This window comes from Oryx dammah, unplaced genomic scaffold (genome assembly GCF_014754425.2).
Source record: "Oryx dammah isolate SB20612 unplaced genomic scaffold, SCBI_Odam_1.1 HiC_scaffold_28, whole genome shotgun sequence".
In the NCBI taxonomy this organism is placed as follows: domain Eukaryota; kingdom Metazoa; phylum Chordata; class Mammalia; order Artiodactyla; family Bovidae; genus Oryx; species Oryx dammah.
In genome coordinates this window covers 114599262-114741843 of record NW_024070212.1, presented here as the reverse complement: position 1 = coordinate 114741843, position 142582 = coordinate 114599262, and the positions used below count along the sequence as shown (strand labels likewise).

General features: G+C 48.1%; 1 protein-coding gene across 10 annotated transcripts; it reads left to right on the top strand.

Moving 5' to 3' along the window:
- The first annotated feature begins 45419 nt into the window (after positions 1-45419).
- Positions 45420-136455, top strand: COL6A3 (collagen type VI alpha 3 chain). Of its 10 annotated transcripts, none has more exons than XM_040231837.1 (46): positions 45420-45703; positions 62842-62959; positions 64477-65094; positions 70030-70632; positions 74596-75180; positions 77279-77878; positions 79189-79761; positions 81840-82448; positions 84962-85567; positions 87549-88163; positions 90571-91170; positions 91809-92146; positions 93185-93263; positions 94913-95058; positions 96372-96464; positions 96970-97023; positions 98008-98079; positions 98845-98871; positions 98962-99006; positions 99127-99180; positions 99629-99691; positions 100326-100391; positions 100822-100875; positions 103170-103205; positions 103802-103864; positions 104576-104638; positions 105914-105976; positions 106888-106950; positions 108854-108904; positions 109100-109135; positions 109730-109792; positions 110813-110875; positions 112100-112132; positions 112216-112252; positions 112349-112360; positions 112464-112957; positions 114751-114847; positions 115604-116302; positions 117517-117619; positions 120644-120822; positions 120898-120926; positions 121047-121248; positions 122958-123221; positions 124278-124376; positions 133911-134075; positions 135646-136455. In XM_040231837.1, exons 2-46 carry the CDS (start codon positions 62872-62874, stop codon positions 135687-135689), a joined length of 9546 nt encoding a protein of 3181 aa, XP_040087771.1. In that variant the 5' UTR covers positions 45420-45703; positions 62842-62871; the 3' UTR covers positions 135690-136455. The 10 variants fall into 10 exon arrangements, with proteins under 10 accessions (XP_040087771.1, XP_040087770.1, XP_040087772.1 ...); XM_040231836.1 differs by having other exon boundaries at positions 45421-45703; positions 120898-120941; positions 120972-121248; XM_040231838.1 differs by lacking the exon at positions 120898-120926 and having other exon boundaries at positions 45421-45703; positions 120644-120820; positions 121031-121248.
- Positions 136456-142582: the final 6127 nt, after the last annotated feature.

Genomic DNA, 142582 nt, shown 5'->3' with positions numbered 1-142582 from the left:
AGATGGCAGGAGGGAAGAAATGAACACATGCCCTGCCTGAGGCTAGCCATTCTAAGAAATGTTTACAAGAGTCCTAGCCTTTTTACTTTGCTTCCTCACCTCACCCCGTCTCTGATCTATAAAAGAACCTGGCATCCAGAGCCCCAAAGATGGTTACTTTGAGGGGCTAGCCTGCCATCTTCTTGGTCAGCTGGCTTTCTGAAAAAAATCTCTTCCTTGCCTCACCACCTCATCTCTTGGATTCATTGGCCTATTGTGCGGTGAGCAGAGTGAGCTTGGACTCGGTAACAGTTCTTGACAAAAGTGTCAGAGCAGTCTAGCAGAGTACAGACTCTCCAGGTGGCCGTGGCGCAGCTGGATGTCGTGGACAGAGACCTAAGTGGACACGTCCTCAGACCTCATACAAGATTCAGCTCAAAATAGGCTGTGATCACACTTCCCTGGTGGCTTAGTGGAGGCCTGATCAGAACCTGCAGGGCGGGCTTCCAGGTGGCGCTACTGGCAAAGAACTCGCCTGCCCATGCAGAAGACTTAAGAGATGCAGGTTCACTCCCTGGGTTGTGAAGCTCCCCTGGAGGAGGGCATGACAACCCCCTCCAGTATCCTTGCCTGGAAGATCCCATGGACTGAGGAGCCTAGCGGGCTATGGCCCATAGGGTTACAAAGAGTCAGACATGACTGAGCGACTTAGCACGCATGTCTGTGTAGGGGACAAAAGTTCAATCCTCGGTCCAGGAATGTTCCACAAGCTGTGGAGCGGCTAAGCCTGTGAACCACAGCTACTGGACCTGTGCTTGACAGCGTGGGAGCCGCGACTGCTGAAACCCGAGTGCCCCAGAGCTCACGCTCAGCACCGAGAGTGCCTGCACACCACAGCTAGGGAGTGGCCCCTGCTCGCCACAACTAGAGAGAAGACTGCCGCAACAGAGCCTCAGCACAGCCGAGAATAAGGAACTCAGAATTAAAAGAGCAGGCTGCGATCTTCCAGGTAAAAACACAGACCCACAACGCTGTTAGAAAGCCCAGGGGAGGAGCTCTTTGGGACTCCTCAGACTCGGTGGCAAGTTATTAGACTTGGCATCAGAAAGTATGATCCAGAAAAAAAAAAAATGATAACTTGGACCTCATCAGAATTACAACCTTCAGCTCTGTGCAAGACCCTGCTAAGGTGAAAAGACCAACTACGGAGAGGGAGAAAGCGTCTGCAGAGGTCAGACCTGACACAGGACTAGCGGCAGGACTGGGGAAGAACTCTGCCTGACGGTCAGCAGAGGGAAAGCCCCAGAGACGGGTCTGTGGGTCCTGCTCTGTCCATAGAACAGTCTTCTGTCCCGCCCGGGAGCCACAGTCACAGGGACCTCCCTGCCCATAGGTCTGAGGGTGGAGTCCTAGCCCGGGGTCTTGACCTGAGATGGGAACCCGCAGGCCCAGGGGCCTTCGGACAGGAGCTGAGCAAGGTGCCCTGTGATAGAAGGACTGTGCGAGCTGGAAGCCGGGGGACCCTGACTTTACAGTGGGTGGGGTTGGGGGCAGCCTCGAGGAGAGGTGGGGGCTCAGCCTCGGCCCAGCAGGGCAGCCGCATGAGCCTGTTGGAGCAGAGGCGAGCTGGCGGGTGGCCTGCTCTGTCCCGCTGGTCCTGCTGCTACCATCTCTGTGCAGTCGAAGTGGACGGAGGTCTGGCTTAGGAAGGGGAGGGGTCTGATGGCTGCTGGCGAGACTTAGTCCTGCTTTGCCACAGCTCACCAGTCTCTGATGTCAGTCTCATCACCCTCGCTCAGAGATGGGGAACAGGGCTCCCCAGCTGGTCAGCCCTTGGCCATTCTGAAGCACCTCCTTGCACCTGTTTGGTGGTCAACCTTATGCTTTCCCCAAGGCTGTGATGCCAGCTTCAAGGAACATTTTTAGGAGGAAAGTATCAACTATTCACGTGGTATGAGAATGGCCTGAGTTTCTCTCACTCTGGGATTTAAAAGGTTACAACTTGATGGTGCCCTGGAGCCCAGGGCTCAGAGGATGACCGTCCCTCCTCGTGCGCCTGGTCCAAGAAGGTCCTGCTCCCCGACTCTGGCCTGGTCCTGGCCATTTCCCTTCCCGGCAGCCAGTGTGATCCCCCAGGGCGGAGCTGGACCCCGTGCTTTCTCTGTCATGAGTCTCGAGGCTTCTCCCCTCACTGAGTCACAGCTGGGCCTCCAAGGGCCTCAGGGCTGTGCTCCTTCCTGCGCCCCCTTCTGGAACTTTCCACGTCATTAATTCAGCCAGTCCCCGGACCCTCACAGTCCTCACGCCCGGCTCCTCCTGGATGGAACCTCCTCGAGGGCGGGGGTCCCAGGCTGGCCTCGTCGTCGTCCGGGGGGCGGGGTGGGGTTACAGAGCAGCGCCTGATGCCGGGGAGGGCCTGGGCTCAGGGAACACGTGGGTGAGGGCCTGGTGAGCAGACCCGGGGCCAAGCTTGGGACATGACACGCCATTTCTGTCACAAGGGGAGCCCACCCGGTGGCCTCGGACGGAGGCAGGCGGCCTGGGCCCCTGGCAGGAGCTCAGGGAACCATCTGGGGTCATAACCTGTGATCTTTCAGGCCAGCCGGGGCCGGGGTCGCTTCTGGAGAAAGCAGCCGCGGTCAAAGAACAGAGGGGATCGCGGCCATGCCGACTGACTCGAGCCTCCCCAGGGCTGCGCCTCCTCCCAAGGCGACTTCCAGGAACGCGAGCCTCCGTCCCGCCGGGCTCCTCTCCCAGGGGACGTTTCAGCACAGCCCGCGCCAAACAGGAAACCCTCGGGTTTCCTGAGAAAGTTTCTTAGTCTTTGGCCAAAGCGCTAAACTGGAGGATCTTGACGTGGGTGTTGGAAAACGGGGGTGAGAAGTCCCCGGGGACTCCCCGGGGGCGGGGGGGGGGGCTGCAGGCACACACGGTGTTTCTCCAGGATCACGTGTGTCACGTATGACACGTTCCTTAGCTGAGATCTGGGCTGCGGGATGCAACCAGCGTGCAAGGGCTCTCCAGGAGGCAGAGACAGACAGACAGAGACAGAGAGACAGAGGAGGCGAGGGAGGGGCACGGGGAGGGGAGAAGAGACGGAGGCCGGCCAGGGCCAAGACCCCACCCTTCTCTCCAGCCCAGAAGCCCGCGATTCTGAGGGTCCCAAGATCAGACTGGCCCCCACCCCGCCAGGACAGGAAGACAACAAGCATCAGTGGAAGAAATACAGCTTCCCACTTGAAAATGGGCCTCAGACATTTGTTATTCCAGTTTTTTTAAGTACAAAGATAATTCTCCCCATCTTGGCATTCTGAAGGGGACTTTTGTTTTCCCTCTCTTCTGAGTGTTCTTTTCCAAGCCTGGTAAATGTCTGCTCAGATGACGGATAAGAAGGACCACGTGACTGAGGAAACTTCCCGACTCGGGGGTGGGGCCTGGCGGCCTCTTCCTCCTCCCACCGCAACTGGGCCAGGCCTGGCCCAGCCTCCCTGCCTCGGTTCCACCCTCCCTGCCTTCCGCCCAGGCAGGGTCTGGGGGTGGGGTGGGGGCCCAGGGATGCTCCCGCAGCCCCGTCAATCCGAGCCTCTCTGCTGTGCCTGCCCTCTGGCTTACGATGGGGCGTGATCATCACAGCCCTGTGTCTGGGTCTCCACTGTGACTCTAATGTCCTGGGAAACTGGGGGTCGCAGGTCATCTGTGCCCTGAGCATGCTGCACCCTCCTCAAGTTCCTCAAGCAGCCCCTCCCGATTCAGTCGAGTCCGACTCGACTGCAGCCCACCAGGCTCCTCTATCCATGGGATTTTCCAGGCAAGAATACTGGCATGGGTTGCCATTTCCTCCTCCAGGGGATCTTCTCGGCTTAGGGATTGAACCTGCATCTCCTGTGCCTCTTGTGTTGGTAGGCGGGTTCTTTACTGCTGAGCCACCTGGGAAGCCCAGACCCTCCCAAGGGCAGGCCTAAAATAAAACACTGTACTGAGATGATGCTCGCCAGCCCAGAGAAGCCCCTGCCCACATCCAGGCTTGGGAGGGTGATGGGAGGGCCACGAGGGTCCGAGTCCCATGTTCTGCCCCTCCCTGAGGGCTGGACACTCTGAAGGTCACAGTCACGTGGTCCCTATCCCCCTGAAGTACTGGGACGAGTGTGGCCAGGAGCAGCTGGGGACCGCCCTCCTGAGAGCAGCCTGCCTGCTCACCCCGAGGGACCTGCCCCATCCAGCGGCAGGAGTCGCCCCACTCAGCTTTGTCACCGGCTCAGGCAGATGGCCGCAGGACGGGGCGGCTCAGTCATGCAGGCAAAACCAGACAACCGGTGACTGCGAGCTAGGGGAGAATCACCTCTTGAGAAGCCAGGGTGCAGGGGAGGGCCCCTGCCTGGCTCCCCGCTGGGATGCTGTCTGCTGGTGGGGGTGGGGCAGGGAACTTAACCGCATTTTGTTCTCCTCTGCGTCCTCAGGGCCGAGAGCAGTTCAAGACTCATGGGCTGGACACGTGAGCAGTGTCCCAGCACCTCCCCTTCGAAGCTAGTCTAGACTAACAGCAAGGTGCGGGTTAAAAGGTGGATTGAAGGAAAACCCCTTGGAGCCTCCAGGCCCGGGCTGGAGTCTGGCACTGCCTCCCACCGGTCACTGGTCTCAGGCCTCCTGCTTGACCATTTTGGGCCTCAGTTTCCCTGTTGGGAGACGTAGGAGCAACAGCCGGTGGTGCTAACTTTGTTGGAAGGCGTGGGTGCAGGGGCCGTGGGGAAGCAGCCACTGGGCCTGATTATCATGGTGATTTGTTGTTCACCAGGGAAGTGGTGACTCAGACGGTAAAGGATCGGCCTGCAATGTGGGAGACGTGCGTTCGATCCCTGGGTCGGGAAGAGGATCCCCTGGAGGAGGGCATGGCCACCCGCTCCAGTACACTTGCCTGAAGAATCCCCATGGACGGGAGAGGCTGGCGGGCTACAGTCCACGGGGTCGCAGAGAGTCGGATGTGCTGAGCGACTGAGCATAGGGAAGCGGGAGCTGGGCTGGGTCTCGTCACATCTCTTTGTCCAGTCAGTCACCCAGGGCTGCCAGCGGTTCGCCAGGCTGCAGGCAGAGCCCACCGGAAGCCAGAGAAAGGAGCGGAGGTGCAGGGCTGCCGGGAGGAGGCGGTTGTCAGGGGAACCAGGCGGCTCTGCCAGGGGTCCCGTTTTCAAATTACCAGCCACATCAGCGTCATCGGGAAGAACAAGTCTGACTCCACATTGGATTCGTCCTTTTACTTACCTTTCTATTCTGCTGCTTTGGCTTGAGTTAAGAATGTTGCCTAGAGCCCGTTCTGATGGCTAAATCAAAGGTGAATGTCACATTGCCCTTGAAAATATGTGGGTTATTTTCGAGTATGTTTTGATATTTAATTCTAACATAATTCCACAGTGATCAGAGAACAGACCCTGAAAATTTGCACCTTGTTTTATGTCTCCGGATACGTTCCACTGGCTCCTGGTTTATAGTCTGTGGGAACTTGAATTTGTACCCTGCTGTTGTGTGAAAATTATATTAATCTTAATTATGTTGAATTGGTTCACAGTGCTTTTTAGATCTACTGAATCCTTCTATTCTTCTGTCTACACATTCTATTAATTTTTGAGAGTTTGAAACTCTAACTAAAAATCTTAATTTATCTGCTTAAAAAATAGTTGTAATATATAGTAGAACCGTATGTAACTTTGTTCTGTATTTTCCAAGTCTCCTGCAAATGTGTTATCATACTTTCATAATTTAGAAATTAAAAATTAAAAGTTTAATTTTTGGAAACAAAAAATTTTAAGTTATGAGGAGTTCTGATTCTTTGAGTGCCAGCTGCCTGTTTTCATTGTTTTGTAACTGCAATAAACGCTGTATCTTCCTTTACCACACAGACAGACACAGACACAGACACACACACACACACACACACACGAGGATGTTGCCTATAGCCTGAAATATACAGGAGACCCCAATCTCAAGGCTCTGACCTTTAAGAGTATAACACTCTTCCATTTGCATAAAAATAATAAAAAGTTGTGGGACAGAGAATAACAGTGGTCCTGTTATAGGTTTACAGGAACACTGTGATCTGATCTACCATGGCCCTCCCTCACCTGGCCTTTAAAAATGCTCTGCTGAAACCTTTGGGGAGTTTAGGGTTTGGGGCATGAGCCACCATTCTCTTGCCTGGCCATACACTAAACCTTTTTCTGCTCCAAACTTCAACATTCCGGTATTGTTTAGACTCTCCGTGCATCAGGTACACAAACTTGCGTTTGGTAACACAGATAATCAAAGTCATTTACTTCCAAGCATAATCACTGTCTGCTCAGTAATATGGATTTTTCCCAGGTTGTTTGCATTTCCAGAACTCTATGTCCCTTTTGGAATAATTAATATAATGAGATGTCATGAAAACATCTCTGAACTTTGATAGAATGAGTAACACACATATTTGGATTTTTTTTTCTTAGTTGATAAAATAAAACTTATTGGCAAAATCCATAATGTAACACTGTCAGAAAATTAAGCACTTCCAGGGGCTGTTTCTGATTGTAATGATTTCAGGTTTTCCTAATTATTCTGCCCCAAACGTTCATCTTTGTCTTTTGCTCTGGTGTGAAGATGCTCTGTTTATAAAACATCATGAGGCAAAATGGCTTTATGTGTAGCTTCATCACTCCTTGGTAACTGAGGCAATTAACACACACTGATATTAAAGTTTTATGTGTATGAATTCTATATCATTAGCGAAACATTAGCCCGCTTGGCTTGACATAAAATCTCTTTTTCCTCCTCCCTGATGAAGGAATTTTTTATTTGGAAAGCCTAACAGAGGCATGAAAACAAAACCACATGCAGTTTTGTGTATCACAAACTCTCTGCTGAAAGCAACAAAGTTGAGAACATCCCTGGTGCTAGGGGTTATGAAGGCTGCACGCATCACGAGTGCAGAGGGGCATTTATTTTTTGAACAAACAAATGACTTTTTGTACTCTCAATCAAGAAAAAAATTTGAATATTTACTTACGCTAATCTGGTGAGTTAATCCTCCACAGCTTCAAAATCCCCATTTGAATACAATAATTTGTCAAGCCCAGAGCTCCCTCCACACACTCTTTTGTTCCACAAATACTTGAATACCTACTAAGTGTGGGTGTTGGAGTTTCCCTGGTGGCTCAGAAGTGAAGAATTTGCTTGCTGACACAGGTTGGATCCCTGGGTTAGGAAGATCCCCTGGAGGAGGAAATGCCAACCCACTCCAGTATTCTTGCCTGGAGAATCCTGTGGACAGAGGAGCCTGGCAGGCTACCGTCTAAGGGGTAGCAAAGAGCCGGACAAAACTTAGCAGCTAAACAACAGCCACAGTGTGTGTGTCTGGAGGTATACACAACAGAGGAAGTCCCTCCAGTGGGCGGGAGAGCTGATATTCTGGTGGAGGAGAAAGAAGAACAGAGAAGCTAATTGCACTGTTACTGAATCCAGACAACAGGCTAATAAATTGGGGAATGAGTTGGGCAAGGAATAATGACTTTATTAGGAAAGCCAGGAGACCGAGAAGATGGCAGTCTAGTGTCTCAAAGAACCATCTTACCACAGTCAGAACTCAGGCTTCCTTTATACTAAAAAGAGAAGGTGGTGTGTGTGTGTGTGTGTGTGTGTGTCGGGGGGCGGGGGGTGGGGGGTTGTGGTGGTGGTGGTAATTGGTTTTTGGAGCAGAAATCCTTCCTTTTGCAGCTGCCCACAGAGGTCAGCTTGCAGATGCTCCTGTAAACCTCCAAGAAGACAGATGTTCTGTATTCTGCAACTTTCTATCTCCATATGAATGGAAGAGCCCTACACTCTTAAAGGCCAGAGCCTTGAGAATAGGCTGTCCTGTGTAATTCAGGCTGTAGCAACATTCTTCTTCAAAAGAGCCAGCCTGACTACCTACCGGCAACAGAGCTCAGGGTTAAAGTAAAAAGAACAGATGTAACAGAGTCAGGTTGGTTCTTCCTTATCACAGCATCAGGAAGACACTTTCTGATAGTGGGAGCTCCTCCAAGGTTAACATGTTGGCAGTTGGGAGGGGGGCTCCCTCCTACGGGGCGGGGGGGGGGCGGTGATCTCACTCACTAAGGTCATGCCGTGGGCTACTCCCAGGCAGCGGCCGAGCGTGGGGAGTCCTGACCCAGGCCCCTTCCAGGAGTGGAGGGGCGCTCTTCAGTGGAGACTTTGCCTCTCGGATGTCTCGATGGCCTGGGTGAAACTTTCCTGAAGCTGCGGTGGACTTGGAGACTCTTGCATCCTCTTCTTTCGCAGGTGTCAGACCAGCATCCCGCCTGCAGACGGGCCCCACCCCTCCTGCACAGGGTCCCCCCACCACGCCGTGACTCCTGCGCGTACAACCTCTTCTTGGCCCCAACTTCTTAATAGGACTGAACCCATGGAGCATATTGGAATAAAATGTGAGTATTGAAAACGTGTGTTGTGGCAGGAACGTAAGGACGACCCTTGGCTGGAAACATCTGACCCCATCCATGTCCAAAGTTGCTTAAGGACGCTTGTGTGTTGCATCTTATTACCAAGGTGCCGCCGTGACAGCATTTCTTTCCCTCCTTCGCTCCGTCCTTCCTTTCTCCCTCCCTCTCTCTTCCCGCAGAGAACAGGGTCCTGGCCACGCTTGCCTCTCTGTGATTCGTATTGCGCTTTCTCAGAGGGTCCCCAGGCTCTGCCAACCCCTGAATAGCTTCATACCATTTCAGTGGCCTCTGCAACATTGTAACAACCCAGCCTGAAGGAACATGTGTGGAAATCTTAGCTGGAGAATCAGAACTGGGTGTTGCTCAGGATGTGGAAAAAATGCAGGGTGTTTCCTCTGCTAGGCACTTGATCCACACGGCAGTCTGTCCCGCAGCAGCGCTGAGGCCCTGGCCAGGGAAGGTGCTGGAAGACCCACCCGGGATCTGCCCACCCTGCCCCCTGACCTCAGTTGTGGGTCACCCCACTCTTCCCTGGGGATGACACCAATGCCCCAAACCAGAGCACCCCCTCCTGTGTCCAATGCCAGGTAATGGAGCCAAGAAGTCCTCCCCTCCTCGGGGTCCACAGCTTCTCCCACCAACAGCACAGACTTTTCTCGGAGAAGGAAGGGAAGCCCTGGCAGCCGGTGCTGTGTGTGATGCGCTGGGTCTGTGGGAGGGTGAACGTGATGGGCCACGGCCGAGCCGCCAGTGGTGCTGGGAAACACTTCCCTCCTGAATGCGCTCATTATGGATCTGGTGGTGCTCCCCAAATGGTAGCTGAAGTCTCACTTCCTGTGATGGAATGAATTCTATGCTGTATAACTGTGCGTATAATTTAATGCAAATTTCAGAATTTAGAAAAGTGTCAGGGTGAAACCCTTTCAAGCCTGGCATAAAAAGTCTGATGGGTTGAACTTTTAATGTGTGTGTATCTTACCTCTGCCCAGACTGACCGTGGGCCCTGTTGGGGCGGATGTCATGTGGGATGGAAGATGGTGCCAAGGGTGGGTGTCTCTGACCCCTTTGGTCTGTTCTCCCAGGCTCTGCGTCCAAGTGGGTTTTGAGGCATCTCCTGGACACTGTTCCCTCCTCCAGTGGCACAGTCCTCTCTTCTGGACGCTGGACACTTGTCTTTACTGCATGCCTCTGGCTAGAGACCTGTAGGAGTCAGAACAGTTCCACTGTGTCTGGTGTCCTCGAGGTGCCCTACCCAAGGGGCGCCTTCCGGGGACAAGTGCAATCGTGCTGGCTTTGTGTCTACACGTGGTCAGTGGGTGACCAGCTGCTGAGCCACGGGGTGTGGTGACCTGGCTAGAGGCAAGCCCTGAGGTGGGGGTGGTCTAGAGAGAACCTGCAAGGACAGGGTGTCCAGGAGACCCCAGGATGGCCCTGCAGAGGGGTCAGGCTGAGCCACTGCCGCAGGGAGCTTCGTGGAGATGTGACTTCTTCGCTGAGGAGTTCGGAGAGACATGGAGGCGACTGTCGCTGCTGAAGAGTCTCTTTGGATGGGACTGTGTGTGGAATGGGATGCATGGCCTCCCTCCCCACCAGTGTCTGCAGCTGACCTTTCCACTCCCTAAATGAGCTCACGTCCTCACTGGGCAAGGGGGCCAGAGAGACCCCTCCCAAGGGCAGCTCCCTTTATTGATTTCCTGTGGCTGCTGCGACAAGTCATCACAAACTTGGTGGCTTCAAACAATAGAAACTGATTTCCTTGCAGTTCTAGAGGCCAGAATCCACCTGCAATGCAGGAGACCTGGGATCGATCCCTTGGTTGGGAAGACCCCCTGGAGAAGGGAATGGCAATCCATTCCAGTATTTTGGCCTGGAGAATTCCATGGACAGAGGAGCCTGGCGGGCTACAGTCTATGGGGTCTCAAAGAGTTGGGCATGACTGAGCGACTTCCGCTTTCACTTTCCATTTTCTAGAGGCCAGAAGACCGAAATCCAGGGGTTGGCAGGGCTGCGCTTCATCCAGAGGGTCTAGGCGGGAGATGTCCTCATTTCTTAGAGCTTCTGGGGATCCCAGGTAATGCTTTGTTTGTGGTCACGTCACCTGTCCTCTGCACCATTCTCTCCTCTCCTCTCTCTCTCTAGTCTCTTATAAGGACACTACTCATGGCATTTAGGGCCCATGCAGGAAATCCAGGATGTTATCATTTTGAAACCCTTAATTACATCTGCAAAGACCTTTTCCCGAATAAGGTCAAATTCTGAGGTCCACGGGGGTTAGGACAGCTCTTCTCGGGGAGCTGTCAGTCAGTCTGGGTTTCTTGGGTGGCTCAGTGGTAAACAATCCTCCTGCCAATCAGGAGACATAGGAGAATGTGGGTTTGCTCCCTGAGTCAGGGAGATCCCCTGAAGGAGGAAATGGCAACCCACTCCAGTATTCTCTCCTGGAGAATCCCGTGGACAGAAGAGCCTGGTGGGCTACAATCCATGGGGTTACAAAGAGTTGGACATGACTGAGTAACTGAACACGCACACACACACGCTGTTCAAAGCACAGTAACTATCATCCAACACATCCCCCTTTCCAGGCTTAATCCCTGTAAGACTCTGCAGAGGTTTACAGAGGAAGACAAGGGACACAGCTATGTGTTGATCTTCGGGGTCTCTCTGCTATGTGATAGTAAACGGTGTGAAGGAGAGATGTCTTTTAATTTCTATTTGTTTAGTGCATGTTTGCATTCTGTGGGCGCAGAGCAGGTAGAGGGGCAGACCAGCTTCTCCTGGATATACAGCTACCGCTCCCTTTGTGTCATGGTGGTGCCTGACTCCTTCTCCAAGCTCGCAGACCCTGTCAACCTTACACCTTAACATTGGCCTTGCTCCTTCCTGGGCTGGCCTTCCTCTGGGGTTGACCAGTTGTTTGGCCACCAACCAATGCCTTGATATCCCCATGGGTCACTCCTCCAACACCCAGACCCCAGTGAGGGAGCATGGGTTCACTGCGGCTTCAAGGGAGCATTTCAAGAGCAGAGCCTTCCTCCAGAGAAGGGGCTCCATTCATTCCAGCTCAGTTCAGTCACTCAGTCGTGTCTGACTCTTTGTGACCCCATGGACTGCAGCACGCCAGGCTTCTCTGTCCATTACCAACTCCTGGAGTTTACTCAAACTCATGTCCATTGAGTCAGTGATGCCATCCAACCATCTCATCCTCTGAGAGGGGGTTAGCATGATAATTTTAGGCTGGGTAGTATGTCAGAAAGAGTCCTTTTAAGGAGGTAGTGAAGTCACTCAGTCGTGTCTGACTCTTTGCGACCCCATGGACACCAGGCTCCTCCGTCCATGGGATTTTCTAGGCAAGAGTACTGGAGTGGCTTGCCATTTCCTTCTCCATTTAAGGAGGTAAGTACTCCTCAAATTATAGTAATAAAAACATACATGAACATTTAAAAGCAATGGTGGAAATAAAAGAGCAGAAACAGGATAAAGAGAAGCAGTGGGTGAGAGTGGGCCAGGAAGACTGCATGACTCCTCAGAAGTGCTGACACTTTCTGTTTGGGGCCTGTTGCTTAGTGAAATTCCACAACTGAGGCGTCATTCCTACTGGGTTCAGGCTTGTTCAGAAACCTCATGAGACCAACGGCTTCTACTATTTTAATATATGGGTCAGTGGAAAACGGTTGGAAATCTGGTAGCTGGTTAAAATTTCACAGGCCAGGCCCTGTTTGAATAGACGCATTTATACTTGAGTGGGTGCTCACATAAATCACACTGAGAAGTGGTAGAAAGCTTGTCAGAAAAAAGTTTTGGAGGGTGGGAGGGGTGGAAGTCTCAGAGACAGGTTGCTGGGTGGGCGGGCCACTGGAAGACCACCGCCCCGCGCTCCTTCCCCCGCCAGACGCAGCCTCAGGTCTCAGGACCCCAGCTGTCTCCCTGCTGTGACAGAGATCACGACCCTGCAGCGTGTGCTTTGTTTCCAAGAAAACTTGCCCCAAGCTTGAAAACTCCAGATGGACACAGGGTGAGATCCCCAGCTTGTCCTGCAGGGCCAGGAGTCCTGGCCACTGGGGGCTGGCATGCCTACAGGGCAGAGGCCCCTTTGGCCCCCAGGTCCCACCTCGCCTAAACCACACGGGACTGTAGAAATGGGTGTGAGAGAGCATTTTGGAGGGCAGTGCCAGAAGGGAGGCAGCATCTAGGAACCCCAGACTGGTCTCTGGGAGGTTTGTGCATGGAGGTGGACGTTCATATGGACACACAAGCATATGCGCACACACACACGTATGTGTGTTCATGTTTACGTGTGTGTGTGTGTGATTCTATCACTGGTCTATCTATCTGTCCATCTATCCCACAGGTATAACTGATAAACCTGGAGCCAGCCTGGGAGCCTGGGCTCTGGTGTGTGGCCCCCTTGGGGGGAGCAGAACAGAGACTGATATCCTTAACCTGCTGGTGGGCCAGGTGGAACCTCTGGGGAAGGGAGGACAGGGCCAGTCCCCAGTAGCTGGGCCTTGGCCCGAAATCCTTCAGGGCTCCAGAGAGCCATGGATTCCTTCATCAGCACCTCCAGAGGGGAAACAGCCCAGTAAAGATTCTATAGAACTGGCTTCTGAGAACTATGCACTATGTTTAATTAAACAGTAAGTTGATTAATGTAATATATAATATATTTAAATATATTCAGCTGTATAGTATAATTAGGTTATATGTATTCTATTGTGTGTTAATGTGTATCATACATAGTATAATATAATCATCAATCACTTATATTCTGATTTTAACCAAAAGATATTGAAAGGGTATTCCTTACTATGCACACACATACCCTTTTATAGAAAGTATATAAAATAAGAGAAAAGGCCAAATCAGCTAGAAAAAAGGGTTATAAGATAAAGATTGGGAGAGGTAAATTTCTTTTCAAAATTAGTTATAGAAGGAAGTGACCGCATAGCTTCTGAGACAAAATTCTCGAAATGTGAGTCTTTAGCAAAGGATCTCCGGAGAAGGCAATGGCACCCCCCTCCAGCACTCTTGCCTGGAAAATCCCATGGACCGAGGAGCCTGGTGGGCTGCAGTCCATGGGGTCGCTAAGAGTCGGACACGACTGAGCGACTTCACTTTCCACTTTCATGCATTGGAGAAGGAAATGGCAACCCACTCCAGTGTTCTTGCCTGGAGAATCCCAGGGACGGGGGAGCCTGGTGGGCTGCCGTCTATGGGGTCGCACAGAGTCGGACACGACTGAAGCCACTTAGCAGCAGCAGCAGCAACAAAGGCTCTCAGTGATGCCTGTCGGTAGCTGGGCTCTGAAGGTGCTGAGAACATGGTAAAGAAGGCTTTCGGTGGGGTCAGGCTGATGGAGTCCAGGAAGGTGGCTTCTGCCCCTTGGATCTGAGATGATGGTGGGCTTCAGACTGGAGAGGGAACCACATTTCTGTCATCCCACAGAGAAAGTGAAACCGAAAGTGTTAGTTGTTCAGTCCTGTCTGACTCTTTGCGACCCCGTGGACTGTAGCCCACTAGGCTCCTCTGTCTGTGGGATTCTCCAGGCAAGAATACTGGAGTGGGTAGCCACGCCCTTCTCCAGGGGTTGAACATGAGTCTTCTGCACTGCAGGCGGATTCTTTATTGTCTGAGTCGCCAAGGAAGCCCACCCCTCAGAGGGGACCTCTGAAATCACCTAATCTCAGGTAGCTTGCAAAATCAGAGAGGAAATCGCTTATTACAAGGCTGTAAATCCCTTTTATCAGTTGGATACTGAAAGTGAGTTTTAAAGACTTGTATACATTTCATTGCATTTTGCCGTAACTCGTAGCAGAATTAATGGAATAACATAGGTTAAGGTTTCACCGTTGACCTTGCTCAGTTGGGATCCAATAATTCTTCGCCTCAATGGACATGAGTTTGAACACACTCTGGGAATAGTGAAGGACAGGGAAGACTGGTGTGCTGCAGTCCCTGGGGTCGCAGAGAGTCAGACACGACTTAGCAGCTGACCAACAACAGTGTACCTCTTTCTGATGCATTTTGGCAAAACAACTTATAGAAAAAAAATTTCTCTTCCTAGTAGAACTGACAGGAAGATGGATCATTTCATAAAGGAAGAGCTGTGAGCTTTTGAGGAGGTGAGCTTTCTGTACCACGGGGACTGTAATGAAGAGGAGGTCCTCACTCAGCAGAATAGCTGACGCTGAAAGTGATTCTTGAAGTTTCAAAGTTCTTTCTTCTGCTGGACTTCCGGCTCCTCTCTGACCAAGGGCAAGGGCACCCCCAGGCAGGGTCGCAGAAGGGCTCTGCCTGGATGAGGGCTTCCCACCTTCTCTCTTCTTTCCTCTTTTCTTCCCTCCCTTTTCTAAGGCTGCTGTGGTATTTTCATTTAAATATCACCATTACAGGCCCAAAGCGTTTCGTCATGCAGATCAATTCTGATCACTTTAGACATCTCTAACCTAAAGCAGAAATGTGTGACAGAAATAACCCAACTCATAGATTCATTTTGGGGGTCTTTTCCTGTGTTTTACTGTATATTAAGTTCTGCCAGGGCTGGAGCCGTCATCAGCTGCTAGCATCTGCTGTCAGATAGGAAATGCTTGGCAAATCCTTAAGGATTAACAATACAGCATTCAGATGCACTCGCCTGAAATTCCTGCTTTCTGGGATTCCTTCTGTGGATGATCTCAGTGGCTCTGGTGTCTGGAGGAGGTTCCAGCTCTCCTCACTCCTTCTGAGGGTCTGGGGAGGGCAGGACACACCCACCTTGGGATGCGAATCCAGCCTTCTTGGGAGGGAAGCAGCACCCACCTTGGTCCAGCAGATATCAGGGTCCTAACAGGATGAGGGAGGGTGGTGAGGGAGGCTTCTAGAAGACACTCTGAGGTCATTGGAAAAGACCCTGATGCTGGGAAAGCCTGACAGGAGGGGAAGAGGGCAGCAGAGGATGAGAGGGTAGGATGGCATCACTGACATAATGGACATGAGTTTGAGCAAACTCCAGGAGACAGTGAAGGACAGGGTGGCCTGGCGTGCTGCAGTCCACGGGGTCATAGGGAGTCAGACTGAACCCCAACAAGCACCGAGGTCTTTGGAGTCACTGTTAGGCTCTAGTGGCCTGATGGAGATGACTGTTCAAGCTTGGTCCCCCTACAGGGCTTCATTCATTACTTCCTGGGTGATGTGGGGACAGAATGCGTGAGGACAGACAGACAGACAGGGGGCTGGGAACATCCACAGGGCCCATGAGAGTCTTCAAGTGCAGCTGTTGCGGAGACCAGTACTCGAGAATGCAAGCACCACACTCGGAGAGCTGGAGAACTCAGGTTTATGACGCCGGTAGGCCCAGAGGAGTTACCACTCCAAGCTCTGAGCCCCGAACAAAGGGGCTACAGAGCTGCTATACACGGACAGGCATGATTAAGCAGGTTTGCGGGTTTGCAGAGGCTGGGCGATTGCAAAGAGCAGGACAAGGGTAACTGGATAAGCTCCAGTTCGTAGTATTGTGAGTCCCCGCTTTCTGAGACTGATGTGATCCAGACTTTGCAAGGAGCAAGCAGAGTTACAGAGGAAGAAGGAGCAGGAGGTTATGTAAAATTTTAACTTCTCCTCTTCACAGCCAGGACAGCAGCACGGCTCTCCTGGGCGCCATGAGTCACTCACCCCAGGTCCAGCTCATCCCAAGACCTGCCCCTCCCTCACGTTCCTGCCTCGAGTTCTGGGCACCCGCCACGCAGCTCCGGGGTTCCCCTCTGCTGCCACTGTCCCTTTTCCCTGGGATGGCTTCTCCCTGCTGCCTCCACACTCAGAAAACTCCTATACATCCTTCCAGACGAGGTTGGGGCATCCTCTCCAGGAAAGCTTTCCTGACCCTGCCACCTGGGGTGCTCAAGGATGCAGGTCCCAGAAATGACTGAAGTAGGGGTGGCGAGGGGCATTAGTGGGGAGCTAGGCTTTGTAAATAAGTTCCAGATGATTCTGAGAGGCAGCCCGGCTTATAATCACTGCTTTGCTCCAAGTGTTGAAGGTGAAACTCTCTCTGTTGTATCCAACTCTTCGCGACCCCATGGACTACAACCCACCAGGTTCCTCTGTCTACGGAATTTTCCAGGCAAGAATACTGGAGTGGGTTGCCATGCCCTTCTCCAGGGGACCTTCCAGACTCAGGGTTTGAACCTGGATCTTGTTCTTTACCGTCTGAGCCACCTGGGAAGCTCAGTTGCTTGCAAAGGCCATGTTATTTATATGCTTATTTTTGGGGTAAGCTTCATCAGTTCTTCAAACTTTCTTCCTGGAAATGAACTTTCAACCTCAGATGCTGGATAAGACACCGCCAAATGAAAATGCCAGGCGTGAAAAATCGGTGCCTGGCTGGTTTGACTATGATGTTTTCGGGGAGGTGAACGGATGGGTGTCAGGCGCCTGCCTCGTGGCTCAGAGCAGCTGCTGCCTGATGCAGAGTGAGCAATGGACACCACAAGGGTTTTCTACAGGCAGGGAGTGTCCCACCCTTGGGCATGTTAATGTACACACACAGTCTGCATGACACCCTTGTGGGCAAGTATTCCCCACCCCTACCTTACAGAGGAGGACCTGAGACTTGAGAAGAGCAGGGCCTGGCTCTAGGTGACTTGGTCCAGCTGGGATTTGGTGCCGACATTCTGGAACACAGCTGGCTCAGGCCTGACTTCCGGAAGCAGAGGCTGAGATGGATTCTCCCCCGAGGGACTGACCGAGGGGTGCCCCCGGGGACACAGGCAGGCCTGGGGGATGGGGGCAGGGGATGGGGAGAAAGGGAAGCCGTGTGCAACCATGTGGGCTCTCACCACGGCTCTGGGGCACAGGTGGAGTCTGTCCCGCACCATTTGCACCCCCGCCTAGGCCAGTCTTGTGCTTTAGGCCTCGCTCAGGAGCGGGGACGGTGGGGGCACAACTTCCTGGCACTTCTGGAGAGGTGACTGCCATTAATCAAGGACAATCCTGCAGAGAAGGCTGCAGGGGAACGAGAGCCTTTCTCAGCCACACCTGCAGCTGTTTGGGGCTGGGCTCCCCGGACCTGACAAGAGGCCCCGGGGCTGGACAGGGAGCCCCAGGTGCGGCAGTAAGGGCCCCACCCCTAAGCAGGGTGCAGAAGTGTCATCCGCCCCACCAGGCCCAAGCCTGGTCAGTGCAGTTCTCGCGAGTGGCGTGTTTCTGGGGTCTTCCCTGGGCTCACGCATCGTGAGCGTGGCAGCCATCAGTAGATCTGATCCCCGGGCATCTCTTTACTGCTGCCGGGGGCATCCATCCCTGGAGGGAATACGGAGGTGACAAAGGGATGTCCTGAGGTTGTTCAAGCCCTTCCTCTGTGCTGAGGCCCACTTGGCCTGTGTTTTGTGTCTGTAGCCCTTGGCAGGTCCTGGCATGAGCAAGCCCTTGGGAACAGCTTGCTTGTATGAGTGAATGAATGAATGACTAGATGAGTGAGAGAATGAATGAGTGAGTGGGCGAATAAGTCGGTAGTGAGTGAGTGAATGAATGAATGAGTGAGTGAGAGAGTGGGTGAATGAATGAGTGAGTGAATGAATGAATGAGTGAATGAATGAGTGAGTGGGTGAATAAGTCGGTAGTGAGTGAGTGAATGAATGAATGAGTGAGTGAGAGAGTGAGTGAATGAATGAGTGAGTGAGTGAATGAGTGAGTGAATGAATGAGTGATGAATGAGTGAGTGGGTGAATAAGTCAGTAGTGAGTGAGTGAATGAATGAATGAGTGGGTGCGTGAATGAATGAGTGAGTGAATGAGTGAGTGAATGAATGAGTGAGTGAATGAATGAGTGAGTGAATGAATGAGTGAGTGAGTGAGTGAGTGAATGAATGAGTGAGTGAATGAATGAGTGAGTGAATGAATGAGTGAGTGAGTGAGTGAATGAGTGAGTGAATGAATGAGTGAATGAATGAATGAGTGAGTGAGCGAATGGATGAGCGAATGAATGACTAGAGCAAATGATAAGTGAATGAGTGAGTGAATGGATGAGTGAATGAATGAATGAGTGAATGAATGAATGAATGAATGAATGAGTGAGTGAGTGAATGGATGACTAGAGTGAATGAATGAATGATAGTGAATGAGTGAGTGAATGATAAGTGAATGAATGAGTGAGTGAGTGAGTAAATGAAGCAATGAGCCTCCAGCCTCATTGCTATCAAGTTCCAGCCAGGAGGCCACGAGGGAGACCAGGTCTTGCTTTCCGCCCCTTCTCAGTCTCTGGGCAGGACTGCAGCCGGCTCCCCACCCCGCTGCCCGGCCCCCGCCACTCTCAGAACTTGGCTGGCAGAGTTCACGTGTGTCTGTGTCTTTTCAAGTGTTCTCTGTGCTCCCTCAGGGTGCTCGGCTGCTGGGGGTGAGGAGTGATGGGGAGCTTTGGCATGCCCGGCGCTCAGGGCTGGAGGGATGAGGCGAGGAGAGGCGAGGGCTGGGTGGAGACCTGCGGGCACGGCCATGGTTACGGTTTACAGCGGCCGGGCTGCAGCAGCCAGTGGAAAAAGGACTTCACCGGTGCCTGTAAACCGTGAATCAGGGGCCGCCCTTGCTCGCGGCTTCCTCGGTGAGTGTCCCATTCATTCTGCCTCTGCAGGGAGGGCTGAGGGGCACCGAGAAGGGTGTGCTCCTGCCACCCTTCCTACGACCGGCTGCCGGGCAGTCTGTCTGCTCCGCCCGAGATGCCTCATCGAGCCTAGCCCGCCGGTCCCTCCCGGTCCGTGGCTGCGGCGGGCGGGCCGGAGGGGAGCTGGCCCTCCTTTGCCGGCCTCCACCCATACTCACTGCCAGGTCAACTTCCGCTGTCTGCACCCACCTGCCGATCGCCTCCCGGTCCTGGGAGTGGGCAGGGAGCCCACCCTCCTCCCTGCGGTCCTCCCATCTCCACCCACCCTCCTCTCAAAGGGTGCCTGGCTTTCCCCTCTCTCAGCCCTGGCAGCAAGGTGCTGGGTGTGGAGGGTGGACCGCCTGGGTCCAGGGCACAGAAGTGACCCCCTGCAGCCCCGGGTCTGAAACGGCAAAGCTTCTTACTTGTTAGATGTAAGAAGCTACTTGTTAGATTCTAGAACATCCTGCCACCTTTGAAACGCTTTCACTTAACTCCTCTCAACCACGCTCCACTACAACCCTGTTGGACCAGAAAGATGGGAGAATCCTTCTCATTTTACCAGAGAGAAAACTGGAGCTCAGCTGGAGTAACTGGTTCAAGGTCCCACAGCCAGTCGGTGCAGAGCTGTGTCCGCACTGCAAGCCCCTGGGCAAGCCAGACGGGCCCTACCCTGCGCTCTGCCCCTGCTTGTCCGTGCGCAGGATGTGTTAGTCTGTTCTGTTCTATTCTCCCCCGCCTCCCTGCAGCCTCCAGCTCTAAGCAACCACTAATATTCTTGTTTCTGTTGATTCTCCTATTTGGACAACACGTATAAATGGAATTATGCAGTGTGTGGCCTTGTGTGACTGGCTTCTTTCCCTTAGTGTAATAGTTTCAGGGTTAATACAGACAGTAGCATTTCTCAGGACTCCCTGTTTTTTAATGCTGAATAATACTTCAGTGTATCAGTATGGCACATTTTATCCATCCACTCACCCGCAGGTGGACAGTTGCGTTCTTTCCACTCTTGGATATTCTGAATAATGCTGCCTGTAACATTCTGTGCACGTTGTGGGTGTGGGTATGCATGTTTTTCCTTCTCTGGTATATACTTAGGAGTGGAATTGCTGCCTTCTATGGTAACTCTATGTTTATCCTTTTGAGGAACTGCCAGGCTGTTTGTCCAAGTGTTCACCAAACTGGTGGACTTTCACACCCCCACCAGTAGTGTGTGAGGATTCCACCTTCCTCATATTCTCACCAGTACTTATCGTCTACGCTGCCCCGGCAGATGTGAAGTGGTATCTGGTTGTGGTTTTGATTTGCATTTCCCTGAAGGCTATGATGCTGGGTGTCTTTTTATATACTTATCGGCCCTTTGTATATCTTCTTTGGAGAAATGCCTGTGAAGATAGTTTACCCATTTGAAAATACTGGATTGTCTTTTTATTAACGAATTGTAAGAGCTCATTATACATTCTAGGTACAAATTCCTTACCAGATAAATGACTTGCAAATATTTTCTCCCATTTTGTCTTTTGACTTTCTTGAAGATAGCTTTTGAAGCACAATAATTTAAAAATTTGATGACTTCAGCTTATCTATATTTTTCCTTTGAATCCTTGTTCTTTCGGTTATATCTAAGGAACAACTGCCTAATCAAAGTCATGAAGATTTAGCCCTAGTTTGTTTTTTTTTTAATCGTTATAGCTTTTAGATTCATTTTGAGTTAATTTTTATATATGATGTATATGATGTAAGATAGGGATCAAATTTAATTCTTTTGAATTAAATATTCAGTTGTCCTAATGCCAATGATTGAAAAGACTATTCTTTCTCTTTGGAGTTATTTTGGCGCCTTTGTTGAAAATCAATTGAACACGAATGTAAAGGTTGATTTTGGACCCCATTCTATTCTATTTATCTTTATGTCTATCCTTATGCAAGGCTCATGCCATCTTGATTACTGTTGCTTTGTATCAATAATAAGCTTTAAAATCAGAAAGAGCGAATCCTCCAGCTTTATCCTCCCTTGTCAAGCTGGTTTTGGCTACTCTGGGTCCCTTGAAAATTTATATGAATTTTAGAAGCAGCTTGTCAATTTCTACAAAGAATTCAGCTGGAATTCTGATAAGAATTGCACTAGATTGGTTTGGAGAGCAGTACCACCTCAGTATATCAACTCTTCGAATCCACGAATGCAACATGTCTTTCCGTTTATTTAATTTTCCTTAATTTCTCTCAATAATGCATTGAAGTTTCTAGAGTGTAACTTCTGCACTCCTCTTGTTCATTTTTTTCTAGGTAATTTATTCTTTCTGATGTTGCTGCTAGGTTGTTTGTATTTTCTACTTAGATGATCATGTCATCTGTGAACCATGACAGTTTTGTTTCTTCCATCTCAATCTGTGCATTTATTTCCTTTTCTTGTCTTATTAGACTAACTATGACTTCCAGTGTGATGTTATTAGGAATGGTGAGAGAAGACATCTTGATTTTAGGGGCAAATTGTCCAGTTTTTCATCACTAATTATGACAGCAATAAACTTTCTGTAGCTTCCTTCTATTTCAGATTCGCCAAGAGCTTTTTCCTTCATGAATGGGTGCTGGATTTTACTGAATACTTTTTCTGCATCAGTTGATATGATCATATGATTTTTCTTCTTTAGCCTATGGATTTTCAAATGTTGAACAGACTTGCATTCCTAAACTAAATCTCACTTGGTTATAGTGTATAATTCTTTCTATAAATTGTTAGATTCAATTTGCTAATATTTTATTGGTGACTTTTGCATGTATAGTCATGAGAGATATTGGTCTCCAGTTTCCCTTTCTTGTAATGTCTTTATCTAGTTTTGATAATAGGGTCAAGCTGGCCTAATGGAATTAGTTCTGAAGTGTTTTCTCTGCCTCTATTTTCTGGAAGAGACTGTGGAGAATTGGTATCATTTCTCCTTAAATATTTGGTAGAATTGATCAGTAAAGCCATCTGGAATTATTGTTTTCCTTTCTTTTTTTGTGAAGTTGTCAGCTATTGATTCTATTTCCTTATTAGATATTTGGATGATATCTTATTCAGATGATCTGTTTCTCCTTGTGTAAACTTTTGTTCTTTGTTTTTCAAGGTTGGTGCATTTCATCTAAGTTATCAAATTCGTGGGTAGTGGGAAAGAAGTTGTTCAAAGTATTCTTTCATTACTCTTTTAATGTTAATGGGATCAGTACTGATGACATCTCTTTCACTTCTGAGAGTGGCAATTTGTGTATTCTCCCCTTTTTCCCGATTTCCAGCTTCTAACTGGCTAGAAGTTTATTAATTGAATTTATCCTTTTAAAGAAACAAGTTTTTGTTTTGACTTACTCTATTACTTTCCTATTTTCAATTTCTTCAAATTCTGCTAATTTTTATTCTTTATTTTCAACTAAACAAGAAAATTAAATTGCTTTTCTTTCTGCAGTTTTTCAAGGTGGTAATTTAGATTACTGATTTTAGATCTTTTTTCTTTTCTAATATATGCATTTAATGATACAGATCTTCCTCTGAGCATTGCTTTTCACTGCATTGCACAACTTTTTAAGAATTATACTTGAATTTTCATTTAGTTTAAATTGTTTTTAATTTCCTTTGATACTTCTTTGACCCACCTGTTATTTACAACAGAAATGTGTGCTATCTCTAAATATTTGGAGGTTTTCCAGCTATTTTTCTGTTACTTTAACTTCTGTTAAAGTTTAGTTGTATACTTTACTTGATATGATTTCTATTCTTTTAAATTTGCTAGGGTATGCTTTAAGGCCCAAAGTGTGGTCTATCTTTGTGAATATTCCAGGTGAATACAGACATTGAGAAAAATGTCCCTTCTGTTGTTTTTTGATAGTTCAGTTCAGTTCAGTTCAGCTGCTCAGTCATGTCCGAGTCTTTGCAACCCCATGAATCGCAGCACACAGGCCTCCCTGTCCATCACCAACTCCCGGAGTTCACTCAGACTCATGTCCATCGAGTCGGTGATGCCATCCAGCCATCTCACCCTCTGTCGTCCCCTTCTCCTCCTGCCCCCAATCCCTCCCAGCATCACAGTCTTTTCCAATGAGTCAACACTTCGCATGAGGTGGCCAAAGTACTGGAGTTTCAGCTTTAGCATCATTCCTTCCAAAGAAATCCCAGGGCTGATCTCCTTCAGAATGGACTGGTTGGATCTCCTTGCAGTCCAAGGGACTCTCAAGAGTCTCCTCCAACACCACAGTTCAAAAGCATCAATTCTTTGTTACTCAGCCTTCTTCACAGTCCAACTCTCACATCCATACATGACCACAGGAGAAACCATAGCCTTGACTACTACTACTACTACTACTAAGTGGCTTCAGTCGTGTCCGACTCTGTGCGACCCCATAGACGGCAGCCCACCAGGCTCCCCCGTCCCTGGGATTCTCCAGGCAAGAACACTGGAGTAGGTTGCCATTTCCTTTTCCAATGCATGAAAGTGAAAGTGAAGTCGCTTAGTCGTGTTCGACTCTTAGCGACCCCATGGACTGCAGCCCACCAGGCTCCTCCACCCATGGGATTTTCCAGGCAGGAGTACTGGAGTGGGGTGCCATTGCCTTCTCCATAGCCTTGACTACACGGACCTTAGTCGGCAAAGTAATGTCTCTGCTTTTGAATATGCTGTCTAGGTTGGTCATAACTTTTGTTCCAAGGAGTAAGCATCTTTTAATTTCATGGCTGCAGTCACCATCTGCAGTGATTTTGGAGCCCCCCAAAATAAAGTCTGACACTGTTTCCACTGTTTCCCCATCTATTTGCCAGGAAGTGATGGGACCAGATGCCATGATCTTCGTTTTCTGAATGTTGAGCTTTAAGCCAACTGTTTCACTCTCCTCTTTTATTTTCATCAAGAGGCTTTTTAGTTCCTCTTCACTTTCTGCCATAAGGGTGGTGTCATCTGCATATCTGAGGTTATTGATATCTCTCCCGGCAATCTTGATTCCAGCTTGTGCTTCTTCCAGTCCAGTGTTTCTCATGATGTACTCTGCATATAAGTTAAATAAGCAGGGTGACAATATACAGCCTTGATGTACTCCTTTTCCTATTTGGAACCAGTCTGTTGTTCCATGTCCATATTGTAAATGTTAATTAGATCACAGTTATTGATAGTGACATTCAGGTTCCCTATATCTTTATCTCTTTGACTGATGTAATAATCCCTGAGAGAGGGCAATTGAAGCCTCAGAGTAGACTTGTTCGCCCCTCCCTGCAGTTCCGTCAGGTTTTGCATAGCGTGTTTTGATGCTCTGTTGTCAGTGTGTACATGTTAAGGACTGTTAACTCTTCCTGGAGAAATGACTCTTTATCATTATGTAGGAGACAGGGATCAAGACCATCCCCATGGAAAAGAAATGCAAAAAAGCAAAATGGCTGTCTGGGGAGGCCTTACAAATAGCTGTGAAAAGAAGAGAGGCGAAAAGCAAAGGAGAAAAGGAAAGATATAAGCGTCTGAATGCAGAGTTCCAAAGAATAGCAAGAAGAGATAAGAAAGCCTTCTTCAGCGATCAATGCAAAGAAACAGAGGAAAACAACAGAATGGGAAAGACTAGAGATCTCTTCAAGAAAATTAGAGATACCAAGGGAACATTTCATGCAAAGATGGGCTCGATAAAGGACACAAATGGTATGGACCTAACAGAAGCAGAAGATATTAAGAAGAGGTGGCAAGAATACATGGAAGAACTGTACAAAAAAGATCTTCACGACCCAGATAATCATGATGATGTGATCACTAATCTAGAGCCAGACATCTTGGAAAATGAGGTCAAGTGGGCCTTAGAAAGCATGACTACGAACAAAGCTAGTGAAGGTGATGGAATTCCAGTGGAGCTATTTCAAATCCTGAAAGATGATGCTGTGAAAGTGCTGCACTCAATATGCCAGCAAATTTGGAAAACTCAGCAGTGGCCACAGGACTGGAAAAGGTCAGTTTTCATTCCAATTCCAAAGAAAGGAAATGCAAAAGAATGCTCAAACTACCACACAATTGCACTCATCTCACATGCTAGTAATGTTCAAAATTTTCCAAGCCAGGCTTCAGCAATACGTGAACCGTGAACTCCCTGATGTTCAAGCTAGTTTTAGAAAGGGCAGAGGAACCAGAGATCAAATTGCCAACATCCGCTGGATCATGGAAAAAGCAAGAGAGTTCCAGAAAAACATATTTCTGCTTTATTGACTATGCCAAAGCCTTTGACTGTGTGGATCACAATAAACTATGGAAAATTCTTCGAGAGATGGGAATACCAGACCACCTGACCTGCCTGTTGAGAAATCTGTATGCAGGTCAGGAAGCAACAGTTAGAACTGGACATGGAACAACAGACTGGTTCCAAATAGGAAAAGGAGTACGTCAAGGCTGTATATTGTCACCCTGCTTATTTAACTTCTATACAGAGTACATCATGAGAAACGCTGGACTGGAGGAAACACAAGCTGGAATCAAGATTGCTGGGAGAAATATCAATAACCTCAGATATGCAGATATGCAGATGACACCACCCTTATGGCAGAAAGTGAAGAGGAGCTAAAAAGCCTCTTGACTGATGAAAGTGAAAGAGGAGAGTGAAAAAGTTGGCTTAAAGCTCAACATTCAGAAAACGAAGATCATGGCATCTGGTCCCATCACTTCATGGGAAATAGATGGGGAAACAGTGGAAACAGTGTCAGCCTTTATTTTTTTGGGCTCCAAAATCACTGCAGATGGTGACTGCAGCCATGAAATTAAAAGATGCTTACTTCTTGGAAGGAAAGTTATGACCAACCTAGATAGCATATTGAAAAGCAGAGACATTACTTTGCCGACTAAGGTCTGTCTAGTCAAGGCTATGGTTTTTCCTGTGGTTATGTATGGATGTGAGAGTTGGACTGTGAAGAAAGCTGAGCAACAAAGAATTGATGCTTTTGCACTGTGGTGTTGGAGTAGACTCTTGAGAGTCCCTTGGACTGCAAGGAGACCCAACCAGTCCATTCTGAAGGAGATCAGCCCTGGGATTTCTTTGGAAGGAATGATGCTAAGCTGAAACTCCAGTACTTTGGCCACCTCATGCGAAGAGTTGACTCATTGGAAAAGACTCTGATGCTGGGAGGGATTGGGGGCAGGAGGAGAAGGGGACGACAGAGGGTGAGATGGCTGGATGGCATCACGGACTCGATGGACGTGAGTCTGAGTGAACTCCAGGAGATGGTAATGGACAGGGAGGCCTGGCATGCTGTGATTCATGGGGTCGCAAAGAGTTGGACATGACTGAGTGACTGAACTGAACTGAATGCTCCCTCTTTATTTCTGATAATTTTACTTACTCTAAAGTCTGCTTTGCCTGAAATTAATATAGCTACTCCAACTTTCTCTTGATAAATGTTAGCATGGTGTGTCTTTCTCCTATTACAGTCTATTTATCTCAGTCTTTAAATGTAAACTGAGGTTCTTATAGAAAATATGCAGTTGGGTCTTTTTAAACGATGCTCTCTGACAATCTCCGTCTTTACTTGGCACATTAAGACTATCACCATCTTAAGTGACCACTAACGTAGCTGGATTAGCATCTCCCATGTTAGTAACTGCTTCCTACTTACTGCACTTGGTCTTTATTTCTCTTCTCCCTCTGCCCCACCCTTTTTATGCATTCTCTGGTTTTCATTGAGAATTTTATATGATTGAATTTACTTTCCTCCCTTGAAGTGAAGTTGCTCAGTCGTGTCCGACTCTTTGTGACCCCATGGACTGTAGCCTACCAGGCTCCTCGGTCCACAGGATTTTCCAGGCAAGGGTACTGGAGTGGGGCGCCATTCCCTTCTCCAGGGGATCTTCCCGACCCAGGGATTGAACCCAGGTCTCCCACACTGCAGGCAGAGGCTTTACTGTCTGAGCCACCAGGGAAGTCATACATTTTAAAAGTACTTACTGGCTTTTCTAGAGCTCACTATACACATTTACAAATAATCGGAGTCCACTTTCAAGCAGCACTCTATCGTTTCACAGACAGTGAAGATATCTTACAACAGAGTATTCCCAATTTCTCTCCTCCATCCCTTATAATGTTGCTGTTATTTAATTTATATCCATAAGCTATAATCACCTCATGTGTTGCTTTTATTATTACTTTGAGCAGTTAACTATTATATAAATTAAGAGTGAGAAAAATTGTTTTGTTTTGCTTGTACATTTATTGTTTCTCTGATGATCTGCCTTTCTTTATGAATATATATGTGTTTGATATCCCTGCCTTCTTAAACCCAAGGGATAACCACTGGCTGGTACTGGAAGAGTGCTTAAGAGAGTCAAGGTACATTACCATATGTAAAACAGACAGTCAATGGAAGTTGCTGTGTAACACAGGGAGCTCAACCTGGTGCCCTGTGATGACTTGGAGGGGCAGGGTGAGGTGGGGGTGGGAGGGCGGTTCAGAAGGGAGGGGACACACGTCTGCTTATGGCTGGTTCATGATGTTGCACAGCAGAAGCTAATACAACACTGTAAACAATTATCCTTCAATTAAAAAAAAAAAAAAGCCAGGTACCATGGAGACAGGAATGGGGAGAGCAGCCAGAGCTGACGCAGCAGAGCTTATGAGCTTCAGTGGGGCCGTGGGGCCAAGCTTGCCTTGTTGGGTGTTTCTGTCCTGGGACACGGGTGAATTAAGGGTACTGACAACCCCCAGAGTCCGATGGATCTATTCAGCAGTTTATGCTGAAAGTTCTTGCCAAGTTTGGGACAAACTCACAGTTATTTTGGGCTAATGGAAGAAGAGAATTTTGCCCCTATCCCTGTACTTATTCCACTTTTAATTTGTGTACATTAAACTTGGGCTACCTACATGCTCATTATCTTGAATAATTGTGACCCCGAGTAATTTTTCTTAAAAGCTGTATCAAAACTTCAAATGCCTTAATTTTGGGTAGGAACGCAGGGCTAGAAAGCTAGGAAGGAAGGCAGAGGAAATTCTTCTTTCCCTCTGAGGGTTGTGACTCAGAGTCACTGAGGTGTTTGGATGACTCAGCACCTAAGTTGGGAAAAACCAGGGCTGAGTTTCGTGAAAGAAAAATCTCATCACAGTGTATCTTCTGACAAAGATTTAAACAGGGAAGGGCTGTCTCCATTTGGAGGCTAAAGATAGGCAGAATAGAGAAAAAACTCAGTGTTCTTTGCAGGAAGCTCATGGTGAAGGGTGAGAGAGCGTAGCAGCCCACAGGGAGGCCTGCAGGAAACCGAGAAGGCCATCAAGACGGACCTGTCACTTGCAGGGCTGGGGAACCGGGACGCCGAGTCTCCGCTCGAGCTCTGCGGCCGGGTCTTTCCATGGCCTGACAAGGCTTTTCCTGGCTCAGTTTCCTCATCAGTAAAATGATTTGTATTAGATGCTCTTTCAGGAGATCTTCCATTCTCAGCTCCCCTCGTTCTAGGGACTGACGCATTTTACAAAAGAGTGTATTTCTTTAGGTTTGGCTGTGCTGCGGGGCTTTCCTCTAGCTGCGGTAAGGGGGGGCTCCTCTTGGTCGCGCTGCTCAGGCCGCTCACTGCGGTGGCCCCTCTTTTGCAGAGCACGGGCTCCAGGGCTCAGTAGTTGCGGTGCCCCGGCTCTAGTTGTCCGTAGCTTGTGGGGCCTTCCCAGGCCAGGGATCCAACCTGTGTCTCCTGCATTGGCAGGCAGATTCTTTGCCGCTGAGCCACCAGGGAAGCCTTTGGACTGACCCATTTTGACATGAGGTGAGGTTTTTTCCTTTTTCTGTTGAACAGACTCTTGGGATTAGACTGAAGAGCGAGTTGAGAGCAAGGATTTGTCTCCTTTGCTGACCGACAACATTCAATTAAATTGTGAGAAGTGGTTTCGCTTGGCAGTGCATTTGTTTGCATGCTAGGAATTGAGGAAGCTTGATTTTCTGCCAGCTCCATTGCAGAACTAATCTCAGCAGACATCAAGATGTTTTAAGAGGACGGAGAAGTAAGAAGTTTTGAGAAAAAGCTATGAACGGAGGAAGAAGCAAAATGAGGGGCTGGGGTTGTGGGACTCTGTCTGAGCCTGTCTGACCCCCATGCGTCTTTAGAACTAAACTCTGAGTCCAGGTGATGTCCTTCTTCATCTCCCTCCTTGGAAGAATGTGCAGGGACCAACTGCTTGGGTTCAAATTTCTGCCCTGCTATTGATTAAGAAGGGTGAACTTGGGCAAATGTCTTAATGGTTCCACGCTTCAGTTTTCTCATCTGTAGATGACAATTATGACAGTAACATCTTATGGGGTCTTGGTGAGGTTAGGGTGGCCAGAGCATGTGATGCCCTTGGCATTGGATCTGCTTGATGCTGGCCATTATCACCCGAGGATGCTGACCTCCCTGCAAGTCACTCAGACCCTACGGCAGATGAGGTTTCCTGACCTTGGGCTCCACTATTCAGAGCCTGGGCCTCCCAACAGAAACCCAAGAGCTAAGCATATGGTGATGAACCAGGCCAAGGACATAAAACTGGACATATTTAAGGCAAAGAGAAGGCACAGACTGTCTTCCACCATCGTTGCAGTACCTAGTGGTTGCAATCAGGCTTCTATGCTGGTGTATTAGTCAGCTCTGCTGTGATAACAAACAGTCCCTAAATCTCACAGCTTCTAACGCTGAATGCTTATCTTTTCATCGTGTTGCACAAAGTGGCTATGGGTTGGCTCTAAAAGTTCTAGTCCCTGCGTCCTCTAGCTTGGAGAAGCAGCTCCCGTTTTGGACACGCTGGTTTTGTAGCAGATGGAGACAGAGTCACAGGACTGTAGAAATTGGGAGGCATGTCTTCCATATCGTGTTCTCACACACTCCACTGCCCTGAGCAAGTCACTCGGTCTAGCTTGACAGTGGGATGAGAATTAGAATCTGCACAGCCTTTTGCTTCTCCAGGGGATCATCCCAACCCAGGGATCGAACCCAGGTCTCCCGTGCTGCAGGCGGATTCTTTACCAGCTGAGCCACAGGGAAGCCCGTGCACAAAGTTGGGTGCTGTAAATCAATAGCCATTGGCGGGAATGCATAATCTTCTGGGGGAAGAGGATGGATATCGGGGAACAATAATATACTCCACCACACCCAGCACTTTCCTCTTTTTCTTATAAACAAGGGAAAAGCAGAGAGTACTGGGAAGTTCAGATAGACTTTGCATGGTGGAGCGGGTTATTCATTAGATAGAATGCTTACATCAATGCAGTGCCTACTGCTTGCTAAGTGCTTGCTGAATTAAAGAATGACACTCTACAGACATAGCTGGGAGGATCACGGCGTGTCCTTTAACAGCCGTTTTACGTGTGCTGTTTCAAATATTACAGTGACCAAACAAGGTACATTTGGGGAACATCTTTAAAAATTATCTTTTGACCTTCTTTTCTAAGCAGGAAAAATTCCTTGGAACACAGAAATGGCAGTTCATTTAGAATTAATGGAAACCAGATATTTATAGCAATGTTTAGAAGGATTCGGAACCCTTCCCTAAATAAGCCTTTTGTCTTAGAAGAAAGATTAAAAGCACTTTTTGAAGGCAAAATGGTATGGCACAGCTAAAACGTCTCAGTCCATGTAAATCTCAGACACGACTTGTAAACAGCACTGTTCTTTTTGGCGTGCAACCATGCTCCATACGGAGTGTTCCATGCCACGCCATAAACCTCCCCTTCGGATCACCAAGGAGGAGGTTTGCTGCTGGTTTGTGGAGATTGGACTCTGCTTGACAAAACAGAATCTGTTTTAATCATGACAGAGACTCAGTTATAGAGAAATAGATGAGAGAAAGCTTTAGATGAACGTTCCCCTTGCTCCTCCCTCCTATAGTGCAAATCCTTAATGCTGAGACATCAAGACTCAGTGAAATGTCCTTTGGTTAAGTTCCGGTTAATACAATAACCTGCTGAGGCTGTGTTGAAGGGTGCTGAGATTTGGATTTTAAGAAAACATGTCAACACTTCTTTTCTTCAGTGATGCAAGTGTGTGTATACATTTATGCCTCAAAGTTTTAAACTTTGAGCCAAAAAATCCACTTCTTCAAATCAAAAAGTAGCACCTGGGGACACAGAAACTTGATGCTGTTGGGAACCCCTCTCAGAGTTTTCTGTCCTTTAATCATCTTCAGAAACTTTGGAAACCAAGTATTAAGCCCACAGCTAAGTTATTTGATTTTCTTCCTGATTTTCTTTTTCTTTATTTTTTAAAAAGGGACCATTAAAAAAATACACTAAACCCAGAAACTCTCTGTCCTACCCTTTTTGAAATCATCTGAACTCTCTTCCTTTTTTTGGATATTTGTCTCCGTCTACGTGAAATACTTACACTGCTATTCTCAGCTTTTTCAGCCACAAAGATCTTCTGACTTCCTTCTATGAGAATGAGTACTCTGCTTTCTTGTATCCACCATTTCCCTCTTCCTATTGATGACTTTATTATGTGTTTTGCTTAAACAGTTCTTCCGTGTTTACATTTTTAGCAGAACTGCTAATGACCTCTTCTCTGCTGTGCTAGTCTCTGTACCTATGCCTATTTCTTCCCCAAGCCTCTTTCGATAGTCATCAAGCACAACATGAATCTTTTATCAGTTTCCTAAGTTCCTGAGAACCCCCTTTTGGACTCCTACCCCTCTGGTTCTGGTCCTGGCTCGCTGATTGCCAGGCTGGCTGCACAGGTGGTTGTTGCATACCTTCCAAGTGGCACTAGTGGTGAAGAACCTGCCTGCAAAGCAGGAGACTAAGAGACACGGGATCGATCCCTGGGTCAGGAAGACCCCCTGGAGGAAGGCATGGCAACCCACTCCAGTACTCTTGCCCGGGGAATCCCATGCCCAGAGGAGCCTGGCGGGCTATGGTCCATGGGGTCACAAAGAGTCGGAGACGAAATGCCCTTTTCCTGCGTCTTCTGTTAGAGTCCTGTCTCTCAGAGCCCTTGTTTTCCGCTTTCTGGTTTTCCTTGTCATTTTGGTGGAGCACATTCTTTAGTAGTCTCCTGAGAAAAGGTACTGGAAAATAATTTTCTGAAATCTCGCCTAGTGGTGTCCTTACTCTGCCCTTTGTTATCGTTCAGCCTCTCAGTCTGACTGTGACCTCATGGACTGCAGCACGCCAGGCTTCCCTGTCCTTCACTGTCTCCTGGAGTTTGTTCAGACTCTTGTCCATTGAATTGATGATGCCATCCAACCACCTCATCCTCTGTGGCGCCTTTGATTAACAGGTGGTTGGATGGCGTTTTAGGATGGAAATGTCTATTTTTAACAGACTTTTGAGGGCATGGCTGCATGGTCTCCTTGTTTCCAGTACTACTTCTGAGAATGTCTAATAGTTCTTCCGCTTCCTAATTCTTTGTTTAAACCTTCAATCCCCTTTTTCCCTTTTTGATTTTTTGTGAGCTTTTAGACTCTTCTTTTTGTTTGCAGTGCTTTGTGAAATGTGGCAGAGATGTGCCTTGGCAGAGATCCCTCTTCATTCTTTGTTTCATTTATTGTCCAGAAACTCAGACCCTCCAATTCTGGGATGTATTTATTTTTGTATTATTTGGTAGTTTCATCCCTATTGTTTTCTGTTCCTTCATTCTGTACTTCTCTTTCTCAGACTTTGGACCTCTTGGGTGAGCCTGTAATTTTCTTGTCTTTCCTGTTTTATTTTTTTCTGTCTTTTTGATTTTTGTCATACTGGCTGAGGGATTTCCTCTAGTTAATTGTCCAAAAATTTCTATCGAATTTTTTAGTTTTCCTGAAGTATTTTCTTTTTTGCATATTACCACGATCAAGCTAATTAACACATCCATGACCTCACACAGTTCCTGTGTGTGTGTGTGTGTGTGTGTGTGTGTGTGTGTGTGTGTGGTGAGGACACTTAAGATCTGTTCTCTTAGCAACTTTCAAGTGTCCAAAACAGGTTTATTAACTATTATTACCAGATTGTGCATTAGAGCCCCCAGAACACATTTCTCTTATAACTGAATTCATGCCAACATCTCCCCATCTCTCCCAACACTCACTCTCTGGGCTTCCTTAGAATCCACATATGAGTTGCATTTGCTATCTTATTTTTACCTACTACTGATAAATGCTTTCTTATCCACTAAATATTCTCATTTCAGAAGCAGCATCCTTTTCTTGTTCCTTGGTTTCTCTCTCCGTGAACTGCTATGAATATCCATCCTTACTCTGCAGAAGTTTTCTCTCCTTCCTACAGTGTCTCTCTCACCTGTAAGTTGAATTTAGTTCATCTGTGTTCAGGATGGGGCTCGCTGAATGATGGTTTCCACAGTGGGGTGAAGATCTGTCTATTTTTCTGCAGGACGTCCTATGTATCAGCATCTTCTCAGCTTTTTCTCTTTGTCCAGTGAGTTTTTCTTTGTGGAGGAAATTTCTGGTTTTCTGTGGGGAGAGTGTAATGGGTTGAACTGTCTTTCCCAAAAATGGTTCGTCCAAGTCCTAACCCCCTGGGCTTCAGAGGTGACCTTATTAGGAAACAGGGCTCAGTTCACTTCAGTTGCTCAGTCCTGTCCGACTCTTTGTGACCCCACGGACTGCAGCACGCCAGGCCTCCCTGTCCATCACCAACTCCTGGAGTTTGCTCAAACTCATGTCCATCGAGTCAGAGATGCCATCCAACCATCTCATCCTCTGTCGTCCCCTTCTCCTTCTGCCTTCAATCTTCCCCAGCAGCAGGGTCTTTTCTAATGAGTCAGCTCTTCCCATCAGATGGCCAAAGTGTTAGAGTTTCAGCTTCAGCATCAGTCCTTCTAAAGAATATTCAGGACTGATCACCTTTAGGATGGCCTGATTGGATCCCCTTGCAGTCCAAGGGACTCTCAAGAGTCTTCTCCAACACCACAGCCCAAAAGCATCAATTCTTCGGTGCTCAGCTTTGACCTCATTAGGCAACAGGCCTGTTGCAGATGTAATTGGTGAAGATGAGGTCACAGAAGAGTAGGGGGACGCTGTTCTGGTCTGCCGAGTGTCCTTGTAAGAAGACAGAGGCACGCGGGGAGAAGCCCTGTGACGCAGAGGCAGAGGTTGGGTGAGGAGTGCCGGGGGCACCATCAGCTGAAGGAAGAACGGGGGTCCCTCTCCCAGGGGTTTCAGAGGGTGCACGGCCTTGCTGACACCTCGATTTTGCACTTTCAGCCTCTAGAACTGAGACACGAGACATCGCTGTTGTTTAAGCCTCCTGTTTGTGGCACTCTGTCACAGCAGTTCTAGGAAAGTATTCCAGAGGGCATGTGCCAGCTGCTGCTTGCTGTGGGGGCCGAGGGGGCAGGAGAGGGACAGGATGGGACGTGAGCTGGGGAGGGGGGAGGGGGGCTGGAGGGGGCAGGGAACTGGGAGAGGGGAGGAGGTGGGAGGGGGCAGGGGTCCAGGAGAGGGCCCACCCTCTACACAGTGGGTTCAGGAGGCAGGCTTTATTTAGCCCCACATCCTTTCAGGCTAGTTGAGGGTCTCAGGCGTGCGTTGCGTGCCCAGTTGCTCAGTCTTGCCTGATCTTCGAGGCCCCGTGGACTGTAGCCTGCCAGGCTCCTCTGTCCATGGAATTCTCCAGACAAGAATACTGGAGTGGGGTAGCCATTCCCTTCTCCGGGGGATCTTCCCGCACCTGGGGAACGAACCTGGATCTGCACTGATAGGTGGATTCTTTACTACTGTACCACCTGGGAAGCCCAGCTGAGGGTCTGGCCCTGGCCCTGTGCTGTGTCCGCGGGTCCCTGGGCCTGGAGTTCATCGCTCTGCGAGTGAACCTCCGGGTTCCTCTGGGGGTGAGAAAGGTGTGGCCCTCATGGGGCAGGGCTGTGGAGCCTGTGTCCTCGTCACTCGGGCTCCCAACGAATCCTCGTGCTTTCAGCCTCAGCTCCCTCTTGAAAAGCGACTGGAATCTCCCAGTCCTGAAAGACCTGCCTCTGCACACCGGTGTCCAGTTCTCAAGGCCCGCAGCCAGAGGTCATGGCTTCCAGCAATCCCTGAGCCCTCGCGGAAGGAGGCGAGGGCGCCCTCTCCTGGCCTCCCCAAGAATTTGCGCCAGGCTCCCTGTAGGTCCCGCCTGGCCTGGAAGGGCGCCTTTCTATCTGATGCATCCTCCCCGCACAGTACTTTCCCCCACAATAGTCCTCAGTGCGGGTTTGCTGGATAAATGAAGGGATCGAGAGGACATTGAAGCTAAAACGAGAAGACATTTCACTTTATGCCTAAGGCTAAGATTGTTAAAAAAAAAAAAAAAACAACCCACCCATTCTTTACGGATGGAAATTTATATCTCAAAGCTAAAGAAAAAAAAGAGTCAAAATTGGGACTCTGGGAGTCTGATAATTATAAAACCAAACATCCATCTCCTTGCTGGAATTTTTGAATCCCAATCAACTGCGAAAAGTTTCTTGGCCACTCTCACAGTTGGGTTTGCCATCCTTAAAATGAATCGGCAGAGCATGGTTTATAGCTCACAAAATTCTAGGAAGAATGTTATAATTTTGACTGGGCTATTTACACAGATTTTCCTAGAGCCAGCTCAGTGCTGGCAGGCTACCTCTGCTCCATGCATCTTCTCATTCCCCCAAACGAAAGGGGCTCACATGTTCCCCCAAAGTTATTTAAGCAAGATAAATAGGAAATTCCTCTCGTTAGGCAATTCTTTGCAAGAGCGTGTATTGTCACGAGGTGTTTTCTGAACCCTTACAGTTGAAGACTCGCCTTAGGAAGCAGAGCCCTCCCCATGCCTCGCTGGGTGGACGCTTTGGAGAGATCACTGGATGTCTAATTTCCATGGCAGGCGTTTGAGTCCATGTGACACCCTGTGACAATGTCTTCCTGTCTGATTAGAAAAAGTGGCTCTAAGAAAAGTCAAAGAATTAATGGAAAAGGATCTGAAAAAATATATATAAATTTACTCAGTATGTATCTGAACTGCTTTGCAGTAAACCCAAAACTCACAGAACATTTAAATCAACGATAATTTAAAAGAGAAATCAAGGAAAATCAAGACAGGGTTCATCTGTACTACAGCAGAAGTGATCATGGAATTGCCGTGGTTATTATTGTGATGCCTGACTGATCTGCTACCCTTGGACTTAAACTAGCAGGTTGCTATGTGAAGAGTTTTTATTAATGGATCAGGCAAGACTACTTTGATCACTTATCTTGAGATCCTAATGAGTAAGTTTCGGCTCACAAGATCAAAGGGAGACTGCCGGTAGGTAGGATGAGACCAGCCCCAGGACAGGCTCGGGGTCTGCACGTCGGGAACCAGGAAGCTGACGGTATGCTTTCTTCTCCTCTCCTAGCGGCTTCCTTCTCTCTCGCAGCCTTCCTCCACATGGAGGCAAACATGGCCGCTCCTGGGGTCCGGAGACGGATCCAGGCCCGACCTGGAAACCCGGGCCCGGCAGTGCGGACCCCTGTGTCCCGCACCATCCCTGGATCGACCAGCGGAGGCGGGCCGGACGGTTCTGAGGGGAGATGGCGGCCCCTTTGAAGCACATGGTGAGTAGGAAGGGCCTTTCCCAGGAGGCCAGTACCCCATCTAGACGAATGGCAAAGCAGATGTCTGTCCACTCTCTGTGTATGTTTTCCTTCATAGCTTGCTGTGCTTAATTTTTCTGATTTTATTTTTGTATGATTCTTATGAGAGTATAGTTGATTTACATTACTGTGTTAGTTTCAGGTGTACGGTGAAGTGAGTCAGTTATGCATATATATACACTCTTCCTCAGATTCTTTTCCCATAGAGGTCATTAGAGAGTAATGAGTAGAGTTCCCTGTGCTAACAGTAGGTCCTTATTAGTTCTCTATTTTATGTGGGCGCATGTGTGGGAGTGCTAAGTTGCTTCAGTCCTGCCTGACTCTTTGTGACCCCATGGACTGTGGCCCTCCAGGCTCCTCTGCCCATGGGATTCTCCAGGCAAGAATACTGGAGTGGGTTGCCATGCCCTTCTCCAGGGGATCTTCCAGACCCAGGGATTTGAACCTGGGTCTCCTGCTTTGCAGGCAGATCCTTTACCACTAAGCCACCAGGGTATCAGTCAGTTCAGTTCAGTCGCTCAGTCGTGTCCGACTCTTTGCAACCCCGTGAATCGCAGCACGCCAGGCCTCCTTGTCCATCACCAACTCCCAGAGTTCACTCAGACTCACATCCATCGAGTCCGTGATGCCATCCAGCCATCTCATCCTCTGTTGTCCCCTCCTCCTCCTGCCCCCAATCCCTCCCAGCATCAGAGTCTTTTCCAATGAGTCAACTCTTCACATGAGGTGCCCAAAGTACTGGAGTTTCAGCTTCAGCATCAGTCCCTCCAAAGAAATCCGAGGGCTGATCTCCTTTAGAATGGACTGGTTGGATCGCCTTGCAGTCCAAGCGACTCTTCTCCAACACCACAGTTCAAAAGCATCAATTCTTTAGCACTCAGCTTTCTTTACAGTCCAACTCTCACATCTATACCTGACCACAGGAAAAACAATAGCCTTGACTAAATGGACCTTTGTTGGCAAACTAATGTCTCTGCTTTTCAATATGCTATCTAGGTTGGTCATAACTTTTCTTCCAAGAAGTAAGTGTCTTTTAATTTCATGGCTGCAGTCACCATCTGCAGTGATTTTGGAGCCCAAAAAAATAAAGTCTGATACTGTTTCCGCTCTTTCCCCATCTATTTCCCATGAAGTGATGGGACCGGATGCCATGATCTTCGTTTTCTGAATGTTGAGCTTTAAGCCAACTTTTTCACTCTCCTCTTTCACTTTCATCAAGAGGCCTTTTAGTTCCTCTTCACTTTCTGCCATAAGGGTGGTGTCATCTGCATATCTGAGGTTATTGATATTTCTCCCGGCAATCATGACTCCAGCTTGTGCTTCATCCAGCCCAGCGTTTCTCATGATGTACTCTGCATAGAAGTTAAATAAGCAGGGTGACAATATACAGCCTTGACGTACTCCTTTTCCTATTGGGAACCAGTCTGTTGTTCCATGTCCAGTTTTAACTGTTGCTTCCTGACCTGCATACAGATTTCTTAAGAGGCAGGTCAGGTGGTCTGGTATTCCCATCTCTTTCAGAATTTTCCACAGTTTATTGTGATCCAGACAGTCAAAGGCTTTGGCATAGTCAATAAAGCCACCAGGGTATAGCTGTGTGTATATCTCAGTCCCAGTCTTCCAGTTTATCCATCCCCGTATCCCCTGGTAACCTTAAGTTTGGTTTTCACATCTGTGACTCTACTGTTTTATAAATAAGTTCATTTTTTTTAAGATTCCACATATAAGCGATATCCTGTGATAGTTGTCTTTCTGTGTCTGACTCACTTGACTCAGTGTGACTATCCCTGGGTCCATCCGTGCTGCTGCGATGGCGTTGTTTTGTTTTTTTAATAGATGAATAATATTCTATTGTAGATATACCCCACATCTTCTTTAGGTAGCTTGCTGTGCTTTAGTAACTGAAGGTGAGACGTCATTTAGCTTTAGACCCCAAAATTGCTACAACTGCGTTCTTTGAACAGCAGACTGAGTTGGCATGAGGATTGTGCCAATATGCGCACGCCAAGTGCACGCACGAGGAGCTGGGTGAAGGGGCAGGGAGCCCACTGGGTGTTTCTAACCTTGCTCCAGAGCCTGGGATTGGGTAGGGCTGACTCGGGGTGGAGAGCCTGCGTTTGCAGCCTGGGGCAAGGGAGGAGGAAGTAAAGGCTGGAAACCAGACTGAAGCAAGTGTGGTTGCTCCATCCCCAAGTGCCCAGCATTGATGCTGGGCCGTGCTGGACACCCCAGGCATGGCTGCACTTGGTCCGCAGAGGAGAAAGTGGAGCCTTACCGCCCCAGACCTGCGGCCCTAGGGAAGGACTAGGGCCTCGTTCCTAGCCGGGCAGCTCACTTTCCACTAGGCTGGTCACGGAGGCCGAAAACATGCACAGGGATGGAACGAGGACTCCCATGCACCCTCCAGCCGCTGGGTCAGAGGAAACCTCAAGTCCTCCCCCTTGGTTGGACTCACAATCCTTCTTCTCTTGAAATAGTTGCGTTACCTCCTGGGTTCTTTGTTTAAGCGGACTTTGGACTCTCGCATCTCCCCTGGGATGAAACTCTAACCTCACAACAAGCAAATCTATGAAGACAATCGCACAGGCAGATGGTTGCTGTGGGCTCTGAATGCGGGAACGCTGAGCAGAGAGCCCTCCAGAGTCTCTCCTCCCCTCCCTACCCCGGACTCTGGCTTTTCTAGGAATTTGATTTTTATCTTAAAGGCAGAAATGCCGGGTAACTTTTCTTCCCTGCTCAGTGCTTCCTGCGCATCAGCAAGCGCAGGATTTAATGCCCAGGTTTGTCTGCACACATCCAGACAAACGAAGGGCCCCTCTAGGCTGCTGTGATGGGACAGCCTCCCTGACTGTGTGCCCTGATCTGAGACCCTACCCCTCCCCACTCTCACCCAAGGAAGAGGGGACTATTTGTCTCTTTGCTAAGAATGCCCCAACTGGTGACAATGTGCTTTTCCTTCTATTTTAGGATTATTACACTCTTTTAAGGTCAGGACGGAACTATGCAGAATTGAGATTCTTCCTTTCCCACAGTGCTGTCTTCTCCATGTCTGCCGGTCATTTCCCAAGTCTATGGATTCCTGTTGAGACGAGGTCTTCGGTCTTGAGCAGTGTCCTGGGGCTGGAGTGTCGGGGTGCTGGCTCCAGTGTGGAGGCCAGTGAGGTGCCCCTTGACTTGTCAGGAGGCCCTGAGCTCAGAGGGTGAAGCCCTGGAGCACACAGCTCTGAACTGGAGGCTCTGGTCACTGTGGCAGGGGCTTCTGGCTCCCTTATACTCTGTTAGTGCTATCAGTGCCTGTTATGGGATGCTGGTTGCTATGGCAACCAACGGGTGATGGGCGTGGTAGTAGAGAACTGATCCAAGGGGATTACTGAGGACACCAAATGGAAAAGGGCTTAACTCACATGCACTTACAGAAGCTCATTCCTGTGAGCTGGTTGTGAATCATTCGACCCCTTGCTCCCAAGGCGTCTGTCAGGGTTATTTCTTAAGATTCTCATGAGCTCCCTGGGGCTCCATGTCAACTGTGATGCCAGTTACAATTTCAGGGTCACGCGAGTGGTGTTATGTACATTCTCCCCACCTCAGCATGGACTTAAACGAAAAGGAAGAGACGGCATTGGAGGAGAACACATTTCACATTTCTTCTAAAAATGAAATTGAAGTCCATTTAAGTGTAGACTTCCACATGTATGGCTGAGACAGAGCAATTCATTGGAAGAGCCTGTGTCCCTGTGGGCCGACTCTGTGTGTTCGCTAGTGCAATGAAGTCTGCAAAGGGCAGAGAGACTTTATCAGAAAGAAGCGCCAAGAGAGAAGTGCAAGACAAACAACAGAGCCCGCATTCAAGGGAAGAGACTCACAGGCTGAGAGGCCACTAGATACAGGAAACCCTGTGCGTCACTGAGCCAGAGGCTGATGGTACACGTATTACATCTACAGTCCCATTTGGGCACAGCGCTATTCCCTTTTTGTTCAGTCATATAAAATACATAAGCACAGGCTGCTGGAACTGCAGGAAGCTTCAGAGCTGATGTAATCATCTATACCAGTCAGGGTTTCAGGCAGGAAACAGAAACCGCTCTCCTTACTGTGAGCAGAAAGGAATCCATCATGGGGAATGATCAGGAGGGGTCAGCGGCATGAGCCGGGGCGGGGCCTCTGGGAGTAATTCCCAGGGCCGCCCAGCATCGCCTTCTGTTCCATTCTGGGAGGTGGGGAAGTAGGGTGCTGCACTGCGGAGCCCGAGTTTAGGGTCACGGCTTCAATACAGGGTTAAGGGAAGGAAGACAGGGCAGGGCAGTCCGCAGCCTACTCCATGCCATGCTGGACTTTGGGGTCTGGCTGTCGCTACTGCTTCACAGTATGGGGGCCTGTGTCCCTCAGTTGTGTCTGACTCTGTAACCACAGGGACTAAATACAGCCCTCCAGGCCCCTCTGTCCATAGGATTTTCCTGGCAAGAATACTGGAGTGGGTTGCCATCCCCTTCTCCAGGGGATCGTTCTGACCCAGGGATTGAACCTGGGTCTCCTGCACTGCAGGCAGAGTCTTTACCACTGAGCCATCAGGGAGCCTATTGCCTTCACTACCTCCCTGTAACTCCCCCTCGGCACCCAGGAAGCTGGGGTCTCCCTTAGACCCACCACACCCATCCCAACACCTCCTGAAGAGATCGCTTCCAGCAGCTGGGGATAATCCTCCAAGCAGGGAGCTGTGGCTAGGGCAGCTGTCCTGGCCTGGGAAGAGGTCTGGGAGGGGCTAGAGCCCCATTCTGTACTGGCCGCCAGGGAAAAGACCAGCCTAAGTAGCAGAGAAATCACCACCACCTCCCAACCCACCCCCACACCCCTGTCCCCAGTATCACTCCAGTGCATCCTCGGAGCCTGGGAAACAGGGGTTGCAAGTTTCTAACTTGTGCAGAAGGAGAAGGGAGGAGGTACCAGTGTTGGTTCAACACAGCAGTTACGGGGAAACCAGACTGTGAGATTCAGTGACTTCTGAGTTCCCTTGGGGGGCTGCCAGGCCCAGACCCGTCGATGTTGCGGTCAGTGCTGACTTCTGGGATGGTTTTGTCTTGGAACCAGGTGGCAGGAGGAACTGGTCATTTTACTGAGAACCCCAGATCCCTGTGATTCAGTGAGAAAATTTAGGAGACACAGCGCTCTCTCTGGCGAGTGCCTGGGAGGATGTGGGAGGTTTTCCACCAAAGGCTGCCAGCTTCCAGAAGTTTCTGTGGCCACGGGCTCTGTTGGCGAGAGTCTAGATTGTCAGTGATCAGTTACAGTTAAATATTACGGAGACCTGGTTCTGATTAAGCAGGGGTTTTAGTTTCTTTACCCTGGAGAAGGAAATGGCAACCTACTCCAGTACTCTTGCCTTGACAATCCCATGGACGGAGGAGCTTGGTGCAGGCTACTATCCATGGGGTCTCAGAGTCGGGCACGACTGAGCGACTTCACTTCACTTCAGTTTCCTTAGTGCTTGTTCTAAGTGATGCATTGCCATTGCTGTTTAAATAATGTTGATAGTCATTCTTAATACCAAGGAATGTATATTCTCTGTGATTTTGAAAAGAAATAGCTGTATTGGTATTTGAAAAGAGGAACCACTGAATAGAGATACAGAGGCCACACTTGTTCTGTAAACCTCTCTGAGGGGCGCTGCTTGGGACAGAAAGTTGTGAGCGAATGTTCCCTTATCTGCAGCCTGTGATGTGCCTTGCAGAGGCGGCCCCTGCAGACCCAGCCAGTGAAGAGGCAGCACGTGTCCTGGCCCATGGGTCCGAGTCCATGCCAGCCCCTCGGAGTGGGGACGCTGGTGCGACATGTGCTTTCCTGTGTGGGAACCCTGACTGCCCACATGTGACGTGGGCCATGCTGTTCCTGCTCAGAGCCCCCGTTCATTTCTTCTTCCCCTGCAGGAGATGGGCTGGGAGGCACCTCAGTCCAGCTCTTCGTCCTCATCCTGACATTCTTCCAGCCGAGCCCCCGGCGTGTAGAGAAGGGGTGAGCCTTCCGGTGGGTGAGTAAGGGGGCCCCTGAGCTGCAGGAGGGCAGTGGGCACCGTCTCTCCTCTACCATCTTCCCTTCCTCCCTAAATGCAGGAAATCATCTGGAAAGGAGTTAATGATACCTTGACTCCCCAAACTTGCTCTGGAAGGATCTCCAAGTGCAAAGTATCCTTCAGATGTCTGGCTTTCTTTTTTTAAAAGATTTTTTATTGAGGTATGATTTAAAAAGCTGTATTAGTTTCAAGTGTAGAGCAAAGTGGATCTGATATATATACATATACATATAGCCACTCCTCTTTTTATTTTTTAAGGAAAAAAGTTCTTTAAAATTTTTTTAAATTTTATTTTTAATTGGAGGATAATTGCTTTACAATATTGTGTTGGTTTCTGCCATGCATCAACATGAATCAGCCTTAGGTATACATATGTCCCTTGAAGCTGCCTCCCCATCCCTCCCCTCTAGGTTTGAGCTCCACAAGTCAGACAGCGAATTCCCTTTGGCTATCTATTTTACATATGGTAATATGTCTGTTTCCAAGCTACTTTCTCAAATATCCCACCCTCTCCCTCCCCTACAGGGTCCAAAAGTCTGTTCTTCATGTCTGCGTCTCCTTTGCTGCCCTGCGAGTACCATCCTTCAGTTCAGTTCAGTTCAGTTCAGTCGTTCAGTCGTGTCCGACTCTTTGCGACCCCATGAATCGTGGCACGCCAGGCCTCCCTGTCCATCACCATCTCCCGGAGTTCACCCAGACTCACGTCCATCGAGTCCGTGATGCCATCCAGCCATCTCATCCTCGGTCGTCCTCTTCTCCTCCTGCCCCCAATCTCTCCCAGCATCAGAGTCTTTTCCAATGAGTCAACTCTTCCCATGAGGTGTCCAAAGTACTGGAGCTTCAGCTTTAGCATCATTCCTTCCAAAGAAATCCCAGGGTTGATCTCCTTCAGAATGGACTGGTTGGATCTCCTTGCAGTCCAAGGGACTCTCAAGAGTCTTCTCCAACACCACAGTTCAGACGCATCAATTCTTCGGTGCTCAGCCTTCTTCACAGTCCAACTCTCACATCCATACATGACCACAGGAAAAACCATAGCTTTGACTAGGCGGACCTTAGTCGGCAAAGTAATGTCTCTGCTTTTGAATATACTATCTGGGTTGGTCATAACTTTCCTTCCAAGGAGGAAGCGTCTTTTAATTTCATGGTTGCAGTCAACATCTGCAGTGACTTTGGAGCCCCCCCAAAATAAAGTCTGACACTGTTTCTACTGTTTCCCCATCTATTTCCCATGAAGTGATGGGACCAGATGCCATGATCTTCGTTTTCTGAATGTTGAGCTTTAAGCCAACTTTTTCACTCTCTTCTTTGCCGTCTTTCTAGATTCCACACATATGAATTAATATACATCATTTGCTTTTCTCTTCCTGATTTACTTCACGGTGTGTAAAAGGCTGTAGGTTCATCCATCTCATCAGAACTGACTCAAATGCACTCCTTTCTATAGTCAAGTAATACTCCATTGTGTATCTGGACCACATCTTTACCCACTCCTCTGTTGATGGGCGTCTAGGTTGCTTCCATGTTCTAGCTATAAATAGCGCTGCGACGAACACTGGGGTAGAGGTGTCCTTTTCAGTTATGCTTTTCTCAAGCGTTATGCCCGGTAGTGGGACTGCCGGGTCGCATGGTAGTTTTATTGTTAGTTTTTTAAAGGAATCTCCATACTGTTCTCCAGAGTCGCTGTATCAAATTTGCATTCCCACCAACTGTGCAAGAGGGCTCCCTTCACTCTTTTTTTTAGATTCTTTTCCCATATAGATTATTACAGAGTATTGGGAAGAGTTCCCTCTGCTATACAGCAGGTCCTTATTCTCTGTTTTGTATATAATCATGTGTGTATATCAGTCCCAGTCTCCCAACTTATGGCCTCCACCTCCACTCCCTGGTAACAGTAAGTTGTTTCTGCAGATGTCTCTTGATATTTCACATGACTTTTCAGCAGGGTCACGTGATGGGTGGGCAGTGAGAAGTTTAAGGCGTCCACGGCCAGAATTCTGATCTGAGCTCTGCTACAAAGCCAGGTTCTTCTCATCTGTCAAATGGGACCATAATCTCACTTAAGAAAACATGACCTGTATCTATTTCAAAGGTGGGGATGGTCTTGATGCGAGAGATAACGCATATCACAGCACTGTGAACTGTACCCGCTTTGCAGAAACACAAGTTCTTTCTCAAGGGTCTTCCTGTAAATCTGAGCATGATAACCCTTCTTGTTGCCCTTGTGTGTGTCCTGGAGTTGGGACCTTTCGCTTCACAATCGGAATCATTATATACAGAATGACCAAAGGAAAAAAAAAAAAGGATGTAGCCTTTTTTTCTTGCCTTTTCACTGGCAAACAGAGCTTTGGTTAGCCGAACGCCAAGGCGATTTTAATGGCTGGTTTTTTAATATCTGAAAGGGGAGGTTATTAGGAGAAGTCTCAATTCAGAAACTTCAAGAAGTGGGAGGGTGTGGTAAGGGTGGACGGGGGAGACTGCATTTCCTGTTTTCCTTTCAGATGGTGTTGGGAAACACTGCTGGAAAACCATGGAGACCCACGAAAAAAATTCCAGAATTCATTCTCCTTGTGGCCGCCGGGGGCCCAGCCCCAAAGGTGATGAGTAGAAGGGGTGGATTTTTTTTTTCAAGAGTTGGGGTTTGCAGGCGTCCAGCTCTGGGCTCGTGGGGTGAAGACAGCCTTCCGAGGTGACATCAGCTCGTGGTCCAGGCCAGAAGCGACAGAGCAGGAGTCTGGTTTTCATTTACAGTGTTGGGGCAGGCCCGCTGGGGAGGGGGAGTGGAGGGGGCGGAGTAGGGAGGAGGAGGAGCTGGAGGGAGCCTTGACAGTATCCCTGGACCCCGTCCAGTTTGCAGCTCAGTCCTCCACCAAAGGCCGCTCAGTTCTCCCGCGCGCCAGCCTCCTGCGAAGACCACGAGAGCAGCTTTCCGCCCGCCCAGGGTCCCCTCTCCCTGCCCGGGGTCCCCCCTCTCCTGCAGAAGGGAAAGGAGACGCAGCCCGTGGGGGAAGACCATGCGTCAGAATCGCACATAATTGAATATCGAAGCCCAGGGACGCAGGCTTCTCCAGGTTTGCTCAGGGTAAGTGCCCCTTTGCCCCTGTTCCCCCGGTTTCGGGTTTGTGGCCAGAGGGAAAGGCTTCAAACCCCGCTGACCGCGTCTCGATGGCTCTCAGGTTTGTGCCCTGAGAGTCCCTTTTTAGTAGGAGCTGTGGTCTCTGGAAGCTCCGCCTGATTTTTTCTTTCTCCGTGTGTGCCACCTGGGTCTCCCCTGGCGGGGCTGAGGGCTGGAGCTCCCGAGTCCTGCAGTGCGGTCTGTCCTGTCCATCCTTCTCTGCTTTTTGGGCTCACGGTTTATTTTATTTGACATTGCCTCCTCCTTCGAAAGCTCAGCTGGAATCTGAGAATCGGCTTTGTTTGCAGAAGTGCCTGTGCAGGGATCCCAGAGCCACTTTGGGGAGACTCTCTCCGAGGTGGCCGGTGGGGGTGGCTGGTTGAGCGCCTTTGTCGCCCACCGGGAGACGGGGGTGACTTGCTGTCCAGGCAAGGGGCAGGTGGAGGCTCCTCAGCTCTCACCATCAGGGCTCCATCTTTTCAGGAATCTGAAGTCACTGCTGGTGCCTTGGTCCCCTCTGGGGTTGCCTAAAGGAGCTGCCAGGGTCAGAGGAGGAGAAGGAATTTGGTGTTTGGGCAGCAGGCCCGGTGGATAAGGCAGGGCCCTTGGGGCCACGAGCCGGCCTGCATTGCCCAGATGTGCGGCGCGTGCCAAGCCCGGAGGCCCTGGGGCTTGTTCCCCGGCTGGGAGGGTGGGGCCCGGTCCTTTCGCCCAGGATGGAAAGTGTTCCCTGATAGTCACGAGTCTGCTCTGGGGACCTGTGTCAGGGGCTACTGTGTGCGGTGGGCTCCCTGGGAGGGCCCAGCGGAGTCCTGGGGGCTGTAAACAGAGATTGGCATTTCACAGCCAGCCCGAGGAGTGAGTTGAGAGGCTGGTCTGGACCCCAAGAACAAACTGTTCTAGATGTAGGGGAGTGTCCTCCACCCAGTGGGGACTCGGAGGAGCTGGCCCTTGCCAGCTCCTTCTCTTGCTGAACACAGCTAACTCTGCACGAGCATCACTGGGTCCCACAGCTGCAAGGGTGCTCGAAACCCAAAGGGAGAGACAGTTCTCACTCAGGGATCCCCCATCTCGGTAACTTCAAAAAACTGAACAGAAATGACTTTAAAATCAGGTTGGTTTTTTTTTTTTTTTTGGTTCCTAAGCAAAATGTTATTGAAAACCAGCTGGTTGTTGGATGCTATTGGAACCCCTGAGCTCTTTAGCTGGGCTAAAGAGAAAGGAAGAGACACTTGGTGGGGAGCACTGAGGTGTGCTCCCTGGCTTTAAAGATGCTCCCGGGCTCTGAGATGCTCAGTTACTTGCAGAGGCCTTGGCACCAGTAGGCGGCTCAGAGGGCAGTCCAGTCTTTACCATTTCAGGGAGGCAGACGGCCCAACCGTGGAGGCCCCGGAACTAGCTTGCATCGCGATTTGAAACGTGCCATTTGATTCTGCCCTCCCAGAAGAGAATGCCCTCCTGCCATGTTCTATGAAAAGTGATGGGGGAACTGGTGTATGCTCCCCAGGGTTCTCCCAGCCAACAGGGAAGGGAGTGCCGAGAGAGCTGGTCCCCAGAACAGACCTGGGTTTGCAGCCAGAGCAGCTGAGCTGGCTTCCCTCATTCAGCCACCTCTGGGGATGGGGCCCAGAGGGATGGGACCTGCATTCTGCTCCGTTCCTGCGTGGACTTTGCTGAGGGTGAAGGCAGAGGGGTGGGAAGGTGAGGGGTGTTTGTAGGAATTCAAGATGTAGGAATGATCACGTGGTCTCGAGCTCTTCTTTGTTGAGGCAAGGGTTTTCCATTGCCAGAAGGTGTATTTTTTTTTTTTTTCTTTCTCCACTCACGGCAGTGAGAAAATCATTAAGAAGATCTTGGGTGGAGAGGAGACTTGGGGAAGAGTCTCATCACAGGGTGGTGAGGGTGGCTCTTCTTTTTCCAATGGGGGAAATGGAGGGTGTGGCCACCCCCACCTTCCTGGGAGGTGGCTGGGGAAGCCTCTAGAATGTTAGCCCTTGGCCCCAGGCTCTTCCAGCACTTGGGAGGGTGTGTGCCCCACCTCACCATGCTTGTGGCCCTTAGGGGGTGAGATATATGGTGAATATCCAAACTGGGGGTCTTAAGGATGCTTTTGATGCCAGGTAAGCATCTTTCTGAATAGGAATTGTTCTTATTTCTGCACCTCCCTTCATTTTCAAAGTGTTGAGGATTTGCTGCTTTTCATTCGCTCATCATAAGTGCCATCTGTGATTTTGTACCTTAGAACCTAATACATCACTGATGACAAAGTAGAAAGAAACCCCTCTATTCAATGGACAATTGATGGTGGGTTTGTGGCTCCAAGGAGGCTCCCCATCTGACTTTGATTTTAAAGCCAGCTTGAAATCAGACCTCCTGCCTTTTGAAAGTTAGCAGAGTTTCGCCCTGGAGGCTTCATCCAGGCCCTGCTCAACTGGTTAAAGCGATCTTTGTCATTTTCCAGTTTTATGTGAAATTCCACATTTAGGATTTAAAATCCACTGGGAGGTCCTGAATTCGCAGGAGGCTGTCTTGCCCGCATGCTAATCACTTTAGGCAAATGTTTCACTTGAAAAGTAGTCCTTGTCAGTTTCCTTTTTGGAAGAACCCGGGGATCGGTTATCTCTTGGGGAAGAATCTTGGGCGGGTTCCCATCTGAAGGGGACTTTCTGTCCCAGCAGCCTTTCCACCAAAACCTACAGGAACGAATTTTTCACAATGTCTTTGCTGTGGACAGCAGGCTGTAACACCCACACCACTGCTATGTAAATAGCTGAAGACCCGAGGAGCTGGCATTTAAAAAAAATCCCATTAGCAGCTCTCACTAAGGAAAGGAACGCTCAAAATTGATGCAGGTTTTCAAGCAGGGAAGCTTAAAAAAGTTCCTGCTTCTTCAGACAGTCTTGGGCTGTCTTCATCCACTTTTCTAGATATGGATTCTCTCTTTCCAAACATCAGGGAGATGTTAAGAAAAAAACCACCGTTTGTCCCCTCTGAGCCAGGGGTGATGACCATCTGAAATTCAGGGAGCACCCGCAGCACCCCGATTTACAAAGAAGAGTTCTTCTGGGGAATTCGTTAATTTTTGAACACGTAATTTGAATACCTTCTGGCCTCATTGGTCTGTTTCGGGAAGAACGTGAAAAGGTGAATTAGTGTCTTCCTCCTGGGAAAGCTTTTCCTGAACGTGCATTCTGCTTTCTGTCCTCTAGAGGGCGACGCATCCCCCTGAGCCCTGCGCGGTGCAGGGAGTCTGGGGCGGGGGTCACAGACAATCTGTTGAGTTAGGTCTCAGCAGAGCTCGTTGGGTCACGTTGGGACCCACCTAGAGACTGTTTCAATACCTAGTTTTTAAAAAATGTGACTAATATCTGAAGTAAATGTACGGTTAGGATTTCACTATTTTCTTTTGAGGTGAAGGGCTGCTTGCGGTGAAGCAGGCCGTATTCTAAAGTACCTTCATGCAAGGGCGTTAACCAAGTAAGAACTTTTAGAGGAAGCATGTTACTGGTATCTACTAAGAAAGAGTTTAAATTAACACGACGGTTTTTCAGAACCCAGTCTGCTGTATCCGGGTAGGATTTCTGAATTTTAGAAATAGAAGGGATGTTAAGACGGAACTAACCCAGTAACTCCCAAACTTTGGCCCATGTGTCTCATATTCCTTTAAGCTTAATAAACCCCATTGTGCTCCAGGGCGGGGAGCTCTGGTGTGGGAGGAGGGGACAAAAATGACTAAGACTCTGGCCCTGCCCTCGCCTTAGGGCAAATTATTGACTTGGCAGGCTATTGACTTCCGTTTGGCTACTTGAAATATCCCCAAATTACTACCTTGGTGGATGTTCTGCCCACACCCTTGACACCTCAGATGAAGAAATGGAACCCAGAGGGGTGAATTGCTTGTCTGAGGTCCCAAGAGCATTAGTTACTCAGTTGTGTCCGACTGTTTGCGACCCCATTGGTTGCAGCCTGCTAGGCTCCTCTGTCTGTGGGATTCTTCAGGCCAGAATACTGAAATGGGTTGCCATTCACTTCTCTAGGGCATCTTCCCAATCTGGGTCCCAAAGCAGAATCAGCATTTCCTGGACGTGCCAGTGTGCTCTCACAGGTGGGCGTTGAGGACCAGGAATATAAAGAGAGAACATATCTTCAGGAGTACATTTTGGAGTATCACGAGAAGAAAGGTGCTTTTTTTGGCCATCGACCAATCTTTTATAGAGTATCATATTTTATTTAGCAGAGAGGTAATTGTTGCTTCAAAAAAAAAAAAAAATCTGGAAAGAAAAGAAAAAAGCAGAAAAATAGGACAAGTATGAAAAGTTCTTCCAAGCCCTCTCCCGAAGGCTGTTAGTCTTTCATTGGGGCCTGGCTGCGTTTCACATAGTGTGATCCTGGTGTTCTCCTGAATTTTAAAATGTTTCATGAAGTACAGAGAAACATCTGCAAGGTAGGTGTGGCTAGGGAAAGGTCTGAAAGAAGTGCTTCTGTCCAGCCCCCCTGGTTCAGCCCATACCTTCGGTTTTCACGGACCCCGGGCATCGAGCATTGGCCACTGGAAGGGAGAGCTTGTGAACTGATTTAATTTCAAATGCAGAACTGAACAGCAGCTGGAGATGACTCAGGTCTCAAGAGAAGCCATTCCAGGAAGCGGGCTTTCTCTTCTGCAATCCTCATCAGTTGATTCAGCAGCCCAGAGCCAGCTCAGCTAAGCCCACAGACACCCCCCAACCAGCACTTGGTGGGCTCTCTGTTTCTCAAGGGGGCAGAAGGAAAGCCACCAGCAGTCAGAGCCTAGGGCGACAATGGGAAAGCAGCCGCAGGACCACTGCTGGTTAGAGCATCGGGAGTCAGCCTCACTCTACACGTAAAGCTGGGGCACCTGGGAGAGAGGGACTGACCTTTACTGACTGAGCCGGGAACGCAGGAGATTTTTTCCAAGCTATTGTACTAAATCCACGGTGATATTTTATCAGCTACGTAATTAAAATGAACTATTTAAAATAATTATCTGGACTTGAACATGAATCAAATTAGAAAACAAACAAAAATGGTTAAGATTCCTTTACCATCTGAGGACATTTTAGCCGCTTTGTTTGAACAGTTCTATGACGGAACCCCATGGTTTGGAGAGGCCAGAGGCCCCTAGTCCCTGGCCAGGGCAGGCAGGGAGGACATCCTGGCATCTGCCCTGGAGCCGACAGCACCGTGTGTCACGTGGCAGGGATGGAACAGGACGTTCCTGCAATTCCTTTTGAAGCATCTTCTAAGGCATTATCTTCCCTTACGTTAAATCTGAACTAGTCTCTGCCTAATGCTTGTCACTAGCAAGAAAAAGGGTAGAAAGTTATTTACGTGTGCATCGTGGTATCTAGTTTTTCCAACCACAGCAAGCGTGGAACTTTCTGCTTCGTGTTTATTATCTTGGACCAGCAATATGTCTTTAAATAAATTTCCGAATATCTGGGTGGTTAATCTGGAGGTTCTTCAAGGTGCCTTTATGGGGAAAAGGAAGGTGGCCCCAGACGGTGCTTGGCAGAGCCTCAGGAGCTTTTGTTCTGGGAGGAGGTTACCTGTGAGGGCACAGTTCCATCTTTCCTTTCCAGATTGCTCTATTCCAATGTACGAGCTGCTGAACAGACTTTTTTTTTTTTTAAACAAGCACTTAAAAATTGAAGTATACTGTTGATTTACATGTTGTGTTTCAAGTATACAGCAAAGTGATTCAGTTATACATACATGTTCTTTTTCAGATTATTTTCCATTATGTCACTACAAAATATTGAGTATAGTTCCCTGTGCCTGCATGCTCAGACACTCAGTCCTGTCTGACTCTTAGAGCAACCCGGTAGACTGTAGCCCACCTGGCTCCCCTGTCCAAGGGATCTTCCAGGCAGGAATACTGGAGTGGGTTGCCATTTCCTACTAAAACAGTCCCCCGTGCTATGCAGTAAGTCCTTCCTGTTTATCTATGTTATGTATAGTGGTGTGTATCTGTTCATCTTAAAGCTCCTAATTTACGCTTCTCTCCCTTGGTAACCATGTTTGTTTTCTATGTCTGTGAGTCGGTTTTTGTAAATAAGTCCATTTGTATCATTTTTTAAGATTCCACATATAAGTGATATCACATGTTATTCCTCTTTCTCTGCCTGACTTACTTCACTTAATATGATAGTCTTCAGGTCTATTCATGTTGCTGCAGATGACACGATTTCATTCTTTTTTATAACCGAGTAATATTCCATTGGGCATATATACCACATCTTTATCCATTTATCTGTCGATGGACACTAAAAGTCTACAGATAATAAATGCTGGAGAGGGTGTGGAGAAAGGGGAAGCCTCTTACACTGTTGGGAATATAAACTGGTGCAGCCACTATGGAGAACAGCATGGAATTTCCTTAAAAAACTAAAAATAGGTCTACTGTATGATCCAGTGATTCCATTCCTGGTGTATATCTGGAAAAGACAAAAACTCTAAATTGAAAAGATACATGTACCCCAGTGTTCATAGCAGCACTGTTTACAGTGGCTAAGACATGAACAGACATTGTTTTACATGACATTACCAGGAAGATCCAGAGGTCTTGAATCTGATATTCAGTGTCTGAAAAGGACACCAGTAAGTGGCAGTGAGCCCAGGCTGACACTCAAGATCAGAAGAGTTAAGTTTTGCTATCACAGGACACACCTTCAGAGCCTGGGTCAAGGAGATGATCGCTTACAGATGTGAATGCATGGCTAATATTTTCTTCTGTAGCACAATTTCATGGAATGGAAATGCGAGATTCAAAGTGTAAAATAAATGGTAAAAAAGAAGCTTCTGATGCATTTCTTTGGAGGGGGTCTTCTTACAGTTGTTCCAAATTGCTTGCTTTAGAAGGTTCCCCCAAAGCTCTTTCAGTAGCAGTAATAGGTTAAATTCCCATGTCCTCCCTCCCTAACTGGAGGATCTAATAAACCCTCTTTTAGCTTCCTCTCTGGGACAAGAATTTTCCCCAAGATTCAGAGAATAAAGAGAAGAAAGAGGAGAAGGACAAGAGAAAGAGAGAGAGAATAGGGTGCTGCAAGCCGGAGGCCCCTGGGGTTAAGAGAAATGTGACTTTTCATCTCATAGCAGACGGCAGGGCTCTCTGGCTGCGGTCTTCCACTATTTCTGCAGCTCCCACGTAAAACGGGACAGTCAGGATTAACAGAGTGCTAGAACTTGATAGGAGGACCAGCCTGGTTTTAAAAAGCAGTGCTTGGAGAAGGCTAAATAAATGACTTCAAAATGGGAGCTCTGGATACATTTAAATCTCTGTTGGAAAATGATTTCCTTGTGTGCATGTGTGTGTCTCTTTCTTAAAAAAGATTTCCAGACATGGAAAATGAAAAAGCTTTTGAGTAGACTTAATGAAAATTAATCTCATGAAATTGCAAAATAGCTTGGGAATGTCATTGGACTCTGAATGCAATTTTGAGTTGAAGGGCCATGGAGAGTAATCTTCATAATGAGAGGTGTCTTTTTAAGTTTCAAGTCGACAGCTATGAAAAGGAAAAAGGCATCTCAAATTCTTTTTAGAATGAGACCAGTTTAAAAAAAAAAAAAAGACTTACTAATGCTCAATAGAAAGATAAGAATGGAATGAAGTCCTATGATTGGATCTATTGCCTTTAGGACATAGAATCTGACACAAAGCTGCATAACACCCCATCCAACCCAAGGGTCTTAGGCAGCCAATTCTGACCTTTTTCATATTTGAAAGAACAGCAGCAGACAAATGAATCCTGTTGATACAGAATCTGTGGTTTGTCACCACCAAAGAAATTAGGTCTGTTGCCGCCCCCACACCCCCCACCCCCACCAAAGAAAAGACATGGGAAGTTTCCTTGAGACTGGGGCCAAGTCTGGCACAGCCTCTTAGCATTTCCTACCTTTGGGCTTTGGAAACGCAAACCTTCCTTAGGATTCTGGTTCAATCTTGTTTTTAAGTGGCAGTGGACAAAACACTTAGTCTCACCTGGGTTCAGTTTCCCAGCTATAAAATGAAGGAAAACACGGCCATGGGGCTGTGGGAGGAGGGCACGGGATCCCACTGCTGAGACAGGGGCTTAGCCAATAAGACTTGTGCCCTCTTGTCTCTGTTTCTTGGGCGTGGGAGGGAGAGTTAGAGGAGGACAGTGAAGGGCAGGGAGTGGCTGCCTTGTTCCTCCTGATTAAAATGGACAAGCTGGGTGATCATTTGCGGAGATGATGTTTGACATCTTTTAATAATCTAAATGAAAGAAAAAAGTCTCCAAGACTGGTTGCCAAGAACTTCAGTTGTAAAAAGTGGGATGCCAAGACATGATAAACAATAGGAGAGATTTAGCTGCAAACAAAACCATGCACAAATCTTCAGCAGCTGGGCTGGGCATGCTTGAGCCACATGACTGGCTCCCAAGCACTGCAGCAAGACAAATGTGGGGGAGCTGAGGGCATTCTTCCCACCTGGGAATTCAGCTCAGCCCAACATGTGAGCTCATTAATCATCCGTGGAGCCTGGAATCCTTACCGTCCGGCATCCAGATCTTCTGTCTTGCTGTCAGGGCTGGAAGAGCATCTCCCCGCTGCCCTCTCCTCGCCTCCCTCTCGTGTCTTCCCCTCTCTTTCCCTTTCTTCAACATCTGGGTAGATTTTAGGGGAGGCAATTGCACCACACCGTATATATTTTTCATTTCTTTGTGTCCCAGTGAGAAGCGCTTCATTTAGAAGTCTCCTCTACTAGAGATTAAGATCTCTGAAATAAAAATCTTTACATATATTTTTCAATCAATTTAAAGCGCATTTTCCCTAGAGAATAAGTAGTAATTAATGCCTCAGAAGATTCCCTGGTGGCTCAGTGGTAATAATCTGCCTGCCAGTGCAGGAGATGTGGATTCAATCCCTGGGAAGATTCCCTGGGGAAGAAAATGGCAACCCACTCCAGTATTCTCGCTGGGATAATCCCATGGGCAGAAGAGCCTGGCAGGCTACATATAGTCCAAGGGGTCTCAGAGAGTTGCACATGATTTAGCAACTAAACAACAAATCAGACTGGACAATTATTTTAGAATTTGTCAATAGAGACCCCACCCAGTGTTTAAGATATGGCAGAATACACGGGTTCCATGAAGTTGGATCTGATCCTGCTGTAAGATATAGGTCCATGGAATTCTCCAGGCCAGAATACCGGAGTGGGTGGCCTTTCCCTTCTCCAGGGGACCTTCCCAACCCAGGGATCAAACCCAGGTCTCCTGTATTGCAGATGGATTCTTTACCAGCTGAGCCACAAGGGGAGCCTAAGATAAAGGTAGGGATGCTAAAAATAAGCAAAAACCAGCAAAAACCACTCAATGCCCAATTCACCTATGCTCTCTGTCAAGACTGTCTACCGAGTCGCCTGAAGCTGGCCCCATCCCACACCCAGCAGTGGCTGAACAGGTCTCGTCTCATATCCTGTTTTCTTCATGGATTACATTGTCCAGTGCTTTGCAGTGAGGTCCTATACTATTTTCATGCCTTCGTTCCAAAACAAAAATACTACTTAAAATCCTGCATCTTGAACTGGACCTCCCAGAAGAGTTGCATCAGATCTTTTTTCTTGAAGCAGTGGTGCTTAAACTTCAGGGGGCAGTTAGAAGAGATGTGGCTAGAATCACAGGTGAACATGGACCCTGTCCCCAGAGACCCCCATAGACACAGGTATGATGTTGTATACATTTGTGGGAGGTTGACAAATCCTTTGAAATCTGTGGATCCATATTAAAAAAAAAAGTTTCTTGACCTATTAGAATATTACAAGTTGTCTTCAAAGGCACAGGCTATATTTCTAGAAAGAATCCAGTAAAATGTAAATAATGTAGGTGGTCAATTTTCCCATAAAATAGTTTTCTAGTAGGATGATTACTGCTGATAAAGAAACCTGCCGTTCAATTTTAAGGGAAAGAGCAGGAGTAGCATATGTACGATGTACTTTTACATTGCTCTAAAGTGTATATCCTCAACTGAGAAAACCTACAAAGACTACAAATACTGTATGTGTTTTTTTTTTTTTTTTCTAAAGACAAACTCAGGAATAGGTCGAGCAGAGTTTGAGAAAGAAAGGTATGGCCAGGTGGAAAGGTCTGGAAGATTCCCAGGGTAGAGAACACTGGGGCAGTGCTGGGACAGTGGCTTGGTGGGTCATCCATAGTGAAGAAAGCAGAGCAGCCAGCCACGGGGGTTTCTACACATGCCTGTGGGGATTGCCCTGAGCCCCGAGCAGGACTTGATTACAGCTTGGGGACCCTGTGGAACAAAAGCTCCGGATGCTGGGGAAATCCCTTCCTATATCACACAGATTCCTGTCTAACACGTGTCAACTATTTCCAGCCAAGAGGACTGGGCTGTGTTGCTGGAATGTTCCATTATCCCCACTGGCTGTCACTTCACTGTGGAAAGAAATATGTTCTCTTGATGACTGGCCTTTTGATCATCTTCAGAACAACCTTTTCTTCTCACTGTTAATACATTTCAAAAAAAAAAAAAAAAAAAACAGTTGTATTGCCGGGAGGTTTTGTATTAGTCACTGGCATTGTGTCTTCAAGCTCCTAGAATCTGAATCACAGGGTAAATGTGTCTTATCACAGGTGATACTTTTGGTCAACTTCCCAGGACATCCAAAGCAACTGCAGGACTTGGAATCCATTCTCTTGTTTATGGTTCAGTCTTTTTCCATTCCACCAGTTTGGCAGGCTGGACTGGCCCGGGGCCCCCAGCTGGCCCCCAGCTCCTCCCTCTGGGCCTGAAAAACCACAAGGCTGCGCCCGCTTCATCCACAGCCTTGGGTGACAGCCTCAGCAAGGGCTCTTTGCTCTCCTTCGCCCGCTGTGTTGTCTTGCTATGAGGTCCATCTAGACACCAGTACCCTGCCAAGGCCACGTCTCTAGCCAGACAGACTTGCCTCTGCTGTCATTAGTTCCATTGCTCTAGAATGAAACAGGAGAACCTGAGACCATCCTTAGCATGTCTTCATCAGCAGTGAGGGGCAGTGGGATTCCTGAATTATGTATATAGTGGACAACCATGAACGGAATCACCCAGCCCATGCATGTCCCCGGCAAGAGGGAAGTCAAGTCAGGAAGATCAAGCAGGTGCAAAAGCCTAGGCCTTAGGTGGAGTGGATTTCATAGCTCTGATGACACTGTTAACAGTTGGGACAGAAATAACTTTTGTTCCAGGTCTCAGTGTTTGTATCAGATTCTTTTTCACTTTCCTGAGATTCAAGTCCTCTTCCCCAAACCGTAACATTTTGCTGGCAAACACTTCGTTTTCTCTTCCTTTCCGATTGTTTTCTAGTGCCAAGGAGATGTTACGGGCACGTACATATGCTTTAAAAAGATGTGTAGTTGTATTGTTTTCTTATTTTAGAGAAAACTTAGTTCTTAAAGATTGGTGGTGGTGGTTTGGTCGCTAAGTTGTGTCTGACTCTTGTGATCCCGTGGACTGTAGCCCACCAGATTCCTTTGTCCGTGGGATTTCCCAGGTGAGAATCCTGGAACGGGCTGCCATTTCCTTCTCTAGGGGGTCCTCCCGATCCAGGGACTGAATGCCCATCTCGTGCATTGGCAGGTGCACTGTTTATCACTGAGCCACCAGGGAGGCCCACCTTAAAGACTGTCACATCTCAGAAAGGAGATGCCACGTTATTAGCATCCTGTTAAATTGATGGCTACGTTATAGGTGTACACTTCTGTTCAGTCACTCAGTCCTGTCCGACTCTCTGTGACCCCATGGACTGCAGCATGCCAGGCTTCCCTGTCTATCACCAACTCCCGGAGTTTACTCAAATGCATGTCCATCGAGTTGGTGATGCCATCCAACCATCTCATCTTCTGTTGTCCCCTTCTCCTCCCGCCTTCAATCTTTCCCAGAATCAGGGTCTTTTCAAACGAGTTGGTTCTTCGCATCAGGTGGCCAAAGTATTGGAGTCTCAGTTTCAGCATCAGTCCTTCCAATGAATATTCAGGACTAATTTCCTTTAGGATGGACTGGTTGGATCTCCTTGCAGTCCAAGGGACTCTCAAGAGTCTTCTCCAACACCACAGATCAAAAGCATCAATTCTTTGGCACTCAGCCTTCTTTATGGTCCAACTCTCACATCCATACATGACTACTGGAAAAACCATAGCTTTGACTAGACAGACCTTTGTTGGCAATGTCGTTGCTTTTTAATATGTTGTCTAAGTTGGTCATAGCTTTTCTTCCAAGGAGCAAGTGTCTTTAAATTTCATGTCTGAAGTCACCATCCGCAGTGATTTTGGAGTCCCCCCAAATAAAGTCTCTCACTGCTTCCATTATTTCCCCATCTATTTGCCATGAACTGATGGGACCGGATACCATGATTTTAGTTTTCTGAATGTTGAGTTTTAAGCCAGCTTTTTCACTGTCCTCTTTCACTTTCATCAAGAGGCTCTTTAGTTCTTCACTTCCTGCCATAAGGGTGGTGTCATCTGCATATGTTTATTGCAGCCCAGCATTTCTCATGATGTACTCTGCATATAAGTTAAATAAGCAGGGTGACAATATACAGCCTTGACGTACTCCTTTCCCTATTTGGAACGAGTCTATTGTTCCATGTCCGGTTCTGTTGCTTCTTGACCTGCATACAGATTTCTCAGGAGACAGGCCAGGTGTTCTGGTATTCCCATCTCTAACAATTTTCCAAAGTTTGTTGTGATCCACACAGTCAAAGGCTTTGGCATAGTCAATAAAGCAGATGTTTTTTTTGCAACTCTCTTGCTTTTTCGATGATCCAACAGATGTTGGCAATTTGATCTTTGGTTCCTCTGCCTTTTCTAAATCCAGCTTGAACATCTGGAAGTTCATGGTTCACTTACTGTTGAAGCCTGACTTGGAGGATTTTGAACATTACTTTGCTAGCACGTGAGATGAGTGCAATTGTGTGGTAGTTTGAACATTCTTCGGCATTGCCTTTCTTTGGGATTGGAATGAAAACTGACCTTTTCCAGTCCTGTGGCCACTGCTGAGTTTTCCAAATTTGCTGGCATATTGAGTGCAGCACTTTCACAGCATCCTCTTTTAGGATTTGAAATAGCTCAACTGGAATTCCATCACCTCCACTAACTTTGTTTGCAGTGATGCTTTCTAAGGCCCACTTGACTTCTCATTCCAGGATGTCTGGCTCTAGGTGAGTGATCACACCATTGTGGTTATCTGGGTCATGAAGATCTTTTTTGTACAGTTCTTCTGTGTATTCTTGCCACCTCTTCTTAATATCTTCTGCTTCTGTTAGGTCCAGACCATTTCTGCCCTTTATTGAGCCCATCTTTGCATGAAGTGTTCCCTTGGTATCTCTAATTTTCTTGAAGAGATCTTTAGTCTTTTACATTCTGTTATTTTCCTGTATTTCTTTGCATTGATCACTGAGAAAGGCTTTCTTATCTCTCCTTGCTATTCTTTGGAACTCAGCACTCAAATGGGTATATCTTTCCTTTTCTCTTTTGCCTTTAGCTTCTCTTCTTTTCTCAAGTTATTTGTAAGGCCTCCTCAGACAATCAACCATTTTGCCTTTTTGCATTTCTTTTCTTGGGGATGGTGTTGATCACCACCTCCGGTACAATGTCACGAACTTCCATCCATAGTTCTTCAGGCACTCTTTCTATCAATCTGATCCCTTGAATCTGTTTGTCACTTCCACTGTACAATCATAAGGGGTTTGATTTAGGTCATACCTGAATAGTCTAGTGGTTTTCCCTACTTTCTTCAATTTAAGTCTGAATTTGGCATTAAGGTATTCATGATCTGAGCCAAAGTCAGCTCCCAGTCTTGTTTTTGCTGACTATATAGAGCTTCTTCATCTTTGCCTGCAAAGAATATAATCAGCCTGATTTCAGTATTGGCCATCTGGTGATGTCCATGTGTAGAGTCTTCTCTTGTGTTGTTGGAAGAGGGTGTTTGCTATGACCAGTGTGTTCTCTTGGCAAAACTCTGTTAGGTGTACAGAATTACCCATAGTTTTTAAAAACCACAGGTAACTTCTCCTGTTTTTTTAGGAATTGTAGTAAAACATTCATGATGTGAATTTTGCAATCTTCTTTTTAAGTGAACAGTATATTTGTGTTATCTATATGTATCTTGTTTACAACTGATGTCTAGAACTTTTTCATCTTGCCAAACTGAAACTCTTTACCCACTGGACAATAATTCCCCATTCCCCTCTCCCACCCTCTAGTAACCATCATTCCATTCTCTATTTCTCATAGCTTGCCTATTTCAGATACCCCACGCCAGTGGAATCTCTTGGTGGTTGACTCGTTTCAGTCGGCATAATGTCCTCAAAGTTCACTCATGTTGTAGCGTGTGACAAAACTTTTTCCTTTTATTTAAGGCTGAATAATATTTCTTTATATATACATGCCACATTTTCTCTATCCATTCATCTACTGATGGGCATTTATTTTATGTTATTTCTACCCTGTGACCAGGTGGCACAGTGGTAAAGAATCCACTGGCCACTGCAGGAGATGCAAGAGATGTAGGTGCGATTCCTGGGTTGGGAAGATCCCTGGAGGAGGAAATGGCAACCATTTCCACTATTCTTGCCTGGGAAACTCCTGCCTGGAAACTCTTGCCTGGAAACTCCTTTGAGCCTGGCGGGCTACAGACCAGGGGATCTCAAGGAGTGAAATATGACTGAGTACGCACGCATGGCTGTTTCCATCTGCTGGCTATTGTAAATAACGCTGCGTTAAACTTGGGTGTGAACATATCTCTTCAAAATCTTATTTTCAGTTAGTTTGGATACATGCTCAAAAGTAGGACTGATGGGTTATATGGTAACTGTACTTTTAACTTTTTGAGGAAACTCCATATAATTTTCTATAGTGGCTGCAACATTTTACATTCACACTAACGGTGCCTAAGAGTTCCAGTATTTTTACATTCTCATCAACACTTACTATCTTTTTGATAGTGGCCATCTCAATGAGTGTGAGATAATATCTCACCGTGGTTTTGATTTTCATTTCTCTGATGCTGAGTATTCTTTCATATTCTTATTGGCCATTTGTATGCCTTCTTTGGAGAAATGTCTATTCAAGTCCTTTATTTTTAAATCAGAGTTTGTTGTTGTCATTATAAAGTTGTGGGTGCTCTTTATATATTCTTGATGTGAACCCCTTATCAGTTATATGGTTTGCAGACATTTTCTCCCATTCTGTAGGTTGCCTATTCTCTCTGTTGATTGTTTCCTTTGCTGTGTACAAGCTTTAAAGTTTGATAAAGTACCATCTGGTCTTCTCTCATTTGGGCTTTCCTGGAGGCTCAGTGGTTAAGAATCACCTGCAATGTAGGAAATGTGGGTTTGATCCTAGGTCACAAAGATCCCCTGGAGAAGGAAATGGCAACCCACTCCAGTAGTCTTGCCTGGGAAATCTGATGGACAGAGGAGCCTGGTGGGCTCCAGTCCAGGGACTGCAAAGAGCCAGACATGATTCGGTGACTAGACAGCAATAATACAGTACCATGTGTCTGTCCTTGCTCTTGTTGTCTGTGCTTGTGGTAACATACGGAAAAAATCATTACCAAATCCAATGGTATGAAGACTTTTCTCCTATATTTTCTTCTAAAAGTTTAATAGTCTCAGGTCTTACATTTAGACTTTTAATCCACTTTGAGTTAGTTCTTTATAAGTGGTGTGAGGTAAGGATCCAGGTTCCTTTTTTTTTTGCATGTGGGTATACAGTTTTCCCAGCATCATTTGTCGAAGAGACTATCCTAGGCTCCCCTCCCCTCCAGGCTGCTGCATGGCATTGGGCAGGGTTCCCTGTGCTGTGCAGTGGGTCCTTATTGGTTGGTTGTTCATTTCAAGTATAGCCATGCGTACCTGTCTATCCCAAACTCTTTTATAGGCATTGTTGGTTTGGTTGGGTTATATCTACTTGAATGAATGAAAAAAATAACCAATAATTTTGACTGGCACACTCCTCCTCTCTAATGCCGCTATGCAAGCCTCTGACCAGGGAACCCCTGACAAGTCTGGGTAGGGGTAAGAAGAGTCATTGACTCACATGTGCAGATGCAGCAAGGACCAGCTCCGGAATCTGTGGGCTCGGTGCAAAGTGAACATGAAGGGTCTTTGCCCTGAAGTTATCAAGACTTTTAAGCAACACCAAACCATTATACCAAGCATGGGGTCCTGTGAGACTGCACAGGTCAGATATCCATAACCTAAGAAAGAGTCAGGGGAAACCAGAGCCTTGGATCAAGGGGAAGAGAAAAGAGGTGATGTCTTGCAAGGGGACCTAAATGGAGAAGACCTAGGCCTGTTCCTTGGAGGGTCATTAGGAAAAGCCGAGACCCTCGAGCTGAGCTCACTGGAGATTGGAGGGTGATGAGGCTGACTTGAAGGTGTGTTGTGGGTGGGGATGCTGTGAGGTGTGGGGTGGGAGGAAGGTGGTGTTTGCTTGAAGGGAAAAGGGAGCGTGCCACCAGCTAGTGGGCCTATCCAGACATGACCCTGGCTGGCTGGATGTCAAGTTTGCAGGGAGACCACACTACGAGGCTGTCAGCCCTCAGGACTGGCTTCGGTCTTGCTAATTCAGTATCTCTGGACATGCTCCACTCTGCAACTGGAACTGGGCACACAGCAGGTTTTTGTTGGAGGAAAAGTGGTAAATAGTAACGGAGAATAAAGGCAAGATTCAAAATGGTCCCAGCTGCTGTGGTGTTTTTGCACACACTGGGATGTGAACAAAGCCCGTTCTCTCCACGAAGTGGAGCTTCCCGGTGGGAGTCCTGTAGACGTGCCTGACAGGCCGGGCATCAGCCGCCTCCCCTTTGTGCCTCTGGGTGCCCTTCCTCCCCACCCTTTGTCATTGTGCCATATGCTTCATGATATGCTATTGTTATCTGCCTTGAGAGAAAAAAGGTTGAACTGCGGTTTCTTAGCTATGGCCAAAGTCCTACAGTCACTAGATTCAGAGACTCCGTGTCTCTGTTTAGCTGAAACTATTTTTCATCCAAGGGATAAATCCTTGATTCACTCGTTAGTAACCGGAGAGTCAAAACCTGATGGCTCTCATCTCCCCTGTTTTCTCTCGTAGGTTCTCACGTGGTGCTTAGACACAATCAAAATGAGGAAACATCGGCATTTGCCCTTAGTGGCCATTCTTTGCCTCTTTTTCTCAGGCTTCTCCTTTACTCATGGTCAACAACAGCCAGGTAAGACCCAGAATCACCTCTTCATTTTATTAAGAGGGACAGTGTTCTCTGTTTTAGATCTCAGACATCATGAGCTGGAGAGAGAGCTTAGATAGGCTTTGAAGAGAGAGCCAAGCCATTGATTCAGGGTGTTCATTTATTTTACAGACTTTCTCAGCTCCTCTTTATCCAGGTGTGAGGGAGAGACTTTTTTTTTCAAACTGAAACTTGGGTTTGTTGTCTTGGTGGTGGGTTGCAAGTGGTTTGTTTTTACATTGGGTGTGAGCAGAAAGTTTGTATCGAAAATATTTTGCCATCGGAAGAGCTTTTCCACATTTCTGGCACTGGTTAGTGTCTCAGCACATAAATCCCAGAGAAGACAATGATTAAGAGTAAAAATTATGTTCTCTGAAAAAAAAATACAAAAATAAATACAGGTCTTTCTCACTCTGGACACAGAAAGACATTTTTTATTTAGAATCATCAAATCTTTAAAAAAGTCAGTTTCCTGAAACTGTGTAAAAATAGATCCTACCTAATCTTATTAAGAACTTGCAGAGTTCTGGAAAAATGAGAAATGGTGTATGTATTACAAGCTTGGAAGGTTTGACTTGGGTCCCTCTCCTTGTCTTGAAGGGGTTCTTCCTCCAGATCTGGTAGTTCTTAGCAGGGAGGTGAGGACCACCCCAATGCCAGGGGAACATGGGTTGGGGCATCAGGTCAGCCCCAGGTAAGTAGAGTCCAGGAGTCTGCTGTGCCCAGCCAGCCTGGCCCAGGACAGGAGGGCACTCCCTAGCCACTCACAGCCTGGAACCTGGAGCCTCCTGCTCCTACTTTTGAGAGAGACCTGGATTCATCTTTGAAAGGGGTGAATACTGTTCAGCGTCTCAGAGGGCTTAGATGGCTCTGAAATGTCGTATCGAGTTAAGGTACCTTTCTTCCTGCTAGGGAGTCTCAACAAAGAGACAAACAAACAAAAAAAAAAACAAGCCTTTGCCCTTTGCTACAGTTATACAAGTCTTCTTCACTTAAGATGTATTCATGACATTTACTTTTGCAAATTACCCAAAGCATGGGAGACTAGTTCAGGTAAAACAGTAGTATGTTTCAGTATTCCATTTTGCCAAGGCCCCAGACTGAAGAATGAGCTTCTAAGGTGATGTTTGGTTATCTGGAGTAGGATATCCTTCCTGTCTGATCAGGTGGGTCTTGGGGTTCAAACTGCCACAAAGAATCATCTAGAGGTAAAGGACACCCCAGGGAATGTTTGTCCCCATTCTGGAACCCGCTACTGGTTCCTGTGTGGCAGTCATTGTATATGGAACTTGGGCCAGTGACTGGGCACCAGCAGCTGCTGAGTCCATGTGTCCAGCTCCCCGTGTCTCAGGTAAGTCAGTGTCCCCACCTGCCTCACACGTGGCACATAAATTATTCAGTCACAGCAACTTAGAAACTGAGTGAGCTGAGGAAGGCTTTGCACTGATGGGAGGTCATTTCTTGAACAAGAGAAACATCTAAACCAATGTCTTCTTTTAAAGATGTCAAAAATGGTGCCGCTGCCGATATAATATTTCTAGTGGATTCCTCTTGGAGCATTGGCAAGGAACATTTCCAACTTGTTCGAGAGTTTCTATATGATGTTATAGAATCTTTAGCAGTGGGAGACAATGATTTCCGTTTTGCTCTGGTCCAGTTCAACGGCAACCCACATACCGAGTTCCTGTTCAATACGTATCGTTCTAAACAAGAAGTCCTCTCCCATGTTTCCAACATGTCTTATATTGGGGGCAGCAATCAGACTGGAAAAGGATTAGCGTACATAATGCAGAACCACCTCACTGAGGCTGCTGGAAGCCGGGCCAGTGACGGAGTCCCTCAGGTTATCGTAGTGCTAACCCATGGACACTCGGAGGACGGCTTTGCTCTACCCTCAGCGGAACTTAAGTCTGCTGATGTTAACGTGTTTGCAATTGGAGTTGAGGATGCAGATGAAGGAGCCTTAAAAGAAATAGCAAGTGAACCGCTCAATATGCATGTTTTCAACCTAGAGAATTTTACCTCACTTCATGACATAGTAGGAAACTTAGTGGCCTGTGTGCATTCATCCATGACTCCAGAAAGGGCTGGAGGCACAGAGACCCCTAAAGACATCACAGGTAATGGCAACGCCACCAACCTGCTGCCTGCCTCGCTCTTCTTCTGGAGATAAGCTTGGCAACCGCTGGCATTAAGGCAATCCTCTCGCTAAAAGGCGGTGGGGTGGATTAGGGAAGAGATGCCTGTTCACAGGCCTAAAAACAAAGGTTTGAATATTCTCTGTCATCCCCTTCCAAAATAGAACATTCACTCCCTCCAAAAGGAGTTCTGCCTTTGAAACAATTAATATTCCAACTCCAAAAACCACACCTCCTGATAGTATGACCCCACAAGCAGTGCTTCTTGGACAAAAAGCCTCAGCGTGGCTGGGCAGGACTTTGACAAAAGTCCCTCCATTTGTTCCTGGGAAAGAGTCTATTTCCTTTAAAGAAAGCTCAGGGTCTAAAAGAGCTCAAGTGAGAGGGGAAGCGGGCATCCACTTTTGGGTCCAGTGAAGCAACACACAGAGCTCCTCTCTTAGATGCTATGGAATTTATTTCAAAGACTTGATAGACTCAGAACTGTGAGAAGCCTTAGAGATTTGTTGTTCAGTTGCTCAGTTGTGTCCGACTCTTTGCGACCCCGTGGACTGCAGCATGCCAGGCTTTCCTGTCCTTTCCTAAGTCCATCTCCTGGAGTTTGCTCAAACTCATGTCCATTGAGTCGGTGATGCCATCCGACCATCTCATCCTCTCTTGTCCCCTTCGCCTCCTGCCCTCAATCTTTCCCAGCATCAGGGTCTTTTCCAGTGAGTCGGCTCTTGGAAGCCTTAGAGATGATCCAGTCCCAATCTATTTTGTAGGAATTGAGTCCAGGAGCTAAAGTCACTTATGTGTTGGCTCTGGATGGGGTTTTTCTCTCTTCTCCTTCACACTGTCACCATCGTTGTACCCACAGAGATGCTTCTGATTCCAGTGGTTCTTGTCAGTGTCCTGATGATGCAAGGACTTTGGATGTGTGTTCATGTCCAGTGACATGCAGAGAACTAATTGTCTGGCAAGTTACTTAACCAGTCACCCCCATTAGCTTTCTTGCCAGTGCAAAGTGACTCATAGGGAAGGAATTCCATGTAAATTTCACATGTGTTGCACCACTGCGATTTTGACCAATACCCAGGACTAGGTTTCCTCATCAGCAACAGGCAGGGTGGAGGGAATTCTAGAATGGGCAGAAAGTTAGGGTGGAACCAAGGGCCTCTTACTGAGGTGAGTTCCAGAAGGAGAGATGTGCATCCCCCAGGATGAAGGGAAAGGAGAAGAAAGAGATCAGAAGGAAAAGGAGAAGAAAGGGGTCATGTAGCTAAGATATTGAAGCGGAAAGGGAAGAAGCTGGGAGAGTTCAGCTTGAGCTGGCATCAGTCATTTCAATAAGAGATGACAAAGCAGGAGACACAGTGGTGTTTGGGAGTGTAGAGTAAGCTGAGCTAATTTTGTTCCAGAAGTTGTGCATAAGATGGTTTCCCCAGTGGTTACCTGTGATGTCAGCTTTGATAGGGGTGGAAGGACTCATGGCGCTACCAGTGGGTCTGCTTCTAAGATAGTGAGGGACAGTGTGGATGACTTGCATTAGACCTGAAGGTCATTCCCTGCTTCAAATGGTGTGTCTCACCTCTGCCTTGTGACGTTAGTGTCAACTCTGCCAGATTATAGGGAAAGAAGGTGGCACTCCGAGAGCACCCCAAACCAAACACTGCAGGTTACAAGGAGATTACAAGATGGCAAGTCTAATGACCTTCTGCATTTGCTACAATGTCCACTAATCATTGCATTTCTGAATACATCTCATCCATGTCAAAAATCAGTGAAGAGGATTAGGAGTGAAATGGAACACCTTCTCTTTATTGATGTTTTGGCCAATTCAAGAAAATGGGTGGATGAGTTTGCCTTTATGTTTAACCATTATATAAATGGATAAACAATTAGATTACCACATTAATGCAAAATAAGCCTATCAACATAGTCTCTTTCCACACAGATGACAAAACCTTTGTTTTTATGCCAAGAAAGCATCTCTGTCTTCTAGTGCCCAAGCCACTAGCAGCTCCAGGGTGGAATATTAATCCATTTATATTGTCTTTTCTAATTAACTTTACTCTGCAATTTCTCTTGTATCATGTTCCACTGGGTGTTCCACAGCAGAAAAAAAAAATTCCTAAAGTTTTTGGAAAAGGTAGTCAGGAAGCCATTATGGAGATAGCTAATAAGTTAGGGCCATTTCTTTCCATTATCTATCCACTAGGTAACTTTCCCCCAACAACATACGTATGATCATCACTGTTCTTAATGAACTCTACTCAAGCAATCCCTGAAAGCTGTGCTTTTGAAAATCCCTTTTATAAATGGACATAAGATACAAAAGCTTTACTATAACAAAAGCTAAAAAGGTGACCTACATTCAGTGAGGACGAGTTTTCTTTTCTTTACAAAACAAAGATTTGGAAAACTAGCAAAACCTATCTGTGATTTTGTGTTTGCATAAGAAATACAAATATGATCTTTTATATTTTTCTTGAAAAAAGGAGCATCCCACTAGCTAAAGAAGGCACTGTGTTCACACCAATGTGCTCAGGAAAAGTGTTTCCAACAATGTTGAAAGCCCCTTCAATTTTTCCATGGATGTTTCGAAACTTTTCCATAGAAAATACCACTGAGGGTGTGATACTAATACATGAGCTATAAAAGTAGAAAACCAGACAGTTTCATATGTTAAATGTTAGAAAGATCCGATTCCTCTTAGAGTTAATATTGGTCCCTGGTGTGCCATGCTGTACACAAGAACCCGTGAGCGCGTGTCTGTTTGAGGCTTCAGCTCTCCTGGATAACAGCATGCCCTTGTGTGTGTCCCATCGTCTGCAAAAGAGAACAACGTTGTTTTTTCAGTGATGACAAATTATCCAACATTTTTCTATGACCTGCTGCTGTTCAGTTTTTTAGAAGACAACACTCAAGGGTTTTCCCTCAGTGTTTGTTTATCTTATTTATTCTATTGTGAACTGCAATCAGAAAGGAAGTAACAAATTAATAAGGAATGAGTCATCCTGCGATTTAGGTGTCATTTTCCTTTTACTGATCTTAGGCTCAGAGGTAACCCTTCCTGAAAAGGCCTTGGTTTGGTGAGTAAGGGGTTAGTCTCCCTCTGTCCCTCGGGGTCGCTGGCTTAGGTCTGGGCAGTGTTGAGGAATTCTGTGGTGTGGCTTGCGGGGCCTGGAGCTCCTGGGACAAAGTGAGCCCTTGCTATAGCCTGCAGTGCAATCCACACTGCTGGAGCTACATCCTCCCAAAGGCCCCTCGGGAACCTTGTGGTTCCACTGAAGAGTAAAATGCTCTGGAATTCTTAGCAAAGGCTAAGTTAATATCTTATATGATCTTACAAGATATTTCCACACCAGTATCTTTCCCTATGCAAGGAATTCCTCTGCAAAATTGTTGTTAGGGGTTTCTTGCCTGTAAGCAGAGAAAAAGACCAGTTCTGATTCCAGTAATCCTAATTCCAGCCACTCCTGGTTCAGTTTACCCAAGCAGAAAGCTTGGAGAAGAACATCTCATGAGACAAGATTTGTATTCTGTTTCCATTTGGAAATAAAAGGAATTTTGTTAGTACCAGGAAGAATTAATTTTACATATAAAATGTTCACTGTCCTTACAAATATCAGAATGAATGAGTTTACATATAATACAGTTATACCCCAAATATAGCTTCCTAAAATCCAAACTATAAATACTGTCTATGCTTACATAAAATCTCTGCCTATTCCTAACACACACTTAAGTTATTAAAAAAACACTTACTACAATAATTTTGCTTTTCCTATGGTTTAAATCAGGCTGATTTAAACGTTCTGGCTGAGGCTTTGAAATATTCCACCCAGGTTGGTAGTTTATTGATTGCAATTCCTTGCTCAGTGCTTCTGTGAAACCCCCATTCTCAGTCACAGAATGGACGTTTCATGTTTGCCATTGTGAGGAGAAAAGAGGTCTTGGTCAGCCTTTTTATGTCCATTTGTCCAAGCCCAGAACTAACTCTGATTCTGGGTCGCCTAGATACCCACGGTCCTGTCAGGCACTTGGTCTAGGATGTCATAAAAATAAGGTTGGATAATTATGTCATGACTGGTTTCATATCACTCTGCTTAACATTGTTCTGCATTTTGTGATTGAATATAGAGGCAAAGGTAAAAATAAATGAAGAAAACATTCATCCCAACCCCAGGTCTGCATTTGAGTTTTACACAATGAAAACAACATTTGAGAAAAGAAAATTAACCCAAAATGTAGCGAGTATTTTTGGATAAAAACTGAGGATGAAGTTTGAGTTCTTCTTTTCATGTTTCCAAAGTGGAAGGTTCATAGCCATTTTGGTTTCTAAAGAAAAGCAAAGCATAAACAATGGTTGCTCGAGGAATCAAGTATTTAACATACTGGGACAATGAGTCACCAAAGCCTAAATCTGAGATTCTGTTTTCTGCTGTGGATCTGGACTAAGAAAATTCTTGTGATCACTTGAGGATTATAACAGAAATGTCCTGAAATTCGAAATCATCTTTAGACCTTTGTTATTGTGGTCTTTAATTTTCTCCTGTAGGTCAGGTAAGACACAGTTCTGTGTATCTATGGTTCCCTCCAAATTCAGTAGAAAATTTCAGAATATACCCAAGACTTCTCCCAGAAAAGTAAACATGATCTTTTGAAATTTAACTACAAAGATGGTGCAGAGGAAACTTTGCTATTAAATAAATGCCCCTACCGAACACCATCATTTCTGTTAAGAAGTTGCCTCTTATCCATTCAGAATGCAGAACTAAAAGAGAATTTCACGTTCCTTAATCAACATGTGTTTTGTTTGTCCATATTTCGTGTTTCTTAATGGTTTCTCAAGAAACATGTCAGAACACCGAACGATGCATGTGATCACGTGTTCTAATGCTTTCACATTTTTTGCATTTCTCTCTTTTAAAGCACAAGACTCTGCTGACATTATTTTCCTTATTGATGGATCAAACAACACCGGAAGTGTCAATTTCGCAGTCATTCTCGACTTCCTTGTAAATCTCCTTGAGAGACTGTCAATTGGAGCTCAGCAGATCCGAGTGGGGGTGGTGCAGTATAGCGATGAGCCCAGAACCATGTTCTCCTTGAACAGCTACTCCACCAAGGCTCAGGTTCTGGATGCAGTGAAGGCCCTGGGGTTCATTGGTGGAGAGCTGGCTAATGTTGGCCTTGCCCTGGATTTTGTGGTGGAGAATCACTTCACTCGGGCGGGGGGCAGCCGAGCGGAGGAAGGGGTTCCCCAGGTGCTGGTCCTCATAAGTGCTGGGCCTTCTAGTGATGAGATCCGAGATGCGGTCGTAGCACTGAAGCAGGCTAGCGTTTTCTCGTTTGGCCTCGGAGCCCAGGCCGCCTCCAAGGCAGAGCTTCAGCACATAGCTACCAATGACAACCTGGTGTTTACTGTCCCGGAATTCCGTAGCCTTGGGGACGTCCAGGAACAATTACTGCCGTACATTGTTGGCGTGGCCCAAAGGCACATTGTCTTGCAACCGCCAACCATTGTCACCCAAGGTACGTATGCTTTTCTCACCATCTGTGTGGTAGTGGGTGTTCTGTGTGTGGTTCTGTAGGAGTCAGGCGGGCGCCTTGCAGAATGACTCGCCTTGGAAGAACCTGTAAGTACCTACTGTCCAGTCCTTCCTAGATGAGCTAGTTCTTGGATGTGGTGTCTGGGATGGTTGCGGTGTTCCAAAACACCCCCAAAGATCTGTGAGTGCGTGGAAAGCTCTTGGTGGAACACGAGTTGTCAAGAAAGTGTGCTTTCATGGCTAATTCCAGAAACCTGTTACTTTGAGGGTATGCAACACCATCATTCATTCATTCATTTCAGCCGCTCAGCTGTGTCCAACTCTTTGCGACCCCGTGGCAACATCATTATACCATTTACTTATCAAGGGCTTCCCAGTGGCTCAGTGGTAAAGAATCCACCTGTTCAGTGCAGGAGACAGAGGAGACAGGTTCAATCCCTGGGTGGGAAAGATCCCCAGGAGGAGGAAATGATAACCCTCTCCAGTAGTCTTGTTTATTTCAACGAAACAAGAATTCCATGGACAATTCCATGGAGAATTCCATGGACAGAGGAGCCTGGCGGGCTACAGTCCCTGAGGTTGCAAAGTGTCAGATATGACTGAGCGACTGAGCACACACACACAGGTGTGATCTACTCTATTGCACTCGTCTGAAAAATGGATCTCAGTGGATCATTGCGATTATGAGAAAATTACTGCAGGATAACAGGGTTGAGCTCTGAAAGTCAGCCTGTTAGACTGTGCTGGCTTCTGAGAACTGTCTCCCCAGAGTCACTTTCGTGACGGGTAACAGCAATGGCACTTCTGGAAGTAAGAAGTAACAAAGGTCTCACTTGGGGGTATTTATGGAACTTTTTTCCCCCTCCTCTTGTTGAACTGAAGAGGAATTCTGTTGATGGAGGGATTCTACACTCAGATGGCGGGCCTTTGGCAAAAATGTCTGATTGGAGTCATGTAAAGAAACATGAAACTTGTCAAGTCATATAACAAAATACATTTCACCAATGTGGGAGAGGGGAGGTATATTCCAAAATTTAAGTAAGAACCCAGTGGCTCTTGATGTAGTGGCAGGTAAAAGTCTGACAGACTCAGGTGCACCAGCTCCCACCCCTGGTAACCTCACCTGTCTGTCAGAGACTGTATTGCCAGTGGTATTAGGCATATTGTTGGGCGGGGTAAATTAAGATTTGGTGCAAAATTACATCCTGAAAATTCTCTTGATATTTCCAGACACCTGTCTGACTGAAATACAATATCGTAAGGTTTTTCCCTGGGCTGGCATACTTTTGGAAACAAATGAACAACTTCCATAGGTTTTGTAACTACTCAGGAAGTGCCATTGCAGCAGACTGGACCTTTGGTACTGGGTCTTACGTTACCCAGCTGTGTGATCCTGGGCAGGCCACACAGCCTCTCTGGGTTCCAGTTTTTTCAACTGATGACAAAGGATGAAAGGATATTTCTATTCCAGGAGAAGTTTCAGGTTCGTTCTTATCCATGGCAATCCAGGCCCTCATGTCAGCTTTCCTTAGCTAACTCTCACTCCTCACTTACAAAAACATCTTTGGTCTCTGCGATTCATTTTTAAATGTTCTACAAATACTCTTGGCGATCACGTATGTGCCGGACACCATGCCAAGCGCTGGAGACCCCAGCGCTGGTGGACCAGACTGATGTGGCCCTGGTTCGTTACAGTGAAATGGGGAGACAGATCACAAAAGTGGAAAAAACTACTCCCAGAGTATGCCAGAGGAGGACATTAAAGAGTTCTGTCTTGGAAAGGAGGAGGGAAAGAGCTGTAAGAGAGTGCCCAGGGAAGACTGATCAGAGAAACTGCAGGATAGAAGCAGAAGGGCAGCAGAGGGAATAGGTGCCAGGGGAGGTGGCCGGTCCTGCAACGAGAGGGAGCCTGGCCCCACCCAGAACTGTGGAGAGGAGGTGGCCTGGAGTTCCCTGATGCCTGGGCCCCTGGAGAAACCTTTGGTTTAGAGGGTGAGCATCACCAGCTTGGCTGAGTTTTCCAGGGGCTTCTGTTTTCTCAGTGAAGCTCAGGGTACAGGAGCACCTGCTTTATTGGAGCTGGGGTCCCTGAGTCACTGAAAAGAGTTTCCCAAGAGTAGCCTTGAGTCACCCTAGGTGGTTGCAGAGGAAGACAGCAGCAAGGAAGGGCCGTAGGGACTGGACATTTGAGGCGACTTTGCTTAGGAGCAAGAGAGAGATGACCACTTCCAGTCTTGGCTTGTGAGGGCAGAAGGGGACTCGACGTCCTGCCGGATGTCAATCAACAGGGAGCTGAGGGCTATAGCCGATTGGTTACAGGACCTTCAGGGTCACCTTGGCAAGGGAGTTTGTGCACCAGCCCCAGCAGAACCCTGTGAAAGAGGGGAGACAGAGCTGCTGGGCCCCCCCCCCCCCCCGACCCCCACAGCAGGAAGAGGAAGTCCCTTTCTGGAGCGGGGGGGCGGGGGGGGGAGGCGCGCGGGGGGGGGGGGGGGGGGGGCGGGGGGCGGGCAGGGGAGGAGATGGGATGAGTCAGCCCGGTGACTGGCAGATGAAGGGATCCGCCTTCCTCTGCATCTGTTCACATGTTCACACATCTTAGTGAGGACAGGAAGCTCTGCATTTGTGGTTTCAGCACCTGCACCTACCGTATAGACGGGGTGTGTGCGACAGTGTGTGTGTTCAGGTGTGCTTAATGTCCGCGTGTGTCTAGAGGCACACACGTGGTTACCTGCACAGCTGTAATGTGACTTTTATGTACCTGTGGAGAGAGGGAGAGGAAGGAGGTAGGGGATGTGGCTTCACGTGTCTGCAGCCTTCACGGAGAGCTGGAGGACTAGGGATACACTGTTCACACCACAACTTAATGCCAAAGCAGTGGTCCTCACGTGCCTATCCCCGGATGCTTCCTGTATACGGTACCTTACATGTTTCTCTTACAGAAGAGACTCTGGACCAACAATGTCAATGTAGTCAACATTAAGTAAACTAAGATGTTGCACACCATCCATCTGACTGCATGGAGCAATGAGGCCTCCTCACATTCAGATAATCATGCAGTAAGCTGCAGACACACCTGCCTCTGCTTGCACCGTTTACCATCTTACAAGTCTCAGAAGCCTTCTCTGGTTTCTTGATCAGGTGCTGAGGTCTGATACGTGCCTTGGTTCCCGAGATTCAGGCGAGTTGCCTGAGAGTTGATACAACAGGTGGACACAAGTTCATAGTCACTTTGAGGCAGTGATCTTGTTGAGGCATTTCTGCTTTGTGATTTGTCTTTGAGTTATCATAACCTTAACACGTAATGTGGGAACTTCACAACACAGGTCTCTTTAAATAAAATACTTCTGGGCCACTTGCTAGTTTTGACACTGATTTCCTTTTGACATTGATTATGCTGCCAAATAATTAGTGTTTTTCTCCTTGACTGCAAACATCAAGGCATAGACCAGAGAAATGAAGGGAATAGGGTGTTGGTGCTCTTTCGAGTTTTGTACTTGGTGAGAGGTGTTTATGAAATCAAGGTTATGAAACACAACACCCTCTGAGCAGGCACGGATCACTTCTTTAATTACTTGAGCCATGGCTTCATTCTCGCATCTAAAGCCCCAGCAATGGATTTATGGCAGAAAAAGAGCTTTCTGACTTTTTTAGTGTCAATATAGTAAATAAGTGGTGGATAAAACTACACTGATTTTTGAACAACTGTTTTGTAAAGCATTCTAAGAGAAGGTAGGGGGGTTGGGGAGCCCCACCTGCCAGCAGCAGGGAAGGACACTGCTGTTACTAATGCATGAGTTAGGCTAAATCCCTCAGGGGCTCCCACCAACTTGACATCGGCAAGAGCAACGGGAGCTCCCCGTGGGTGGAATTAGCGATGTAGAGGGTCATATTGAACATGACGGGTCAGGCCATTCCACTTACCTTGTCACGTTGCTACCTACAGTCATTGAAGTCAACAAGAGGGACATAGTTTTCCTGGTGGATGGCTCTTCCAAACTGGGACTGACCAACTTCAATGCAATCCGCGACTTCATTGCCAAGGTCATCCAGAGGCTGGAGATCAGACAGGATCTTATCCAGGTGGCGGTGGCTCAGTATGCAGACACAGTGAGGCCAGAGTTTTATTTCAATACCTACCCCAGCAAGAGGGAGGTCATAAACGCCGTGCGGAAAATGAAGCCCTTGGATGGCTCGGCCTTGTACACGGGCTCCGCTCTGGACTTTGTTCGGAACAACCTGTTCACCGAGGCGGCCGGCTACCGGGCTGCCGAGGGGGTCCCTAAGCTTCTGGTGCTGGTTACAGGCGGTAAGTCCCTAGATGCGGTCAGCCAGCCCGCCCAGGAGCTGAAGAGGAGCGGCATCCTGGCCTTCGCCGTCGGAAACAAGGTGGCTGACCAGGCTGAACTGGAAGAGATCGCTTTCGATTCCTCCCTGGTGTTCACTGCCACCGAGTTCCGACCTGCCCCTTTGCAGGGCGTGCTGCCCGGCTTGCTCGGGCCTCTCAGGACCCTCACTGGAACCACTGAAGGTACGAGGCGGGGGAACCAGACACACACGTGATAAGGCGGTCTGCAGGGTGGGGGTGGGCAGTCAGACACGTGATAGGGTGGAGACAGACACGTGATAGGGTGGAGACACACACGTGATAGGGTGGAGACAGGCACGTGATAGGGCGGAGACACACGTGATAGGGTGGTCTGCAGGGGGTCGGGGTGGGGAGTCAGGCACGTGTTAGGGCTGTCACCAGGCAGAGCCTTTGGGGAATAAGCAAATTTATTTTGTGTTAGACTCAGACTCTTAAATGATGGAACTGAAGCCACCAGCTAGATCTACTTTGAGTTTCATCATATCCTGACTTGACAAAGACAGGACTTAAAATGCCGTGTGCTACAACTGTGTGTCGTAAACTGTCATAAAGTAAGAACATGTCACTTAAACTGTAGGACCAGGGGCAATCTGTCTTTGGCCAAAGCTTCTGGCCGAGGCGCTCACTTCTCAGCCCTGACCTCTCGGGAGGTCTCGGTGTTCAGTCTGCACTGGTGACTCCGGTCCAGCCCCGCCTCCCCCAACCACCAAGCGTAGCCTGGCTCCTCCCTTCCCAAGCAGATGGTCCACTTCTAAATGGCCCGAAGCTGAGCAGTGTAGAGCATTCACCCTTTCCTCTCTTGAAGGAATTCCTTCGATGGGGAAGCACAGTAAGGGGATGAGTGTGCAGATAAAAAGCAAGTGGTTCTCCACACCCCTCCTTTATTATGGTTATCAGTGAACAGTTATTTTTAAAGACACAATAGTGATCTATGAGCTTACAAATTGAATGAGTGCCATTCACCGTCCTTAATGAAGATGGATATCACGGAAACAAGCTTCCCTGCCTCACAACTTTTACCACTGGAAGAATGTTCGATGCATGAGCCACGGTGCATGAATGCATGCTCACTCATCAAGCACTCTGGTCTTCCAAAAGCCTCCCTCCCTCCCTCCCTCTCTCTCATTTCCTTAAAACTTCTAATCTACACTTTCATAGCTGAAGTTCAATTTGATGCAACAAATAGGCTAAAAGTAGTTGTTAGGTTCCAATTTTAGTGAAACATCAGGGAAGAGATGGGAAAGAATTCCACCCACCCCCCCCGCCCGCGCCCCCCCCGCCCCCGTGGCGTGTGTTGGGGAAAACACTTTGATTTGAGAAATACTTTTGATTCTTCAGGCTTCCCTGATCAGTTGGTAGAGAATCTGCCTGCAATGTGGGAGACGTGGGTTTGATTCCTGGGTTGGGAAGATCCCCCAGAGAAGGGAAAGGCTCCCCATTCCAGTGTCAGGAGAATTCCCTGGACTGTATAATCCATGGGGTTGCAAAGAGTCGAACACAACTGAGCAACTTTCACTTTTATTCTTCATGAGGGTGAGGGCCGCCTCGGCCAAGCATAGCAAAGAGTTTCTTTGCATTTTAATGTGTTTCAGTCATTCCGTGATCTCACTCAGGAGGAATCCTCATGGGTACTTGCTGGATTATTGCCTGGCAAGGCCGTGACTCCCCATAGAGGAGTCTCAGTAGAGAATGAAACATGGACCTTCCTAGGAAACTTTCAAGATGAGAGCAACCTAATTTTATTGATTTCTTATTTTTTTTTTTTTAGCCTTAGGGAATTTGTGTTCTCAGGTTAACGTGGGCTAACACTTCTGTCTAAGTGAAAATCTCTGTGTAGATGTGTAGAGGGAATCCCTGGGAGACCCAGTCTCACCCAGGTAAACCTGTCTCTGTTCGTGGCTATAAACTGACTGATGCTGAAAGACACAGCACCCTTGTAGCTTTCATTTCCACAGAAGGAATGCTCCATTTCAAGGATTCTGATCACTACGGTTGGTTGCAAACATTCTAGCTTTGGCACTGTATCACTCTGTGACCCAGTTGGGTTTTGTAACCTCGGCTATCAGTACACCTCACAATCACCAGCCCCCACTGGAGGAAAATATGCAGCCTTCTGCCATATTTTATGAGATGGACGTGCTTGGCCTCACTGGTGTTCTCTGTATTCTACGTGTTGGCATGTGTGCCCATGTACGGGCACACATGAGGAAGCCCTTTGCGGTTGTGTGTGTCTCACTGTGTTTTCTGTGCTCCACTGCAGTTCACGTAAACAAAAGGGATATCATCTTTCTTTTGGATGGATCGTCCAACGTCGGAAAGACCAATTTCCCTTATGTGCGGGACTTTGTCATGAACCTAGTTAACAGCCTTGATGTTGGAAGCGACCACATTCGGGTCGGTCTAGTGCAATTTAGTGACACTCCGGTGACGGAGTTCTCCCTAAACACCTACCCGACCAAGTCAGAGTTGCTAGCTCACCTGAGGCAGATGCAGCTCCAGGGGGGGTCGGTCCTGAACACGGGCGCGGCCCTGAGCTATGTGCATGCCAACCACTTCACCGAAGCTGGCGGCAGCAGGATCCAGGACCACGTGCCGCAGCTGCTACTCTTGCTCACGGCCGGGAAGTCTGAGGACTCCTATTTGCAAGCCGCCAACGCCCTGGCGCGCGCGGGAATCCTGACCTTTTGTGTGGGCACTAGCCAGGCTGATAGGGCGGAGCTTGAGCAGATTGCTTTTAACCCGGGCCTGGTGTATCTCATGGATGATTTCAGCTCCTTGCCAGCTTTGCCTCAACAGCTGATTCAGCCCCTAACCACTTATGTTAGCGGAGGTGTGGAGGAAGTGCCTCTCGCCCAGCCAGGTAAAGCTCTGTGACTGCTCGGGGCTCCCTCTCCCCTCCCCCCCAGACACCTCTTTGGTGGGCAGGTGGCCTGGGCTGAACTCCAGAGGCTGATGACGAGCTGTGCAAAGATGATGGGATCCCTTTGGTTCATGGATTTTTGAAGGGAGGCTCAAGACACTGTACCAGCAAGCTTAGGTAAAGGGTGTTTGTCCTTGAAAGTCTAGCAAATCTAGCTTACGTTCTACCCAGGTTATCCCACCCTGGATTCAGAAGCTTTTACTTATTTATTTATTTATTTTTGCCCCAATGTCTCTGAAGATTCTGGCGTGCAAATCTGGATGGAAATGGGAGAAAAACAGAGAGAGAGAAAGCTGGATCCTCTTTCATACATGAGTATACATTGGGAACATCTAAAAGTGGAATTGATTTTCTTGATAGGATGTCTTTATGTTCCAAATCTGCTGTATCTAGAAAAATATTTGTCATAAACCTAACAAAGGCTGTGTCTTTTTGTGATGGTAAAGGGGTTTCCAAAGGCAGTCTAGGTGATGATGATTATGGTGGCAAATTAATAAGATGATGAACTAAGGACCCTTACTTCCACCAGTTGCTGACATCACGCAGATGGGTAGCTAGATGGAGCCCCCTGAAGCCTAATCAAAATAGTTCTAAGAGTGGTTTGAACAGAAACTAATATGTGTGTGACACATTGTAGGCCCCGATTGGCTGCTGCTGTATTTTCCGTAGTCTGACCACAGCAGACTGGAAGTCACCGACAGAGATCCTTACCCACAGAGTGGTGATAGACACTATTTTGGCTTCTAACCCATAACCTCAAATTTAATGGAAAGAGAATCCAAATAGAGCATTGATGACCCCTGATATGTGTCAATTACTTTTGGGTGGATAATCCATAGCAGCCTTTGTCACTAGAGACAGATCAATTTTTAAGCACAAAGATGATAAGTACCGTGTTTTCAGAAGCTGGTAACAATTTGGAAACATCATCTGTTCTCCTAGAATGATTGGCACCTGATGCTAGAACAGACCCCTAGGCTTTTCTTTGGCCTGCCGCCTTGAGGAAGCAGGGCACTAGATTGGGCAGATGGGTCCAGTTGTCCTAGCCCTGTGCACAAGATGCACTGCTTTGAAAGGGGGCATTTGAATGGCAGCTGGTGTGGGTTTTCTCCTCCCTTGCTGGTACAGTGGTCCTCAGGTGAATTGCCTGAATCCCCATGACTGAAAGCTAGCAGTGCTGGGCTGAGGTCGGTTTGGGGCCTATTGTGTTTTTGTCCCTCACTGTGCCCCACGACCCACTTTTGTTGCAGAGAGCAAGCGAGACATCCTGTTCCTTTTTGACGGCTCAGCCAACCTCATGGGCCAGTTCACTGCCGCCCGCGACTTTCTCTACAAGGTCATCGACGAGCTGGACGTGAAACCTGATGGGACCCGGATCGCAGTGGCTCAGTACAGTGACGACGTCAAGGTGGAGTCCCGTTTTGACCAGCACCAGAATAAGCCTGAGATCCTGAATCTCGTGAAGAGGATGAAGCTCAAGACGGGCAAAACCCTCAACCTGGGCTATGCCCTGGACTACGCACAGAGGTACATCTTTGTGAAGTCTGCTGGAAGCCGGATCGAGGACGGAGTGCTTCAGTTCTTGGTGCTGCTGGTGGCGGGGAAGTCATCGGACCGGGTGGATACGCCCGCACTCAACCTGAAGCAGAGTGGGGTGGTGCCCTTCATCCTCCAGGCGAAGAATGCAGACCCTGCTGAGCTGGAGCTGATCGTACCATCCCCAGCCTTTATTCTGGCTGCGGAGTCCCTTCCTAAGATTGGAGACCTGCAACCACAGATCGTGAACCTCTTAAAATCGGTGCAAAATGGGGCGCCGGCTCCAGGTAAGGCACAAGACATCTGGTTGCTTCTGCAGTCCGCTCTCCCCAGTGTGAGCTGCCTCTAGGCTGCTGGCTCCAGATCCTCAGGTAGAAGCCCTCCTTGGTTTCCAAGAAAGATAGGTAACTTCTGCAGTTGTTCGTTGTTCAGTCCCTAAGTCATGTCCAACCCTTTGTGATCCCATGGGACTGCAGCACGCCAGGCTTCTCTGTCCTTCACTGTCTCCTGGTATTTGCTCAGATTCATGTCCACTGGGTCAGTGAAGCCATCCAACCATCTCATCCTCTTTCACCCCCTTCTCTTTCTGCCTTCAGTCTTTCCCAGAACCAGGGTCTTTACCAATGAGTCATCTTTTCACATCAGGTGGCCAGAGTATTGGAGCTTCAGCTTCAGCATCAGTCCTTCCAATGGATATTCAGGGTTGATTTCCTTTAGCATTGACTGGTTTGATTTCCTTGCAATGAAATATGACTTTTCGTTCCCAAGTTGGCTCTCTAACTTCTCTCTAGGGAAAAACACAAGATTCAGGGTGATCACTTTTAAGGACATTAGACTGTTTCATCATAAGATGCATTATAAAGATTTAGACATATCAATGATGAAAAGTAATTATTTTTCTAAAACCAATACTTTTATTATGTGCATAATAAAAGGCATATAACATGGTTCCATTAGAACTAAAAGAGTCTTCTTCTTCACATATTTCCCAAATATCTTATTTTAAGTGGCTGTCACCGTGTTATAATTCATTCTCTGTTTTCATTAGAAATACAAAGCATGAATTGAGACAGGCATATTCCCATTATAAATGCTATATTAAAGTTTCTGAGTAATAATCTTTGTTACCATGACTTCATGTTTAACCACTTTCCACTGGGTGATAAAAATACAGTAACAAGAGTAATTAATTTCACATATAATCCCTTTGATTGAAAATGCAGAACCTAGAACTTCTCTTCAATGACGACTGGGCATATTTACTGTTGGTTTTGGGTGGTTAACTGGACATCTGGGTTACATTTCCCTCCATTGACCCGCTGTGACTTGCAGCAGCTCATTTGAAATCTCTCATCTATAACATGTGATGGTTATGCAGATTCTGCCAACCCATGTCTCTTCTCCGCCCTCAACATTTCTTCTTGAGTACAGCTTTGAATGTTAACGATACTGTTCAAACATACAAAAATTCTAAAATAATTTTTGTTATTTTAATTGTTAATAATTTCCTATGGCTGCTTTAAAAAATTATTGTGATCTTTGTTGTTGTTGTTAAGTTGCTCAGTCATGTCTGACTCTTTGTCACTCCATGAATGGCAGCACGCCAGGCTCCCCTGTCCTTCACCATCTCCCGGAGCTTACTCAAACTCATGTTCATTGAGTTGGTGATGCCATCCAACCATCTCATCCTCTGTCACCACCTTCTCCTCCTGCTTTCAATCTTTCCCAGCATCATGGTCTTTTCTAAAGAGTTGGCTCTTCGCATCAGGTGGCCAAAGTATTGGAGCTTCAGCTTTAGCATCAGTCCTTCCAATGTTTATTGAGTTGATTTCCTTTAGAATTTAAAGCCACCAAATTAGACTTAAATGACAAATTCAATGGCTTGAAACAGGATGATTTTACTGTCTTAAGTTTTAGAGGTCAAAATCCAAAGCCCGTTTTATTGGGCTAAAGTCAAGATGTTACCCTTCCTTTTGGAGGTCCTGGCTGATAACCCTTTTTCTGGGGTCTGGAAGCCACCTGCATTCTGTGACCCACGGCCTCTTCCCCTCCATCTGCAGAGCCAGCAGGGTAGCATCCTCTCTTGTCTCTGACCTCTGCTTCCTTCCTCACATCTCTCTCTGACTCTAACCCTCTTCTCTGCCTTTTAGAGGACGCACGATTGATTACCGTGGATCCACCTGTATAATCCAGTACACATCCCCATGCCCCTGATCCTTAATTTAACCACCCCTGAACATTTTCTACCGTACAAATGCCAGGGATTCAGAGTTGGATATCTTTGGGGGCTGTTACTCAGCGCACCACGGTTGGTATGAAATTGTCCCTTTCCTGCCTTGAGTCACAGAGGCGGTCTTCCTTGCAGTTTCAGTTGAAAAGGATGTGGTGTTCCTGATTGACGGCTCCGAGGGGGTCAGGAGTGGCTTCCCACTGCTGAAGGAGTTCGTCCAGAGAGTGGTAGAGAGCCTGGATGTGGGACCAGACCGGGTTCGCGTGGCCGTGGTGCAGTACAGTGACCGGACCAGGCCCGAGTTCTACCTGAATTCCTACATGGACCAGCAGAGCGTGGTCGGAGCCATCCGCGGGCTGACCCTGCTGGGCGGGCCGGCCCCCAACACGGGGGCCGCCCTGGAGTTCGTCCTGAGGAACATCCTGGTGGGCTCCGCCGGGAGCCGAATAGCGGAAGGCGTCCCCCAGCTCCTGATTGTCCTCACGGCCGACAGGTCTGGGGATGACGTGAGGGGCCCCTCTGTGGTCCTGAGGAGGGGAGGGGCCGTGCCCATCGGCATCGGCATTGGGAACGCTGACATCACCGAGATGCAGACCATCTCCTTCATCCCGGACTTCGCCGTGGCCATCCCCACCTTCCGGCAGCTGGGGACCATCCAACAGGTCATCTCGGAGAGAGTGACCCAGCTCAGCCGCGAGGAGCTGAGCAGGCTGCAGGCGTCTGTCATCCCCGTGACACCTCCGGGTAAGGAGCCAGTTCTCTGGCACTTCCTTCCTTAAAATATCTGGGGCTACTGGGACTGTGGGTTACAAAGGCTTCTCAGTTTTGTTTCCTCGGCCATGGGGAGTGAAAACTAGGGTTACATGAAGAAATAGGAGCCACGTGGCCTCAGTGGCCAGAAACGACTTGGAGAGAGGCTGAGAGTCGTGTTTTTAGCCAAATTTAAGTCTAAAAAGAGAAGTGGGCTTGGTTTACAGTTCAGACCCCTAACTCTGCATGAAGGCTTCTGGGTTGATAACTGAAGAGAGGGGCCATCTAGTTGATAAAACTGCCATTTGATGCTGGATCCTTGTTACCCTTGTGGGTTCAGCTGGTAGCCTTCGATGGTCAGGGAGGGTGTTCATCCCAGGTGCCTCTGTCAACCTTGGGCACTGTTTCTGAAATGTTGGTATTCTCAGAGCCCAAGTGTGAAGATGGAGTTTGAATTTGCTTGACTCAGAGAAGGGAGTGTCTGAACTGGCAGGAAGGCCTCCTGGCTCTCCTGACCTTGGCTTATTCTACTTCCTGTTCTGCTTCCCCAGGCTTGATGCAGAAGAAAGGGGGCTCAGATAGGCCCACCCCTCCAAGAATGCCCACGGAGGACCTCCTCTCCCTGGGCCCTTGGGTGGGGAGGGCACAGTGGAGAACAGGCATGTACAATATCACCCCTGTGTGGCTCATGTGCTACAGAACAGCGTCTGCATCCAGGGATGGGGAGGCTGGGGTCGGCGGGGTGGGGAGGGAAGAGTGAAAGCAACTGAGAGAAAAGTAGATACAGGAAACCATTAGGGCGGGTGGGGGGGGGCAGCGTCCCCTCGCTGGTGTCCACGCAGAAGAGAGCACTCCCTGTGAGCCTTCCTTGGAATGTTCTACAGGGCTCACCATCCAATAAATTGGGGGTAACTGTGGGATAAATGCAGTGAGGGTTTTGTTGGCTGTTCCCTAATTGATGCATTTTGTGTGACTTGCTTGGCTGCAGGAATCTCTCTCTCTCTCTTTTTTTTTTTTTTTAGTTTTTATTTTATATTGGAATACCATTGATTTACAATGTTGTGTTCGTTTCAGATGTACTGCAGAGGGATTCAGTTATACATATACATATATCTGTTCTTTTTAAAATCCTTTTCCCATTTAGGTTATCACAGCCTATTGAGTAGAGTTCCATGTATTATACAGTAGGCCCTTGTTGGTTATCTTTTTAAATATGGTGGTGCGTATATGTCAACTCCAAACTCCGACTTTATCCCCCCCCCCACCTTTTCCATGGTGCATCTGAGGCACTGGTGCGCCCAGGAAGGCTCTTTGGATGCTGGCCTCATGTGTGGCAGCTTCTTTAAACACAAGCCTGTGTTTCTGCAGCAGTGTGACTCCTGGTCTATTTGCTCCCCCTTTTCAGGAGGACTGCTTTCCACCTTTTCCTCATCCTGCTCCATCCACACCTCTCCCTCTTCAGTGTACCCTGAGCTGGTGATCTTGATTTCCGTTTCACTAAGAAAGGATAAGTAAAATCAAAGAAGAACATCTCTGCTTCCCCTGACAGTCTGCCTCCTCCCTATTCAAGAGTGCCTCCCGCAACTCTCCTGTCTCCTGCATCATTGATTCTCCAATGCACTGGATGGATCCTTTCATGATACGTACGCAGTGGCTTTCCTTCTCTCATAAAAACCCCCTGGATGCCCTGCTCACTCCTCCAGGAGGGTCCCAGTCTCCTTTTTTAAAAAAAATTTAAAAATTAATTTATTTCTTTTAATTGGGGTCTAATTACTATACAGTACTGTGTGGTTTTTGCCATACACTGACATGAATCAGCCACGGGTGTACATGAGTCCCCTGTCCTGAACCCCCTCCCACCTCCCTCCGCATCCCATCCCTCTGGGTTGTCCCAGTGCACCGGCTTTAAATGCCCTGTTTCATGCATCGAACTAGGACTGGCGATCTAGTTCACATATGATAATATACATGTTTCAGTATTATTCTCTCAAATCATCCCACCCCGGTCTCCTTTATAAGCATCATCTTCTATAGTTCTCTCTGAACTCACCCTAACCTGTTGTTAGCTCTCCCTGCTCCACAGAAAGTGTGCTGGGCAAAGTCCCTCCATCTGGCAAATCCTAGGGGTCAGTGTTGGGCGCTGTTCCACTTGACCCGTGAGTGTCATCGGGGTGACCCGGGGTGACCCGGGTGAGGGTCAGTTGTGACCCCCTCCCTCCTGGAATGCCATGCTCCCTTGGTCTAGATTCGGCTCCTGTGTGTCTAGGTTCTTCCTCCTGCAGAGTCATTCTTCCTTATCCTCTGCTGGTTCTTCCTCTTCTCTCTGCTGTGTCATCACTGAATTCCCCAGGATCCTCTCCTGGGGCTGGTATTTTAACTTGAATAGTCTGAATTAGGATGCCTTGCCTGCCGGGTGTCAATTCTGTGACAAGCTGGGAGGCGGTTCATCATCACAAAGGCTCTGGTGCCGGTGGAGTTGAAGCCCTATGATAACATTTGATTCACAGTGGTCAGCGGCAAGAGGGACGTGGTTTTTCTCATCGATGGGTCCCAGAGTGCTGGCCCTGAGTTCCAGTACATCCGAACGCTCATCGAGAGGCTGGTTGACTACCTGGATGTGGGCTTCGACACGACCCGGGTGGCGGTCATCCAGTTCAGCGATGACCCCAGGGTGGAGTTCCTGCTGAACGTCCACTCCAGCAAGGACGAGGTGCAGAACGCGGTGCGGCGGCTGCGGCCCAAAGGCGGGAGGCAGGTCAACGTCGGGGGTGCCCTGGAGTACGTGGCAAGGAACATCTTCAAGAGGCCCCTGGGGAGCCGGATTGAGGAGGGTGTCCCTCAGTTCCTGGTCCTCATTTCCTCTGGGAAGTCAGATGATGAGGTGGACGACTCGGCTGTAGAGCTCAAGCAGTTTGGCGTGGCGCCAATCACGATCGCCAGAAACGTGGACCAGGAAGAGCTGGTGAAGATCTCACTGAGCCCCGAGTACGTGTTCTCAGTGAACACCTTCCGAGAGCTCCCCAGCCTGGAGCAGAAACTGCTGACACCCATCACCACCCTGACTGCCGGACAGATACAGCAGCTCCTGGCCAGCACACGATACCCACCTCCAGGTGAGACTGGGTGTTGGCTATTGCTCTTCTGTTGTATCTTCTCAAAAAAACACACACCATATATATATATTTATTATTTATATTTATTTATATAAACAATATAAATTTATATAAAATAAATAATATAAATTTACATAAATAATATAAATATAATATTTATATATATATATATATATATATATAAATGGGCTCAAAGGCGATGATGCTCACAAGTAAAGCTAAGATAACAGACACCTGTGATGGAACCAGCTGGGACTGTGGCTTGTTGCAGGGAAGAAGGGCTTCAGGAAGGGCTGATGGCAGGATTTGAATTTGCCAAAGATGGTTTTGTGGAAGGCTTGAGGAAATGGGACTTTGCCCTGGATTGGATGTTGTTGAGAAGGGGAAGTAGTTCTTTGACTGAGTATCTTACTAACTCTCATGGCTAAAGTTGTAATTGGTAAAGAAACAGTGGTCACACCTGTGATCCAAGATGGGGGGTGGGTATTTGGTTACTTTTGTCTTCTTTTTGTCAGTGTTCAGACACAAAAAGAGCATGGCTTTCCCTGATGTTGATGTTCTGTGAAATCTTTGGTGTTCCACTGGAGAATCCAGGGTCTGGCTGTGTGTGCTGGGCCAGCTTTTCTGTTTTCAACAAAAAATGGTTCCATTCCACAACTTGCTCAGCTTTTGCTGTGCAATTTTTTCCACTAGAAGTGGCCAGTGTGTTATGAGGCAAAAGGTTGAATTTGTTGAGAGGCAAGATGTGAGCTATTTAATAAATGACATCCAGGAAGTACCTAGAAATCTAATTAATAGGAAGGTATGGTTTATCTTTCCTGAAAAGTGAAAGTGTTAGTGGCTGAGTCATGTGACCCCATGGACTGTAACCCACCAGGCTCCTCTGTCCATGGAATTCTCCAGGCAAGAATACTAGAGTGGGTTGCCATTGCCTTCTTCAGGGGTTCTTCCCAACCCAGGGATCAAACCTAGATCTCCTTGGGTCTTCTTTACTATCTGAGCCACCAGGGTCCCTTATCTTTCCTAGGACTTTTGATTAATTGTATAGTGAAAAAACCGATTCATGCAAAGAAGAGAGGGGAATAATAGCGAAAATGAAAACTTTGTATAAATGCTAGAGATATGTGAGGAAAACGAAATACTCTGAATCAAACACCCTGGGAGAGAGTTGGGATTCTCCTGGCTGTCACTGGCTAAGTGGTGGCCTTTGTCCTCAGGCGTAATAGTAAGAGCTGTCTCTCTTTTCTTGCATAATAATAAGAACTGTCTCTCTTTTCTTGCGTAATAATAAGAGCTGTCTCTCTTTTCTTGCGTAATAATAAGAGATGCCTCTCTTTTCTTGCGTAATAATAAGAGCAGTCTGTCTTCTCTTGTGTAATAATAAGAGATGCCTCTCTTCTCTTGCGTCATAATAAGAGATGCCTCTCTTCTCTTGCGTCATAATAAGAGCGGTCTCTCTTCTCTTGCATCATAATAAGAGCTGTCTCTCTTCTCTTGTGTAATAATAAGAGCTGTCTCTCTTTTCTTGCGTCATAATAAGAGCGGTCTCTCTTTTCTTGCATCATAATAAGAGCTGTCTCTCTTTTCTTGCGTCATAATAAGAGAGGCTGGTCTGGGTGATCTCAGTCTCTGCTGGTAGTAACAGTCATGATTCATAGATTATGGTCACCCAGGATTTGTTTCTAAGCGCTGTTGATTTTGAAAGAAGTTGTAACCCAGACTGCAAAGCCACCATTAAACTCAGAAAGGGGAAGTTTTGGAGAACTAACAGTATTTCAAGAAGCAGAAATTGTTTTGATGCCGAAGGCCCAATTTGTAATGATTGATTAGAAAACCTGGGAGACAAACGCACGCACATTGGCTGGTACTTTTCACGTTAATTAGCGTGATGGTGTCATGGAGTGTAAGTTCAGAAACGAAACCAGATGCGCACAGCACTCAGCGTCCTGTGCTGAGTTTTCCTTTTCCTCCTCACCTGCAGCTGTGGAGGCCGATGCTGCGGACATTGTCTTCCTCATCGACAGCTCTGATGGCGTAAAGCCGGATGGCATTGCACACATCCGGGACTTTGTTATCAGGATCGTGCAGAGACTCAACGTCGGTCCCAACAAAGTGAGAATTGGGGTCCTGCAGTTCAGCAACGACGTCTTCCCAGAATTTCAACTAAAGACCTACAAATCCCAGGCCAGTGTGCTGGATGCCATACGTCGCCTGAGGTTCAAAGGGGGGTCTCCTCTCAACACTGGCAAGGCTCTGGAATTCGTGGCAAGGAATTACTTTGTCAAGTCTGCCGGGAGCCGGATAGAAGATGGGGTGCCCCAACACCTGGTTCTAGTTCTGGGTGGAAGATCCCAGGATGATATTTCCAGGTATTCCCAGGTGATAAAATCTGCGGGAATTGCGAGCTTAGGGGTTGGAGACCGAAACACTGACAGAACAGAGCTGCAGACCATCACCGGTGACCCCAGGCTGGTCTTCACGGTGCGGGAGTTCAGAGACCTCCCCAACATAGAAGAAAGGGTCATGAATTCCTTTGGGTCCTCCAGGGCCACCCCTGCACCTCCAGGAGTGGACACACCCTCTCCCTCAAGGCCAGGTATGTGCTGTGGGCCCTGGGACTACAAAGTGGTTATTATTTTATTTTTATTTAGTTTTAATTGAAGGATAATTGCTTTATAATTTTGTGTTGGTTTTTGCCATACATCAACATGAATCAGCCATGGGTATACGTACGGCCCCTCCTTCTTGAACTTCCCTCCCACCGTCTACCCCTTCCCGCCCCTCTGGGGTGTCACAGAGCTCCAATTTGAGCTCCCTGCGTCATACAGCAAATTCCCACCGGCCATGCATTTTACATATGGTAATGTACACATTTCCATGCGACTCTCTCCGTTTGTCCCATCCTCTTCTTCCCCGCCTCTGCCCCATGTCCATCTGTTCTCTGTGTCTGTGTCTCCATCGCTGCCCTGCAAATAGGTTCATCAGTACCATCTTTCTAGATTCCACGTATATGCATTAGTATATGATATTTATTTTTTTTTTACTTTCTGGCTTACTTCCCTGTGTATAATAGGCTGTAGGTTCATCCATCTCATTAGAACTGGTTCAAATGTGTTCCTTTTTATGGCTGCATAATATTCCATTGTATATACATACCACAGCTTCTTTATCCATTCATATGTCACTGAATATCTGGGTTGCTTCCATGTCCTAGCTATTGTAAATAGTGCTGTGATGAACATTGGGGTTACATATGTCCTTTTCAATTATGGTTTTCTCAGGGTATATGCCCAGTAGTGGGATTACTGGGTTGTATGGTAGTTTTATTCCTAGTTTTGTAAGGAATCTCCATACTCTTCTTCACAGTGGGTGCATTAATTTACATTCCCACCAACCATGCAAGAGGGTTCCTTTCTCTCCACACCCTTTCTAGCATTTATTGTTTGTAGATTTTTTGATGGCCATTCTGAGGGAACACCAACTATTTTTTAATTGAAAACAGTCAACATTCATTTTAATGATTTTCTTCTCTCAGATTTGTGGCTGTGATACTGTTACAAATTAAATGTTTTTTTAGTTGCTAAGTGATGCTTGAGTCTTTTTGATGGCCATTCTGAGGGAACACCAACTATTTTTTAATTGAAAAAAAGCAGTCAACATTCATTTTAATGATATTCTTCTCTCAGATTTGTGGCTGTGATACTGTTACAAATTAAATGTTTTTTTAGTTGCTAAGTGATGCTTGAGTCTTTGTGACCCTCATGGACTGTAGCCCGCCAGGGTCCTCTGTCCATGGGATTTCCCAGGCAAGAAGACTGGAGTATGTTGCCATTTTCTTCTCCTGGGGATCCCCACTCAGGGATCAAACCCAAGTCTCCTGCATTGGCAAGTTCATTCTTTATCACTGAGCCACCTGGGAAGTCCCTAGAAATTAAATACAAGAAGAATAACTCCGTTGGAATTGTAGGAGGAATAGAAGGTACCATTTCAGAAAGCAAAAGGTCCTTGCTTCTTCCATGAGTTTCCATGAGACTAACTGTAGCCTTGTGGAGATGTGCTGTAATAGTGCATCGAGGGTTAGCCACAGACTCATTGGCTCTCAGAATAAAATGGCACCATTGAAGCTGTTCAGTCCATGCCCCCCCAAACATGACTGAAAGGCAGCCTCTGTCCTAGGTGGTACAGAGGCAACCCTCCTTCCTTGGACTGAATGCACCTCCCTGGGGGAATTGAGAGCTGTCCACCTATAGCTTTGACCTCATGCTCCTGGATCTGACCTTGGGTGCTGCCAAGAGCAAGTTGAGTTCCTCCACCAGCCCATGTCTTTCTGAGCTCCTCCGCAGGTGATGGCCATGCAGACGTCTGGAGCAAACGATTAGGGTTGCTTTTCCATGAGGCGTCGCATTCCACTGAGTTCTTTCATATCCTCCCTCTGTGCTGGTGGTAGAACATCCCACAGTGCCCTGGATCTCCCTTCTCTCGACTCTATTCTCAACTCCTTGCTTAGAACTGGGAAATTCTCTCCAACAAGGCATTTGGCATGCTGTCCAGCAGTCCTCCAAAGGTGCATGCAGTCTGCTTCCTGTTTTCTAGCCTTTCTCCAGCCTTCCCTTCCCTTGCCTCTAGGACACATCCCCCCTTCTGCCAGACACTATCATTTGCTTTTGACCAGGAAGAAAGAGCTCAGTGGCATTTCCTAAACCACTTGATACCATGGACTGATGAATCCATGGCAAAACCCCATTTTACATGGGATAACTGGGCATCTGCTGAGTTCTCACATCTCCTTTCCTTTCATTTAGATGACTTATCATTTATCTTCTTGTTTTGGGCATGATGGTTTGAGGGCTGTGAATCTGGTAACTATAGAGTCATGGACTAGAGCCAAGGTGTTCACTGTGAATGAATGACAGGAAGGCCTTATTTTAATCATTTTCTGCTTGGTGATTTTGTTCTGGGTATGGAAATTGAATTTCCCCTTTTCTCATCGTCATCATCTTTAGAGAAGAAGAAAGCCGATATTGTGTTCCTGCTGGATGGTTCCATCAATTTCCGGAGAGACAGTTTCCAGGAAGTGCTTCGTTTTGTCTCAGAAATTGTGGACACAGTTTATGAAGGGGGCGACTCCATCCAGGTGGGGCTAGTCCAGTACAACTCTGACCCCACTGACGAGTTCTTCCTGAAGGACTTCCCCACCAAGCAGCAGATTATTAATGCCATAAACAAGGTGGTCTACAAAGGGGGGAGGCACGCAAACACCAAGGTGGGCCTGGAGCACTTGCGGCTGAACCACTTCGTGCCCGAAGCAGGCAGCCGCCTGGACCAGAGGGTCCCGCAGATCGCCTTTGTGATCACGGGGGGCAAGTCAGTGGAGGACGCTCAGGAGGCGAGCATGGCGCTCACGCAGAGAGGCGTCAAGGTGTTCGCAGTGGGTGTAAGGAACATCGACTCGGAGGAGGTTGGGAAGATAGCGTCCAACAGCGCCACGGCCTTCCGGGTGGGGAATGTCCAGGAGCTGTCAGAACTGAGCGAACAGGTTTTGGAAACTCTGCACGATGCGATGCATGAGACCTTATGTCCAGGCATGACTGACGTTTCCAAAGGTAACGTCCTTTAGGTGCATATATTCAATCCTGTCTTTTCAATGCTGGCAAGTTATCTGGTTGCCCAGATGCCCAGAGCTGGCCTTGGGTCTCCTGCAGCACCTGCTGCTTCTGGGACCGACTTACATCCATGTGGTTGGGTCCTGGTTGTCACCTGCCTCTGTGATAGGATGTGTTTCCTGGATAGGAGTGGACATCTGTCTTTTCTTGCTCTTACCAGATTTACCCCTCCTGTTGAATCCCCTAAATAATTCACCTAAATAATTCAGACTGATTGATGTCTATTTCAATTTGTAGGTTCCTTAGATTATTTGAGACCAGAGTGTTTGAATTCTCACGTGTGTTTAATCTAAAGCAGACACTTGGGATGCATCTAGACACTGGCTATATTCCATGCTAGAGCTGATTAAGTCCCCAAGGCCAACATACTGGAATGCAACAGTTTTGGTTCCTAAGAGTCAGTATGCATTTTCCCGGTGAGAGAGGCAGATCCAGTTGCTTCTCAGAGCTCATACACAGATGGTCTCATCTTGCCCTTGAGTGAGCATGTTCCCGGTCCACGTCCCCAGCTGTGCCTGTACGTTGAAAGTGTCTCAGCAGCTTGACTTTGAGCTCATGGCCTGCTTCTCCCTTTATAGCCTGTAACTTGGATGTGATTCTGGGCTTCGATGGTTCAAGAGATCAGAATGTCTTTGTGGCTCAGAAGGGCCTCGAGTCCAAGATGGAGGCCATCCTGAGGAGAATCAGTCAGATGCAGAAAATCAGCTGCAGCGGCAGCCAGCTGCCCACAGTACGGGTGTCCGTGGTGGCCCTCACGCCCTCGGGCCCCGTTGAGGCCTTCGACTTTGCTGAGTACCAGCCGGAGCTGTTTGAGAAGTTTCAGAACATGCGTGCCCAACACCCCTACGTCCTCACCGCGGATACACTGAAGCTCTACCAGAACAAGTTCCGGCAGGCCTCGTCGGACAACGTGAAGGTCAGGGCGGCCACTACGTTTCTACTTCCTGTGTCACCTCTGGGTTTTACTGGGCAAGGGTCATATCCTGACGCCCAAAAGCCCCATCCCCAAACTGTTCTTCTGTGGGTGTTCTTCATGTTTGGTGGGGTTGGTGGTGCCTGTGTATAAGAGTCCTTTGTCATCAACTGAGCAATGAAATATCTTTGTTTTACTAAAGCTCTTAAAAAAAACCAAAACTTGAAAATCAGTAGTTAAGCTTGAATGAGTTGAATTTGTGACTAATGCATGTTTAACCATAGTCCTGCCTTTTAAATACGTTATGTTCTCTATCTGTATATAATTTTATCTCTCCTTCTATGTTTGCACACACACACATCAGTTCTCCAGGGCCGCCATAGCAGAGCTCCGCAGGCGGGGTGGCTTAAGCAACAGTAATTTGTTCTCTCGCAGCCCGGGAGGCTGGAGGTCTGGGATTGGGGGGAGACAGGGTAGTTTTTTGGGAGGTCTCTCAGCTGGACTTGGAGATGGCATTGTCTCTTCTCTCTCCAAGTGGTTTCCCCTCTCTGTGTCTATGTCCCATCGCTTCGTCTTAGAAGGACAGCGGCCACGTTGGATGGGAGCCCGCTCTGATGACCTCATTTACTTCATTGCCTCTTTAAAAGCCCCGTTGCCAAATACAGTCACATTCTGAAGCACTGAGGCTCAGCACTTCAAACTGTGAATTTCAGAGGGACACAGTCCAGCCCATGACACACATGCACACCCTTCCCCCACACGCATGTGTGACGCTACATCCCCTAAATAAGAGAAAGAGATAAAATTTTTATTTCCATTGTTGCTTATGCTTTTTAATAAATCAAGCCCTGCAACATACCCATTTATTTTATACCCCATCTAGTATCAGGGAACTATGAACAGGGGGTAATTGGATTTCAACCTTGGCCCCTGTTTCCTCCACCACGAGGTGAAGGATTTGAACTGGCTAATGTTCCTTGCAAGGGTCTGTGATGTTTATTTTTAATTTCAGCTGGGTTTTCACACATCTTTTATCTTCAGGTGGTCATTCATTTTACGGATGGAGTGGATGGGGATCTGGCTGATGTACAAAGAGCATCAGAGGAACTCCGACAAGAAGGTGGGTTCTGGGGGGTTTCTAAATGGGAGGCAGGTGTACTGCTGGGCTGGAGAGAAGCGAGTTTGCTAACAGACTCTCTGGGGCAGCGGCTTGTCCTGCGGGCACCTCTGTCCAGCATCTTGGTCCTCTTTCACCTGCCTGAGGCCCTGGGATGAACCAGCAAGTACCCCCCCAACTTACAAAGACCAAGTCCTGACACAGACCCCATGGTGTCCTAGGCCCATTCATGTGGTACAACATCTAGAAAGCTTGATGCTTTTGCAAAATAACATGAAGTTTTGATTAATTTGTACATTTGATTCATTTATACATTTATCGTATAAATTAGGAATTACTGTGTTTTTGGTTTGCAGTTATCACAGCTCAAAAATAGTATAATGTTAAGCAAAGGTAACATAAAATAATGAAAGCATATTTCCCAAATTTACTGTGACTAGTTTGCAGTGGTACCTGTTACCAGATGCACTATTTGATCATTTGCTTTGGCATTTGATAGCACTGATGATAGAAAAAGTAAGTGCTAACATCCGAGGTTTAAGAAGAATTTATGGAAGCATGACTTAGCTCAGGAATGTTCAGTTTATTAGCTTGCTTCTCCAGAGCAATGGAGAAGAAGCTCCTGTCATTTGATTTTGGAGGGGTGGGATTTCCGTTCTTCCCACAGCACATCTGTGTTAGGTAGGACCGGAACTTGAGAATTTACGTCTGTCATAAACGACAGTGTCATTTCCGATAGTTGCATCCATCAGTGTACGTTTTTGACATCTTGGGAACAATTGCTCAGAGGAGTCCAGAGTTCTAGTATTGCAACTCTGCAGAATAGCTAATAGTGTGATTATATGCGTTTCAGTTAAAGGTCAACTTTTATTTATTTGTTTTATTATTTTTAACTGGAGGATAATTGTTTGACAGTGTTGTGCAGGTTTCTGCTGTACACCACCACGAGATCAGTCATAGCTACGTATGTCTTCCCTCCCTCTTGAACCTCCCTTTCCCTTCCCATCCACCCCTGTAGGTCATCACAGGGCACCAGGCGGGGCTCCCTGTGTTACACAGCAGCTTCCCACTAGGTATTGTGTGAAGTCGCTCAGTCGTGTCCGACTCTTTGCGACCCCATGGACTGTAGCCCACCAGGCTCCTCCCTCCATGGGATTCTCCAAGCAAGAGTACTGGAGTGGGTTGCCATTTTCCTTCTCCAGGGGATCTTCCCGACCCAGGGATCGAACCCGGGTGTCCCGCATTCCAGGCGGATACTTTAACCTCTAAGCCACCAGGGAAGCCATCCTCACTCACTTCACTCACTTATTTTACACGTGAGAGTGTGTATGTATCAGTACCACTTTCTCAGTTCATCACGCCCTCTGCTTCCCTGGCTGTGTTTGTAAGTCCATTCTCTATGTCTGTATGTCTCCATTCCTTCTCTGCAGATAGGTTCACCAGGACCATTTTCATATATGTGTGTTAATATGTGATATCTGTTTTACTCTTTGTGACTTACTTCCCTCTGTGTAACAGGCTCTAGCTTCATCCACCTCACTATAAAGCCAAATTTTTATACTGACGTTTTCTTTAAAAAACAGAGGTGGGAGGAAAGCGCTGTGTTTCTCACATGCCCACGTGAGCAGTCTTAAGTGGACGTGTCCCCGCAGGTGTCCGAGCTCTGATCTTGGTGGGCCTCGAACGCGTCGCCAACTTGGAGCAGCTCATGCAGCTGGAGTTCGGGCGAGGATTCATGTACAACCGGCCCCTGAGGCTGAACTTGCTGGACCTGGACTACGAACTAGCCGAGCAGCTTGTGAGTGTTTTGTGTATCTGTATACGTGTTGGTCTAGATGCCGCAAGTTGGGGCATCTCAGGATAATACAGTCCGTCATCACCAGGCAAATGGAGGAGAGACTCCTGGGTGGGCAGTTTAACTCCCTGATTCACTAGGGACCTGCTTTGTTGCCATCACGTGAGTCCTGGGAAGGGAGCTCTCTGAGGACTGGAAAGACGGCCACCTGGAAACGGGTGTCCAGGTGGCTGTTGCCTCAGAGTGGCCTCTACTCCCTTAACGAGACGTTTTTCCCTTTGTAAGACAGCTGAGAAGTCATAGCATTGAGATCAACCCTCTCCAAGCTGGAAACAGGGAAAACAAGAGTAGGCAGGAAAGGAAAGATCATCTCTAAGTGGAAAGGGGCGTCTATTGCCCTCTCTTCTAGTTTCCTTTGCTGCAAATGAGGACAGACCATGAGGCTTCCTAATCCCCCTGAGTTCAACTTCTCAGCTGGTGGGTTTAACTCCTGGGTTAGAGGTGAGCCTGGGGGCTTTGGGATGTGGGCCTGAGCGTTCAACTCAGAGACTTTTCGGCGGAGGCAGCAGTGAACTGCAGAATTCAGTGACTCTGCCCATTCTTTCCCTCCTGCCTTCTTCCTAGGACTGGGGTTAGGATTTTTTTTTTTTTTTTTGAGTGGAAGGAGGTTAGTAGACAAATTTGGGACTTGGGAGAGCGTGAAAATTCTAGGAAATTCACTGCAAGCAAATGCATTGACCCTCGTGAGTTTAGCAGGTGGAAATGTATCTTGGGTGTGTCCACATGAGGCCAGGGGCTGGGCTGGGAGGTCGTGTCCAGGGTGTCTGATGGATGTTGGAGGCCTTGGTGACTAGAGGTGGGGTGCTCGTGGCTCAGGCAGGGACTCCACCCTATGGCCACTCCCAGGCCTTCTGTCTAGGAAGGTACCCTGTTCTGTGACTCTGCCCAGGGCTCAGGGAAGGACATATGGTCTGCTCTAAAACCCCCTTCCATCCTGGCCATCTGCAAGGGTTTGTTAGGCTTTGCTTTTTGCAGCTTTAAGATATCTATGTTATACTTAGCAACTGAAGCTTGAATATCTATGCTGGAAACTTTAGAAGTAAGGCCCAGCCTTAGGTGAATATTTTATGAATAGGATGTATTATCTTTGGCAGCTCTTCAGACTCTGTGACATCCCATAGCCTGCTGATGGCTAAGTCTTCGAGGAAATGTCACGGGGAGTATGCAATTTCTTGCTATGAATGCCACATTCCTCAGACCTATGCTTTTTTCCTAGGCATTTACTGAGGGGTGAACTTTGCCTTTTGTTTCGGTAGGACAACATCGCTGAGAAAGCCTGCTGTGGGATTCCCTGCAAATGCTCTGGACAAAGAGGAGACCGAGGGCCCATAGGCAGCATCGGGCCAAAGGTAGGTGGCTTTACCCTCTTTTCCACCCGAGACTAGCATCAGAGCTGGCACTGCTCTGGCTGAGATTTCTCCACTGTCATGGCGGGGAGATGGAGAGGGAGGAGCAGGAACAGCTGTACTGTAGGGCAGGGGTCTCAGGGGCAGACCCTTCCCCGTGTCTGCTCCTGCTTCCCTTTCCGTCGGCTTCAGCTCTGCATTGTTTCTTTAACTTATAAAACCACGTTGAGACCAGTGGCATCATTGACTGGCAGCCTCACTACGATGGTCAGCAACGATTCTTTGCATTTGCTTCTAAGTTACAGGAAACACACAGCATTTCTTGGTAAATCAAGAGCCTTAAAGATCCTGATAGAATAATTGCACTGAAATAATGTGTGGAAAGCTGTCACGTTCAAGGGATGCCTAATACACGGCTCTGCTGCGTGAAGGAGAATCAGGGAGATGCTTAAGTAGGAAACAAAGAAAACCACAGCTCTTAACCAAGCAACTGATGACTTTGTTCTAGGGCATTCCTGGAGAAGATGGCTACCGAGGTTATCCTGGTGATGAAGGTGGACCTGTAAGTCAACGATGCATTATTTCCTAAGTCTTTATTCTCTCCTTGTTCCTTACATGTTGGGACTGAATTGTGGAGTTCATCTGTTTCATTTCCAATCTGTCCCCCTGGGAAAACCATGAATTCCTATCTGTCTAACAACTCGACTCAGAGCTCTGTGCTTCAGGAACTGGTCTGAAGCATGTGGGTATGAAGTGCAGACCTTCACTTGTTCCATCTCCGAAGGGGGACAGAGTGGCTTTGGAGACAGAGGGCCACCGGGGATGCCAAACCCAGCATCTACCAAATTCAGATACCCAGGCGAGAGGCGAGTGGGCTGGATTGGGGTGCAGGGGAAACCTCGGCAGGATTTTAGGGGTGACACCCTTTGAGAGGAGTCTCCCTGAGGGCGGTTGGGTTATCAGGAGCCAAGGCGTCCAGTGGGGCTGGGTGGAAGCTGCAGCAGGGCCTTTGGGAAGCAGAACCTGACCCAGAGGTGACTTGAGAGGTTTTTGAGAACCAACAAGGCCCAGCCTTGGGATGGAGATAGAGAGCTCCTGGTGGGGACAGAGAGCCCCAGTGGGAGGACTGGAAGGTCCTCCCAGGAAGGACAAAGGTCTGGAAGGACTGGAAGCCACAAAGGTCCCATCAGCAGAGCTGGGTGTCAGCGCTGGGCCTGGACCTCATTGGAGAACTGAAAGCAGGGACCACCATGAGGAGCAGCCAGCCTGAGGGTCCTCCAGGGGCCCAGCCTCACCAGACGCAGTCCCCCAGGGCCTGCTCACCCTCTGCCCACCAGAAGGTGCCCTGTGCTGCTGACTGCCCCAGCCCGTCTCCCTCCGGGGCACGGATCTTCAGGTTCCAGGCCCAGTGCAGGGAGGCTGGAGGCCCGCCTGGCACATCACCCAGCAGCCCCGCCTAATGCAAGCCCTCCTCAACGAGGCCCGCTCAGTAGACACACTCGACAAGAAGGTCCAACCTGCAAAATCCCTTTGTGTCTCCCCACAGGGTGAGCGCGGTCCTCCTGGCGTGAACGGCACTCAAGGTTTCCAGGGCTGCCCCGGGCAGAGAGGAGTCAAGGTGGAGTGTGGGTGCCCCTCAGTGTGGGGAGGGGACCCCTGCAGCCCCGCACGTGTGCAGAAGGAGGCAGCTCCTCCCAGCACCTCCTGGGGGAGGAGGATGCCCGCCCGGCTTCTCCGCTCAGCGCTGAGCAGCCGGTTGCCTCGCATGGAGGTGGGCCCCGGGCCTGGCGGGTTCAGGAGCACAGGCCGCGTTGGGAAGAGAACCTGAGGCTGGAGAGACAAGTTGCCTATGGCAATGTGAAGCGACCAGCAGGTACTGACAGGACAGAGAGAACCTGGGCTGGGCAGAGAGAGGCCCGGTGCCCAGAGTCTTTAGAGCCGCGGACCTGGGGGGAGTGAGGGAAATGGGGGGGGCGGGCAGAGATTGGGAGAGGACTCCCGTACTGGAAGTTTCTGTGTGTGAAATACTTGGATCAAAGGCGGATGAATCTTCTCCATCTGCTCGAGTTTGGGAGCCCATGTCAAGGGACCAGACCCCACACTGCAGTGCTACAAAGGGGCCTCCTTGGCGCTCCTGCCCCTGGCCTGCAGGCCCCCGCTCCCAGGGGGGCCAACAACACCCATGTACTCAGGTCCAAGCAGGTTAGCCTGTGATCCCCTTGTGATGGAGAGAAAGCTATCCCACAAGTGAATCTCTAAAACTGAATTTTTTAACCCCGCCCTTCGGGTTGGGGATGGGGAGGGGTCAGCCCTTAGCCTACTCTGGCTTACCCTCTCCAGCCTCCAGGAAGGAGCTCACATTCCTTCTTCCCTTCCCTTCCAGGGCTCTCGTGGATTCCCAGGAGAGAAGGTACTTCAGCCTGGTTTTCTTTGTCTGTTTAAAACTTCCCCAGTATTCTGTCAGATTTTGCACTCACTCGTGTATCTTGCCCCCTGACAGGGTGAATTAGGAGAAATTGGACTGGACGGTCTTGATGGTGAAGATGTAAGTGAGTTTCCGCTCTTAAGTCCAAACTGCGCTGGGGCCTGAAGATGCTGGTGACTGATCCGTCAGTCTCTGGCAGACATCGCGCCAGGACTGACATTTTATTGTTGCCTTTGGCAGGGTGACAAAGGGCTGCCCGGTACTTCTGGAGAGAAAGGGAGTCCAGGAAGGAGGGTAAGCATGTGTCTATAGTGTGGCTGTCCTGGAGAAGTGACCAATGTTTCACTCAACGATGATTTCTTTTAATTGTGTATAAGACCGCTTCCTCTGGGCGGCCTTCCCTGACCTCTTCTTGGGATGCATTCTTGGCATCTCCTAGGTCCCCTGTCAGTCATAACACATTTACGTTGTCTTTTCATGTTTGGAGAGTATGTCCCATGGGGCAAGACCCGAGTGTGTTTTGTTGAAATAAATCCCCAGCGCCGGATACAGCACAGGTCCCCATAAGTACTTGGGGGTTACCTGAAATGCCTGGAGGTAGTTTTACCTTTCTGCCCAATGAGTAAATGGTCACTGCTGGAACATTGTTCATTTTAAGATTTGTGATGGGATGAATGCACTTTTGAGGCCAAGATGAAAATGTGAGACTAATTCTCAGGCTCTGCTTGTGGTTTCTATTTAGGGTGACAAAGGACCCAAAGGCGACAAAGGGGAGAGAGGTGATGTCGGGATCCGAGGCGACCCGGTAAGAGGAGCTGACTCTTCATCACTGACGCGGGACTTGAGCCTGGGGAACAGGGGTGTGGGGAGAGGCGGATTGAAAGGAAGGGTTTCACCACTGAAACTGCTTTAAAGCATGCCGGCAAAATATGTAGTTTGTCCTTTTCTTAGAATTTTGGGGTGGCTAGAGATGTCTCTGCTCTCTAACTGCAAGATAATTCTTTGCAAAGCCTCTCCTTATTAAGACCCAAAAAGCTTCCCTAAAGTGTGGTCTCGGGATGCTTTAAGTTTGGGTTAGAGAAAGAGAAGCATTTACAGCTTTTCCTGTTTTATGGGGCTATAAAACCTGTCAGCAAGTGACCACCACTGGGCCAGCCTCTTGGGGTCCAGACAGGACGAGGCAAGCGTGAGCCTGGCCGCCGTCCTCCCCAGCAGAAGGAACAGGGAGGAAGAGCCATCACCCCCGCCCCATTCGGGGCTCAGAGCGATGGCTGACCCCACAGCAAGCTCTGTCGGGCGGGATGGGTGTTGCCGGAACGGGATGCGGCTGAAGCACCGAGCTGCAGACATCACTGCAGTTTTCTTGGTCCCTGGCCCCCCGCAGCAGTGGCTTTCTGTATACGCACGTGTGACTTACTCCCCACCTGTGCTCTTTTCAGGGCAATTCAGGACAGGACAGCCAGCAGAGAGGAGCCAAAGGAGAAACCGGAGACATCGGCCCCGTGGTACAGTGCTCCGCGCTGTAGACCCTCCCTGCGCTGCAGGCCTGGGGGGCTAGCCTCGCGCTGGGTCGTCGCCAGCCCTGGGGGCTGTGGATGGGGGCCTTGGGGCTGTGGGTGTACAAGGTCGAGGTCGGGAGCAGAGAGCCTGGAAGCCAGCATGCGTGCTTGAGAAGGGGTCTCCGAGGGGAACCCAAACAGCCCCTCCCAAGAGGGGCTCCTTCTGGGCAGAGTTTGTGCCCCCTAGATGTTTCCAGAGAGTGTGCGTCAAGCCAAAGCCTCGTGGCGGGCAGAGGGCACCTGGGTCTGAGGAATCCCTGGCGTGGGTGACTGGCCCTCTCTGTATGCACCCCCGTCCCCCAGCGTCTTGGGCAGAATTTGAGTTAAACAGTCTTCTTTGCAGAGAATCTTACATCAGTTTTCTTTCCCACGCCAGGGTCTCCCTGGGAGAGACGGGGTGTCTGGAGGGCCTGGAGAACCCGGGAAGAGCGTGAGTGTCTCTTGGGGCTTGTGGGGGTAGGCTTTGAACTATTTGCCTAACTCTGCCAGACTTCCTACTCAGAGCTACTGAGCAACCTTTTATTGGGGGAATTAAGGGATTTTGGAAGCCACCTGTTGCTGCTTCTTCATACGCTTTGTCATTATCATTTACTCTTGACCCATCCCCAGTCTGCTTCCCTCCCCTCCCGAAACAGACCAAAGTGTTAAGTCACTCAGTCCTGTCCGTCTTTTAGGGACCCCATGGACGGTAGCCTGCCAGGGCCCCCTGTCCATGGGATTCTCCAGGCAAGAGAGAATCTCCCACTGGAGTGGGTTGCCATTCCCTTCTCCAAAACAGACCAAACAGACACTTTAAAAAGTAATATCTTTGCTGCTTTTGACTATTCAGCCAGGCTTTATCCCACTGAATAATTAAAAAATCCAAACAGAAATACAGAAAGAGTGAGGGGATTTGGGGCAGGGAGGCAGATGGGGTGTATGTTTATTTTGTTTGACAATTGTTTGTTGTTCTTCCGCTGCTGTAAGCCAAGCAGTGAAACCAGAGCCAGTTTTCCAGTGAAATGCTTCTCACAGTTGCTTTTCCAAGGCATTTCAGAAATGCCTGTTGCAGACCACTCACTGCCTCGTCTTTGTCTTGTTGAAGAATTGCTGAGGTCAGAGGGGGATGGATGATCATTGGGAAGCCATTTGAATGCTTCCAGGGCCCAGGGGGTACCCGGAGCTCGCACCGCCTAGCTGGAAGGAGATGGTCCAGAAGCTTGTGAATCCTTAGTCAGTTCAGGGTGCTGGTGGGTGCCTGAGACAGGTTTTTGCTCAGCATCTCGCTGGGGACGGTGGTGGGGAGGGTTGAGACCGGGGTCCCTTCCGCTGTGTCCCCCGGGGAAGTCACAGGCTGTGGGATCCACAGCTGGATCACTCGAGGGTGTCTGCTGATGGTGGCTTTAAAAAGAAACGACAGGATTCATACTGACGGGGGCTTTCAAAAGAAATGACTCTTACCTGGAAGCAGATGATATGCTGTGGGCATCACCTTGCTTTTAACATTCAGAAGAAAACTTAAATTTTGAAAACTGCTCTCTTAAAAGGCTCGAGTATAAATTTTGAGTAATACTGTTGATCTATACAATGGAAAGCAGTGAGGAAACACTCCACTGTTGTGCTGTCCAGCTTTGTGAACAGAGCCAAAACTTGTTTCCATGATGAGCACAGAATTCAGTTGTATTTCTAAGCATAGGTAGGAGCTTGGGGTTTGAGTTCGGTGTGGTCAAGTTGGGACTTCGGTAAGGAGCTCGCCAAGTGAGGCCCACGCTGAGATGAAAGCCGTCCTCTCCTGGGCTGCCTCCTGTCCCTGTGGCCCGAGCACAGGTGACCTCCGGTTGCACTCAGGGGTGACTCTGTGAGGAGGGAGCAGATTGCTGCCCTGGGGAGGCGTGGCCTGGCTGCACCTCTCCCACCTGTCCACAGCTCATCCCTAGACGGAGGCCCAGGTCTTCACTGGAGCAACTGCCATTGCAGTGAGTCACGGCAGAGCGGTGGCCCCAGAATATCACTGGGCTGGTCCACGGCGGGCAGTGGACGTGCTTCTTGGGTTGAGGAAGCAGACGGGCCATGCCTGTCACAGGCTGGCTGATGACAGGCTCTGGAATTCCACCTCCTAACCTCGCAAAGAGGTATCCAGGATGGGTGCCCACCCCCAAACCTTTCCATCAAAGAGGAAGGAATCACAAGGTGGGACTTACTGGAGTACTCGCAAGTGCGCCCACGTTTGTTTGAGCTAAGGGTCGCTTCTGGAGCATCGGGGAAGATGCTGCTGAGTCTTGAGCCCAAACCGAGACAGCCGGGCTTTCAGGTTGACGCACACGCACTCTGGGCACGTTACTTAACTGAGTGTGTGTTATAGTTGGCCGGGGCGGTGTGGAGAGTCTGGGGCTTCCTTCCATTATAATTGCCGTCTTACCTCCCTCCAGTTAGGAAAATGCAAGAAAAATAGCCAGGTCGGCATTACTGTTTTCTTGAAACTGGCTGGGGCCACGTAGCCCGAGGACTCCTTGTTTTGCTTGGCAGGTCTGAAGTCATTCTCAAATTTCCATTTAGGTGATTGACAAGGGCAGCGTGGGAGCACAGCCTTCCCTCAGTGGCAGGGGTGGGGAGGGGACAGGTGTCACTCATGAGAGTTTCCTGCGGGCGGGTAGGCTCAGGGTCTGGCTCCCAGCAGGTGTGGTGAAGGTGCCCACTCCTCCAGCCTGCCTGCCTCCCCTTCACAGTCGTGTGCTTTCTCCCCAGGGTGGCTTTGGCCGAAGGGGACCGGCAGGAGCTAAGGTAAAGCCCCTCCGTCGCCGTCGCCGTCGTGTCGTCACCGCATAACTCGCCGGGCCTCCCAGGGGCTGTCCCTCCCGTCCCACCCAGCAATTAGGAGAGACTCGCTCTTTCGCCATCAAGGCTTGCGGCTCCAACAGCAGCTTTCCTACCATCTCCGTGAATTTAGCCTTTTCTACAAGGGCTTGGGAAAATCTTGATGCAGTGAGAATGGTTATCAGAAAGAAAGTGGCCGTGGGAACGGGGGGTGGAGGAGATGGAACAGGAAGGAGGCAGGAGGCCGTGTCCTGGGCATCTCCTGCTGGGGATGTGCCCACTTACTGGTCTCGGTGGCTCTGCCTCTCAGCTGTCTTGAGACAGGTGTGGGCCGAAATGGCTTCATGTCATGAAGTCATCTTGAGGAAAAGGTGAGATGAGTGGGGCAATCGATTCTAAGTGTGCCAAGTGACAACTGGCTTCGCGTGTCCAACGCCTCTCCCTGGAGCTGCGGTGTTACTTCTGACCCCCCAGAAAAGCTGGGACAGTTCCCTGCACCCTCCTCCAGATGTGACCAGAGCACAGATGGCTGACCTCTCCCTGCCTCTTTTCTCCTCTCAAAGGGCAACCAGGGCGGCCCTGGACCGCAGGGCCCTGTGGGAGAGCAGGGGACCAGAGGCGCACAGGTCAGTACCCCGGCACGCCTGCGTGCCCTGTGATACGTTCCCAGATGTCTTGCTGTTGTTGTTTAGCAGCTAAGTCGTGTCCCATGGACTGTGGCCCACCGGGCTCCTCTGGCCATGGGATTCTCCAGGCAAGGATACTGCAGGGGATGGCTCTTTCCTCCTCCAGGGCATCTTCCCAACCCAGAGATCAAACCTACGTCTCTTGGGTTTCCTGCATTGGCAGGCGGATTCTTCCCCACTGAGCCACGTCTTACCGTATATTTTTTTTTAATTGAGGTGACGATCAGTTTTGCAAAATTGAACACAAAATTTAATCTTTTGAAGGGGCACTGAGAGCATTCCCAGCATTGCCCAAGCAGCATCTCTATCAGGTTTCAAAGCACGATTATTGTCCCTCAAGGAGACACTGTGCCCGTTATGCAGTCATGCCACACCTCCCCCCCCCCCGGCTCCTGGCAACCACTGATTCCCTTTCTGCCTTGGTGGACTGGCATCTTCTGAACCTTTTATACGAAAGGAAGCATTTACCAGGTGGCCTTTTGTATCTGGCTTCCTTCACTCAACATCACGTGTTTGAGGTTTATCCATGCTGTGGCCTGCACCAGGGAGCTGTTCCTTCCTGTGCAGAGTAACCTCCCATTGTGTGGGTCCTGTGGTGGTCGTGGCGGGTCGCCTCCATGCAGCACTTACGTGGACATCTTACTTCTTCAGGGTCCGCCTGGTCCCACCGGTCCTCCAGGCCTGATTGGTGAACAGGGCATTCCCGGACCTCGGGTAAGTCCGTCTTGATCCCTCTTTCGCTAAACAGCCAGCATGGATAGCCTGTGTTTCATGGATGGTGGGACCCCTCAGCCTGACAATTTCGCAACACAGACCTCAGTTCTCATAGTAACCGGCTCATCCGCCCTGAGGAAGTTAGAGACCGTTTTTCTTGGGGTTCCTTGGGCTAAGTTCCAGTGGACATAGGCCAGGTGGGTGGTGAGCAAAGGAAGGATGGACCTCACTGCAGAAGTCTTAGGGTGGACTCAGGAAGTCAGGTGAATCTACTAAGATGCTCAGATTACACCATACTGCTGGGAATTATTTTTGTACTTTGATATTCTGTGTAAAGAAATTCCCCCACCCTTAAGTGTGACGAGGAAGATGGTCCTTAAACTTGCCACCACTGCAGACATCAGCATCTGTCTCAGCTGTTAGCGATGATGAGCAGAAGCAAGTTGGCGTAGCTGAGACAGGCCTGGGTGCCCTCACACTCCACACTTTGGTGTCCCTGGGGTCTGCTGTGATCCTGAGGGAGCCATCCTACTGTTTATTACAGAAAATAGTCATGACTAATAAACCGGCGAAGAACTGACCTAGGGTTAGGTAAACTCCCAGAAGTGTTTCACAGGGGCAGTAGGGACTTTGTGAGAACCGTTATTTGCTTGGGAAGTCTTTCCTCAATTTGAAATCTGATAGATACCTATTTTTAAAGCTTGTGTGTTTTTTTCCTAACATATTTAAGCTCTGATTAGTCAAGACTTTTTTGATGGTGCAGAGGTGAGGTGAAACTCTTCAAATAGCAAGCAATACAAACAGCCATCACCATCCGGATTTGCTGGGCCCGGCGGGGTCATTTCTGGGCTCTGTGGGATGCCCTGTATTTTAAGAGCCGTGTCCCTTTGTTGATCTGTTCTCTCACTCGACGTTTGAGTGTGTACAGGTTTCCACACCTGTAAAATCAGGTGCTTGTGGGGAGGTGTGGAAAGCGAGAGGAGGGAATGCTGTATACAGCTGCGTGGTTGTCCCTAGTTGGTGACTCAGGAGGTGAACGTTAATTCCTGGGATGTGTGCACACATGTGAAAAGAGGTCACGCTCATTACTTTAGGTTGGCATAGGCCCTCTCCATGCACGTTTGCACGTGGGCCTCCAGGGCTGGAAGTGGCGGAGAGCTGCAGGTTCTGACCTCCATGCAGAGGCAGGGTGGGGGCTGCAGGAGGTGGGATTCGGACCCTTTGGCTTTGGAGGGGTGGGTGTCTCACTGCCTCTCTCCCCTCCTCCTGCTCCAGGGAAGCGGGGGAACTGCAGGTGCTCCTGGAGAACGTGGCAGAACCGGGCCCCTTGGAAGAAAGGTTTGTCGGGACAAGGGCAACGCATGTTTATGGAGGCCAAGCCGCTCCTCCCTCAAATACCCCGTCCCGGCTCCCTCGTCTGTCAGTCTGTCCAGCTGCTTGGTGTGCACATCCTTCTCCTCCCCTCTGGTCTCTTCCACCCACCACCCCTGCTGACAGCGGCTGGGCCGGGGCATCACCATCCCCTGCTCGAGGGTGTGCATGGGCTGTGAGCAGTGGATTGGTATGTATTCGCATAGCTAGGATACCAGCCACTACTGGCCTGCCGCATCTTTCTGAGTCTGAGCTCATGAGGATGGTTCAGGGAGCCCAGAGCACATCGGCAGCCCCCAGGACTGCCTCCGGATGCTCCGAGTGTTCTCCAGATGGGCCAGCAGCCTCGCTGGCCACATGCAGCTGGTCCAAGGGCCCCAGAGCCCGGCGGCTTTGGGTAGCAGCAGCTTGCTGGATGCAGGCTGACGGTCTGCAAGCCCTGGGAACAGCTGCTGTCCTTTGTCCGAGATGCAGCATTTCTCAGGGAGAACAGTGAGTTCAGGCAACTCAGCCTTGCCTCTCTGCCCTGGGTGCGGCCTCGGAGTTTCACTGCTGACTCCATGCAGCCCTCTTTCCTGTGCCTGCCTCTTTCTCCTCCCTGGCAGCCTGTCCCCTTGCTGTAATGATGGAAAGAACAAGCATAGCAGCCTGCCTGGATTCTCTTCCAGGAGTTCACACATGAGCCCTGCAATGTAAAAAACTCACTGACCTCAAAATCTAAGAGGTGAAGCTAGCAGCCTGTGGCAGCCTGCCAGTTGACCTCAAAATCTAAAAGGTGAAGCTAGCAGCCTGTGGCAGCCTGCCAGTGACACCATACAGAGCAAGCACAGCCCTGAAACCACAGTTTGAGTCGTCTCAGCCCCATTTCTCATGTCTAGGGTGAGCCCGGAGATCCAGGACCTAAGGGGAGCGTCGGGAACCGGGGTCCTCGTGGGGAGACGGTAAGGTCGCCACGTGCGTGGGGCCCCGGCTTCTGTCGACTCTGCTGAGATGCTCGGGGAGCAGGGAGTTGGGCCTTGGGCTCGACTGGGCTTTGTCATTACCGCTTGGGATGGTTCCATGCAGAGACAAGCTGCTGCTTATGTTACTGGGGATGTGATTGAAGATAGTGAAACTTGGTGCTTATGAGTTTCGAAATAGTTCCTATTTCATTGGAAGGGTAGTGAGTAAAGGCAGTTTTTCTAGATTTTTTTTTTCTGAGGAGTGAATGTGGCGGTGTCTTGACCCTCGAACCGCCTTCATTTCAGGTCCTGCAAATGCTTTTCAAGTCCAACTAGATGGAGCTTTTCTGTAAAGAAATAGATGTCCTGGGTTTAAAATGGAGTGAGCTTTGATAAGATCTCAGTTCAGACTGAAACAGTTTGTTTTGAATGAGATATGAAAGTGAAAGTGTTACTTGCTCACTCCTGTCCAACTCTTTGCGACCCCATGGACTGTAGCCTGCCAGGCTCCTCTTGCCATAGAATTATCCAGGCAAGAAGACTGGGGTGGGTTGCCAGTTCCTTCTCCAGGGGACCTTCCTAACCCAGGGGTCGAACCCGAGTCTGCTGCACTGGCAGCCAGGTTCTTTACCATCTGAGCCACCAGGGAAGGAACGAGATATCCCAGAATGGAAATTCTTACTTTGGGAATTCATTTTAAAAATATTTAAAAATCCTCTAACTGCTCACTTACAATAATGTTGTAACATATATTTCTATCTAGGAAAAAAAAAATATCTCCAGCACATTGGGGAGTTTCCTAAGATGAGTTATGACACCTAAATACTCCATACATGGGCCAGGTTGATCTGACCTGTGATCCCAAAGCTTGAAAATATTATTCTTGTGTTTGTAATTTCTCTGTAGTGAATGGCAGCTTAAAAATCCATTGCTATTACTTAGTCTCAGAAGCAGAGGGCAAAAATAAAATCAAACTTTAAAAACTACTCAAATCATTGAAAAAAACATCTCTTCTTGATTCTGTCTCTATTAATTTGGGGCAACAACTCTTTAGTTGTTTAAAACTGTAAATTAACTAAGGAGCATGTTCTGCATGTGTTTTAGAGGTATTATTGTATATTTCAAGTACATTCTTCTGATTGTTTTGGAATAATGAACAGTGTCCAGTTTGGAGAGCCCCCCAGGAGAGAGTGATAGGGACAAGTCTCTGAGTACAGGGAGACGGGTTTTGGGAAGAAAGGAAATCTAGAGCCGTGACCTGGAAGGAAGGGAAGGGGCGCCCAGGAGAGGGGAGCAGGGGTTGAGCAAAGAAGACGCAGGAAGGTGTAGACTGAGTCCCAAGTTCTTTGTTTGAAGTAGAATCAAAGACTCATGGGGCTTCCCCGGTGGCTCAGTGGTAAAGAATTTGCTTGTCAATGCAGGAGACGCGAGTTCAGCCCTTGGGCTGGGAAGATCCCCTGGGAAGGAAATGGCAACCCACTCCAGTATTCTTGCCTGGGAAGCCCCATGGACAGAGAAGCTTGGTGGGCTACAGTCCATGGGGTTGAAAAAGAGTCAGACATGACTTAGCAACTAAACCACCAACAACAAAGACTCATAGATCCATAGGTCAAGGTGACCTTCAAGAGTCCTGTCGACTCTAAGATTCCCTGGCTCCATGACTCTTTGATTCTATATCCAAACAGCATCATTACCAATAGCTTGTAGCAGTTTTTTACACTGTAGTCCACGAAGTTCACCCACCTATAGACACAGTCTAGTTCACACTGAAGGATGGGTGGGTATAGGAACTTTCCCCTGAACGATACGTTGATCTGACGCACTGCTCAGGGCTTTAAACAAAGAAGGTCGTGGAGCGCCTGATATGGGTCCCTGCAGCAATGCCATCTTTCCATTCTTTCAGGGAGATGATGGGCGAGATGGAGTTGGCAGTGAAGGACGCAGAGGCAAGAAAGTATGTATCTGCTGAGGAGTCTTGAACTCTGACATGTTGTAGTTTTAAAGATTTATCTCACAGAATTTAATCGTAACATGGTGAACTTTTTCCCTTGGTGACACTGGGTCGATTTCTCTTCTGCTTGAGAATAATTTATGTTAGATGATTTTAAGTTGGGACCCAAATATTGAGTCATTTATTTATCTTTTATAGGGAGAAAGAGGATTCCCTGGATACCCAGGTCCAAAGGTAAGCATTCCCCTAGTGGGTAGACATCTTCATTGTTTTGAGTGCGTCTTATGGGAGCACGGCCGAAGGCCACCGCGTCTTGGGTCTAGTCGTGGGTCAGACGCTGAGTAACCCTGGGAAAGACCCAACTTCTCTAAGACCTTCCTTCATCAGTCAGATGAAGATGACAATATGCACTTGGTGTGGCCCTTGTGAGGATTAAATGAAATGACACTGCAATAAAATATAAACCTTAAGATGCTATAATCTGTACACATGCATGCATGCTAAGTCGCTTCAGTCGTGTCTGACTCTGTGCGACCCCATGGATAGCAGCCCACCAGGCTCCTCCATCCCCAGGATTCTCTAGGCAAGAACACTGGAGTGGGTTGCCATTTCCTTCTCCAATAATCTATATAATGCTGTCATTAATGTGAATTCTAAGTTCAATAACCTTAGACTAAATCTGTACTGGTAACTCAGTGGAAAAGTCCGTCAAAGTCCAGCCACATCCATTTGGCTGCCCTGGGAAGTGTGATTCGGAGGTCCCCAGGGACCCTCAGTTGGACTTGCCATTCCAGAGCTTAATGTGCTTCTTCCTGGCTGTCTTCCCAGGGCAATCCTGGTGAGCCAGGGACAGACGGACCACCGGGACCCAAAGGCGTCAGAGGCCGAAGGGTAAGTTTGCCTGCCCCTTGGCTGAAGGTGGAGAATCAGAACCTTCGTGGCAGCAGGCCTGAACCCTGAAGCCTCCACTGCTTCTTTCAGAGTTACCCTTCTTCACCTGTGGCCCGGCTGGAGTTGTGGGGGTGGGAGCAGAGGGGCCCTCACCCTGGACGGACGTCCTCCTGACCCCCTGCAGCTGAGTCAGAGCTGTGTCCCTTTGGTTATGCGGCCCTGCAGGGAGGCCTGAGGGCCCCCTCCTCCGATGCATCTCGGCGGTCACTAGCCCCCGGTCCACTCCATGCGTGGCGCCAGGGGACTCAGAATGAGTGACGTTGAAAGTCTGTGTGGACACAGTCGGTCATGCCCACTGGATGTTGCAGACAGGATTCCATGAGATGCACAAAGTGCTCACCAGGGTTCCAGGCTCGGGTCGAGCAAGGCTGAGACCATGTATTCCCTCGTCTCCCCATTGTGCTAAGACTCCTCTTTCTTAAGCTACTTTCTGTTGTGTGTTTTTCTCCCTAGAGGATATTTACTCATCCTCTAAAATTGCACTGAGTCTTGAATTAGCAATTTGTGACCTAGAAACAGGGAAAGGTGTCTCACAGGTATTTTTAGCTTAAAATACAGTTAAATTCATAATCATTATCTTGTTAATTTGCTCAGTGAGGACATTCAAACTAGATCATTTACTACTCACGATGGAGTTTGAAAACACTGGATTGGTTCTTTACATTCGAAGAGTTAGCTCATGATTTGTCAGTTACTGATTTCTTGCACATCCATCGTGGTCTTATTAAAGGTCTCAGGCCAGCATCTTCTCCCCTTGACCTGCCAGAGAACAGAGTTTGGGGAGATGCACTCTGTTTTGTTACGGCCACTTGTCCCTACACTGAAGGTCTCTTGAAGTGAGAGATTCCTCTTGGTGATGAGGGATGTTGGACAGGATCACATCTACTATCCCGTCCAACTGTAGGAACTGAGAATTCTCCACTTTCTGTCACGACTGAGACATGTTTATTCTGCTTCCAGGGAAACTCGGGACCTCCAGGGATAGCTGGACAGAAGGGAGATCCCGGTTACCCAGGGCCATCTGTAAGTACCTACCCATTCCTAGTCAAGCTGCCTGAGGGCTGGGAGCCTTCCACATGGTCCTTGAAGACTTTCCACTATCTCCTTTCCTTATGAAAGGGTTGTCTGCATTTTTGTTGTTTGTTTGCTTTTTAACCAGTTCCCTTATTGATATCACAATGAAGAAAAGACTTTTTGAATTTTAGAGTACCAAGACAACAGTAAAGCAAACTTCATGCAAAATTCTGTAATCCAGGGTATATTGTAAGTTGCCTTTAAAATTTCCTAGTGTAGGTTTTGAGGTTTGTGTGGAGGGCAAAGAAAAGTAAACACATCTAAATACCTCTTGATTGCATCTTGAGGAAGTTTAGTATAGATCTCGGTTTAGAGGAGACTCCCTTTGGGCTATAAAGTCCCCAAGGGATTCATAGTTGAAACCCCAGTAGTGACCTGCCACCTGGAACCATGAGGGCACCCTTGTCCAGCCCTTACACACCCTTCATTACAAATGTCTTTGTTTCCTTGCTTGAATTTCTCCTGGTACTGTCTCCTGACATTGAAATTGAAGTTCAAAGAAGAGTGGGGAAGATAACGCAGGAAGGAAAATAATCCCTGAACGAACATATTAAAGGGTTGAGCTGGTTGAACCCAGGAGAAGAAGGCAGAGTCAGGGGTTTAACTGAGGGGAGCCTTTAATGGGCGATGGTTAGTCCAGTGACAGTGGGAGGTGAGCAGGCACAGCTGGACAGAAAGATGCTGGCTAGCCCACGAGAGGACGGCCTGACCTTCGGCAGCCACATGCTGGGATGAGATGTCGAGGGCAGCTGTGGGTGTATCCTGGGGGTGGAATCCAGCCAGAATGCTCGGACCTGGAGCCTCAAGGTAGCTCTGTTGACTCCCGGGTGTCCCTTCTGGGACACGACGTGGGACGCTTACGGGCAGAGTGGGGGGAAAGGCAGATCTGTTCTCCTGGGGGAAGTGGCTTTTAGACTCAAGCTCGAATGTGTGGTTTACCCTGATTGGTGGTGAGCATCCTGGTTTCCAGGGCCGTTAACCTCAACTGGAGATACTTCTGTCTCTCTTTTGCTCCTGGAGCAGTTGAGTCAAATTTAGAGGGAGAGCCTGTGAACAATCAAGGCCAGCCAGGGACCACCTCACTTCCTCTGGAGTGCGCCCGTGGGCCTGGGCTCTTCCTCTGCAGGACACTCCACGTGTGTGAGGTCTCAGCCGCCCGTCCTTGTTTTGCAGGGTTACAAAGGCAGCAGAGGCGACTCGATGGACGTAAGTTGCATGCGTGCTGCCCTCGCCCTCGCCCTGTGAGCCTCCTGTCTGCCTTCTTACGTCTTCTCTCCTCCCTTTTGCAGCAATGTGCGCTGGTCCAGAGCATCAAAGATAAATGCCGTAAGTACGCTATTTTCTGCTGTCTGCACTGTGGTTTTATTCTTGCGTGTGGAAGCCCGGTGGACGTGGCTTTCATGCTCCTCTGTTCTTTTCCAGCTTGCTGTTACGGTAAGTTATCTCGACGACTGGACTTCCTTCTTAGGGAAGCAGAAGTCCCCTTTTCCGGTAAGCAGTGTGTCTGTGAACCCCTCCCCCCACCCACTTCCCACAGGGCCCCTGGAGTGCCCCGTCTTCCCAACGGAGCTGGCTTTTGCCTTGGACACCTCCGAGGGGGTCACCCAGGACACGTTCAGCCGGATGAGGGAGGTGGTCCTCAAGATTCTGGACGACCTGACCATCGCCGAGAGCAACTGCCCACGGGGGGCCCGTGTGGCTGTGGTCACCTACAACAACGAGGTCACCACGGAGATCCGCTTTGCCGACTCCAAGAAGAAGTCCATCCTCCTGGACAAGATCAAGAACCTGCAGGTGTCGCTGACCTCCAAGCAGCAGAGCCTGGAAACCGCCATGTCCTTTGTGGCCAGAAACACGTTTAAGCGGGTGCGGAACGGGTTCCTGATGAGGAAGGTGGCGGTGTTCTTCAGCAATAGGCCCACGAGGGCGTCCCCGCAGCTCCGGGAGGCTGTGCTCAAGCTCTCAGATGCCGGGATCACACCCTTGTTCCTCACGAGCCAGGAGGATCGGCAGCTGATCAATGCCCTACAGGTCTGTGTTCCGGGCATCCTGGGCTCTGAGAAGGTACTCGGGCACATCCGTGCCCAAATCTGGGACCAGTTTGCACCCTATAGCTTCTCAAAGCCTCTAGATGAGGCTGGTATCCAAGCTGGGATTTCTAGAACAACCTGATGGCTCTGGCACGAGCACGACTTACTGTGCCTGCGACTTACTCCCACCAGGTCCCTCCTCGAATCTTGGAAGAGACGCTCCCAGGCTCACCCTGGGAGCCCTCCCTCCCTTAGGGACATCAGCGAGCCAGCCCCCAGACTGCATCCCTATTCAAGCGTTTCTCAGCCAGGCTGCCATCTAACAATTAAACAAGTCATTTAAACAAAGAACAAGGAAGCTTTAGCTTCTGCCTATGAAGCAGCTAAGTACTCCCTTGTCATTTGCTTAAATAACTTGTGTAATTGTTATAATGATATATACGTATATAAAATAATTGATTAATCACTCAATCAGTCTTTGCTCAATGCCGATCCTGGTTGTGCTGTCCAGGATGGGTGGATGATGGTCAAGAAGGAAAACAGCGGGACCAGGGTCTTGGCTCGGTTTTAGTTCAGTCACTGTCTGGCTTCAAGTCACTGAAAGAAACATGGCCCTCCCCCTTACCTCTCTGTGGCTCAGGGTTCTCAGCTGCAACAGATGCAGAAGGGCGAGCTGGTCTCTAACATCTTCCTTTCCAAACCAAGTAGGCTATGGTTTTATCACTGCCATGCCAGCCAGGGAGAGTTGGGTCCCTGGTGCCATCTCTCAGGGTTTGTTCTGCCAAACTTCAGGCCAGTTTGAGCACCAAGTATTGGGTTGGGTCTCTGCCTTGGGTTCACCAGCTGTTTGTTTCTATCAGGGTCTCATGTATGTACATCTCCCCTTATAAGGGCCAAGTGATCCAGGACCTTGCGTGTTCCTTTTTATCTGCTTATTTACTGGCTTCACTGGGTCTTTGCTGCTGCGCACGGGCTCTCTGGTTGCAGTGCTCGGGCTTCTCATTGCAGTGGCTGCTTTTGCAAAGCACGGGCCCCAGGTGCACAGGCTCAGTAGTTGTGGCACACAGGTTTCGTTGCCCTGAGGCATATGGGATCTTCCTGGACCAGGGATTGAACCTGAGTCCCCCTGTACTGGCAGTCGGACTCTTAATCATTGGACCACTAGGGAAGTGCCACCATGCGTGTTTCTCAAAAGGATAGTTTCAGGCAGTCAGTTATTCATTCATTCAATTATTTACAAAATAAATCATTACTGATGGTGTGTCAGAAGCTGTGATTGGCAGGACTTTTTAAATCTTCTGGAAGTGATTGCTTGTTTTGTTGTAAAATCCCTTTCTGGACCTTGGCACATGAAAGAGGGAGGGAGCCAACATTGGCTAGTTGCTATTATTGTTGCTAGAAATAACAGTTAACATTGAGGTCCCTGCTGTTTGCTGGAGACTACACCAGGCACTTTAGCTTCATTACCTAATTTAATCCTCCAAATAACTTCATGGGAATCTACCATTAATCCCAGATTGCAGCAGAGGAAACTGAATTCCAGAGAAGTTAAATAACTTTGCTTCAGGTCCAGCAGAGAGTGCAGGAGAGGGGTTTGAACTCCGGTCATCTCGTTGGAAGAAAACCTATGCTTTTCTATTATAATCAGTGCCTTCCTTCCTAACCCTACTTCCTAAGAAAGAGAAGCTATTGGGGGGTTATTTGACTGATGTGACTCTAATGTTTTCTTCAGCTGCATTTATGGTAACATCCAGTATATTCCAGTAGTTGAACATTTCTTTTTGTTTAAACCAGATCAATAACACAGCAGTGGGACATGCCCTTGTCCTTCCTGCTGGCGGAGACCTCACGGACTTCTTGAGGAATGTCCTGACTTGTCACGTCTGCTTGGGTAAGGTGCTTCTCCAAGAGGAAAGCCTGTCCAGCTGCAATCACGAAACACACCATCCACAGGGAGACACTGAGTGAATAGTCACCATCTGTACCAAAAGCCTGAGTTAAACGAAGACTCACATGGCCCTGCATTTACCAGTGTAAATGCTGCACATGTAGTGTCCGTGCTTGAAGCTGACTCCCCCCAAATAGAGCCTGTCTCTGTTAGGAGAGCGTTGGATTCCACAGGTAATAAAGGAGCAAGAGGGCTCTGCTTACGTTTTGACCTTGGAGTCCAGAATTTAATAATCTGGCTTTGTGACTTTTTGGAAAACTCTTCAAGGAGTGGCAAAGAAGTAAGGTGTTTTTCTTTCCTTCCCCTCTTTTTTCACTCTTTCATTATGCCAAAAGTGTTCATTGCTCAATCGTGTCTGACTCTTTGTGACCCCATGGACTATAGCCTGCCAAGCTCCTCTGTCCATGGGATTCTCCAGGCAAGAATACTGGAGTAGGTTGCTATGCCCTCCTCCAGGGGATCTTCCTGACCCGGGGATAGAACCCAAAGCCATATTAAAAAGGATTTTAGCTTGCTGATTAGTTTCCCCTGGTAAGAGTTAGGTGATGAAAAACTGAAATCTGGCTACAGTAATGTCAGCAAGGTATACAGTTCATACATTATGTGACAATTTTAATGACCCTAGACCCCCTGCAGACTGACGTGCGGTTTCTCACTCTGAGAGTGACAGAATAAACAGGCTGTTGCGCTTCTTCCTAGACATATGCAACATCGACCCATCCTGTGGATTTGGCAGCTGGAGGCCTTCCTTCAGGGACCGGAGGGCGGCAGGCAGCGACGTGGACATCGACGTGGCTTTCATCTTAGATAGCTCCGAGTCCACCACCCCGTTCCAGTTCAACGAGATGAGGAAGTACATCGAGTACCTGGTCCGACAGCTGGACGTGAGCCCGGACCCCAAGGCCTCCCAGCACTTCGCCCGCGTGGCCGTGGTGCAGCACGCACCCTACGAGGCAGTGGACAACGCCAGCGTGCCACCTGTGAAGGTGGAGTTCTCCCTGACTGACTATGGCTCCAAGGAGAAGCTGCTGGCCTTCCTCGGCAGCAGGATGACCCAGCTGCAGGGGACCAGGGCCTTGGGCCGCGCCATCGACTACACCATCCAGAACATCTTTGAAAGTGCGCCCAACCCCCGGGACCTGAAGATCGTGGTGCTGATGCTGACGGGCGAGGTGCAGAAGCAGCAGCTGGAGGAGGCCCAGAGAGCCATCCTGCAGGCCAAGTGCAAAGGCTACTTCTTCGTGATCCTGGGCATTGGCAGGAAGGTGAACGTCAAGGAGCTGTACAGCTCTGCCAGCGAGCCCAACGACGTCTTCTTCAAGCTAGTGGACAAGTCGACGGAGCTCAACGAGGAGCCCCTGATGCGCTTCGGGAGGCTGCTGCCGTCCTTCGTCAGCAGTGAGTCCTGTGTGCCCTTGGCTCCAGGGGCGGGCCCGTGGGTTTGGGAATGATAGCTGGTGTGCCTATGTCGACCTGTGCATTCATTCAGCCGGTGTCTATTGGCATCTCCCACGTCCCAGACACAGTGGTAGGAGCCGGGGTTGCAGTGGACATAGATGGGAATCCTGCCTTCTTTCACTTGTTTGTTCAACCAGACTTGACCAGGCTTCTCCCAGCCACAGGCTGTGCTCCTGGGGGTTAATGGTCGAGGTGGGCAGAGGGGTCACGTGCACATTTATTAAGCCCGACACTAAGTATGCTGGTATGTCACATTGAAGTGTGTCCCGAGGGGGACCAAGGAAGCTTCTAGAAGGAGCAGAGTTGATCTGATCTTACCCCCAACCCCACACTTGGCTGCTTCTGAGCCTTTGCTGTTGCGGTTCTCCCTCCTTGAAATGCTCTCCACCCTGCTTCAGCAGTGAATCCACGTTCATCTTCAAAAATTCCCTCCACGTGCCCCTTCTCACCGGGATGCTCCCCACACCCAGGGCTTGAGCATCATTAATCTGGATGCTGTACTTCCTGCATCTGTTACATGGCCTCTCATCATTCATTTCTGGATCTGTGGTACCCGTAGACCACACGTCCTGGAGGAGGTGTGTCATTCACCACTGCCTTGTCCAGAGTCAGCAAAGGAAAGTCTTACAAACAAGGGAGCTTTATAAAGTATACACTGCCCCCTCCACTCCACAAAATTTTAGGGGAAAAAAAAATGTAAAGCAAAGTTAGGCCGGCAAGTTCACGCAGGGGTCACTATTCCTGTCTTCAGAAGTTTAAAAACAGAAGCTTTGTTAAATAGCATTGAGAAAATGTTGACAGTAATGTCAACATTGTAAATGTTGATTCTAATTTGAGGTTCAAGAGCTTGGAGCTTACTTAGCTCTGCACTTGATTTCTCCTCTATTCCTGTCTTCCTGCACACTGAGTAAATGTTACCTTTAACCTAGTCACCCAAATATTGCCAAATAGAAGATAATGATTTAAGATGCTTTATGGACTGAGGACTGTTACGCTTTATGTTTCAAATCACTGGATTTAGATCATCTGGAAGAATGAATTAATTCAACAAGTATTTATGGACTACCTACTGTGTGATCCATTTAACTCCTTAGCAGAGTAATTTTAATTTGCACGTGGTTCACACGCACTTAACTTTTTTTTTTTTTCTCTAGGTAAAGATGCTTTCTACCTGTCCCCAGATATCAGGAAACAGTGTGATTGGTTCCAAGCAGACCAACCGGCAAAGAATCTCGTGCAGTTTGGTTACAAAAAATTGTAAGTGATTATAAGTGTCTCAGAAGCTAGAGTGCTAGAGGGCACACACAGGTCCTTTAGCCAACAGATAACTTTATGTGATGAGGATGTTGAAATCCAGAAAATGGGACTTCCCAAAGGTCACGTGGAGCATTTTAGGAGAAGAATCTGTTGGCTCCATTGGTTTTTGCTGTGTAACAAACTACCTGAAACTTAGTGGCTGACAATAACAACTGTTTAATTTGCAATTCTGAGGGCTGGCGGGTTTTGTTTGGGCTCAGCTGGGCAGTTCTTCTGGCCTCTAAGGGGCTCACTTACATGCTTGTGATCAGCTGCTGGTCTGCTGTAGACTGATGGTCTGGGGTGGTCTGACATGGGTCACTTGTCTCTGCTCTATGTGGCAAGCCTGGATTTGTGCCCAAGGAGACTGGGCAGGGTTCCAAGAGCAAAGATGAAAGTGGGCAAGCCTCCTGAGGTCCAGGCTGGATCTGGCACACTGTTCCCTGTGCTCAGCTCCACTGGCCAAAGCCTGTCCAAAGCCAGTCTTGCTAGATTCAAGAGTAGGGAGCTGGACCTGTTGGGGAGACCTGCCCCATCACACTGTTAAGAGCATGGGTGCAGAGAAAGGTGGGCCATTGGGCCACATGTCCCAGATATCTAACCGGTGTGCAAGGATCTCCTACAGAAGGGTTAGACACACGAAGCAAAAAACGGGCTCCAGTCTTCTTCTTAAAAGGATTAATGCTGCACTAGCTTAGGTGATGGTGGTGACTGAAGGAGGCGACGTGCATGATCTCCTGGAAAGAGCCGTGAGGAGCTGAGAGATGGGCAGGGCTGCGGTGCTCACAGTGATGCTGCCCACTTGGCACATGCTCTGCGGTCTTATGCCCGCGCTGTTGTTGATGCCAAATCCAGGAGCAGAGAGGAGGGCAGGGTGGCCGTGTGATGGGGCTGCTGCACAAGGGGGACATGGTGACAGGAACTGGGGCCAAGCGCTGTGCCAGCAGTTCATGCCCTCCGGGAGAGGATGGAGTGTCACACTCTCGGGAAAAGGCAGGTGTTGGCTGTTGAGTCCAAATGAGATGCAGATTCGAGTTAGCCTTGCAGAGTGACTTCCTGGCTTCTCCTGGCTGACCCCCAGGTGGCCTCTTCCTACCACCCTTATGTACTTCTCTCTGCACCCCTTAATTCCTTCAGCTCTTGGCTCTGTCCTCAGAGGGAGTGCTTTATGTCAGCCTCAGTTCAGTTCAGTCACTCAGTCGTGTCTGACTCTTTGTGACCCCATCGACTGCAGCACGCCAGGCTTCGCTGTCCGTCACCAACTCCCAGATCTTGCTCAAACTCATGTCCATCGAGTCGGTGATACCATCCAACCATCTCATCCTCTGTTGTCCCCTTCTCCTCTTGCCCTCAATCTTTCCCAGCATTGGGGTCTTTTCTAATGAGTCAGCTCTTCACATCAGGTGGCCAAAGTATTGGGAGTTTCAGTTTCAGCATCAGTTCTTCCCGTGAATATTCAAGACTGATCTCCTTTAGAATGGACTGGTTGGATCTCCTTGAAGTCCAAGGGACTCTTAAGAGTCTTCTCCAACACCACAGTTCAAAAGCATCAGTTCTTCAGTGCTCAGCTTTCTTTGTGATCCAACTCTCAAATCCATACATGATCACTGGAAAAACCATAGCTTTGACTAGACAGACCTTTGTCAGCAAAGTAATGTCTGCTTTTTAACATGCTGACTAGGTTTGTCATAGCTTTTCTTCCAAGGAGAAAGTGTCTGCAGTGATTTTGGAGCCCCCCAAAATAAAGTCTGTCACTGTTTCCATTGTTTCCTCATCTATTTGCCATGAAGTGATGGGACCAGTTGCCATGATCTTGGCTTTCTGAATGTTGAGTTTTAAGCCAACTTTTTCTCTCTCCTCTTTCACTTTCATCAAGAGGCTCTTTAGTTCCTCTTCATTTTCTGCCATAAGGGTGAAAGCGTGGTAAGCCTGGTAGGTTGAAAATCATTCCTAATCCAACAGTGACCCTCCTCCGGTGCTGGATGCTCATCCTGCTAGATCTAGGTCCGTGGGTTCTACTTTCCTAGCCTTTTAATATGATCTGTCTAATTTCCCTTGAATATTCCATCACGTCGGCTCAACTTTATCTTTAGGAAAACAGAATGAACAAAGCAACCTGGTGTTTGAAGTTTTATGATAGCAACTTGAACAAAATATATTATATATTCCATATAGCATGACATTCCTATAAGACAATAATGATCATCTCGACATAAGAAACAAACAAAATTGGGTCTGTGCTGTCGTGTCTGCTGGTTATGTTGTTATTCTTTTTAAGGATTCAGAATAAATTAATAAATTGTGAGAGAAACAAGCACACACACAGAAATTAGTACAAACAAAATTGCACAATGAATACTGGGACTGAACTTATATGTCAATTTTGTATTTTCCAGCTCAACACAGCATCTTGAGTGGATACCTGCTTACAATGAGAGTAGCTGTTAAATGATCTTAGTTTTTGGGGTGTGTTTTTCAGTTGGTCAGTTTTTATAATTAGTTTGTTGTTGTTCAGTTGCCAAGTCATGCCTAACTCTTTCTGACCCTACGGATTGTAACATGGCAGGCTTCTCTGTGCTCCACTATCTCCTGGAATTTAGAGTATTATTTAAATATTATTTTATTTTTTATTATTAACTATTCATAAGTATTATTAAAATGACAATATTTATTTTTGTTTCTTTACTCTCTCCCTGGTTTTACTTTATAAATTGAAAATAAGACAACAAGTATATTTATAGTACAATTGAAGTTTCACTTTTAATAATTCTGTTTTTTATATGCTGTTAAATGTCTTTTCTGTGGCACAGATCCTAAAAGGACACATTTAGTATATGTAATATTATATGTAATATATATAAACTACTGCATGTGTTTTGCTGAGAGAGAAAACTTTACATGGCACATGGAATTATGTCTTTGTCTGTTTTAAATGGCAGGAGAAAATATGTACGAGTCAAAATAACATTTAATATATTTTAACAGAAATGTTCCGAATAACGTCACTTCAAGTCCTACATCCAAACTGGTGACCACCACAAAGCCGGTGATCACCACCACCAAACCAATAACAGTGGTGAGCCTGCCAGCCTCAAAGCCAGCTGCCATGAGACCTGCAGGTGAGAGACCCACGGCTGGGAGATCCGAGGCCTCCAAGACTGACAGTGCCAGGCCCGTGGCCGCCAAGACCGAGGCCGCCAAGACTGACAGTGCCAGGCCCGTGGCCGCCAAGTCCGTAGCCACGAAGACTGAAGCTGCCAAACCTGTGGTCACCAAGGCTGAGGCTGCAAAACCCACGGCCACCAAGACTGAGGCTGCAAAACCCACGGCCACCAAGACTGAAGTCACCAAGACCGAGGCTGCAAAGCTCATGGCCACCAAGACTGAGGCCACCAAACCTGTGGCTGCCAGGCCTGAGGCTGCAAAGACAGCCACAGCCAGACCTGCAGCAGCCGCAAAGCCTGTAGCTGCCAAACCTGCCCCTGCCAGACCCCCCGCTGCTGCCAGATCCACGGCCATGAGGTCCGAGGCCCCCAGGCCCCAGGCGGCCAGACTGGCTGCCAGCAGGCCCACCACTGGTAAGCCCGTGGGTAAGAAAGCCGCCAGCTCGCCCTGTTCTCATTGATTGTGTCCAGGGCTTGTCCCCGGAGCCTGTTACAAAGCAAAGCAGACATAGTCCTTGATCTGGGATCTGACATCTAGATGCAGTATCTTGAAAGGTGCTGATCTGAGCATGGAACTACCAGAACATCGCTTATTTTCTGTATTCAAAAGCAATCTTTCTCTCCCCTGCCGCATACCCTGAGAGGCTGATGAGTTCCATGCAAACAGCAAGTGAAATAAATCCCCCTGCCTTTGCTGCCTGTTCTCCCATGCTCCCCACCCCAACCTTAAGCCTGCACCAGGTGAGCTCTGGAGTGACCCATGCTCTCCGGGATTCAGCATGTGGCCAGCCCCCACCCCAGCTGGAGATGTGGTTGTCTTAGGCTAAAGGGAGAAGTTCTAAGCCGATGTAGAGTTTTAGACCCCGCTGAGGGACTGAGAAGGATAAAACCTGTTGTCAGCTCTTAGGCAGTGAAAAAGATGTTTCTAGGCTTTTAGTTCTGGAGCTAGACCTCCCTCCCTCAGCCTATGACCCCCAAAGTTCTGGATGGAGCTTTGCAGTTACAAGCCTTGTCCCCACTGTGAAGCTCATACCCACAGAAAGGAAGCCCAGGCTTTGTGCTGTGGTTACCTTGGGGCATTTTGTTTAGCAAAGAGGAAAGTTAGAGCCAGACCATCCGTCTGTCCCTGCAGGCTGGACTGCGTGCTGGTACTGCCCTGGGGATGAGTACATTCCAGGCTGGACTGGATTACCAGGGGCAGGCGGGCTTCACGAGACTCGGACTGTGTTGTTTTATTTTTCCCTCAAAGAAGACACTTAGAAGTTCCTTTGGAGTCACAAACTGAGTTGAAAAGTAAAGGCAGGATGTATGTGCTCCTGAAAAAGTGGACATTGTCTTCATTTTATGAACAGAGAGAGAGCAGGGATTCCTTCAAAGAATTTCAGGTCATGCCCTGAAGTTCCATGATGTGTATTTAATAGACTGTTAATGATGGGGCTTATTCTGTCTTGAAGATTTCAGATTAAGCACAGAAAATGCACTGGACTGTGCATTTTCAAAGTATCTTCTTAATTAGATTTTCAACAGAAAAAAAAAAAAAGGTAGTGTTATACCTGGTAGATGAATGATGAGATTTTTGATTACTGTGAATTTCACATTTCGCATATGCTGGTAGTTACAGCATCAGTCTTTCTCAGGAGCTTAAATGAGAAATTATTCCTCTGCCTCCCCTAAGCTTCAGATCAACTGTCTACTGGTACATGTCCTTCAGATTTCAGATTTCATCTCTGGCCTATGTGTTACAGTCATTTAGGGTTTTACTTTTTACCAATTTTTAAAAGTTTTTTTTATGAAGATCATTTTAAAAATTGTGTATCTGTTTGATTTTGTCTGCGCGGGGTCTGTGTTGATGCCAGGGCTATTCTCTAGGTGCAGTGAGCAGGGCCCCCCTTGGGTTATGGGTCACGGTTCTTAGTGCCGCGGCTTCTCTTGAGCAGTGTGGGCTCTAGGTGCACGGCCTCCAGAAACTGGGACACACCAGTTTAGCACCCCCTCGGCATGTGGGATCTTCCTGGACCAGGGATCGAACCTGTGTCCCTTGCACTGACAGGCAGATTCTTATCCGCTGCGCTACCAGGGAAGCCCCAGGGTTGCATATTGTACCTCATGCTCCCTACACTCTCTCTATTCTGCAGTGAAGGCACCTCGTGAGGTCCACGTGTCTGAGGTCACAGAGAACAGCGCCAGGCTGCACTGGGAGAGGCCCGAGCCGCCCAGCCCTTACTTGTACAACCTCACCGTCACCTCGGCCCACGATCAGGCTGTGGTCCTGAGGCAGAACCTCACTGTCACGGACCGCGTCATCGGGGGCCTGCTCCCCGGGCAGACTTACCACGTCACGGTGACCTGCTCTCTGAGGTCTCAGGTCAGAGTCATCTACCAAGGCAGCTTCAGCACGAGTAAGTACTCGGTTGCCTGAAGGACAGTCGGTACCCCTCTCTGCACAGGACATCAAACGGGGCGGTCAGGAGAACAATTCCCATGCACTGGACCTTGTCCTGAAAAACAGCAACAAGGTTACAGTGAGATCCTGCACTTCCTGCTTGTACCAAACTCGGCAAATTAACAAAAGAGAAACCGGGGTTCCTTGTGAACTGTTACCCTGCCTTTGGGGTCCTGGGCTACTTGAGGGAGGAACCCTGACCCACGGGCCCGAGTTTAGCCACTTCCCAGGGAGGAGGAAATATGCCCGCAGAACCTGGCTGGGTCTCAGCCACCCGCCGTTCCTGAGCGTCAGAAGCACGTTTTCGTGTTCAGTGAATGGAAAACACCCCGAGTCGCGCTCCGTAGGGAGTAACCAGGGAGCCCTTGGAGCTGCACCGTCCCAGCACCGCGGGACGTCCGCAGCCCTGCAGAAAGGGCACCGGCGTGCCCCTCCCCCGGGCCCAGGGCGTCCTGCTCTGCCCTCTGCCGTGTGGGCCCCGTGGTGCCCGTGCTGCCCCGGCGTTTGCCCGTGCGTGCTTTCCCGGTCTCTGTTCAGGACAATGCCCCACCCCCATGTTCTCCTGGACACCCCTCCCTTAGCCCCGGCTCTTCTCCACCCCTGCTGCTCCTGGGACATGGAGGGGGAGGCTCCCACTCTTTTCCCCTGGGCCAGTGTCATTCACATCTAGGGACTCTGAGTGAGGATGGGCAGTTCCCATCTGTTACCATGCAATGCAGAAAGATGTGAGTCCAAAGATCATTCAGCCCCAGGGCTCTGTTTCCTAGGACAGAAACAGCAGAAGTTATGTGGAAACTGTGAGGACCTGTCCCAAGCTCAGAGGCTCTCTGTTTGCTTGATGAGATGAATCAGATGTGCAGACACCAGACAGGAGTCGCGTGTGCAGAGACTTCTTGGGGCTGTGTGTCTCAGTGGCCCATGCTTACCTAAGACATGATCCAGAAGAGCAAGCCTGCCTCAGTCTCTTACTTTTCCAAATTACTTACTAGGGGTGAATCTTTTTCTTTTTCAGAGAAAATTCAGCTTCCACCTCCGCAAACAGAGCGATCAGCTTCTAGTGCAACCGTCAATCTAGTGGTGAGCGCAGACCGGTTGGCTGGGAGTAAAGCAGGTGAGCCGCTGAAAATCTTAGGTGCGTTGCAGCACTAAGAAAGCATTCTTGGGACTATGCTTGTGGGTCCAGTGGTTAAGACTCCGTCTTTCCACGGCAGAGGGCATGAGTTTGATCCCTGGTTGGGAAGCTAAGATCCCATGTGCTGTGTGGTGAGGCCAAACATTAAAAACAAAAGCAGAGCTAAAAGCAGAACTCCACGGCCCATTCATACTTTAAAAGGAGAAAACCCAGTAAATTATACTATTTTTAAAAAAGAGAGAATTCTTCCAATTCTGGGTGGAGAAACAAGGATCTCTTCCAATTCCAAACAAGAATTCTTCCAATTCTTCCAATTCTTCCAATTAGAATGCTGGGGTTCTAATTCTCAGACCAGGAGTGACTTGTATGGAGAATGTTCCAAAGTGGCTCTGTGTGGTCCATCCTGGTCTTAACTTCCATATTCCAAGTTCCAAATGGTGACTTACCTTGCCTGTCCCGAGGTTCTTAGAAAAAGCTGACCGAGGGCAGCTTTGGGGGACTGTAGCCAGGAACTCATGAGTCCCTTAGTCATTTCCCCGGTGCCTCATCTTGGGACTTGAGTTTATTTGTGATCTGTGATGCAGCACGGCATAGGGTTTCATCCGCGCAGTGATTTAATTTAATAAGAAACTGCTCAGAAGAACACGAGACAGCTCAGTTTGGAATCCATGAAGTTCGCGGGTTTGGAAGCAACCCACGGGATCACTGCTCTGGTCCCAGCTCCCTCAGCATATACCCTGGCTTAATCGAGCCTGCCTTTCTCTTGGGCCTGAGCCAAGCACGTGCACGTCCTATGTGAAATCTGTGACAAGTTAGATGTGTTTCTGGAAGTGACAGCTGTTTCTTGTTTTTGTTCCTGGGCAGTGGAACTCTGGGCGACCCATAACCTCTCCTCCAGGGGAACATGAGCTGTGATTGTTCATCTGTGGGAAACGGTTATTGAAATGGCCAATATGCTTTGCTTAAGAGTATTCTGCCAAAGATATTGGTATTAATTCCACAGTCAAATTCCATGGGATTTAGATATCTTATTGGTTTATAGACCCCAAAGCGAAGGGTTTCCACTAATTATGGAGACAGTTTGTTAGTTTTGAAATTAATATGTTGGCTCCAGAGGATGAGATAGTTAGATAGCATCACTGACTCAATGGACATGAATCTGAGCAAACTCTGGGAGATGGTGAAGGACAGGGAAGCCTGGCATGCTGCAGTCCATGGAGTCGCAAAGAATTGGACAGGATTTAGCCACTGAACAACAACAACCTATTGGCCCCAGTTAGGAGGAGGAAGGTGTATTTCTTGACAGAGTTTGTTTCTCTTATGGATTCACCTAATGGGTGAAAGGCATTTCTTGGGTGCTGAGCTGCTTTTGTAGATCCTAGATGTGAAAGCAGCTGTGCTTTCCCACTTTGTCCTGTATCATCATCAGCAGCAGCACGCTCATTTTTTGAGCTGTGAGGATTCCCCATTTTACTCTTTCCATTGCAAGTTTTAAAATGATCCTTGTTTCTCCACCTCACCCTTCTTGTAGAGTCTGTATCCTAGCTCACCTGCATTTAAATGAAACTGGGTGGTTTTCTCCTCCACACCTCCATCTCTTTGGGCCTGCTTGGAAATATAGGACTTGGTTCTTTTAGTTGTTTCTGGAGGAGTCTTGTCTGTTACTAGAATAGTATTTTATTCCACTGACGGACTTTCCCCCTGTCCATGTATACATATGTATATCTACATCTGTATTTTCACATTTATCTATCATCTCTTAATTCAGCCATAACCCATAATGACTTTGACATAAGGAGTAATTACAGAGAAGATAATGAAGTCGGTACAGGAATTATGAAACTCTTACATACATAGACGTTTAATAAGGGTCAACAAACCAACTACTTATAAAGCTGCAAAACGTTTCAAAATAGTTTATATTTGGAAACAAGTTTAGGAACTGGTCTGTGATAGAGGTTGTTATTCAGCTGCTAAGTTGTGTCCGACTCTCTGCAACCCCAGGAACAGAAGCACGCCAGGCCCCTCCGTCTCCACCGTCCTCCAGAGTTTGCGCAAACGTGTCCATCGAGTCGGTGATGCCAGCCAACCATCTCATCCTCTGTCGCCCCTTCTCCTGCCCCCAGTCTTTCCCAGCATCAGAGAGCCAGATGTTTTTCAGGCTCCTCTGGGCTTTCCAAGTTCTTTCCTGATATAAATGTATGGGAATAATTCAGAAATTCATGTTACATTGGGTGATTCAGTTTCAACTTCTTAAGAGTTGTGTTAAAAAAACTTTATAAAAACTTTCAATGTTATGACGTTTAACTTAGACTGGAAAAATGGCAGTAAGGATGTGACGTGATGGTTTGAGATGTAGAAGGAAACTGAAGTCTCAGTGCCTGTTTCTTTTTTTTCTTTCTCTTTTGAGATATATTATTGAAGTCTATGTATTCGGAGCTACTGAAGTAGAGTTGAATCACAGTTTACAATGTTGTGTTAATTTCTGCTGTACAGCAAAGTGACTCTGATATACATATATATCCTTTTCCATATGGGTGATTATATGGTACTGAACATAGTTCCCTGTGCCGAACAGAAGGGGCTTACTTGTCTGCTTTATGTGTAGTGGTTTGGATCTGCTAACCTCACACTGCTCGTCTGCCTCTCCTCGCTTGCCTGCTCTCCGCTGTGATGCCCCTTGGGTTTGTAGGCTTCTTTCCTACGTCTGTCTGTGAGGCTGTTTCTGTTTGGTAAGTTCCTTTGTGTCGTATTTTAGCTTCCACATGTGATGATGTCACACGGTGTTTCTACTTCTCTGGCTTCATTCACTCAGTAGGACCATCTCTGGGCCCATCCCTGCTGCTGCAGTGGCCTTCTCGCGTTCCTTTCTTTGTGGCTGAGTCGCATTACGCTGTGCGCATACACCGCATCTTTATCCGTTTCTCTGCTGATGGACACTTAGGTTGCTTCCATGTCCTGGCTATCGTAAATAGTGCTGCCGTGAACACTGAGGTGTGTGTATCTTTTCAAACTAGAGTTTTTTCAACCCCTTTGATTTCGGCTCCTAATCGAGGGACCATGGGTCAGCTCTGGGGGTTCTCTGCAGCCCCTAGCCCACCCAGCATGGCGCTTGAGTTCAGAGGAGCCATAGGGGACCCACTAGGATCTCACCAAAGATAGGGGTCAGGACTGATGACATTCTGACTTCAGAGTCCCTGAGATCTGTGCATATTGTCGCCACTCGTTGGTAACTTCACCCCTCATAGAGTGTGGGGAATGTGAAGCTTCTAGCAAATTTGATGCTTCGTTGAGAGAAAATAATCGGGAATTGCACAGTGAGATTTGGGGTTGTGTTTGGTCTTCTTATGTGTGGTCCAGAAGGGATAAGAATGTATAAACAGTGTTGAGCTAATATAAACAACACAGTCTTTAAACAGGCATCTTGCTGGGCTGTCTTGTTTTTTAAGACTGAGTCACAGATTGAGAAGTAGGAAGGTATTCTCAATCCACACCTTCAACACTTAGGTCTCCTCTCTTCACGTGACAGAGAGAAAAGAGATGTTAAAACCGGGGCTTGTGTGTCTTTCAAGGTGATGACTGGTAGTTAGGTTTGTATGAGCCCAAAACCTTTCTCCTTCCTTCTGATTTGTATAGAACCCTCAGCCCCAGGACCTGAATGATATTTCATGTGTGTGTGTGTGTGTGTTGGTGTGTGTGTGTGTGTACGCGCACGCACACATGTATGTCTATTTTCCCCCAGTGATTCAAGTCAGTCTGAAAGTATAAATTACTTGCTCTTCTTAACAAGCTTCTGCACAACTGATCTCTAGCCCACAAGTAACAAAACAGTGCTGTGCCTGGAGAAGTCACTTAGTAAACATTTGCTGGTGAACATATGGAGTTACACGCACACACACATACACATACCCCGTCTTGAAAGCTCTTCTTGAATTGAATTAATTGGGTATTTACTTTAGAATGTATAAATTTAAAATGCATAAACAGATTAGAAGATGGAAGCTTGCTTTCCTCCCTCCCAATGCCTCCCTTCCCTCTCTCCCATACAATTAAGGCATTTTAGAAATTTCCCCAGGGGGTAAAACATTTTCACAATATTCATGTTTTGGCAGAAGGGAAAAAGGAGTAACAATAAATTGTTTATAAGTAGCTTTACAAGTACAGTAACTGTATTCTTCCTCCCTAGTTGTATGTATATTTCACATCTAAATGTCAGTTGCCACAATATGCATTCTTTCTGCAAACCTGTATTTTCTAGACAATTCAGGCAAGTATTATTTTTAAAGCTAGCATTTTTATGTGAACATGAATACAGTTTGATTCTTTTTGTTTTTTGCAGCACCGCTTCACTAGAAACGTGGTTTGTGCTTGCAGAGATGTGGCCCTTGCTTGTATAGTAAATGCTAGACACTTTTTTATGTGTGTGGGCCTTTTTTACCTCATGAATAAAAGATTTACTAGGTTTTGATTCTGTCTTTGGGAACTGAATTTTGTCATAGTTAGCCACTCTGGGTTTGGGGAACATGGTGACGAGTGTTTGAATCTGTGCAGGAATCTGTGGGCCCGAATCCTGTGACATGAACAAGTCTCTGATCCATGACATCCAGTGAGGGGGAGGAAGGCTGGACAGTACTAATACCTGCGTTTTCGTTGGCGTTTGTTACTGTTCGCCGCTTTGGAAATTCACATTCAATAGATACGTCTTCACCAGAAGTGTGACCCGGGCCCAGAACGTGAGGACACCCTAGCGAAAGGATTCTTTGTCTCCCCTGATGAGGCCTGGGCCTGTTCTGCACGGAGTGTGAGGTGTGCCATCAGTGTGAGGTGGAATGTGAGTAAGGCTTCAGTTTGAGATGAAGGTTGACTACAGCAGCAGACCGATAGCGTCATTACTAACGTCGAGGATTCCAGGCTTTGCAGGACTGCACAGTTCCATTCTACTGCATTTTATTTAAGACGCATTTATTTATTTATTTATTTTGGCTGTGCTGGGTCTTCGTTGCTATGCGTGGGCTTTCTCTAGTTGCGGCATGTGGGGGTCTGCTCTTCCTTGTGATGTGTGGGCTGCTCGTTGCAGTGGCTTCTTGTTGCGGAGCGCAGGCTCTAGGTGTGCGGCCTTCAGGAGTGGGGTGCACGGGTTTACTTGCTCCCTGGTATGTGCAGCTTTCACCGACTGGGGCTTGAACCCAGGGCCTCTTGATTGGCAGGCAGATTCTTAACCACTGGACCACCAGGGAAGCCCCATGATTCCATTTTAAATGGTTAATACTTTTTTTTTTTCCTCTCAACAAAATATAACAAGCCTTGTGAAAAGAAAAAAAATCCCTGCCCACTTTTTGCTTTTCTCAGCATCTAAAAGAAACACACCCACTTTTCTGGGATGCATTTGCTGCCTGAAAATAGCATTTAGTAGCAATTAAATGAATCTTTCAGTGATTAGCACAGTCTTAAAAAAAGCACCGGCTATGCTGGGCCTCTTGTGCAGCCTGCTTTGTTCCTGCTGGTTTTCAGGACACTGCCGTTTGTATTAGGTTTCTGTCACCATCTCTCTCCTCCTTCTCTTATTTTTGGCTGAAGAAGCCTTGGAGAGATATTTTATATGCATATGATCAGTAAAGCAAAGACTCTGAAGGTTTCAAACAGCAAAAACAAAAACATAAAAAAAGACCTCAGAAAATTTGCTTTCTTAGTATTATAGAATGAATCCTAAATTATTGACCTACCTATGTATGAAGAGATGTTTCAGTGCAAAAGAGAGTCAAATAACTAACAAAATCGGTAGCATTCATTTTAGTTACTCTAGAAATTAGCAGTCTGTAGAAATGACCATGTTTTGTCTGAGCAGGCATTTCTGGGTCAGTTACACAGCTCAGAAGGAAATAAGTTCACCAATGTTTTGCTTACTTTATTGATTCTAAGATGCACAAAATTTCCCATTGTAGTACTTCCAAAATGGAAATGTGACTTGAAGTTGATGACATGTTGTGTCTTATTGGCAGCATTTTCTCTTACTTAGTGGAATATAAAACAATAATGCATCATAAAATTAAGGTATCTTAGATTTGATGAAATCCAGTATTTGTGTGTTCCACCATGAATATATAGCGTTGGCTGCCATAAAATGATGTGATGTGGAAAATATATGACTTTATGTTGATAATAATTTAAAGAACTAACTTAACCCCACAAGTTGAGGTACATTAAATAGCTACAAACACTTCTTCTCCTTGGTTGAATAGACATAGCCATCTTCAAGGCAGTGTGTTTATTGCTGCATGAGAAGGTAGCTAAGTCAGCTACCATGTTTGAATTATGAGGGGTCCCAAGGGCATTTGGCATTCTTTTTTACTGTGAAGCATAAATGTCTTATGAAATGAAACTCTATTGGTCAAGACCTGAAACTACATTTAACATACAGCCTCAACTACATTTAAAATAAAGTCAAAATGCAGAAAATATTTCCTTGGTAATTCTGAGTCAGTACTCAAAATATAGACATGGGAAAGTTTTATTCATTCCCGCCAGTTGTATCTGCTTCAGAGGTTTGAAAGTGCTTTATATCATGTCAACAATGTCTGGTCCGAAGGCAATTAAACCTTCCTGTTTTGAAGCCATTAAACTAATGAGGAACACAACTGCACATATTTATATCTGCACTGTGAACACTTTCCACTCCTCTTAGCCACCACAATTTTGCTTAAGAAAGTACTTAAATACTGATAAATTGCTGGCTTGGAAAATGTCAAAGATGAGGCCTTTAAAAATGCTACTTTTAGACACTGTAGAAATCTCAACTGATAAAAGACAAAAATTTCCAATTTAACATGTTTTCAGTTCAGTTCAGTTCAGTTCAGTCGCTCAGTCGTGTCCGACTCTTTGCGACCCCATGAGATACCTTTTTCTAGTAATAAAACAATAGATACTCATTGTGAAGAATTCAGAACATACAGAAAACTGTTAGAACATAAACCCTCCCATTTTGATGCTTGAGAGCCTACTGTATAGCTCAGAACCTACTATGGGACTCCACTCAGTGCTCTGTGGTGACCTAAATGGGAAGGGAATTAAGAAAAGAGGAGATACATGTAATCTATAGCTTCCCTGGTGGTTCAGCTGGTAAAGGATCCGCCTGCAATGCCGGAGACCCAGGTCCCATCCCTGGGTCGGGAAGATCCCCTGGAGAAGGGAAAGGCTACCCACTCTAGTATTCTGGCCCGGAGAATCACATGGACTGTATATTCTATGGGGTCACAAAGAGTCGGACACGGCTGAGTGACTTTCACTTTCATACTTTTCAGCCTTTGATCTCTGGGTGGGGAAGATCCCCTAGAGAAGGAAAGGGCTACCCACTCCAGTATACTTGCCCAAAATACCCGTGGACAGAGCACCCTGGAAGGCAACATGTCCATGGGGTTGCAAAAGAGTCAGACGCACCAAATATGTATACTTTAGTGAGCTCACTTTGCTGTACAGTAGAAACTAATGCAGCATTGCAAAGCAACTGTACTCCAGTACAATTTAATTTAAAAAAAAAAGGAGAATCCCAAGATTTTGTCTTTGGATACTACTGAGGCCCATGTTAATTTATTTCTCGTGGTTCTTCAGTGTCTGTGTGTCCAGAGTGGTCATGTCCTGATATTTCATTAGTAAACCTTACAGGTCTTGGCAGCGACTCCTGCTGGAATAAAGGATGTAGAATGCAAGAGCTGTGGTTTAGTGCTGGAGAGCAAAGGTGAAGATCAAAGGACACTGGAAAAGCCAGTGGGTCAGGGAACAGTGTCCCACTGCACGGCTGCCTGCAGGCTGGGCATCCTCAGATCTGGGAAGATTTTTGTCTGCTTTAGAAGACCACAGTGGAGTAGGACCTAAAGAGCTAAACACGGTTGGCCAGGACGAGAATGCACTTTGAATAAACAATGTGGAACCAACCTGGGCCCCTGGGGGATGCTGTAGGGAAGAAAGAGGAGGGGATGAGGTGACCATTTGCCCAGGTTCCCACACTAATGGGGACCCACTGCTAAATAAGGGATGTGTGTTTGTGGCTGAATGGTCTTACTTTGCTCAGTCCCCTCTTTCCTTAAAACCAGGCCTTCTCCCCCAGTGCTGGCACTTATAAGAGAAGGAACATTGGTTTTATGAGTTACCATCACTTTATCCTGGCCTCCTCAGGTCTTCAAAAAGCTCTGGGTAGCATTGCTGGCCTTCTGGGCCTCTGAAAAGCCTGCAACTCAGAGATGCTGTAATTGTGGGGCCACCTTCCTCCTGCAGGGGTGACAGCTTCCCCAAAGTCACCAGACAGTGTCTTAGACCAATTCTGAGCTTCAATCCTGTGCCCGTAAGCCTGGTCCATTTTGGCTGACCCAAGCTTTGGTTTTCAACCTGAAGACCCAGGTCTTTCCTTTAACTTCTTGTTACCAACCAGCATTTGAAGAAGCTCACCACCCCTGCCACCCCTGCGGCTGGGGAGAAGGCCCCCGGAGATGTGAGCCTGGTGTGTGTGTGTGTGTGTGTGTGTGTGTGTGTGTGTGTGGAGGGGGGAGCAGTGATTCACACATGTTAGTTACATAAACAAGTAGTGCTGTCCACTCCAGGGGCTTTGTTTTACATTTTTCAAATTTTCAGATAACAGTTGATATTAATATTAATGCATCTTTCTCCCAGCCCAATCTAGAGTTAGCCAAAAAAACCCTGTAAACAGAAGTTTCACTGTGTGTGAACTGTAGACTTTTCTCTCCAGGCATGATGGAAAATGTAGCTTTCCCTCTGCAGCTGGGCTGTATCAGAAGCATGCGTTTAAAATGCATTCAAAACATAAAAGACTTCCTTAACTGGCAAAAGAATGCTTCTCTGTCTTCAAAATAGCTTTACTAGGTGACATTTTCACTGTCGTGAGTTTTACATCAGTGTTAGCACTTCTTTTGGCTTGTTAACTTTGGCTGGCCACAAAGTTAGTAGCTACATACACACGCTTGTATGCATATACGCACAGACTCATAAAGGATTTTCTTTTCCCACTTTGACTTTTGTTTTTCATCAGCTTGGCTTGTAGTGAAATGGAGAGTCTTGTTTTTGAACAATGTTCTGACAGAATATAATTGCTATTTTGCCAAGGAATAGAAAACTCCAAGGTTTTAAAATTTAGGTTGCTTCTCTGGGGGTTGAGCATTGAAAGAACCGTAGACTAACTGACTCAGTGATTGGAAAGGGGAAAACAAATTCATTTCATCTGAAATCATCCAATAATAGTTGCCAACATTTGAGATTCCCAGTGCAGTCTGTGAAGCCTTTTTATTGATAGGATTGTATTTATTGCTCTCGAAGCTGTAGGTGATTCTTATGTCCCCCTGACAGTAAAGAGATCGAGGTTCTGTGGGGTAAAGGAATTTTTCCTTCTGGAAACGCTTCTGCTTTCTTTCTCTGACAGCACTGGGATTAGACCTTCAGTTCCTCATGCGAGGAGCAGAGTCACTTACACATCTGCATTAATCCTCTTTCCCCATCTTGTTCCTCAAGATATATGTAAGTTGCCAAAGGACGGCGGAACTTGCAGAGAGTTTGTATTAAAGTGGTACTATGATTCCGTAACTGAAAACTGCGCCAGATTCTGGTATGGAGGCTGCGGTGGAAACGAAAACAGATTTAATTCGCAGGATGAATGTGAAAAGGTTTGCCCTCCTGGTAAGTGATTCTGATCTTGTATTCGTGGTTTTTATAGATAAAGGATTCAGACCAAGCATTCATCTTTTAAAGATGTTTAATGATGCTGATAGATTTGAAAAAGAAGGCAAATTGAATTTTCAGATGAGGAAGTTGTACAAATAAAATACATGGTATTCATTTTCTGAGTTATTATTATCTCCTAAAAGCATACTTGTAATTTTGCCAGTGAGGAAACATATGGCTAACCACTCCTCACCCTTTAGAAATATTCCTAAGCTGCTGGGACTTCCCTGGCAGTCCTGTAGTTAAGACTCCATGCTTCCACTGCAGAGGCTGTGGGTTCAACCCCTGGTTGGGGAACTAAGATCCCACATGCCACCCTAGTGGCTTAAAAAAAAAAAAAAGAAATACTAGGTTTCTGTTATTCATAAATATTGTAACAAAAATGATTATTGGGAAAATAATGTAATGAAAAATTAACAAGAACCTCTATATAGTCTGTGTGCTAAGTCGCTTCAGTCGTGTCTGACTCTCTGCGACCCTATGGACTGGAACCCACCAGGCTCCTCTGTCCATGGCATTCTCCAGGCTGAAGTACTGGAGTGGGTTGCCGTGCCCTCCTCCGGGGGATCTTCCCGACCCAGGGATTGAACCCACATCTCTTACATCTCCTGTATCGACAGGCAGGCTCTTTACCACTAGTGCCACGTGGGAGCGCCTGTATATATAGTCTGCGCTAAGTCCCTTCAGTCATGTCTGACTCTCTGAGACCCTAGGGACTGCAGCCCACCAGGCTTCTCTGCCCATGGGATTCTCCAGGCAAGAATACTGGAGTGGGTTGCCGTGCCCTCCTCCAGGGGGTCTTCCCGACCCAGGGATAAAGCCTGGGTCTCTTGTCTCCCGCACTGGCAGGTGGGTTCTTTACCACCAGCGCCACTCGGGAAGCCTCTGTATGGTCTGTGTGTTAGTCACGCAGTCGTGTCTGACCCTTTGCGACCCCACAGACTGTAGCCCGCCAGGCTTCTCTGTCCATGGAATTCTCCAGGCAAGAATACTGGAGTGGATTGCCATTCCCCTCTCCAGAGGAACTTCCTAACCCAGGGATTGAACCCTGGTCTCCTGCCTCGCAGGCAGATTCTTTACCATCTGAGCTACAGGGAAGTCTCTGTATAGTCTATTCATCTTTAAATAGTCCTGCTTCCTCTAAATAATACAGTTGACAGCAAGGTCATCGGATAGCTCTATCATGTTAGGCAACTTGATTGATGATAAAGTCGCAACAGCTACACAGGGTGTCTGGGGCCAGTGCCGAACGGGAGTGTTGAATTTGCTTAATGGCCAGGCGGGTGATACCAGGAGATAGAGAGAAAGGGCTCAGAGGACACAGAGAACTCTGAAGTCCAGGCCAGGAAACTCCAGGGGAGCCGTTGAAGGAAACGAGCTGAAGAGTGAGATTGATGGTGAAAGCCAGAGGCCGTGGACCATTTTCCCGAGAAACACGGTACTCTTGCGGGTCAGTAATGTGACTTTCCCCCCCTCTTCTGCCCTTCCATCCTCATCCCCTCCCCTCCCCTCCATCCACGCCCAGTGCCCATCAAGCAGCCCGGGGTTATCGCCGCGCTGGGGACCTAGGCGTGGCCGACCAGCGACACATACCTCTTGAAGAAGAAGGAGTCAGCCACCGCCGGTCGTCTCTGTAGGAGCTCCGGGTGTAGATTCCCTCGCACTGTGCCGTTTCATGCTTTGATTTACACCCGGACTTGGGAGGAAGTCTCTGCCGCATAACCTATCAATAATGGTGCTACATGTGTCTGTGGACCTGACCCTCTTCGTCTCCGGGCGATTCCATCGTACACTCTGAACGTTGTGTAACCGTTACCCACTGCTGGCGTTTATGTGAACGTTCCTATAGACTCAACCTCCCTCTGGAGTTTCATGTTATGCCTCTTTCAGGCAAGTGTAAGATCTAGAAAATAAACCCCTGACTTCACAGCTACCCTATATACTTCTGCTTGGTTCGTTTTCTCGCCTCTTTATTAAGCATGACTTTAGATGGAAAGCCTGTGTATGGAGAAGAAACAAGAATCCAGCTTTTTCATCCCCCCTGCCCCCAATCTCCTGAAATAGATTTTGAGCTGATTTTCTTTTTCTAAAGCTTCTAACAAACTAGTTAGAAGGAAGCAAAATCCCTTAATCTTGGTGCACTGTTGTGGGACCAATGCCTTAATTAAAGAATGAAAAGAAAGTCATGATAGAGAAGATTTGTTGGCATTCCTCTAATGTTGTGTGTGTGTTAAAAAAAAAAATTTTGTGTGCGGGGGTGGGGTTTAATTTTAATTTTAAAATTTTTAGGAAATTTATACAAAGAAACTTTTTAATAAAGTATATTGAAAGTGTGGGTTTGGTGTTCTTGGTTGTGTTGTTTCTATATAGCATCTGTCGTCAGAATCACCCCTAGGCAGGGGTAACTGGGCCCTATCCAGGTGCCTAGTCTTGCATATCACCCTGTGATGTCCAGTGAAGGGCAAAGGTGCTCTATCAGACAGTGCATGGGAGATCTGGTGGGTCCAGCCCACTTGCCCTCCAGCGCTCTACGACCTGGTGGATCACAGTCTTTGCTTAGGGTCCCTGGAGTCTCCCTGGTCTTAAGTACCAGACTGGCCTTCATGCTCCCCTCTTACTTGTAGTTGTGTCCCAGAGACAGGGTCTCCTCCACTGCCTCTTTAAGATAACTGTTTCGTGGGGGTTCTGTTTGCTTCCATCCACAGTGGCTGAGAAGTGGGAGGTCGCTGGCCCAGGACTCCCCATCCCCTTTCTGGAGTCTCTCCTTTAAAGACCCTCTTTCTCTTTCCTTTAGAAATAACACAAGAAAAAAAGAAATACATGTTTAGGTGTTACCTCAATTCCACTTAGGAAGGAAAGTGAATTTCTATGATAAAGCACAAAGACACTGACAAGGGCTTTTGGCAGAGCTCCTTGGGTGGGGACAGAACTGCTTTATGTAAGAAGGGGGACAGTTTGTCAGTCTGTTGATGGAGGTGAGAGAGGAGGAGTCAGCGCTTGTCACGAGCCATGGAGATGGATGGGGAGAGACTGGGTGGTCACAAAGACCCTTCACTCCTTGTGATTTCCACCCAGATCTTCAGGTGCAATTTCTAAATTCACCAGTGCACTCAAAACGAGCACATTTGCCTAGCACCTGGAGGAAGAACTGAGCGTTGTCCCTGAGTACATCTGCCAGAGCAGGTAGACAGTCAGGGATGGAGGGGAGGACCGTGTGGACAGAGGAGAGCCCCGCTTTAATCTGCAGGAATTCCGGCGAGGACTTGGCACTTCACAACCCATGACACTGGGGATTTGAGTTTACCTGCAACTTGCTGGGGCAGAGAGAGCCCAGGTGACCGTCAAGGCAACTTTGAGGGCGATTGCAAAGCTTTGAGGACTCCCAAGAAGCTCTCATGGTTGGGGTGGGCCCTGGACCATCCCTGCCCTCTAGGGTACGCTGCCTGCCTCCCCATCTTTGAAGGGCCCTCCTTTTAGCCCAAGGCCAAACCAATGGAATGACCAAGAGCCCCGTGATGGCCATGATATCCAGAGGGATGTTCACCCAGGGTGGAAAGTGTGGGTTCTGCGCCTTTCTCAGCCAGCCCGCCCAGAGACCTCCAGCCCCAGAGGATCACCCCCCTCCATAGAAACTGGTCTGCCTGCCTCCCCTCAGGTGTGTAGGCAGGCCAAGTTCATTACATCTCAATGAAGCAAAGAAACATGTGCAGCGGGGGTCAGGAAAGGGGGCCTCCCTGGAGTAGTGGACTGGACAGTCTGCGTGCATTTCCTGGGGCCGCCATAACCAAGTACCACAAACCAGGTGGCTTCACACAACAGAAATTCATCCTCTCACAGTCGTGGAGGCTGGAAGTCCAAAATCAAGGTGTCGACAGGGCCATCCATACTGCCTCAGAAACCCATAGCACAGTCCTTCCTTGCTTTTTCCTACTTTCTGGTCACTCCTTGGCTTGTAGGCATGTGAGTCCCATCTCTGCCTCTGTCCTCACACGGCCATCTTCTTATAAAGATGCCAGTTACGTGGGACTAGCACGTGTGTGTGCTAAGTTGCTTCAGTTGTGTCTGACTCTTTGCCTCCCTGTGGACTCTAGCCTGCCAGGATCCTCTGTCTGCGGGATTTTCCAGGCAAGAATACTAGAGTTGGTTGCCTTTTCCTTCTGAGATCTTCCCGACCCTGGAACTGAACCTGGGTCTCTCACGTCTCCTGCATTGGCAGGCGGGTTTTTACCACTAGCGCCACCTGGGATGCCCACACAAGACCAGGCTGCATAGCCTCACCTCACCTGAGTATATCTGCAACGGCCCTATTTCCAGATAAGTTCAGATCCTGAGGTCCTGAGGGTTAGGACCTCAGCATATCTTTTTTTGGAGGGTGGAAAGAAAGAAAGTGAAGTCACTCAGTCATGTCCGACTTTTTGTGACCCCATGGAATGTAACCCACCAGGCTCCTCCATCCATGGAATTTTCTAGGCAAGAATGCTGGAGTGGGTTGCCATTTCCTTCTTCAGGGGATCTTCCCAACCCAGGGATTGAACCTGGGTCTCCCACATTGCGGGCAGATGCTTTACCATCTGGTGGGTGGGTGGCAGGGGGGACACAATTTAAGCCATCCCACAGTTTTAGGGGCTTCAATTCCAGCTCCCACCTCTGAGATGTAGAGGCCCTGCCAACAGGAGGGCAGAAGCTGCCGTGAAGAGTGAATCCTGCCGGTTTCTTATCAGCCCTGGCTACTGAAACAGTGGCTGCGGGATCCTCAGGCCGGTCCTGTTCATTTCACACTCGCATCCCAGATGCTGCTCAGAGCCTTTCCCCTGTGGTCCAGTGCTGGCTGGACGCCCAGTCCGGATGACCGGAGCAGAGAAGCCCTCGGCTCATCCCCGCCCCACTTTCTCTTTACTCTCCACGCCAGAGAGGTTTTCTGGGCTGGAGCTCCGCCCAGGGCTCCAGAGGTGAACTTCCCTGTTGGTCTCCATTGTTCTGTCTCACCAATCCCCCCCACCCTGGTCTCCCTTCTGCCGCGGGGTCCCTTGCTGACTCTCTCTTGGGGTATAGGTCGTCGGTTCTCTGGAGGAAGCTGGGGGGCCCGCTCCTGGGCAGTCTGGCTTCTGTGAACCTCCTCTTCCTCCCCTAAAACCCCCTCCTGGGGATCACCTTCCCCACAGACCCTTAGCGCTGGTGTCTTTGTGCAAGAATCCAACCTCCTGACGAGCAGTCGCAGCCAGTCAGCTTGGGTCTAGCCAGTTTTTCAGGTCACTTAATCCACAGGAGATTTGCATAACCTTGCCACTTTGACTGCCACACCCTTCCTTTCATTCAGCCAGGGGTCAGGGTCCTAGGGCCCAGAGGTCAGGCCCATGCTCAGTTGAGAGCTGGATTCCTGGCCCCTGACTTGGTGGTGGTGGGATGGAATGATCAGACCCTGGTCTCCAGCCCTGGGTGTTTCTCTTAGGGCTTTTGGATGGGAGCTCCTACTTTCTGGTCACTCCTTGGCTTGTAGGCATGTGAGTCCCATCTCTTTTGGATGGGGTCTCCATCAGCAGAAATGGCGCTGGTCCCCGTGGACAGGTGGACGTCCCTTCCCGATGCAACAGAAGCAGGTCCCTTCCTTGCCCCCCAGGAGGTGAGGGAAGAGCACGGTGTCTTCATAAGCACATTGTTGCCCCCGAAAGGCCCCCGACCCCTCCCTGGTCTTTGTCTACGTCATCAGTGACTGGTGCTACCCTGCAGTCGCTCTGAGCGGGGCCCCCAGCCATCAGCTCTGGGGAAACAGGGTCCACTGGACACTTGACACCAGCCTCTTGCAGGAACCTGAAGAGTGGAGCTCTCTGATTCCCAGACCCCTAGCACAGACTGAACACTGCTCCTCCCACACCCCTTGATGTCCTAGGAGTGAGCCTCGGCACCTCAAGTCACCCCACGAGTGTGCATGAGCCAGCGTCAGCACCCGTTAGTGGCAGTCTCCTTGAGGGGACGGGAGAAGGCTCATCACATGTCCATGGTCTGACTTCACAGGTGCGCTCTTGAACAAGCCGCCTGAGCCCCAGAGTCCTCCCCGCCAGCCACCACTGCAAGTCTCCCCTCCGCTTCCTCCTCCAGCTGCTTAGAATATCCTTCACCCTCCCAGCGGTTTTCAGAGCTTCCCCAAGAAAACCAAAACCCCGAGAGACGGCGCACACGGGGTCTGTTCACCCATTACACTGAAAACAAGCAACTTTACATAAGGTAAAATGCATCCCCTTCTGTGTGTGGCTTGATGAGTTCTTACAAACGAGTACATGCAGGTAACCCTCACCACGCGCATGATGGTCATCATTCCCATAATCCCACCCGGCAGCATGTATGTGTAAATGAACAGCATTTACAGTGTTCCTGACTTTTCTCCCAGTGAATTTACAAGTAGAGATTTATCCCAAGGAAACCATCAGTTCAGTTCAGTTCAGTCACTCAGTTGTGTCCGACTCTGCAACTCCATGAATCACAGCACACCAGGCTTCCCTGTCCATCACCAACTCCCGGAGTTCACTCAGACTCATGTCCATCGAGGCGGTAATGCCATCCAGCCATCTCATCCTCGGTCGTCCCCTTCTCCTCCTGCCCCCAATCTCTCCCAGCATCAGAGTCTTTTCCAGTGAGTCAACTCTTCTCATGAGGTGGCCAAAGTACTGGAGCTTCAGCTTTAGCATCATTCCTTCCAAAGAAATCCCAGGGCTGATCTCCTTCAGAATGGACTGGTTGGGTCTCCTTGCAGTCCAAGAGACTCTCAAGAGTCTTCTCCAACACCACAGTTCAAAAGCATCAATTCTTCGGTGCTCAGCCTTCTTCACAGTCCAACTCTCACATCCATATATGACCACTGGAAAAACCATAGCCTTGACTAGACAGACCCTTGTCGGCAAAGTAACGTCTCTGCTTTTTAATATGCTATCTAGGTTGGTCATAACTTTTCTTCCAAGGAGTAAGTGTCTTTTAATTTCATGGCTGCAATCACCATCTGCAGTGATTATGGAGCCCCCCAAAATAAAGTCTGACACTGTTTCCACTGTTTCCCCATCTATTTCCCATGAAGTGATGGGACCAGATCCCATGATCTTCTTTTTCTGGAAACCATCAGAGATGCACAAAAATTTATGTTCAAGGATATGACATTATGTGCAATGACAAATATGTATTAGAGATCATCAAAACAGCCAACAGGAAAAGGATGCTTAATCAACAAAAGAAAAAGATAGCCATTAAATATGTCATAATGCAGGTAAATGGTCCTTGCAATTAATCAATTGATGTATATGATACCATGTTTAAAAAATATACAGATCTGTATATTTAATATGATGCTTTCATATGTGTGCATTCACACATGTGTACTTCTCTTTGGTGAGAAAAAAATAAAAGTAATTACAACAAAATTTAAGAAGTGGTTATTTCTGGCGTGGTGATTTAAATGTTCTTTAAATGTTTCTACACTTAATTTTTTCTAAAATAAACATGTATTCCTCTTAACAAGCAGTTATTTTAAAATTGAAGATATTTTAATATACAAATGACATTATTTGAAATTTCTAATTGTTTTATAATCTGTGTGGTATGGATGTACTTAACCACCCACCATTCATTCATTCTTTTGTTCCATAAGTGTTTGCTGAACGTGTATCATGTGCTAGACCCGGTCTAGGCACTGGGAATGCAGTTCGTTGGATCTGACCTAGTTGGGGGAACCACACGATGAAAATGCAGCTATAAAATGCGAGGCGGTGGGAAGAGAGGAGGAGGAGAGCAGCCCGGCCACCTTTCCGATTCCTGCGGTGCCGTTAGCATGTAGGGATGCACAGGAAGAGAAAACGTGGTCTTTGGGAGAGCTTAAATTAGGCCGCACACATCACTGCAGCCACACCTCACACTCACACCGGGGACACTCAGACGTGCAGTATCAAGCCCAGCTGGAGGGATGGCTGCCGTCCTGGGGACCCCATTCATCCACCATTTGTGCGCCCTACTCAGCATGGCACTTTCCCTTCCCAACGTCCAGACCTCGTCTTGAAGCTGCATTTTACCCCAACGTTAGTTATAAAAAGAAGTAGAACAATCCTGAATGGGTTCCGTTATCCCAAATTTTCAGTCTCACAGGAAGATCCCATTTTCACATAATTCTGTCTTGTTAGTGGAGACAATTAGCTAACTAATTCATATGAGAGCTGAGCACATTGTATGTGTTCCTCTGGGCTTTTAGGGTGAAGTAGAGAACAAACTGGACAGGATCCCTCACCACACGGGGCTTATGTCCTCCTGGTGGGAGACACACAGAATGCAAGGACCAAGATGAAGAAGGATCAGTTCAGTTCAGTCTCTCAGTTGTGTCTGACTCTTTGCGACCCCATGGACTGCAGCACGCCAGGCTTCCCTGTCCATCACCAACTCCCAGAGCTTCCTCAAACTCAGGTCCATCAAGTTGGTGATGCCATCCA

Bases quoted from the DNA above. Each gene is read 5' to 3' on its own strand.
- COL6A3 (XM_040231834.1), top strand. From the start codon at position 62,872: ATGAGGAAACATCGGCATTTGCCCTTAGTGGCCATTCTTTGCCTCTTT. The intron at 96,465-96,969 runs GTAGGTGGCTTT...ACTTTGTTCTAG, and splicing joins TAGGCAGCATCGGGCCAAAG to GGCATTCCTGGAGAAGATGG. The intron at 116,303-117,516 runs GTGAGTCCTGTG...TTTTTTCTCTAG, and splicing joins GCTGCCGTCCTTCGTCAGCA to GTAAAGATGCTTTCTACCTG.